The 144,179-nt window shown below is 41.0% G+C and overlaps 2 protein-coding genes and 1 long non-coding RNA gene across 5 annotated transcripts; all 3 read right to left on the bottom strand.

The window, feature by feature from the left end:
- Positions 1-5,033: 5,033 nt before the first annotated feature.
- Positions 5,034-27,240, bottom strand: LOC128853243 (uncharacterized). Its single transcript, XR_008451690.1, has 3 exons — positions 24,212-27,240; positions 7,412-7,588; positions 5,034-6,187 (listed from the first exon to the last, which is right to left on the bottom strand). It is a non-coding gene; the product is annotated as an uncharacterized LOC128853243 (long non-coding RNA).
- A 1,901-nt stretch (positions 27,241-29,141) lies between these two features.
- On the bottom strand, positions 29,142-97,915 carry EFHC2 (EF-hand domain containing 2). Of its 3 annotated transcripts, XR_008448251.1 has the most exons (16): positions 97,813-97,915; positions 87,160-87,348; positions 83,508-83,658; positions 75,730-75,953; positions 72,625-72,876; positions 70,935-71,045; positions 70,484-70,622; positions 61,855-62,020; positions 60,684-60,826; positions 54,852-55,048; positions 50,289-50,422; positions 44,815-45,012; positions 44,128-44,220; positions 35,457-35,562; positions 31,826-32,146; positions 29,142-29,176 (listed from the first exon to the last, which is right to left on the bottom strand). XR_008448251.1 is itself a non-coding variant. In XM_009560897.2 (15 exons), the coding sequence occupies exons 1-15, from the start codon at positions 97,852-97,854 to the stop codon at positions 32,051-32,053; spliced, it is 2,241 nt and encodes a 746-aa protein (XP_009559192.2). In that variant the 5' UTR covers positions 97,855-97,915; the 3' UTR covers positions 31,206-32,050. The 3 variants fall into 3 exon arrangements, 2 of the variants coding, with proteins under 2 accessions (XP_053912783.1, XP_009559192.2); XM_009560897.2 differs by lacking the exon at positions 29,142-29,176 and having other exon boundaries at positions 31,206-32,146; XM_054056808.1 differs by lacking the exons at positions 29,142-29,176; positions 44,128-44,220; positions 44,815-45,012 and having other exon boundaries at positions 31,168-32,146.
- A 29,459-nt stretch (positions 97,916-127,374) lies between these two features.
- On the bottom strand, positions 127,375-143,392 carry FUNDC1 (FUN14 domain containing 1). Its single transcript, XM_054088780.1, has 5 exons — positions 143,287-143,392; positions 140,198-140,354; positions 138,236-138,311; positions 131,418-131,546; positions 127,375-129,782 (listed from the first exon to the last, which is right to left on the bottom strand). Exons 1-5 carry the CDS (start codon positions 143,315-143,317, stop codon positions 129,705-129,707), a joined length of 471 nt encoding a protein of 156 aa, XP_053944755.1. The 5' UTR covers positions 143,318-143,392; the 3' UTR covers positions 127,375-129,704.
- Between the last annotated feature and the right edge of the window lie 787 nt (positions 143,393-144,179).

Consider the following 144,179-nt stretch of genomic DNA (forward strand, 5'->3'; position numbering starts at 1 on the left):
TTTGTTCTGGTTTTGATGAATCCCCAGAATCATTTTTATTTGAGGCTGCCATTTTTTGTTCATTTGGTGATGCTGCAGCCTTGGATTCCACAAAGAGCTTGCGCTTCGGACAGGAATGCCAGCTGGCTTTCCCACTGCTGGTGGCCAGTGGGGTGGCCAGCATCCTTGGGGTTTGCAACATCCACCACTCTTTGACATGCAGCCAGCATTCCTGCATGCCCTCCTGCAAAGGCCTCCCCCTCTTCAGCAGATGTGGGGGAGCATACGGTGGGTGAGAACCCAGCATTTCCCAAGGCTTTACAATAAACTACTCGCACTGTCACTCAAGCCACGTTTTCCAGTAACTGCACAATCAAGCAATCATTTACCCAGACTGAACTCAATAGCTGCATGCTGTTCAGCCTGCAAGCTGCTCAGCTCTGCTGCTTTCTTCCCAATTAGTCTTCTTAATAAACCAAATCAACAACAATATCTCTTTTCTTCACTGAGGAAGAAATAGACCAGATCCAGTCAAGGTACATTTGTCAGTGACTAGGAATTCCTGAAGTTTCGGGTTCTCTCCATAATGCTGAAAGCCTGATCTCTGCTGCCTGTCACCTCATCCCAAGGCCTTTGCATAGGGAGCCTGCACAGCAGCCCAGAGGCTTTTCCTCTCCCTTTGGGCATGTGCAAGGAGTGAGACTGCAAGTACTGCCACAGCCACCCTTGCTCCCACAAAGACCTGCTGTGACCATAGAAGAAATTCCCACTCAAGCAGATGATGTAGGACCTGAACTTAACATTTTTTTTTGCAAAACAAAAGTCTAAATTAACTCCATTGAGATAAAACCAGTTTCTCTCCACAGAGAAAAACCAACCCCATGGGAACACCAACCTCACGGGGCCACTATCGCTCCCAGAACATGAGCAAAACTTGCCAGGCTTCTCTCCCTGAACTCTTTACCTGTTATACAGTTTCTCTCTTTACTAGGCTGGAGGTGTTTTACTTAGGCAAGGTGCAGCACACTTAGCCCATGCCTGGCTCTATTTTGGTAGCCCCAGGGTCCAAGCTGTGGTGCTCGGAAAGATGGTGCACGGCCACAGGAAATGCACGCAGCTCCCTGATCCACACCCTGCAGCAAATCAGCCACTGCAGTCAGCTCCCATAAGCAAATGCAATGAGTGGATTTGTTATTCGAAGCTATCAGCGATCCCATGTCAGCCATGAAATTAATAAACGATTAGGCAGGGGAGCTTTTCCTATTCTTCCTCTGTGAAGGAACTGTCTTCATCCAACTCTGTGCTGCTCCAAGATGAAGTAATTTTGGCCTCCTTTTTGCTCACAGGTTGCTCTATAAAGAGGGCCTGAAGCACCACGTGCACCCATGTTTCCTCCCAGGAGTTAGAAAACAGTCCAACTTGAGGGTGCACCTGAAGGTTAGTAGCACAGCCAGGAGGTAGTCTTCTCATGAGTGCCCCAATAATCCTTCTGCAAGGTATATTAGATGCAGTTTTAAATACTAAGGGAACCATGGATGGCATTTTGTTCATATCTTCTCTTTTCTCCTTTTTTTTTTCTTTTTTAACAAGGCAGAGCAAATCTTGCCTTTAGAAGCAGTAGGCAATCGTAAGGCAATTGGTGAGTATTTCTGACTGGACTAGTTATTGGGGGAAAAAACAGTAGCTGCATGCTACATCTGTGTAAAATTCCTTTTTCACAATTGATAAAGATTATGGTGATATCTTTTTCTGAATCCTACAAGGGGAGCTATTTAAAGGTGACTGTTTCCCTAACTTTATTGATTGATTCATATATTACATAATACATTCAGATGCTATGAATGCTAGTAAACATCCTCATTCAACATCAAATATTGTCACACCATGCACATAGAATACTACATTGAATTACTAAACTTAACCTGTAAGACAAAACTTCTGTCTAAATGGCTGTGCTCAGCATCACCTGGCGCTGGATGCTTGTGACTCCTTACAAGGATACCTTTTTAGCTTTCCAGTTTGGGAGCACAATCAAATCTTAGAGATAAGCAGACAGGTCATTATGGAGGCAAGAGTTATTTCACACACTTCTCTTAATCATATCCATTTATTGTGGCTGGCCGCAGCAAAGAGATTAAGGGAAAGAGCTTCCAAAGATTTAACTGCAACTAGAAACCGGGGGCAACAGCATACGCCAAAACAAAAAGAAGTATGTCTCTTTTACCGTCTATGTGGCACATAAGTTCTTCTTATGCAGGTGAGTATGCCTTCCTCTGTGCTACATCACTGGTATAGCCGGATAATAGATAGAGTTACTAGAAACCTGACTCTTTAAGCTGCTCTTCCTTACGCAGATAGCAGAAACATGCTACATGGCAAAGCATGCAACCAAAGCATTGTAAATATCTATTACCTGCTATGTCCTCTTCGCAGCCAAGAGAGTAAGAATTATTTTTCAAAAGTTATTCAGAAAGAATTGTTGATTAATGAATGTGTTCAAAATAATGAGCTTCCTCTGAAACATACTAAAAAGAAAAAAAAATTAAATTATTCAGACTGATTTTTAGTGACAAATTATTAGCCTGGCTGTGTCAAATAGCAGCCTAAAAGGACTGCATGTTCTCCTTTCTTTTCATTGTGCTGTTATTGCCTTTTGGTTTCCCAGTTGTACAGAGCACTTTATAGAGCTACATATATAAAGCACTTATAGAGCAAAGAATCTTTCTCCATCCAAAAAATGGAGTTTGAGTTGGCTAGTGTGAGGATGTCTAATCTCAATCTATCTCACTTGTCTTAATGACGGTGGTCAGCCAAAATTTCAAATCCAGGAGACTGTCAAATTAAGAGGGTAATAATGCCAATTGATTTATTGATGGCAACTGTTTATCAAATTAGGCAAAACCAACCAACCAACCAAACAAACCGAAGTACAAAGACCTATTCTGCTGAAGATAGGATCAACATCAGGGAGGGAGGCAGAGCTGTACTATCTTTCTATCTTCATAATCTCCTTCCATGGTGTTCTTATGTGATCTGTCTTATTAATTTCAGTTCTCCCCAAAGAGCCCATCTATCCATAAAGTCCAAAGTCTTGAGCTAGCTGTGGCGCCAGAGTGTCATAACAGATATATCTGTTGTCTCCTAAAGAAATGATAGCACTCAAAAAGTGCCTTCTTTTCCATCCACAATTTCTGGGATTAAATTTGTGAAGATCCACAAAGTTCCTTGTTTAAGATATTAACAAAGGCAGTGGTACACTGAATTTACTCAGATTTATTTTACCCATATAAGTATGTTCCAAACTGTGTGTGCATGCATGTATGCAAATGTATACAGGCACCCTCCCCTCCAAATGCACTGAACCAATATACATACAGATTTATATGAACACATAGAACATATTTTACTGCAGTTACACTCATATGCACCAAACAGCTGAGTTAGATAATCACTTTTTGTTTTACTAGTTTACTAACAGAAAGAAGCTGGTAGATGTTAAAAGTCTGCTAAACCCAGAAAAGAAGTAGCTGATGGGCACTGGGCAGATGCTTAAGGCTGATGAGAAAACTGAAGGTTTGTGGGCTTGCTGCTGCCAACTCAGTGTGTCTGGCAGGACAGCGAGGAGAAGATCATATACAGATGTGTCTCATTACAAGAGCATTAACAAAAACTGGAAGAGAAAATTCTTCTTCCAGCACAAGACTACTTCTTATCAATATGCTCTTAACCAAAGCTGTCCACTGGGGAAGGTCCTCTTTCTATTCCCAGTATGAGGTCTCCTGCTATGATATAGCTACAAGATTTTATGACCAGCTCATGTAGACCAGGATGGTAAATGCCCATATCCCTCACTTTCCCACCAATTCTTTTTTCTGTCCTAAGGAATGGAGCATGGACAAATCCCATTGACGTAAATGCTGTGGGGTAGCAAGAATGTTTGCCACCAGGCCATGCTCTGGAATGACAAGTATGCAAGAATTAACATCTATAACTCTCCATAAACATTGGGGTTAATCTCCAGGGTTTACAAGACTCTTAAAATGTGTTTTAATAGGACAATATGCTTTACAGAGGACCCATCCAACACTTCAGATATCAGCAAAGTTTACAAGAAGGTAAACTGAGCTGGGGTAATAGTTCAGATGTACAGCCAGGGCTCTAATGACAATGCCAAAGTCAAAGTAATAAATGGATTTGCAAGTATAATATCCTCCCAAACAGCTGAAAAGCATTTAGAGTCTGGCAGGACAGTTGGAAGGGAAAGGGTGTGCGAATTGCATTGTTCAAACTCTGAAATCTAAAAAAATTGATAAAATCACCTCACTTTCAGTGAAAAATGATGGTCTGGCTTAGACCTGCACTCTGCCAGGCTTACCCAGCTTGGGCAGGACTCTGTTCCTTGGGCGGTCCAGCTGAGGGGACCAGCAATGCCCACAGAGTAAGGCCTTCTGAGAATGAGTAATGATGGTTAATTAAAACTGAGGACTGTGTGGACACCTGCTCTTGGGAAGGAAGATTGAGGCCCCAGACAAACCTGCTCTTCTCCACTGACGAAAAAACCTTCCTTCTAGCTTCTGAAACACACATGAGATGAATCCTGCCCCAGGTTTCTATTTGCTTCAGGTAGAATCCACCTCTGCAATCAGAACAAGCCATCAGCCCCAGTACAGGTTGGTTTTGTTTTGGAGAGTGATTTTGAAGATGACTGGCCGCAGCCTCAACATTATCATCCAACAAACACATAAAAAAAGCAGAATAAGACTTTGTTAATAGATGTCTGGTTTGTTTCAAGTTGACTTAGTCTTTCTGTGGTTTTCACTCAAAAATTAATATAAACAAGGAAATAAACTGGGAATGTTAAAAATGACACTTTTCCGTTATATCAATATGAAAACCAGCCAGACTATTCCAATAAATGTAATGAACGAATTAGGCATTCAAAGAAGAATGACCTCATGTTTCACCTCTTTATCCTCATCGTAATTAACACAGAGCATTGGTCCAGCCTAGACTCTCTTTCCATGCCTCTGTAAAGACCTGAGGGGACTCTTTGGAGGAAGCCAGCCAATATCTTAGCTGTATTTGCTATTGTCTCTGTTTATCACTTGGCAAATCCTCATCAGAGTATGGGCAGATTAGAAGCAAAGTGATGACTGCTTCATTATAATAATTCAATCTGCACTGAGACAGGCTGTCTCCTGTGCTACGTGAGAAAGAACTAGAAAATTCATTTCATAAGCAAAATTACCACTGGCCATTTTAAAATGCCAAAAGCAGCTATTGTGGTTCAGCTGTCTCTGCTCTCTGGTTTAGGGGCTGCAGTATGCTGGGAAGCCTCCTTCTGAGGATGTTAGCTTCCTGGTAACTTCCTGGTTAAGTAATCTTTAAATCTTTAATCTTTAAATCTGGTTAAGTAATCCTCATGGCACACTGGAGCAAAGAAGTGACAAGAGATGATCCAACCATTCCATTAGCATCAAATCAGAAAGTTCAAGAGAAACATCTTTATAGACCAAGAGAAGACATTCTGTACTTGCTTGTATAGTGAATGGGGAACAATTTTTGCTCCTTTAGAAACACAAGCTTGACCTCGTCACTATCGCTGAAATCCAACAGAAAGATTCCCATGGCTGGAATGTTTAAATCATTCTTTATTGGGTATTTCAGGAGGATCAGCTGAGTAAAAGCTAAGGAGGACTTGCACTATTTCAGTAAAGGGGTTTGGCCTGCTTCCAAGCTTTTTATCAACTCAGGAAATAATGTTCCTGTATTGTTATGGATTAGTGTCCTCAGAAATGGTGTCTAAGATGGTTACAACTAGCATCTACTCCAAAGGTAACACGGAAGAGTGTATTTATCTCCAGGGATTGTGAAGCATAGGGACAAAAAACTGCATTGTCATAGGTGCTGCTGCCTGTATAGCGCAAGAGAGAGACCTCTTATTGCATCCATCAACACATTCATGGCACGTCCAGGCATACAGAAGACATAACTTAAATAGCATAAATTAAATACATGCGGTATATGACACATAGCATGGAAAATCTGATGTGCAATTTACAATCTGCTAGATTTTTTTCTTCACAGGTTACCAGCAGATCAGACAGTGAAGAGTAGTGGCTGCATAGAAATAAACCGTCAGGTCTGGATCATGATTTTGGGGATCATCATCAAATAGCTCCAGCCAGTATTGGGTATTTCAAAAAGCCTAGATTCAGAAAAGTAAAAATAGCACAAGGAACAATTTAAAGAGAGAAACATGAATGATTGTCAACAGCTTAATGACAGCAGATCAGGGACAACTAAGATTAATCAATCCTGGTTCATGAGGAATGTCTTTCACCATTAAGTCACTATTGGTGTCTGATAAGGCTTGAGCTTGGTCAAAGCTTTTCTTATTGCTGGCTATTCATAAGGGGTGTCTCTGGGCAGGTCCTCTGATGTCCTGAAGTTGAGAAACTGTACTAAAGACTTAAGTCCAGAGAAGTCACTAATAAAAACTAAAGGAGTAAGTTGAGGGTAATGAATATGAATTACAGGCTGTAAATCACAGAAGAATGGTAAGAAAAGGACACAAGTAGGCATCCATAGTCAACAGGAGTTTTAAAAGTATATTAGTTATAAATGGGATTATCAAACAGGTATCATACTGCTTGTAAATGGACATGATAAGACTGCTAATAATAAACACAAAGAAGTAAAAATGTTGAGCAAGTTTTTTCCCACTCAGATTTGGGGAAAGCTAGCTAATGCATTGAATCTTATGTAAGGAAAACAACCCTTGCTTTTGTAACAATAATTTCTAAACTTAGAAATTTTTAATTGGCAGTTCCTGAATGATTTGCATCCAAGAAGCAAAGATGTTCACTGAACCCCTGCTGCTGATTTGGAATAAGTCTTGGAACACTAGAGAAGTTAGAGATGCAGAGGAAAGATAGTGTCATGCCAGCACTTAAATAGAGTAACTGGATGTGAATAAATACAGGCTTTTCAGCCTGGCATCAATCTGAGCAAAATAATAGTACGGTTATTTGGGGACTCTACTAAGAATTAAAGGGAATAAATAGAATTACATTGAAATTATCATGAACTTCTTAAAAACAGATCCTATCCAAATAATTTTAAAATGTTGGAGCATGTACAAGTTTAATTGGTAAATGTAATGGTGCTGATGTAAATGATACTGTTCAACTATTTTACCTAAGTCCTAAAATAAAACTGCCTCTGCGGAACTGGCCAATCTCATGACCTGGGTTCTTGGCCTTTCACTCTTTAACAACTGTTCCCTGCTGATGGACCTGGCAAATGAGACAAAGACTGGGAGAGACTGGTGAATGGCAAAGATGTAACAGTTGATCTGGGAGACAGATACGGTTTGCTTCACAACTGTGACACAGCACAAGTAAGGGACAGCAAAGGTGGACAGACTTACCAAGTGAGGAGATTTGTGATTCTGAAAAGATTTCCATATCCTGGTAGAAAGTCAGCTGAAGTCAAGTCCAGCATCTAAAGAGGCTAAGACAGCCTTTGGCTGTTCAAAGCAGGGTCCGTTGAGGAGTAAAATACCCTCCGTGTTTCACAATGCTGTGACCCTTTCAGAAAAAGTGTCCTGTAAAAAAAAATTGAGAGGATTCAGGAAACAACACACTAACTTGATTAAAGGATAGAAAAGCATGCCTTATTTTGAGGGACTCAAGAGCTCAATTTATGTGATATGTCCAAAGGAAGGTCTGAGGATGACTTGATACTAATGAGTTACGGCTGCATGGACAGCAGAGCTTTCACAATAGGTGTGCCGCTTCACTTGCTGGAGAAACATTTAACAAATCTCATGGTCTGAAGCTGAAGTTAGGTTTATTCTGACAGAAATAAGACACCTTTTCAGAGGGAAGTATAATTAACTGCCAGAATTACTCAGCAATACGTTCCTTGTCATTGATCAGTTTCTAATAAGTCTTGAAGGTTTCCCTAAAAAAAAAAAAAAAAAGTAGTGTAAAACATCGAAATTAGGAAATTTCAAGAAGGAAGAAACCAAGGTAGGTCCCTTGGGTTGTGTTATAATGAAGATCTGTCTAGAAAACCCTCAGGTCTATTCTGATCTTAAAAAAATCCAAGAAAATAGAGAGTCGATGATGACAAACACACTTTCAGTGAAACTGTAGTCCAGCAGACTGTCTCACCACTGAGACAAATAGGAAGACCTTTCATTACACAATGGAGCACTCATATATCCCCAAAGTTACTGTTTGTTTTTACCAGCTACGTGCTCTTACAGACAGACAAAATAGGTTTTGCCTTGGCTAGTGCAGCCACTGTGGTTTGTCACTGTCAACTTTTCAGCAGTATGAGAGCATGGCAATTTCCCCATGCTCATAGGACCTAGAGATCTTGGCAAATCAGTGAACATTTAATAGCAAAGAAGCGAGATGTTCAAAACCATTTATCCCATTTCTTCATACTCTTCAGCTCCTTTTGGGGCCACATAGAACTTCTTGCCCACTGATTTTATGAAGAAGCTGTATGCATTTCTTGATGCTTATCAGCCGAAGAGCTGATCTGAGAGGAAGCACCTCTGTGAGCAGACCTACTGCACTTGATAAAGTCTCTGTTTGCAGAACTTGTTCTTTCAGTTCACGTGGCCTTGCAGGCCATCAGTTTGATGAAGTATGAAGTATTAAATCACAACCCAAGGAATATTACCATGGTTTTCTTCCTTTTCCCATTTAAAATCTGTGAAACTACTGATTTTCCCATGGCTTTTGTCCAAAACCGTAACCTGCTGCAAATTCATTGAAAATTAATTCCAAATTTAGCCCAGCTTAATAACTCTTCAAGTTAATATAGCCAAGTTTTGCAGTTTAATAGATTAAAAATTGTCAGGTTTCGTGTCGCTTTGTGAGCATTTTGTTCCACTCAAACCACAATCCCACAACAAATTATTACCGCCAAATTAAAGCTACGAAAAAAAAACCACCTTTGCACTTTGAAAACTCTGCACTTTAGTGGAGTTCAGATCTGCAGTTTAATTTTGTCCTGTTGCATAAAGATGGGAGGAACCTCCTTCTAGATCCAGAATGACTGCCAAGTCATAGCCCTACCCAGACTGGGATATTTGGACCCATATGCTTTTGTTTGGATCCTCCACTACTTTTTCCTTAAAATGGAGGGTGTGCTCAGATCATCTGCAAGTGCTTCAAGCCGTTTTCAGCTGTTAACCTCCCTTTAGTTGAAAATCATTACCCCTTGGCTGAAGCGTAATATCTAGTCACAGTTCCCCACCAGTATAAAGTGAAACAGTTTTGGTGGCCCACCCTTACTGAGAGGAACTAAATGAGAAGGGTAAACACCTACAAAGATGTTAATTAAAATGTTTGTGATCAGGCTGGTTACCTTCTAAGTTTTACTGAGGTGGTTTTTTTCCCCTAGCTTCTGCATTCTTCTTCCTAGGTATGATATTTGGAGACAGAAACATGGGCTGATGGTGACTAAAATCACATTACCCTGAACAGGATGACCCTTGCATTTTCAAGACTGAATTACTCTCTGGGATCATGCTTAAAAACAGATTTATAGTTTTTAATCTCCTCATAAGGTATGTCTGTAAAGTACGCTATAATATATAGGACAGGAATTAATCCCAAATTTATTTAGGTTTTTTTCCTTATTTCATCTGTCAAAAGATTGCCATTTCAATTATTTATTAAGAAAATTATGTTTTTCAAGGTAAATGCATTACTTTCATTATCTGCTTTCAATTAGCTGGGAATTCACTATGTTCAGCCAAATGTCCATTCATCAACAAATTCCAGATTCCTGGCAGTCTGAACAAATTCCCAATTTTCATCTTTTATGGGTAAAATAAGTGAAGATATTCATGCCTTATGCTAAATTATGGCTGGGGTTAGACAAGCCTGGAGTGCGGAGAACACAGCTATGACAGGTCTTGAAATATATTAATAGGTGTTTTGATAGAAGTAGAGCTGAAACCTTTTGGAATCTTTTTTTCTTCAGGTGCTTTGTAACGTTAACTAGACGCCCTCCTGCCCTCCTTCATGGGCAGCTTAATGAACTGAGCTGATCGCCCTCCAAACTGCATGCAATAACTTGAGGAGGCCATGTCGAATTGCAGGGCTCTGCCTCCCACAGGGACACGCGGGAATAAAAGCAAAGCGAATCACACCCTGCACCGCTGCAACTTTTTATGTTATATACAGCCCTTCCAATTCTGAATTCGCATTTTCAGTGCAAGGCTATGCAGAGTAGCTCTAGCAGTGTCATGGGCTGCCCTGGGGCCACCTGTATACTCTGGAGCATCAAGGAGGCAGTGAGCAGGGAAAGAAGCACAATGGCCAGCCCTGTTATGGTTGGACTCGATGACCCAGTGGGTCCTTTCCAACCTCGTCATTCTATGATTCTATGTGTCTGGGTGCAACATGGTCCAGGCTTCTGCCTCAGAAGTACTCTGGTGCTGGTCTTTCTTTCTCCTTCTGCAAAACAGGGCTACCTAGCTGACACAGTTACACAGCTTGTGACACCAGTTTCTCAGTCCAGCACCATGTCGTGCCGTGTAGCTGCATCCATTGCAGCCAGTTCCCTCCAGAGCCAGTTGCTTGCTGGAATAAGAAAGCCCCATTTCCCACCGTGGGAACTGGGCTTCTTGCAGAGAGGCTCTTTATCCTGAAAAGGGAACACAAGCACCTTTAAAAATACTTAACATGCTTTTTTAACATGCTTTTTTAAATGCCTCATGCTCAAAGGCACTTTTGCTATCTGCTTGCAATTAACACTTCACTCAGTGCTGAGCCAAAGCCCTTTTCAAGGAATCTCCTGGGCAAAGCTGGGAGAAAGGCTCTGCCCATCTGGATGGAGGGCAACCAGAAATCCCACCCCAGGCTCTATGCATGCTCTTCACAGCTCTGAGCTCAGTTACTCTCCAGTCACTGCCTTGAGTGGTACTTCACTGCATGGTGTGACCAGCCCCAAGCCATGGAGAGAACAGAGAAGCTGGATGGAATAATTCTACTATCCCAAATGGTTGTATCAGCCACCCTCATCTCTGTGGGGCAGCAGACCGCATGCCTGAGGAGGTCCTGGGCACACCACAGCTGGCTGCTCGGCCCCATGGGCATATTTCCTGCCCAGCAGGCGAGGAGACAGTGAGGAGAGCAACCTCACAACAAGGAGGTAGGCTCTAGCCAGAATGCTTGCTTGGACGCTAGAGCTTTGTTTTGAGATAGCCTTCAAACATAAGCAGTATTCAAAGCTCAACTTTTTCCATCCAAACTAGGAAGATTTTCCATCATTTTAGTAATTCATTTTATCCTCTCCTTCTTTTCTTAGTGAAAATGCTGTCTCTCTTGACTTCCTCAGTTTTTGGCAAAAATCCTCTGTCTTGGTCATCTCCTTTGCATTGCACAAAGTCATCTTAGTTTTGTGCTGTCCCTCTTTTTCCCATCTCAGACATTACTGACTTTCTGATTATATTTACTTGGTCACCTCTTCTTTCCTCCTCTCCACTCATGGTGGATATTTTCTGTTCCTCTTGTTCTCTCTTTCCAGTGGTGAGTAATACTTTCCTTACACTGTGGAATCTTCAGCCTCTCATCATATTCAACTCTTTGTAGATCTCCCCCTCTCCATGCATGCCCTGAGATTGTGTCCTCTTGCGCACTGTATTTTTGACATGTGAGTGAAGAAACAGTCACCAGTCTGCCTCTGTTCCCCAGGTTATTAGCAGAAAGCGAACTGTCCTTATATTGGGTTGATGCCTTTCCCACCAGATGCAGGAGAAGCAGGAAGATGACATTTTTTTTCCCTTATGTGATTTGTGTGCAGCTCAGCCACATATTTCTGTCCACACAGCAAGATGATTTAAGCTGATGTTTTGGGGTAAAAGCTCTGCCACTTTCACTTCTTGGGGATGCAGAGTCCTGAGCCACTTTGCCATCCAGAAGCTCTGCCAACGACAAGTGCTGTTGCTGAGGGCTCTCCCAACAGGCAAAACCATCACCATCTCTTTAACATCTGTCTAACGTCCCATAGCCTATGCAATCGTGAACTCGTGTGTTTATTTTACTGGTAGAATACACCTGCAACTTAAATATTGTATGATAAGCAGATGTTCACTTCTATAAATTGAACAATGCACAAAGATTTATAGACCCCAGCGGTTCAGATTTCGCGAGTGAGAGCCAAGGTCACAACTGGACCTTCAGATTCAATAAATCTTGACATTACTGGAGCATTGGGGGAGGGGAGGAAGGCGTCATTATAGGCCTATAACAATTTTAAAAGTATGCCAGTGATGATCTGCAAAGCAGATGTAAGTCAAGCTGATTTTGATATGTTACACTGACCCTTCCAGGCAAGAGATGAAATAACTCAGGCTTTGATTTGGAGTCACATGTGGACTATAGGAGTGGAAAAGGTGATAATAAGCCTCTGCTCATAAGAGAAACAGAGGGGGGAAAAGCTCCATGAAAAAGGAGAAATGTTTCATTTTAATGCTATAAAAAGGACACTGATGATATCACCAGTGCTGAATTTATTCTAATTAAAGTACTTTAAAATATTTATATGTGCTGTGCTATTCTTTCACTCATTGCACTAACACAAACCACCAGTTTAGCCACAGAAAAAGCAAAGTCTTGCATAAGCAGAGTAGGTACCAACTGCAGTAGTGCCTCCCAGTTCAGGAGGCAGAGTCAGCACTGCTGGGTGCATTTGGAGGCAGAGAATAGGTTGCCAGAAGTAATTCAGTCTCTAATGTCCCTTCGTACCCTGGTTTCTTTGCTGGAGCTTTAAACACAGGCTGGCAGCAAAGATGGAGAGGAAGAGACGCAAGGCAGAATGGACAGCCTGCACCAATGTTAGTGAGGAGGAAAGAGAGGCTGGAAACTGAGAGAGTTACAGAGAGTAAGAGGCAATGATGAAGCTTTTAAATGGAGACCAAAATATCCTGACACGGCTGTGTAATAAGCACCTTCATAGGGGCAACTTGGTAGCCATCGCCTTGTGATAGCTGCAATAAGATAGCAGAAAGGGTGTAAATAGAAGCAGCTGAAACCAGCCTAAACTGACTCTTGCCAGCCCAGAGCCCAGCCTGGGCTGTGACGCCCTCCAGAGATGTCCTACAAGTTTATCTACTTGCTTACTCCCAAGTTAGCACAATCAAAGTTAGCTTTTATCAGCCAACACACCATTGCAGCCTGGGCTGGGCAGGAAAAGCCGGAGCTGCCACTGATGTACATGGAGTCTACATGACTGGCTCCCCCCACGCCCCCTCCACCCTGTAGGCACCCGTCCCACTCCACACCTGCAGTTTTGCAACCACCTCGGATGTTTTAAAACAAACAGCTCGACTGGCCCGTTGAGCAATTCACAGTTACAGTAAAAGCCTACGTGGAGATTTCCAGTGAGCAATTATCAACTACACTGGTGTTGCAGTGTTTCTGCCTTTCTGTTTAGAGTAACTCATAGTGGTTTATGAGAGTCATCTAACTAGCAATTTTTAGGGACTTCCAAAACATGTAGTTCAGCCAAAAGCAAAGCAGAAAAAACAGTACCAGTCAGGAATTCCCCGGATACTAAATAATAGCTAATAAATGCAAATACCCACTACAGTAGAAGATGGAGGCAGAGAAGAGAACATAAGAGGCAGACGAGAGAAAACAAATATGAAAATATTGTGCTGTTTTTCTCATTGAGGTTGATGTGCATGTGAACATCTCCCCCATGCTCTTGTATCTGAAAGCAGAGCTGTCCAAAACAGAAGCAGACATGAAAATGTATCCTTTGATGGTTTCTGTTGCAATTGAAATGAAAATTTTGGAACCAAAGCCAAGTTATCACTAGCTGCCAGATACAATCTTTGCAAATGAGAGTGCTCCCAAGTATAACTGCGGAATATACCCTGGCTGCCAGCTTCAATACTGATAAACAGTCACATCATCCAAAAAAGCATGACAGTCTGAAGCACCAGCTCAAGATTTTTCAAAGTGCTTGCACAAGGGTGCTCTGGATGTCCATGCATAGCTCCCTGCATACCCTTCTGAAATCCAGCAGAAAAAGCTGGAGTCGGGTCAGGGTGGTCAGAGTGAAGAGCACTCCTGTCTTTTGCCCTCATCCTGGCTCAAATTTTTCACCTCTGGGCACAGGGCTCGTTTTAACTCTTACTGGCATGTATGCATGATAGGGGCATATTCTGCCTGAGAGGACGTAGAGAATCTCACAACACATATAGGCTTGGAAAAGGCTACTGTAACAACCTGATGTACAACAAACCTTCTGTCAACTGGTCCTTCACGATTGACAGAGCATTTTCTGCATCCAGCTCCCAAGTTATGGGACAGAGACAGGGGGAGAGCTCAGCTGTCCCATGGACATCCAGGAGTCCCAGCCAGCAATGCCCTGCAGTGATCTCAGTCGCCACATCCCCTTGCCTAAAAATTTTTTCCTTATGACCACAAGCTCCAGGATCATTAAGGAATGGTATTTCTCTCTGGTTTTTCCACTGCTACTTGTGAAAATCCTACATAACTAGGGCAAGTGGGAAGTGTTTACATTATCTGGTCTTTGTTTCGGTATCTTTAAACACTGACTCCAAAGTAATTCTGATTTTCCAAACAAGCACATCGTGGCTTCTTTACTGGTGAGGCACAGACTGTGAACTTCCCTGCCCTGGAAGTTGCAAAAGGCTGCTCTGGTATCTGCAACATCTTTTAAGGGAGCCCCTGGTGTCCTTAATAAAAAATTCATTTAGGATAAATCAATATTCTGCTTCATTGTCATCCTATATCAGAATGGGCTGCAGGTGAAAGTGAGTTTAGTGGTTACTATTTATTCCCAGCTGACTACTAATCCCATTTCCCATTGCTGAAATAAGGCATTAAAAATCAAAGTAGCCTCTCATCGAAAGGAAGACATTCCTAACAGCTGTATACTTCAAAGACTTCAGCCTTTTCTTTCCCCTTATCATCTCCCTAGGTAGCCCTCCGGGATATGTGGGATGCCAACTGCTCGCTATTCATCATGGCCCTGTTCTCGAAGGGCCCGTTGACTTTCAATAATTTATCACTCGATGTTTTGTGTGTTGCTGCAGAAATAAATCAGAACTGGGAGCGCCAGATGCTCCCGCATCCCATCGCACTGCATTAATTTATTAAAAAGGGGTTTTCTCAGCCCAGTATGGGGTGCAGGAATCTCCTCCACAAGAAGCAGTGAGGATGAGGGTTAAGGTCCACTGAGCCAAGTGTGAAGAGCGGAGAAATGGAGAGAGAGACAGAGACTTCAACGTGGAAGTACATGAGCTTGGAAACCCTCGCAGGGTGAGCAGGCGGTTGGCTTTCCAAGCAGAGCAAGCAAAGCAATCCAAGAAAAATACATTTAGTCCTTAAGCATTTAACTTTTGTTCTGGGCTCACAGTCTCTTTTTGTTTCTTGGACTAAGTCTCGCACCCGGATACGGCAAGTAAATATCAAGCTATAAATCACAAATTGTATGCTTGCTTTTCTTTCTTCAAGGTTGTATAACACAATGAAAAAGATCAAGCAAACGCAAACCAATTTTATGCTGCACATGCAGAGTGCAAAAGGCCCTGGGTCTCTTCCAATGACCCCACAAGAATGATAGGTCTCCTGCTAACAAGATCTATTTATCTGAGCATCACACAAATCTTCCTGTGGATTGAAGAGTTTCTCCTGTTCTTGTTTTCTTTAATGCTCTTGCAGTACAGTTAATTTAACATACAATGACCCTTCATTCAAACCTTCTGCACATATACATTATGGTAGTTTCATCAAATCGGCCTCTGGCAGATCAGGAAACACAAATTTCCTACATCCTTTCCCAGAGTCCTGAATGCATGTCAACAGCTTTTTGGTACTTATCACCCTTGGTCATTTCTCATCTCCCCTTCAAAAAGGAAGAACTGTGGCTGCTAACACACAGTCTTGCCTCTGATGCTACCACTGGAGCATCTGGTTGACCTTGCCTGGAAGACAGGAGGGTGCTGGGACTTCTTGAAGTTCTGGGACCTTGCCCTTGAAGTCCAGCTTTGCCAAGGTTGCACGCTCAGTTGCAGCAGGGCCTGAAGTTACATCACTGTTATTCTTAAAAAATCATATTCTAGTTACCTGCAAGGGGAAAAGCCAAAGCGAGTGTTCATTATTCTTCCTTCCCCTCAAAACATTGCTTAAGGAAAATCTTCTGCTGACCTCTGAGCATGTAAAAACGGGACTTCAGAGCATCACATAACTAACTGACAGCTGGTTCTTTTGGTGACAGCAAGAAAACACACTTTCACCAGATCCTTTGAAAGTTTTTAAGTCTTTGCTGCAACTAGAGAGAAACTTCGTAACCTTTAAGGGAATGAGTTGGCAGGTGGGTTTTAAGCCCCCATTTCTGTCTGCATTCTCTCCTCCTTTTCAGAACTTTCCATTTGCATTGACATTTTCCCAAATTTGTAAGCTAGGGAAAGATATACAATGTGCATAATTCTAGCCTGAAGAGCTGAAGTTTGCCAATGTTATGAGAAAGCATAAGCAAGAACTTATAAAGGGAAGTGTTGGGCAATCCTGTCTTTACTGAAAGCAAAATCCCCTGCCGTGCCTGCCACCAAGATTAATTCCAGATTTCCTTAGGTTCTGTGACATGCGCAGGGCTTGCCCCAGCAGCTGCTGAGTGCTATCCCATCTAATGATAGCTTTAAAACCCCTCAGCCCTGGCATCAAGAACATCATTCTGAGGAGATTTTTTCCTGAAACCTTTGTAAGATATCAGAAAATCCTGTTCAGTCAGTAAGATTGTTGCTTATCCTCCTGGTACAACGCAGCTTCTGCTAAACCAGAGCCATTCTGTGCTTGAAGATAAGCAAATGTTACCAAAATTACCGCAGATCATGAGATTACTGCTCAAGGTTGCAGCAAAACACAATTTGCAACTTAAATCTGTTTTCTCGCATTTACAGCCTTATTCAAATGTCTTCTTTGGCACTGGAAGCATTTGTCTCAACCTAAAAGTGAACTTTGGATGGGGGGTGGGAGACTGAATAAACCACTACAGCTGGTTTTGAATTATCCAGGAAGAAAAAAATGTACATTTTCCAGTATAAACATTATCTCGGGTTTATTTGGGGTTTTTTTCTGTTGGTTTGTTTTGGGACTTTTTTTTAGTTCAAGGAGAACATTCAGTTTATTTAAAGTTAGATTAATTTATTTTATTTAGATGTCAGCACAGCACATCTGTATTTCTCGGTGAGATAGAGGAACATAAGAACTACTCTGTGAGGTCAGACCAAGGGTTGGTCTCACCCCATATCCTGCCTCCGATGGCGGTCAGTAGCAGATGCTCAGAGCAAAGCACAGAGGAAACGGGACCAGCGCCCAGAGGCCTTTCCTGGCATCCCTGCTGCGCTCGCAGCGCATGGTGGTCACACGGCTTCCTGAGCCCGAGCTGCAGCTGGGCTGCGGTGTTTGACGGTCACCAATGACCCAATCCTCTCTGAATTTGTCTAATCCCTTTTTGAGCCCCTCTACCTTCTTGGCCTTTGCAGCTTCCTGTGGCAAAGACACAGGCACGAGGCAGCTACACTGAGTGTGAAATTAATACTTCCTTGCCCTCTTTTTAAACCTGATAATGTCCTTGGAAGACTCTCGGTTCTTACATTATGAAAAACACTAAGTTGGCTCTTTCCTTGAGTAGACCTTTTTCCATAAGCTGTTTTACTGCCCCTGTCATGCAATCTTGGTCATAGGCCTCCTCGTTGTTATTCTCTCTGTACCTCTGGCTGTCTTCTACCCATTTTTCAGGGGTTGAAACATAGCTTGGACTCACAATTCAAATTACAATTTCCCTTCCTGATATCCAGTACTTAATTTGCCTATGTTTTTACTCCTATGTTGAGTAGCAAACAATGCTAACGGAAAATTTTCCATAATTATTCCAACCTTTTTTCTGAACAGCAGCGGTTTGCCGAGCACCAAGTGTTGGCTAAATGCTAATCATTTTTTAACTTCCCTTCTGTTTCATTACTTTGATCTTACCAGCCCTGACTTTCTCCTGACATTTTATCTTCCAGTCACTCCACAGTGTGAGATGCTCTGCAAATTTTTGGTCCTTCTGAAGGGTTCTGCTTCATCTGCAAATGTGGTTAACTTGCTGTTTATCCCCTCTCCCAGATCTTTGATTAAAACATCAGATTATACCACCTACATCTACACTGTTTTCTGGAGTAGAGCAGTTCTGCAAGAGGACTGGGGCCTTTCTCCCTCTACAGCTTGGCTTTCCAATGTGCCTGGGGCAAAGTACCACTTTTGGAAACTGGATACGCTTTATCACTGATGCCTTGCTTAGTCACGTACTCACTGATTTCTGCAAAGGCTGCCAACAGATTTGCAAAGCCTGACTTTCCCTTACAGAAGCAACATTTGTTCCCTTTCACCATCTATCTCATATACATGGGACCTATCCACGTCTATCAATTCTAATCTATGATATAATTTTCAATACCTTGCTTGGTATAGAAGGTCAACATTCGCAGTTCTTGAGTTCATTCTTGAATTATTTCTAGCTATAGCTAATGCATCTGGAATAAAAACTCAGTTTGGAAGTAATTAGAAGGACAATAAGTATTCCCCGTAGACAAGTTCAGTTATCTTTGCTGGTTTCCCTGTTAAAATTGTAACTTCTTCCACAAACTAGGCCAAAGTATGCCTACAACTAAAATATTTGGAAAGTTGCCTTTTTCCCTTGAACAAAATGTTGATTTAGTTTCTGCCCAGCAAAATGTGTGGGCAATTTGTTCCCCCATGAACTCCATTTTTGTAGTCTCAATTTTGCTCCTATAGTCTCTTGAGGGTCAAACATAATACAAGGCTTCAACTGAACATCCAGAATGTGTCATATAGTTCAGCATCTGCAATTAAGGCTGCAAACCTAGTTTATAATTAATTAGAGCCCTCTTACACTGGGAAAATGCACTAGCATTATTTTTCCCCTATAATTTCATTTATATTGGTACAGCTTTCCCAGTGCCCACTCCTTTCCTGAAAAAAATGTGCATATTTACGGATGTTTTAGCATATTTTCCTTCAGCGGGATTACACTCAGTTTTACAAAGTAGAAATTTTCCTACTTTTAAAATGTAGTTAAATGTATAATGTAGGGTAAAAAATATGCAAGTCTATACACAACTTGTCTGTCTGCCTTATACACCTGAATGGGTGTACATACGTGTGTGTGCATAACACTGCGTGAGCACTCATGCAGACGTTAGAGAAGGCGAATGCATAAACAAAGGCACGCGTACAGGAATTGTATTTTACTTCAGAAAACACTAAATAAAACCCAAAAAGGTAGATGCGACCCACAGCAGTGAAGGCATCGAGCACTTAGTCATGAATGTAATTAGAAATATGAAAGCACTGAAGCACTGTCTGTGAAATTAAAGCAACCCATCAGATGGTTTAAAAATAGGCTCACGCTTGAACATTTCACCTGCCCAGGGCTTCTGTGGATATCATCATGGTACCATCTAGGTAAACAAATACAGATTAATGGAGGGAGTGTAGGTGCATTCCCCTCTCTCCCTCAAAATTAGCAGTGCCACCACACTGTGCATTCCCACATGATAAGGCATCAGGGCTTCCCTCCACTCCTGAGTCAGTTCAGGGCTGTGTTTGCCTCTGGGTAATGTTAAATTTAGGGCTTGTGTTTCAGGACTACTCATCTTCACTTCGCTGCTCTCTCGGCTGCAGTATATCACTCACAGGCCAATACCCTTAACCTATAGGGGGATATCCCATGTGGCATACACTAATTTATAAATGAGAATGATGTCTGAAAGCACCACATTTCAGTGAAGAAAAACAAACCTTATGGACTCTTTTAAGGCTATGATAAATTAGAATGTGCACGGTACAAATATTTATCTTGCACCCTTATTACAAGAATTTCCTTTTCACTGGTTAATTTAATTACAAGGTGTCCCTTTGGATTAAAACTTTGTAAGATGGATATATTTTTCCCCAAAACATAATTCATTTTGAATGAAGAGGGGAAAACTCATAGCTCCTGAACTTATTAATAACGAACTGAATTAGAATACATTCCTGGCTTCCTTGAACACTTACGTATGTTATGGGATAGCTGGGAGGGGAGGCAAGAGGGATTATTTTTGTTTTCAAGAGAGGGACCTGATCCCAGAAAGACTGTTAGGCACATATGATGAGGAGTTAGTCACAATGATTTCTTTGGCAAGGAAGAAAGAAGCAGAAACAAAAACAACACCGACCCAACTTTCTGTCAAAGAGGGGACTGGGATGAAGGAGCTGGTATGGGATCATTCGTCTTCCCTTCAGATGCCCATGATTCCCTCTCACTCAGAAAAATCCTCCTTGTGCTTGGCAGTCTGTGGCTGTGAAGGAGACTGAGGACAGCAGCAGGAGAAGCAGTCAAGCTTGCCAGGAGTAGTTTATGGTCTAGAGAGGGTCACCCTCCTGCACAGCCCTGGGAACCTCCCTGTGCGATGCAAGTCATTTCCCAGCACAGGACACGGCCTCCAGGGAAGACAAAACCCACAGAAGACCAACCACACCCGGGTTCAGCAGGCAAATTCGGAGTGAGAGTAGCCATCTTCTGAAGACGTTACCTGAGCTGTAGACCCCAGAAGAAAAAGAGGAGAGATGATGCCTGCTGGAGAAGATGCTGTTTAGGAGTTCAGAGAGTCATGATTTTGCCTTCGGTCTGCTGTGCTAATCTTAGATATGCCACTCCATCTCACTTCTTGAGACCTCTTCAAAACTTTTGCCTGATCTACTTCAGGGTAATACCTCTGGATCACAAGCTGACTCCTGCTGTGTCTGTGCAATGAGACAACAAGGTTCATGCAGAACTTTGCTGACATACAGGCATTACAGAAAGATGATGACAAAACTGCAGCTGTTTCTCCAAAATATCTGTTTTGCCTCTGCTCACAGAGTAATTCCTAGAATTAACCACCAGAAAATTAGTCCCTGCCTATTTCCTACAGAAGGGTAAGTAATTTTGTGCCTGATTATCTTTTCAAGGGAGAGTTTAGACATACAAACGCTTGGGAGAGGCTTCTTTTTCAACAGAGGCTGGTGTTTACAGCCTCTATCACTGCCTCTGTGGCATGATGATGAGGGACGATTGTAATGATGTTTATGGTTGAATAAAAGAAAAAGGCTTGTCATTTCACTTCCTCTTTAGAGGAGGATTTTCTGATCAGTTTGGAGTCAGTAACTCCTGTTGTATTTTCTTTCATTACAGAGCCTACCAATACACTGCTAGCAGATTCATTAACAAAACAAGGGGTATCACTGCTGGAAGAAAAGGCTACTGAAATGTAAATACAAAGTCTAGCAAAAACATCTCAATCATATAAGCTTGAATTTGAATCATTACTGCAGGTATAATTGAAGAGGCTTCTCAACACATTATTCAAATCCATGTTGATGCTGTTTTGCCTGCCATCCCCCTCCAGCATCTGCAGAAACCTCTCTGCTGACCCTAAGACCTTTGGTGAGATTCAAGCCACAGCATCTGGTCAATGCCAGCTCTTATGTCAGTGACTGGCACCCCTTCATGGCTCACACGCCCCACTTTAAAGGAACTATTATGGCCATGCTGAGAGTTGAATGACAAAACTCAAAGGAAAATGAGCTAGAAGATGTTTCCCTAGCAACTGTGTATAGCAGTTTTCCCACCAGTTGAACATTACAGCATCACACTTTGAACTGAAAAAAATACAGAATGAAATCTTTACCACTTAAATGGTAAGTGCAGTCTGGCAGAGACACAGCCTTCCTTGGTCACACTAACCAGTCCCTGACTCAAAACACTGGTTTTCACTTTATTTGGAAGGCCGCTCAAAATAAGGAACAGCAACAGCCATGAACAGAAGTTCAGGGAGCACAGCAACCATAGGAGCTGGCCCTGAAAATAAAAAAGCTTGATTTCAGTATTGTTAAAAGAGAGTAAATGTTGATTATCTCTTTCTCCTTCCTTTCCTGATCCTTCTCACTACACCAGTGGTGCAACTTAGCATATGCTGTTTAACAAGTCACCTTTGGCCATCTGACACACTTTGGCTTTCTTGAAACAAAAGCCATGAGTTCCTCATTGGCGAAGCGAGGCATAGCCACCGATCTGTAATCATCTTTGCACAGCAAGTCTTTCTCAGTCCTTCTTGCTTATTCTTCCTGAAATGGCCTGACTTTCAGAAACAGCATGCCCAGGTGCAAACCACCCTTTCTTTCCTGGCAGGCTCAGAGGTCCATATTTTCCCTCCACCATACTACCCAGAGTAGATACAGTGAGTGATGCAATTACAGGGAAGGAAGAGGTGACAGTCCCATTATTAATAAAAACATCCATCATTTGTTTACATCGCCACCATTATTTTAACTGCTGTAGTCCAGTCTACTGCATGAGGTTAATTTTTTATGCTAAATCCTGCATTATCTTCCAGAAGGACAGTAACCATTTCCCTCAAGGATGCTATTCTGGTTTGAATATTTATGCATACAGAAGAAAGGCTGCTATGACATCATAATGTAAAATCTACTTGCATTGGTATATTACCTATTAGTTGTACTCCCAAGACAGATACAACATCTTAACATATCACCCCAAGAATAATTTCCACTCACTTGAGCTGGAAATGTCCTGTTCCATAAACTTGGGTTCCTCCCTGGGACCTGAAAACACTCCCTAGAGATGGCCAACTTGTTGTTTTCCTTAGCTGATACATGCTTGGCTTCACTAACATGGATTAAATTAGCGATATTAAATCCAAAACATTGTATCTCACTCTGTGATATACGATTTACCTCCTGCAATACGAGAGGCATTTGGCACACTGAGGCAGAGATGCCTCAAATGCCACCAACAGGACATTTTTATAAAAAGAATGTGAGGGGAGGGAAGCATTCATCAACATCCATGCATTAGAAGCTTTTCCTTCTGCTTGTCAGGTGTTGATACTCATGTAATTCCCTCTTTCTATAGCTCTCTACATGCCATCAGTAGGAAAGCTTGACCAGGGGCTTTGCAGACTGGTCTAAAGAGTCTCCAAGCATCTGAAAGCCTCAGCTGGTGAAACAGAAGGAAGACTATGGAATTGCTCTGACCTACAAGAAAGGGAGCGTTGCTTCGTTCCTAGAGAAAGTGGTAGGTTTGTGCAACTGAGCAGAGCAATCCAGGAGGGAAAACAACAATCAAAGAGTTAAACCTCTTCTTGGTGAGGAGGCAATTCTACAATTGCTGAGTCTACTTTTGCCTCTCAAAGTTACAAGTAGGGACTTGGGCAAACCACAAGACTCACAGTCACCTGTAGACTTCAAATGCTGAGTTTCTAACCCAATCCTGACTCCCAGTTCCCCTACATGACTAGGAGCCTTTCGAGAGGCTTTGGAGAACTTCATAACTGCATACAATAGAGTCAAGGACTGACAAGTTTGGTTTTCTTCTCTATAATTCAAGTAGCAGCCCACCCACATACTTAAATTAAGGTGTACTTTACAGTAACGAAAAGTCATTAAAAGCTCTTCTTACGAGAGTTTTTTGTGAAAATGTCTCTGTTACTCCATCAATCCCCTCCACTGACACAGGATGACACAGACATAGTAGATCAGGCAAGCAATATTACGGACATTTTTCTGTGATGTACAATCGCAGATCCTGTCCTGCTCATCAACATACTTACATGGCGTCAGGAATGTTATCTTGTAGCTGGTAATTCCCCCTCATGAATCCATGTGCAGTCTTGGTAGTGTTACTTGCAAAACTTTCCTTCACACTGGTTGGAGCTGGCACTGGAGTCACTATCTGTCTTTCCTGTCTGCACAAGGCTTTGATCCAGATTCTCATCTTGCTATGAGCCAGGGCATGGCTCCGCCTGTCTCTCCATCCCACCAGGTGCCACGACCCAGAGCTGCTAATGCTGCAGCCACAGAGATGGTGCTGCAACCCTGTCACAAATCAGTGATTTAGATCACTGAAAGAACCACTGTCAGAGGTCTCAGCAAAAGAGGTTTTATTGAAATATGAAGTTGCAAAAGTGATTGTTAACAAAGTTCAGTGGCAAGGTTCACTCTATTACTGTATGGCACAATCGTTTAAACAATGATTCAAAACTACCAAGGCAAAGTTACCAAGGCACAAAAATCAAAGTTACTATCTTATAAGGTTGTGCACGGTATCAGTCACTTACCAATGATCTGTTGTCAGTGAAAGGTTTCTCTGCCTTGGGAACCAACCTTGAGAGGCGTCCCAGCTCAAGGGGAGATCGCCACCATGCAGCCAGGCTGCTCAGCAGGGAGAGCTCAAAGGTGGCTCACTTAGCCTGTCATATTTATGGGATGAAGTGGTTGGCTCATAGTCAAATTGCATGCAACGGGAAAGGTATGCATGGGGCTCCTTATACTCACAACTTTCTTTGTTCTTTGATAAATGAGTCTTGGAAAAGCTACTGGCTATTCATGTATTAATCGCATGATCAATGTTCCAAGCTCATATGCATGGATGCTCATTGTGTCACTCTGCTCCTTTCTGGGTTCTCAGGGAATAGATTGGAACTAGAGAAGTTCTTGGCTCAGTTACGGTTTAGGCCTTTACCTCCTTTGGAGCCTGTACCAAACTACCACTAGTTTGGTTAAGGAGTCAAGTTGATCCGTCACAGACCCCCATACCTACATATCTGCAATACTGCATTTTGCGCTGGGATCTGCCAGGATCTGACTCATTCTTAGGACCTGGCTACTACAGCTGAAGCATGTTGACTACCCTGAGACGAGTTGAGGAGTGCAAGGACGGGAAAGCAGTGAAGCAATTGCCCTTTCCCATAAAGTATTCCCACAGAAATCAATGGTTAAACTGTTGGGACCTCAGCAGCAACAGTTCAGGTTCTTCATAACTGTTTGCCTCCTGAAAGGAATTTTGCTTCATTAAGATGCATTAAGATTCTTTCTAATTTGAACATCCTATTGCTTCGAGCCTTGGGTTATCTTCATTATGTTGTTGCCAACAGGGAATCAAAAGGGGCATCTCTGAACCTGCTGCAAGGCTGTGAAACTTTGCTGAGCATTATGAGTGTTAGTCATTGGGTGAAAGGGAAAGGGGCAGGCACATTCCCAAGGGAGTGCCTCCTTGTTTGATACCATTGTTATGGAAACTTAAAACTTCAGGATAAACTGGGAAGGCCAGTGATATGCAAATGGCTCAAAGCCCAAAAGACACTTATTTGCTCACTGCTTACCAGGCTTCTGCAGAACAGAATGTCTGAGTTTCTCCCTTTTGTGAAAATGAGCTTTACTGGGGTCCTGAAGGCCAAACTCCCTTGTAGGCGTAGTCGTAAAGGTCAGGAATCCAGCAGTGGAGAGGTGATAAGACAAAAATCCCAACAGTCACTTGAGATCCTTACTCTGGAAAAAAACACTCACACAAAAGTGGCAAAAACAGAAGACATGATGCAACAGCAAGACAAATTAAAACCATGTGTTTCTTCCCAGGATGAGTTACCTACTGGGAGAGGGATGGCAAGAGCAGTGGCTCTGTTGTGTACCTCCAGCTTTTCACACACATTCAAACCCAGTCATCTAGCAATGACAAAAACTTAATGCATTTTGTTAAACTCAAACAATATGATTTTAACAATAGAGGAAGTAAAGTCCGTTAGCAGCAAAGTAAGTGACAAGATAGAGGTGGTTCATTGCACAATGAGTTGCTAAGCAGAATGGTGCTCTACCATGCTGCAAAATAAAGCTCTTTCAGACAAAGGAAAGGGTTCATTTTTTTTGTTGCAAATGGCTTAATTAATCACTTCCCTCAACTCCAAATGAAAAAGGCTTGAGCTACAAAAGCTCTGCTTGTATTAAACTCCTAGCAATACATGCTCTTCTCTAAAATTCACTTAGCTGTCAGAATAGGGAAAAAATGCCAGCAGCAGAGGTTAAAAAATTGTGAAGTCCAGGCACTTTGATGAGGCTTTTCCTTTAAAAAAAAAAAAAAAAAGAAAAGAAAAAGTACATTGAAACCCAGCTCTAGAGAAGATATTGTTCCCATTTCTCCAGAAGGGAGAGGCGGGGTGAGGATACCACCAGTGCTTTTACACGCAATTCTTTCATGTAAATGATTTCAAATGGGAGCTCTTGCTCTTGCCTGCAGACAAAAGCAGAATGCATCATTCTTGCCAGACCACCTGGGACATGGGGAGGAGAGGAAATTTCCAGATGGATTTTAAGACAATTCATTTATATTTATATAGCCAGAATAAATGTTTTTTTTCTGAGATAGCATTTCCCCTTGCTCTATCTAGACCACCAAGAAAAGAGGGAGGCACAGAATTTCTGTTGCATTAATAGTTCTGGTGTTTACGGTTCTGGCTTTTATGAACTTGTGGGAGCTGTTTATTGAGTCATAAACTCTACTAATGGGTATATTATCTCTAAATTATGTAAGTACTACAGTATTTCGGTTAGTTAAAAGAAAGGTTTAAAACAGTTACACATTTACAGTTTATCTCAATTACCAACATGATCCTATAATGGGAATTTAATTGCTAATTGCTAGCTTATATTGCAGAAGAACTACAATAACAACACACAATATATAGCCTGTATAAACATGTTCAGACAATACTATATTACCTCCTTTCACTGCTACCTCCTTGCATAGAGGGTTTTTTTATTACGATGATTCAATTCCTAAATGCCTCCAATTAGGAATTCCTCTTTGTCAAGAAAGCATTTCAACCAGTGCTTCGTTTGACAGATTTTAGCAAGCCTTCTACATAAACCTGAGTGGCTTTCTGCAAAAGGGACAGCCTTATGCATACACTTAAATTCCTTGCTAAACTAGATTCTCAGAGAGCTCTAACAAGAGAAATCCTAGTTCGTTTTAAATCAACTCAGGTTTCCCAGCTAGAGTGAAACTTGACCAAGACACAGTAGGGCAGAGTCTGAGTCAAGCTCATTGAGGACACTCAGGTCCACCTGATAAGTACGGCTCCAAGACTCTGCTCAATCTAAGCTCCAAAACACCCCATGAGAGGAATCACATGGGTGGTCAACACGTAGTGTGGACTCACACTCTGCTCTGCCCAGTCTGCCCAAGTTTAACCCAGACTACCCACAGGTGCCTAAGGCTCAGCCCTTCCTACGTGTACCACGCTCACTGTGGTGCTGCTGCAGCCTGCAGCAAGTGTGGTGAGCATCCAAGCAGTCGCCATGCTTGATCTCAATGCTCCTCTAGCAAGGCTAACAAGGGTAGGACTCACCTCACCCAACAGCAGTGCAAACATCTACATTTAGCTGGGTTTTTTTTAAATCCCTTCACAGTCAGTGCAGAGGGAGGGGCAGTGTGTGGATATCCTGCTTCCCGTAGATATTCCTGAAGGCTAGTCACTCCCTAGAGGTGCTCATCACGCTTCCATCAGCAAGTAAGGGATCCAGAGCACTAGTGCAGGTGCAGACATCTGCACTGTAGATATCTGAAGGCAAGGAACCTAAGTCTCACCCATAAACTGTATCTAATTTAGAGAAGGCTGTGTCCCACGTGTGCCACAGCAGCTCTGCAAAAGGTCTTCCGTTTTAAGACAATTCCCTGCTGACAGAATTGTCTTTGAAAGTGGGAGCCTTATCAAGTACTGTTAGGTGATACAACAAACTTTTGCTATTACAGATCATCCCACCATGCTGCTTGCCAGGGATCCGCACCAGATTTCTGAGAAGTTTGTGAATCAGCTCCTTCACTTCTCTTTGTTCATTGTTCTTAATATGAAATTAGCCTGATGAAAGAGGAGAGCAAAGAGGACAGATGGCTAGGGTGAAAGACAGATGAGGATAGCTAGTTTGTTTGTGTGTAATACATAGCAGAAGAAACTTACAGATGATTCAAAAATGCCTAAATGTGTAGAGAAAGGGTTTACATAGTCAATCCTGAACAAGTTTTATCTATATTAACTTCCTCTTCTTGGTTATGTCCTCTTGCTGGTTTTAAACTTTACTTTGGAAACTGGTAGGGACACGGACTTGTCCCTGCATCCCTACCTGGCTTGTTTGACCACTGCCTGAAACATGAATGCTGCTTCCAAATGGGTTGGTCACCACTCTAAAAAAAAAAAAAAAAAAAAAAAAAAAGCAAGAAATTAATTCACAGCAAACAGTAACCTAAAAACTCTCCTTTCTATGTAGTTTTCCATCAAATGTTATCCATATTGTCCTCTAAACCCTAAAAAATAATTTAAAAAATCAGACTGAGCTCATATTGTGGTATCTTTATCTCCACAATATGATTGTAACTTCTTCACAAACATGCTTCTGTTTTGTCTTTCTCGTCATACTGCGGCTTCCTGGCTGAGCCACCTCGAAGAGGAAGAAACGCTGGGAGCAAATATGCAACAGGTAAGTTACTCAAGGTACAGGACATTATTGCTTAAAAGAACCGATGTTTCTCTCCATGTCACTGAATAACATACATATGACTACAAGGTGTTACAAACTGGAACATTCATGTAATGATTAGCAACAGGAACACATAGAAGGGTCCAGCAAGCAAGAGACCAGTGAATGACTGTTACTGATATAAGGATTGCTGGTCTCTGAACGCTATCAAGTGACTGAAAACATCCAATATGTTGGTTATTGTGGAATTAGGATCCATGCAGTTTTGTCACATAAAGCTCACCTTTGGGAGGCTGAAACATCTCCTGGGCTAAAAGGACAAGGCAGAGATGGCAGACAGGAGCCAACTGAGCCCAAACTTGTACTGTGAAGAGCTTTCCTGCGATGAAATAGGATCAACTCACATTAACACGAAGGACAAATGCTGAAGGAGGACTTCAACATCTTTTCATTTATGTAGATGAACATCTGTCTGACATTGGTACAAACGGCTCTGTCTAGAAAAACACAGTAGATGCAGGAAAATATTGCCTGGTGGGGATTTTCATTTTTCTCCACAGATACTGTATGGTTGCTTGGGGCTACCATCCATGCCTGAGAGGGCCCATCTGCTGGTGATCAGAGCAGACACTGAACTGGATGGGAGCAGAAGCTGATGCGAGGCCATGAGCTAACCAGTATACCAACTGCACATGAGGACTGGTCCTCTTTGTCATTTTCAGCCTGACATTTGCTTGCAGCAGCAGCAGCTATTCCAGAAAACTTCAAGCCTCTTGCTTTCAAATGCCAAGTCAAGGAAATACAAATTAACACTGAACATACAGCAGACCCCAGCAGCGAGACGGGGAGCCAGTACTGTAATGTGAATCTCTTCACTCCTGCTGTGGACAGCACAGATACTTGTGGAAAGAAGATATCTTTGGCTCCCCTACAGAGACTGAAAGCTGAGATTAATGGCAACTGTGAGAGCTGCCTTCCCCTTTATGCATTGCATGCTTTAAAGCTGTGGCCTCCTGCCATCTTGAAATATAATCTTGTGGTATTGTCTTCATTCAGGCCCCTCATCAGCAAAGTGAAAAGAGAGAAGAAGCTGGTGGCAGGATTAGAGGAGAGGTAGAAATATTCCGGGCAGCATATGCTACAAGACATATTATATAGAGTCTTATCGGATTGCTCAGTGACTAGGGATTTCTCTTCTGGAAGTACTGCTTGTCAAAGACAAACCCGGTGAAAAGTGTTTATAACACATTGCAAGCACAATGACAAGCACTGAAAATATTTTTCAGGCCCTGCCTGCCCTGATCCTAGGAGATTCTTCTGTGATCATCAGGGTTACGTAAGATGCATGGGAAAAAAGAAGTGAGAATAATAATTCAGAAGAGTACCAATAAACATCCTAAAATCACTGTCCTCAGCTGACCCATCTCAATCTTAAAAATAACTGAGTACTTTAGTCTTCAAGGCTGTTTGACACTCTAGTTTTAGAAGTAAGAAACCACCTTTTATTGTCCAGTTGAATTTACTCATGGAAAATTGTTCTTAGTTGAAACAGATTATTTTCACCTGGCCACAATGTATTTCCAGAAAGCAGTCATATTCTCTCTGAGATTTCATTTTATTTCACTAAACAAGCCAAGCTCTCTTGGTCACCTTTCTAGTTCTTCTCTCTAGTTCTTCTCTTCTGGTTCCAGTTTGCAGTCACCTCTTCTTGATTATGATTGATCAGACCTACACACAGGGTTTCACATGAAATTACAAAAAATTATATTACTTGTACTATATTTTTTTTCTGAAAAGAGGATCCTCTTTGTCATATACACATAAAGGAAAACAAACTGAAGTGAATTTCCGGTCTCTAAAAGCTACTTGGGAGGTTCCAAATGTTCAGAATCAAACCATCTTGGAAACTCTCTGCTGTACAAGATTTCCAGACCTGAAACATATCCTTCTGAATTTTGAGGAACGTTAAAAAATTTACAAGGGCAACTGCATTCATTTTAAGTGTCAAGCTCAGTCTTTGTGGCATATTTTAAAAATCTTCAGTTTCAAACACAAGTTACTATTGTATTGACTTTTCTCGTCATGAAAGATAGCATTTTCCCCTTTTGTGTAAAAAAGCAGTCCTTGGTCTTGTTTACCACTTGAAGCACTTTAGCGAGTTTTCACAGTTCTATTTTTGACTCCCTGGACACAGACCCTCACTAAACTATTTCATTGCAAACATCTTCCTAAGTAGCACATAACTCACATAACTCTGCTTTGCTTCAAGTCCTTTTTTTTCTGACAAAAAAGGTAAAAAGCTGCCAAAAGGTTCCTATTTTGCCATATAGAGGGAAAATAATTTCTTCTCAAGAGCTCAGTGCTAAAGAGAAGACATACAATTAAAAACTTCATTCATACTATCATGTAAAGTGCAGCACAGTATTTCCGAAGGGAAGCATAATTCTAAAAGGGACCTCCAAGTTTCCAAAAACATACAGATTAATTGAATTAAGTTATTCTTCGAACTCTTGTGTTGCCCTCCATTTGGGGATTCAGATACACTGAATTCTTATCCTTCTAAAACACTTCCTCTCCGAATTGTAATTTCAGATTACAGAAAGTGTAGGGTTCTCAGTCTGCTGAATGTGTGAGTTTCCCAGAAACAGCAAAGGTGCACTGGCTTAGACCTCTTCTACTTCCCCTGTGGATCATGGCCATGGAGGAGTCAGCTCCCTGTTTTACCTCAGCTCTTTCATTCTTTAAACTAGCGTAATTATCTCCTTCAGAAAAGCATGCAGTAAATTCAGGTCTAGATATGGCTTTGAGCTGGCATAAGCTTAAAAAGATACAAAAATGCTAACAGGAATTCCACTTAATCAGTGTGATTTCGAGCAAAGAGAGAGGCATCAGTTAATTTTCAAAGGTCAAGTACACCACTACTGCAAGAAAGCTGCACACTAAAAGTGTCCTGAAAAACCTTCTCTTCATACATGTCTCACCCCACTAAACCTGGGTGGCTACTAATCCAAGTCACATTTAAATCAAAAAGCAAGAACTGATAGCTTCTGTGCCATGTCTGCAAAATATTTACTTGTAAATTGGAAGGCTATAATTATCTCTGATACCAGAGCAACTTTATACGGTGCTAAAACCTTGCTAGTATTTCCTTCATAACATAAAAAACTTTGACACAAACAATGCTTATGAATCACCACAGGGATAGAGCAAAAACACAGGCACAAGCTAAAGGGCAAGAAAGGAAATTTGAAAGGAATTACCTTATCACACTAATATAATCTGACCTAATGTTTTAAGAGGTCATCCAACAACCTTTTTTGTTTGCAGAACAAAGTAGGGTCAGTCAGATTTTGCTCTGTTTGACTCAAAGATTTCTCAATGCTTGTAAATTCTCCATATAACCAGACACAAAGATTAGAGGATACAGTTTTAATTATGCTTGTATAAGCATGAAAGAGTACTGTTGATTCACAAGGAGCAACAAAAAGTTGCACACGAAGTATACATCTCTGTTGGAATAAGAAATGAGTTGCGATAAAACACATATCTGATTTTTTGTTGTTGTTTTACAAGGAATGTTTTCAATATCTGTTTAAGTAAGCTTTGGAGCTGAAACACTAATTCAAAACCAGTGCCTTGCACAGGTCAGATTATTCTTCCTTGCCAAACAGAACATCCAGAAGAGATAAGTATTCGACGCCTTTCACAGGAATGGATGGTGGCTGTCTGCTCCAGTCATCTTCATTCTGAAATTAGTAACCCAGAGAATATCTTAGAAAATAATATCGAAAACAAGAATAATTAAAAGCTGGTCAACATAAGATCGAATGACCCACCTCATTTCACAAATCTGTGAAAAACTGAACCTTTACATAGCACATTTTTACCAATCACGCAGAATATTTTATTAAAAATGCTTTCTATCATTAGCCCTTTGGCAGATATTTTCAAATCAAATAATGCTATTTTTTCTGCATTAATATGGTTATACTTGAAAGTCTTGCAAGTTATCTATGTCTCAACACCAAAAACCATACAAAATAATGAGATAGAGAGAAAGAAGAAAAAAGTCAACTAAAAAAGCACAACTCTGCTGCTGAAATCTATCTGTCAAATACAGGTACTGTAGCCCCAAATTACTGCTGTTAATTCACGGTCAGTCACAAACAGAATGACAATTGGATTCTAAAGTTGAACAAGATTTAGGTCCCTTCCTTTCTCTGATTTTTTTTCCATTTCATATTGATTTCTTCATTAAAATATTCTTGTACTGTACCAAAGATAGCCTAGATATTGTAGCTACCTAACGAAATAATAAAGTCAATAAAACTCAGTAAACTCCACTGGCATCAGTTTGGGCACAGTTCATTAAAAATGGTTCAATACGCCAATATGACAGTTACAGCAAGGCTTTGGATCTAATAATGAGCTGATTATCTCAGCAAGCCAATGACTGCTTATAATCACCCTTTTTTTCTTTCAGGTGCAATTTTCCTTCCCTAATTCAATGTACCACTCTCAACATCAGTCCTCCTGGAAAGCCCATCCACTAGCTTTCTTCCAACAAAAGATAACACCTTCTTCAAACTCAAACAAAACTTCATCTCTTTAGGCTGATCAGAACATACATTTCACCACAAATGTCCAATTCAACCTCCCGTCCACCTTTTCCTCCACACCTTCAACTTGTGAAGGCTGCCTGTTGGTGTCACTGCCACTTGCACACCATGTTCACCCTGTAGGAGCTTCCTCCTACCCTCACCTACCAGAAATCAGGTCATGCTCAATGGCTAGACAAGCCATCCTGTCATGGGAGAAAAAAACCCACTCAAACACATTCAACACTGTATCTGTGCCTCTGCTTCTTTCACCCTGGCTTTTTGGTATAGAGTTTAGCACAATATTCCAGGCAAAAACCCTCCAGGCACAGCTCTGACCACCTTTTAGTTTCTGAGGTACTGAGGCTCACGAGGCTCCTCACCCTGGCACAATCTCCTGAAAATAGTCACTGTTTAAATGTTGAGTTATAACTTAAGCACAGTATTCTTGTGTAAGAACAAATACCCACTGAACAAAATCTAATGCATACTTTGAATCACAGGACTGCTGTATAAAACATGCGGAAGGGCTTTGATTTTATCCGTATAAAGTGGAAAAATTCTTCTCAATGAAGAATTAAAAATAAACTACCATGGAAAGTAGAGCAAACCAGCAGCATTGGGATCTCATTAGACATCACTGACAGTTCAAGATGCTACAGAAGAAAGAACTTGTAAGTCAAGTAAGCCAGCCACAGTACTTAAGGAATATTGGTTTAAAATAAGTCACTGTTGAACTGGAATTTAAAGGAATGCTATGTTTCTAAATGGTCTGAACATAACCAAATACATTCCGCACAAGCATAGCAACACACTAACTAGGTCAAAACAGCAAAACTACATGTTGGTGGAAAGGCTTTGAATTTATCTCTTAAAAATTTTTTAAAAATCAGCATAATTGGCTTATGCACCATCTATTTCAAAATCACAGAATCACTATTTTGGAAAAGACCTCCAGGATCATTGAGTCCAACAATTCCTATCAACCACTAAACCATGCCCCCGAGCATCTCACCCACCCATCTTTAAAATACCTCCAGGGATGGTGGCTCTAACACCTTCCTGGCTGGCCTGTTCCAGCGCGCAATGACCCTTTCCATGAAAATTTTTTTCCTGATGTCCAGCCTGAACCTCCCCTGGCGGAGCTTCAGGCCATTCCCCCTGTTCTGTCCCCTGTCACTTGAGAGAAGAGGCCAGCTCCCTCCTCTCTACACCCTCCTTTCAGGCAGTTGTAGAGAGCAATGAGGTGTCCCTTCAGCCTCCTCTTCTCAAGGCTAAACAACCCCAGTTCCCTCAGCTGCTCCTCATAAGACTTTTCTCCAGCCCCTTCACCAGCTTCATTTCTCTTCTCTGGACACACTCCAGAGCCTCAACATCCTTCTTGTAGTGAAGGGCCCAGAACTGAACACAGTATTCAAGGTGCGGTCTCACCAATGCCAAGTACAGGGGCAGAATAACTCCCCTGGACCTGCTAGGCATGCCATTTCTGATCCAAGCCAAGATGCCATTGCACTTGCTGGCTCATGTTGAGATGGCTGTCAACCGAGACCCCTGGGTGCTTCTCGTCCGTGCAGCTTTCAAATGTTCCATTCCGCACAAGATGGCAAGATCGGACTAATCTCTGCAGTTTGTTGATACTGCATTTTTATTTGCCCTAAATAGCAGTCTGGTAGAGATACACAAATTTGATCAATTTGATCCATCAATACTTCTCTTGCTATACGCCTACCAGTGAGGTGGTGTATTATATACAAGTTTTTATGGAGTTATAAAAACCACACAGCTATTTTCTGCAGTGTCAGTGGAGTTTAAAGTATTTCCTGACTATCTCAGCAAGCAAACAGATCCTTTGACACATGGCAATGATACTTGTGGATGAAGCGGTATTCACACCCATTGTTCATGGGCATTTAATTACACCTGTTCCCTCCTCTCTTTTCTTTTTTTTTCTTCCAGAAAAATGTCACAGAGATCATAGAATCATAAAATGCCAGGTTGGAAGGGACCTCAAGGATCATCTTATCCAACCCTTTCAGGTGATATACAGTTTAAATTAGATGGCCCAGCACCCTGTCAAGCTGAGCCTTAAAGGTGTCCAGTGTAGGGGGAATCTACCACTTCCCCGGGGAGATTCTTCCAATGTTTAACTGTTCTCATAGTGAAAAATTTTCTTGTGGAATCCAATCAGAATCTCCCCAGCAGCTTATACCCATTACCCCTTGTCTTTTCTGTGTGACACCTATTCGGCATGGGAGTACTCCAGGGCTCCTTGTCCCTGTTTGACTTTTCTGCTTCATTCTAAACCTCCCAGAAAAAAATAATTACTTAAAGAAAACAGGCACAAATACGAAAATATGAAAACTGTTGCGGTCTCCATCAGATATAGCATTCACATTAAAGCTGGACCAATAATATCAATATACTGTACTGATCCTTTGTTCAGATACTCCGGTTTTACCTTGAAAGGAACCTTTATTGCCTGGAAAGCAGGGATTTGATTCTTTCTCCAGTTCAGCCCATCCACAAACTTCTTATATTCCACTTGCTTTCTGTCATCTTCAAACCTAAGCAGAATACCCGCAAGATGACTCAAGGTTAAAAGAAATTTTTAACAAAGTTGTATTGTGTTATTTACAACATACTAATGCAACATTTTTTGATAATAATTTTTCATTCCTGTATTACCAAACACTGGCAGGAGTACCACAAAACACCACAAAACCATCAGGACTTTTATATCATACATTCTGTTTCATATTCTTATACCTAATTATTGTTTCTCATAGTAGAATTCAGCTTTTTTAATGTTTGTTACATTTCAACAAATTTTATTTTACTTTTGAAGCATTGCACAACCTTCTCCAACACTGGGATCTCACAACTAGTGACAAACACAGAGAAACCAGTAGAATTATACAAAAGAGATGTCCTATAACACAATTTCCCTGCTTTATATGGCTTCCACAATCATAAGCAATCCTTCAAAAATGCTCCTTGCACACACTTTGGGATCAATTTGCATTTGACAAATAAACAGCTCTCTAACCTATCAAATAATAGCCATATTTGAAAATCACTACCTTTGTCATTGGGTAGTTGTTTTATGGCAGTGTTCTTTATTTCTATGGAATAAATATGGATTTGGGTTAATTATGAGGGTCCCCTAACTGCATGAAGATCTATATGCTGCCAGCTAAGGTCTACAGGTACATATGGGACACACTATCTTCCTCCTTCAAATTCCTGAAGTCATTACCCTGCACTAATAAACCCCATGGGTGCATATTTGTAAGCCACGCCACCCTTCTGCCATTGATTTGGATGAAGCAGCTTCAGAGAAAGAAGTCCTCAATTCAGCAAAGCACTTAGGTGATCAAGGCACTTGGGAACCACTGTTATCTCAGTGGGACTAGTCCAATGCATGAAAGGTATCTGCAAGCCGAAGCTACCATCCAAATTGTTCCTGAAGTGAACAGCTTAATTGCTCTGCTATAAATACAGTACTAGCAGTGTCTGTGAATGATATCTGTCTCACTAACACGATCTACATATAAAAGGGACTTGGGTTAAGCACATAAGCACAACCTGGAAAGTGTTTGTGAATCACTGGGGTCTATGGAGAGACGTACAACTAGCAAGACTCAATACCTATCCTTTGGTGGGAAACATCAGGTTAAACAATTCTGCCCTGTAATCTGGTGAGACAAATATTGCTGCACAGGAGCAAGATCATTTCCAGGAAACAAGACTTTCAGAAAATAATTTTATCTTGTTCTTAAAGAAATAGCACTCCACAAAACATTGGCCTCAAGATACTTCAATTACTGCAGAGGGTTCTGGTAAAAATTAAGCATGAAGGTACCTGAAGGGAGAATGTACAGCACAGACTGGGAAAATAATGTCAGAGAAGAGGAGACATAAATCAATGGACAAAAATAAAATGCAATAAACTGTAACTCATCCTTACCTTCTCCTCCCCCCAACCTTTCATTTAATAGTCAGCAGGAGAGATAATAAAAATAGATACTGAGAGCCATAAACAGAGATGCTAGCGATAAACTGGAATGTTAAGTACAGTGAGTTATGCTGAAGATGAAAGTAGAGTCAGGAAAGAATGCTACCGTAACTAGTGCTAAAGATGAGCCTGAAGCCCTCTTAGGATAGCTTGCTTCTTTATAATAGCTTACATGCATGTTAACATTTTCATAAAGCCTTATTTGGGGGGAATATATTTAATATATAAGAAAACTATTATTCCCACTCCTAGGGGATTCTTGTTTGTTTCAGGTTTTTGCAGGTGGCAATTGGGAAAAAGAAAGGAGTTTTGCGTAAGAGGTAACAAGACAACAAAAACATTTATACCTCTTGGACATAAAATTTATGACACACGGATTTTTAATTCCAGAACTATCACGACAACTACTTTTTCCTTTTACTACATATCTTTTGCACACTGTGAAAAGTCACAAGATTAAGTCTACTGCCAAGATGTAGTGCTGTAGAAGCAGGATTTTAAAATAAAGAACAAGTGAAGGCATGCAACTACTTAATGTTGAAGCAATGAAGTCAAGGAAAACATTGCTTCTGCTTTCAAAAAAGAAACATTAACAAGGAGAAAAACCCTTTGATGTGGCAGCACTGGCAAACTGAGATGACAACATGGCAACATGGGCACAAAGTTAACAATAACCAAAGATTTTAACATAAGCAAAGGAAATGAGATTCTCAAATCCCATATTTAAATAGGTGTAGAAAGCAGCTTAAAATATTACTCCAGAATAATCCAGAAAGGAAAAAAAAAAAAAAAAAACACACAAAACCAATTTGACTCTTTAGATCTCTTTCCTGCTGTGACTTAACTGTATTAACCTACTAAAGGACATAATTGCAATTTGGCAGAGTATCCAGATGCACTGAGGAGATTTTATCAATTTGTGCATTAGTAGGACAGGGATGTCATACATCTCAGTGGCTGGACTTAAGATGACTGAAACTGACAATGCTCTTCAGGAAAGGAAATTAAATTTGTCTTATCAAGAAGATGTAACAAAGATCTCTTGAAGCCACGCTTCTCTTCAGTTTTGCCCTTTGACTTCACCAATGCATGTGATTTTAGACTACGAAAGTCACTTCCCCATCACTATCATAGTTTGCAGAGCTTTGTTTTCCTTTGATGTTACATAATTACTTGCATATTTCTGCCTCTAAAAATATATTCAGAATTTAATACTCCAGATATGTGAACAATCTGGTTAAATCAAAGTATGAACATTTCTGAGGAAGCTTTGGTGAGTAAAGGCTACTTAAAAATATTTTTCCTTACCCATCAAGAAATCTGTAACTCAAACATTTCTGTGAAAAGCTGATGTACATGCAGATATTTTTACATTTCCGTGAAAAGCTGATGTACATGCAGATATTTTTAACTCCTTAGTTTTGAATAACATTTATTAATAAGTTAATCTGATTATAATAGAGGAGAAGCATCACGCTGCTTTAACCTTAGAGAAAATCTTGGGATTCTTCAGCCTGTTTGATAGTCTCTGTGTAACACAGGTATACACCCAAATTGTCATAAACTGCTCACATGAAAAGACTGAAAACAGCAAGCATGGATGAGTCTATGCAGCTGATCAGTATGAATTAAGAAATGGCTACTGTCTTGTGTATATATTTATTCATGTCTTGAACAACTATAAATTGAACAATAAGTTCCTCAGCATGATGAATAACAGAAATAATTTCTTTTAAGAGATACAAATGGTAATGCCAGAGAGACTTTTTATCACAAGCAGCATAGGGACTCTCAAGCATCAAAGGCAATGCAAAGAAGACAGAGTGCAGGAGAATGATCATGTGACCATTTCCAATTTTGCTCCTGCTACCAGGACGCATACTGTAGCCCGAAAAGAGGGTTTGCCTCCTGAAAGAACTATTTCAGCCCTAACGAAACATCACAGGCAGGCAATCAGGTAAAAAAATATTATCCAGCCACAAATCAGGCAAAAGCTGAGCAGGCAGAAGTGGCCTGGTCTGGCCTATTAGTGACTTGAGAACGAGGACAACCACTTAGGAAGCCCATTGTTATCAGGCACTGCTACCTGAGACACTGGGGATTAACTTTTTCAGAACAACAAGCCTCTCTTCAGATTCCAACAGACTCACTGAGGTACTGTGGAGAGGTGAAGAACTACACAGCTGCTTCTAACAGAAATGAAAAGACATTTTAAAAATAGGGACATATGCTTAACAACTAAACTAATATGGAACAATCAACATGTAACACTTTCAAACTTATTATTCCTTCTTTCTTCCCTCCATTTTTTATTTCCTTACCTGCTGGCTGTTTATATACACTCTGGGAAGGAGTGCATCTTTTAAAGTCCTTATATTTAGCATTGCAGTAAATAAAAATAACAGAAAGCTCTCCCTCAATTCATTCCTTAGGCACTTTAGGTGTATTTGTTTATTAAACAAACTATAATTGTTCATTATCTCTCCATAAATGTAAAGGAATGCTTATAACGGCTACTGCAGCTTTCTGGCAGAAACATTTGTGTACCATCTGCATTGCTTAATACATTGTGATTCAAAGACTGTATTGCCCTGGGATTAAACAAACTAAGTGAGGAAATGCTGATGGAGATAGGAAATACTTTTTAATAAGCCAGCTCAGGTAACCGGAATAATGGACACATTGTTGGATACTTAAATCCTAGTAAGCATTCTACCACCACACAATTAAACATACAAATTTGCTCTAGACAGAACATTTGAAAGAGTCTAATGAAACCTCACAGACTGTGCTAATTCTCCCTGCACTCTGAGGAAACTGCATGGTCTTAGGGTACACTTAACAAAGTCCTGAGTCATCTGGAGGTGACCACAATATCAGACAGTAACTTCTGGCCCCATCTCACGCTTTTAGTAAGTGACAGATCATTGCAGTACAATTTACAAAGGTAGGTTGTAAATACTTTAAGAGTATTACCTTCCAAAATGGAAAAAGCGAATCATTAAGTCTTACAGAAAGTCTTCGCCACCTGATCTCAGATAGCAAAGCTGAATAAACAGACAGCTTCAGTCTTCAACTATTATCTGATCACATTGTCTAGCATTATTTTATAGTTGAATAGGGTCCAGCTAGTGCATTAGCTATATATACTGATTTTGTGGGAATCAATCCAATAACTTTTATTGTACTTCTTTCTTCCTTCATACATACAGTTACACACAGCAGGAACAGCAGCATCCTTGCTTCAGAAACACCAATGGACACAAAATTACATTCTCCCTCATCCAAAAAATAATCAAGGAAAGAAGATCATTGACAAACTTTGCCTACACTGAATCACATACTCCCCAAAGTGAGACTGTTCTTCATTAATAATAAACCTGCCCGTTTCATGATCCTTCAGTCTCAAAGAAAACTACGGAAAACAAGGGGAAAACAGGGGGAAGGGAAGGGAAGGGAAGGGAAGGGAAGGGAAGGGAAGGGAAGGGAAGGGAAGGGAAGGGAAGGGAAGGGAAGGGAAGGGAAGGGAAGGGAAGGGAAGGGAAGGGAAGGGAAGGGAAGGGAAGGGAAGGGAAGGGAAGGGAAGGGAAGGGAAGGGAAGGGAAGGGAAGGGAAGGGAAGGGAAGGGAAGGGAAGGGAAGGGAAGGGAAGGGAAGGGAAGGGAAGGGAAGGGAAGGGAAGGGAAGGGAAGGGAAGGGAAGGGAAGGGAAGGGAAGGGAAGGGAAGGGAAGGGAAGGGAAGGGAAGGGAAGGGAAGGGAAGGGAAGGGAAGGGAAGGGAAGGGAAGGGAAGGGAAGGGAAGGGAAGGGAAGGGAAGGGAAGGGAAGGGAAGGGAAGGGAAGGGAAGGGAAGGGAAGGGAAGGGAAGGGAAGGGAAGGGAAGGGAAGGGAAGGGAAGGGAAGGGAAGGGAAGGGAAGGGAAGGGAAGGGAAGGGAAGGGAAGGGAAGGGAAGGGAAGGGAAGGGAAGGGAAGGGAAGGGAAGGGAAGGGAAGGGAAGGGAAGGGAAGGGAAGGGAAGGGAAGGGAAGGGAAGGGAAGGGAAGGGAAGGGAAGGGAAGGGAAGGGAAGGGAAGGGAAGGGAAGGGAAGGGAAGGTCTAAACCTTATGAGCCAACCCTACTTTTTGATTTCCAGACTAGTGAAAATCAAGTCCTATTAAATAGACTTCCAAAAATCTTCCCCTAACTCCGCACCCTCATGAAACAATAAACTCACCAATCAATGCCAAATGCTCTTATTATGAAGAATGTGCCAATCTTCCTGCTTATCTGCAGTGCAGTGACTTGTCACATAAAGTGCCATCTTCCAAAGCAGCTGATATTGTAGAACTGGCATATTACACATAGCACTCTATCATATGAAGGACTTTTCTCATACCGATTTCTGAGGTCTGGCTTCACAACATTTACCTTTCTCATCTGGAAATCTGCAATACAGGCTGACCACTGCCATTTCAGAAACAAAGGAAACTGGAAGGTAATTTAGAAAACCAGCTCTCATCGAGGCTAAGGAGATAATTCTTTCCTTCTCTACTGCCTCCAGGAAGAACCTACAGCAGCTGAATCCCAATTCAGCTGTCATGGGTACCTGCTTAAAGCTGGATGAAATCCAACCCTTAGTCTCCTCCTTGTCTTCTGAGCTTATCTCTGATTTTTATGATAGTGTACTGGGCTTTTTCTTTTTAACTGCCTACATTGAGATGCTTCAGGAAAGAAGTTGTTCATCTCACATAAGCTTTCCCTGGTATAAATTCACAAACAATAAACACGTCTCTGGAGTCTCTGACGTGTCAGGCTTGTCTGGTTTTCATCAGCATTGAGTTAGTACATAAAGCAAAGCTTCCAGTCCCTTGTCTGTGCATCTATTCAATTTCAGCCTTTATGAAGTGGAAACTATGAGAACCACTTGTCTAGTACAGGATGTCAATTGTCCTCCAATGCTTTTTGTGTTGGGTCAGCATAATGGGATTTCTCAAAAATGAGGTTTAGATTAACACTAAAATTCAGACATGGTTCTGATGACTAATGCTTGCAACCTAACTGACAAAAGCGGTGAAAAGCAAACAAGTGGCCAAAATTGTATTTCTGGCTACTTCAAGAAACTACTCTGAAAGGTTTGGGTCTTGAAACAGGGGGTTTGTGGAAAACAGCCCCTTAAGTTTCTTAAAGCAGTCTTGCTGATACTGATTTAAGTAGGAAGTCTTGCCCACAGTACAAGATGCCAGCCTGTCAGCCTCACCTCTGTGCCTGAGAAGATCACAGAACAGATCCTCCTAGAAGCTAAGCTAAAGCACATGGAGGACAGGGAGGCAATTAGAGGCAGCTAGTATGGCTTCACCAGGGGCAAGTCCTGTATAACCAATCTTGTGGCTTTCTGTGATGGGGTAACCACAGCAGTGGACAAGGGAATACCAACGGATGTGATCTATCTGGACTTCTGTAAAGCCTTTGACGTGGTCCTCTACAACATTCTTCTCTCTAAAATCGAGAGATATGGATTTGACTGGGTGGACGGTTCGGTAGAAAAGAAATTGGGTTGGATGATCACATTCAGAGAGTAGTGGTCAATGGCTAGATGTCCAGATGGAGATCCATGACAAGTGGTGTCCCTCAGGGGTTTGTACTGGGACCAGTGCTGTTTAATATCTTCATCAATGATACAGACAGTGAGATAGAGTACACCCTCAGCAAGTTTGCAGATGACACCAAGCTGAGTGGTGCAGTTGCCACACCAGAAGGACAGGATGTCATCCAGAGGGACCTGGATAAGCTGGAGAAGTGGGCCTGTGAGAACCCCATGAGGTTCAACAAGGCCAAATACAAGGTCCTACACTTGGGTCAAGGCAATCCGCGGTTTCAATACAGGATGGGGGATGATGTGATTGAGAGCATCCCTGAGGAGAAGGGCTTTGGGGGGCTGATTGTTGAGAAGCTCGATATGAGCCAGCAATGTGCACTCAGAGTACAGAAGGCCAACTGCATCCTGGGCTGCATCAAAAGAAGTGTGGCCAGCAGGTCGAGGGAGAGTATTCTGCCCCTCTAGTCTCTTGCGAAACCTCATCTGGAGTACTGTGTCTAGTTCCGGAATCCTCAATATAAGAAGGATATGGAGCTGTTGGAACAAATCCAGAGGAGGGCTACAAGGATGATCAGAGGGCTGGAGCACCTCCCATACGAAGACAGACTGAGAGGGTTGGCATTGTTCAGCCTGGAGAAGAGAAGGCTCCAAGAAGACCTTATAGCAGCTTTCCAGTACCTGAAGGGGGCCTGCAGGAAAGCTGGGGATGGACTTTTTACAAAGGCTTGTGGTGACAGGACCAGGGGCAGTGGCGATAAACTGGAGAGGGGCAGATTTAGATTAGACAAAAGGAGGAATTTCTTCACAATGAGAGTGGTGAGGCACGGCAACAGGTTGCCAAGGGAAGTTGTGGATGTCCCATCACTGGAAGTGTTCAAGGCCAGAATAGCTGGGGCCCTGGGCAGCCTGATCTAGTGGGAGGTGTCCCTGCCCATGGCTGGGGAGTTGGAACTGAATGATCTTTAAGGTCCATTCCAACCCAAGCTATTCTATGATTCTATGATTCTATGATTCCATGATTCTATGATTCTATGGTTCTACTTCTATGATTCTACGATTAAAATGGATGCCACATTTCTGCCTCACTAGAGTCTTTTCATTACTTGACAAATACAGATGCTTAGTTTGCAATTCCTTCTGAAATCAAGAAGCATATCTACCAGAAATCCTCTAAACATGACATAAGACAAGGTCTGCTCCTGCCTTTTACACAGTATGAAGTCTCCTCCAGTGGAAAGTGTCCCTGCCCATGGCAGTGGGGTTAGGACTACATGGTCTTCAAGGTCCCTTCCAACCCAAAGCATTCTATGATTCCATGATCTATTATGTCAGGCAAAAAGAACAGAAATTTCAAAGATGAATGCATCTCAGCTGATTATAAATATTCTATAAATAAGAAAACTCACATATGGACAAAATCAGCATCATGAAATTATTAGTATTATATAAATTACAAATTCTTGAGAACTGTGTCTACAGTAGATATTTGGCATTGATTTGCACCCATGCACACAGGTCATACTATCTACCCTTAACTTACATGGTCAGTAAAGCTTGCAGATCATCATCGGCCAGTGGCAACCTAAAGGACTTGCAAATAGTCCTGCACTTCTCACGGGGCAGCACTCCACATCTACACAAACAGAAAGAGATGGGGTGTACATTTGGTATTTTCCAGGTTTATTTCAAGTGAATGTCACTGTGAACAGGAAAACTCATGAGGAATACCAGGGTACAGGTAAAGAAAACAAGATTTTATGAAATTTCACTATTACAAAGCTGAGAAACTTTAAGTGCATGTGGTGATCTCTCTCCCCTACACTGAGGTCTTTAGTGATTCTCTGTGACTCTTTATCTGTAATCTCAGAGAACAAAAAGGGCAAATGAGCCATGTAAAGAGTCAGCTACAAATCCTTTCTTTTTGCCCTTAAATCACTATTTTTAGTCTTTGATTTAAAATACTGTGTTTTGCCTGTAACAGGCATCCACTGTAACAGAATGTTCAGCCCCTACACAGCACCTATAATAAAAAGTCCACAAACAGAATGAAAAAGAGACAAAAAGGCTATTCTTTTCTTGTCTACTGTCAAGCACCAAGAGAGGCTTAACATTACAAATAATATTCTTTGGCCACAATATATCATTTGCTCAGCAACCAACAGGAAGTACGTAGATTCACAAGCAAAGTTTCCCAAATTACAACTTAGGATAAATAGAGGAAACGTACTTTTCACGGTCATTGTATATAAAGACTGAAGATAATTGTTCAAAATTCTCAAATCTATTTTTCTTTAGTTTTTCTTGAGCCACTGCGAGGAGGAAGTGGATGTCTACCTCACATTCATCTCTCACACTGTAATAGCGCCCGAGAGTCACAATTTCATGTTCCAAAAATGTCTCATCAGTGATACTGACTATCAAATCTCTGTTAACAAAAACAACAGTCAACATTAGTTTTAAGTAAAAACAGTTAAAAACAGTTAATAATCACTGAATTTCAAGGGGGTGGGGGAGAAGGATTAAAGCACACTCATTATGAAATTCAGTAATTAGATCTTTAAAAAATTTATATACTTAAATTTGAAATCCAGATCTGTTCAACGAGATACAATGGAAATTACCTGAATTCTTAAACTTTTGCAGGATGTCCACATTTCCTCAGTAGTTGGCTATACATACAAAAATACATACTAAATATGACTAGAGCCTTTTACTGAAGACGCTATACTGGCATAGGGTATTAGCAGAGATTAATTTTGTTATTGCATTTATCTAACAAGACAGTGAATTAACACGGTATTACCCTGGTTTGTTCCTAATTATATTTTGCATTCTACAAAACATGATTAATTATCTGTAAGCAAAAAGCATGCACAATAACAGTTGCATAAAATAGAGAGAATTAACAATGGCAGAGAAGTGGGGCAGAAGAACCCAACATAGAACAAAATATTAATCAAGTGTCAAGCCACACTTCACAAAGCACTGTGAAAGCTGGCCCTGATGAGTAGCTTTCAGGGGAAAGCTGGGGGAAGGGAAACAGAAATTGGGCACAAAAAGAGAAGGCAGAAAATTACACCCGCACTGTAACCACAAGCCTTCCTGGCAAGAATGGAAGACAGTAGCAAGACCAGTTTATCTCGGACACCGTCAGCATAGAATCAAATCCCATGCAGGGAGAAGCCTCAGATGTGCTCCTCCAAGATTGCTTGTGCTGCCAAGACAATAAGCCTGATCTAAGGAAGAAGCAATGTTCCTGAGACCCATCTGACGGTCCAGTGCTGGCACTGAATGACTAGTCATTCCTGTTAATATCAAGAATTTGACGCTGATAATAGAGCTGGAATGGTTTCTGAGTAAGGTTCTGAAGGCACTTGTATTATAATCACCAAACAGACACAAGCTTAGGAGCTTAAGAACCAGGACTGGTAATTGCAGTTCAGAACAATCTGCCTCTGCTTTATATTGTTGGTGGAGGGGAGGAGAAGGACTAATTTTAAAGACTACATTGTCTTTGCAGTAGGGGTTCTGCTGCTTTCAATGATTACAGAGTTCTTCGTATGTCCTGGACGTTGACATAACATACAGGAAGAAAAACAACAGTAGCGTGGTATGTAAGGAGACCCAGGAGGCTTCCTGCTCTCCTGGAAAAAAAAACTGGCCTGAACCATAGGTTACCTCAGCTGTTTAAAGGCCACTTGACAAATCTGTCTTAGTGTAACTACATTGGCATTAAGATCCCAAATGTCTGCCTCTGGGGAACTCACATTCAACAGGATTTTTTTTAATAGAGAGCATCAACATAGGCCTATGTGCCTCAGTCAAAATTAGATTAATTATATCTATTACTTCTAGATAAACTGCACTAAGAATAAACTTCACCATAATTGCCGATGCAATTAGAGCTGTACCTTGTGGTACCCTTGAGGTTACTACATCACTGTGATTACATACTGATCTTTGAAAATAAATGGAAGAAATTATAAGTGATGCATGAAGTTCTGACAAAAGACTCAAACTGCTGGCTGGAGAATAGTTAAATTCTTGAATGAATCTAATAATGACTCTCTTAAGATCCACATGTGAACTGAAAACACACAAACTTAGTACCCTTCCAAATTGATAAAAAATATCAACAAACATAATTTTTCACTTGCTTCCTCCTAAAGGTTTGTGCGCCTCTGTTGAAATAAAGATATCTCTTCATCAAGCATGATTGCACTTATACAGCTATTCAAAAAAGGATGCTAAAGTGTCTACTTTGATACAATTTCTGCTTTTTTTCACATTAAGTAAATCTGAAAGATCTTTTATTTGCAGTGGCAGGACATATATAAGGAGAAGGAAGCTGTTGACTATAGCAAACCTTATTTGAGATTATGCAAACTCAATGACCAAAATTTGGTCTATCTATTAATATCATCAATGTCTCACTATAATTATTCATTTATTGAATATCTTTATTGATATTGTAGCAGCATTAAGAGATCCAGTCAAAACTCAAGCCTCTTTCCTGGAGCCTGCAGCAATATTGCTGCAAATACGAAGAAGACAATACTGCCTAATAAGCTTTGCGCTCTAAATGCTCAGGATGGCAAAGCAGAAAGCACACAGATAACATCACCCATCTGAATATTTCCACAGACTGGATATCCACACATGGCACAGATTTGTCCAGTGTCAGCATTTTAAAGGTCTTTCATTTTCTCAAGCCAGTCAGTGACAAATGAGTGACCAAAACCCTGAGATAAAATTATTATATCATTTGGGAATTAAAGAATATTTCAACGATCGCTAGGGATTAATGAGCAAGACTCAAGATTCACAAAGAGAATTACATGTAAACTCCTTCTGACTAAAAGGAACACACTGTAAAATTGTTCCCACAGCTTAGTTATCGCTTGGTTAATTTATTTTTTTTTTTGTTCTAGAAGAATAAGACAGATTGCAATCTGAATTTGGTATAGAAAGAAGAAATAATAATTAATTGCTTAAGAGAGCTGTTTCTCAAGCTGAATTGAAGATAGTCATCTTTGCTAAACCCACATGTTTCTTTGTCTCTAACAGCGAGTAGTCTCACCAGTAGCTTATGAGAAAAAGCAGTCTGGATAGGACCATGTGATGCACAGGCATTGTAGTTCTTTTTTCTTTTTTTAACAAAGATTTCCATATTTTTAACAGCAGCTTAGGGAATAGCTTCAGTGTACGCCATGTATTTATTTTGTGGACGATGTGCTTTAGATTTGGGTTCTGAAAGTAGTTAACGTAAATTGTATAATTATAATTCTGCTTCACTATTTCATACTTATAGATGTATTTTTAAATACAGCTCATACAAAATTACATAGGTAGAAAGAAACGTGAGCAGCTAAATTCAGTGGAAAGTAAAGCTTTAGCTGTATTTAAGATAAGAAAAGATTATCCCGCTAGTTGGAGCTGTCACGCAGATAATTGCCTGTACTAAAATTAATCATTCATAGTTAGTTTTAACGATGAAATGTCATAGAAAAACATATGTCAAAGAAAAATATAGATTCTATTCACAGAAAAATATCTTTGACTTTTCATAGATGCAAAGAAGTGCTCTCGTCTTCGTTGTTAAAAATGGGGTTTTTTCCTAAAACATGATACAGAGACAATAAAATTAAGAGAGCCTTTAGATTAATGGATATAATATGAATGAACAGAAACAAAGCCTACTATTACTATAAAACACAAAACCTAAATGTTCCTTAGAGGCAAATTCTTTCTCTGGCTTTGTAAATGCTTTCTGCTAGTCACCCTACAGTCTCAGCACAGGAAGAATGTAGACCATGAGTAGGTGCTCAGCCAGGCACAGGTGAGCACTGAGGTGAAAAAAACAGTATTACATAAATTCCCTTGCTTTCTCTCTTATTCACAGAGAAGGCTACTGCATTTTTGTTGCTGAAACCCTGTGCCTCACTACCATATAACTAGATGTATCTTACTCCGTCCCATAGAACAGCACTAGCCTAAATTAAACAGCTGGGCGGTTCACAGCTGCATAGAGGATGACTGTGTTTAAACTTACACTCAACTGAGCCTCTTCTTGATAAAATAAAAGTCTTTCCCTGCTGTTTAACAGCACAACCATCCCTTCTAAAAGTGTGTTCCTCCAATTTTGTCATGCAAATGTCCTGAAACATTGACCTGCTCTTAGTGCATGTAAGAAAGCATTGCAGATGATTGTTTCATAATTTAAACCAAAACCATAATTATTTTATTTTAAACAGCTATTGTGTATATAAATTAAAACACTTTTCCAAGTGCTATAAAGTTTCTCCAGATATACATTAACTTTCTATTTTCTCCACTTCTTCCTCTAGCAGTCACATTGTCCCTCTTAATGCAACTAACAATTCAGCATCCTGTTTCTGTTGAGTAAAACATCTGAGTGTAGAAATATTCTCACAAAAATGTGCCAGTAGCAGTGGCCTCTTCTAGTTTGAAGTCTACCTTTTAATCACTTATTTTTCATTTCTGAACACCAGTTTGTTTTCATTTCTTGCTACTTTCACTCTGAATTGCCGGAAGAACCTGCTACTGATCTACATACCTTCTGAGATAATTCAGAAGCAATTTCTGCCTCAGTTAACATTCTTATAGGGATGACATTCCACACAATGTCACCATGAGAGTGGTGAGGCACTGGCATAGGTTGCCCAGGGAGACTGTGGATGCCCCATCCCTGGAGGTGTTCAAGGCCAGGTTGGATGAGGCCTTGGACAGCCTGACCTAGTGCAATGTCCCTGACCATGGCAGGGGGGTTGGAACGAGATGATCTTTGAGGTATCTTCCAACCCTAACTATACTATGATACTATGATACAATATACATCTACTTATATGTTTTAGTTGTTATGACAGTTCCTAATTCCATAGTATATTATCACTGTAGAAAACAACATGCTTCTAGGTAAAATCTCCTCCGCTTCGCTTCATTAATTTCACCAGTACCCAACACAGTTCACATGTCCAGGTATTGTGGCTGTAGGACAAACTACAACCAGCCCGCATTTGAACATAATTTCCTCTTACAAGTATCTATGCATTTGTCCATGGCTGCATCTGGACCATTGCAGGGTTCTGGGTATCTACTCACCCTATATCTGCTAAATTACTATCCAAGTATTAATAATTGTTCTCACTACTGCCTTCCAATCTTTTGTAAAGATGCTTGTCACTGCACCCTATAATTTCAATACACCACAGTTACGCAAATTATGTTATTTGGAAAGACTCCTCTTTATCCTTTAAAGAGGAAAGACTCCTCTTTATCAATTATTCAAAACCCAAATAACATAATTTTCAGGAGGCCAAGTCAAATATTTGTTCTTGAATTTCAATTTATTTGTTAGACTGTCTCAAGATAGGCTTTTCTTTATTCTTCAGTGCATATATTACTGCTGACTTAAGCCTCTTCACAACACCCTGTGCCAGCTCTATAAAAAGTAGACATATTTTAGTTGTGCTTTTCAGTTTACTTGAAACTATCACATTTCTCTTTTTTCTGGGGCAAGGATTCACTTTTTTTCACATACAGTTTCCAAGTAAATGAAAAACAAATGTATCTCATTTGTTAGCAAACACATGTAGAAAGCATCAAGAAACAGTCATGCTCTATACATTCTGGAGGAATGTGCCTTCATTAAATATTAAAAACCAAAAGCCACTGTCTTACCTGAAAGAATCATACTTAATCGTCTCGGTATGCCCAGGGTCAGCGGCTGCAAATGCCTGTCTGATTTCTTGGGAACGAGGTTTGGTCACATCTTTCAGTTTCTTGATGATGACACCAATATCAGCCACAGGGAACTTAACAGAAGAAAGCAAGATATAGAAAGGCAGTATGCAACCAACTGTGCATGTACCAGCAACAGCTGCCAAGATGCAGGGCAATGTTAAACTGCTAACTATTATTAGTTTCTTCATTGTCTCACTTCAAATGCATAAACTAGTGCTGTGCTAAGTTTGGAGGGAAGCTTGCTACTGAAAAAAATTGCTTCCTACCGAGAATATAAAAAATAAACAAAAATCATCAGATGATGCTCATAAACCTTATTCCAGCTACATAAAAGGGCATCTACTTTTGCTTCAAACATTGAATTGGTAAAGCAGAAACATTTAAAGTGCATTCTAATAACTTGGTCCTTGGTTTATGTTGGCCCATTTTACTTAATTCTCAATAAAATTCACAATGTTAAAACTAATCTTCTCACTGTTGGCCCAAGGAACTGTTGAACAGATAATTCTCATTCATATTAGACTGAGTATGCTGTTTTACTCAGCTACAGAATTAGCAGATTGGAAATTCGTCAGGAAACATTTTTTCCTGTCATGTAAGAAGAATGCTTATTTCTTCTAAATCCAGGCCATTAAAAAAAAATCAAATTTAGATAAACAGAACTGGAGTACTAAAGCTTCCACCCTATATACAGATTGTTGTGTTAAAGCTCTACCAAAGATTTATCTGCTATACTCATTTTTAACATAAAACATCTACATATTCAGTCATCGAATAGCAGTTAAGTCCAAGCACGACTATCTGACAAGCCCTCACGTGTACATGGTCTACTTAACTTACAAAGCACAATTAACTGTCTGAAAATAGTTTTCTTCCTTTTATTCTAGCAAGTAATGTTGTTTGAACTAGCTATTATTTGAAATTTGGTATAACTGGTACTAAGGATATAATCACAACAGAGGCTGGGCCTTACTCTCAGTTATGCTGAAGTCTTTTTACAGCTTGGTATCTGTTCAAGGGGATCTAGAAAAGGACATTTGAAGTCTCTATGACACTGACAAAGCAGTATAAAGTGAAGTTTAATAAAAGCATCAGTGCTTGCAGGTAAAATGCTCAGATTTAGAGAAAACAGTTGCTGCATATGCCAAAACTACTCCAGGCACAACTCTGCCATGCAGTGCCTCTCAAGGCAGTGGTGTGGAGCAGCTGGACCCACAATGAAAGTTTCAGAGACAGCAACTTTTTCAATCTCATCCCCAAGCTGATATTGTTTGGGCTGTAAGCACACAGCGTTTTGTTGGAGAAGAAAGGAAGAGAGATAAAGACTGGGCAGAAGGCATGGATCAGCAAAATATTTAAAGGTGGACAAAGCATTCTATTTAAAAACCTGCCTTCTCTACATCATCAAAGCAGTTATTTTTACATCTTTTTTCTAAACTACATATTCCAAGCACCTACACAGACATCGAGTAGCCACACAGCATGGCAGTAACTCTTTACTCACTATCCTCACTTCTCATGTACCTTCTGACATGATAGCACTCATAATCTAGTTTTGTCTGATTGTCTTGCTTAAGTGAGAGGTTATCATGTTGAATCCAATGGAAGTAAAACCAATCTCCATGTTTGTGGTGCAGAATACTACAAGCTTTGAACAATTAAGACTGTTACAGAGATGATAAACTCATCTCTAAGGAGAGATGCCTTGTTTGAAAAAGCCTTCCTCAAACCTGGATAATATTAGTAGGACTGTGTATGACAGATGCGCTGTTTTGCAAGTATATTTATGCTTTCTAAATTCATCTTTTTTTTTTTTCCCCTCAAATTGTAAAAGAAACTAAAAGTGTTGAAAAGTTTTGAGAATTAGACCCTTAGAGTAATTTTCAGTACAGGTGGCAATCAAAATTACAAGAATTAATGATTCTTCTCTACCCATAACTTAAAACAATACAATCAATAAAATCTTGAAACAAAAAATTAAAAATTTCCTAATATTTCATATGGTGTCAAAGAAAAGTTTTGATGATAGCAAACTCAATTCCCACCTGTATTATGTTTATCCAATCAAAATTTCATCTAAATCAACATATCCCTATAGAAATGTGGTCAAAATGGCATTTTCCAGAAGAAAAACATATCTTCTGCATTTCTTTCAGCATTTTTTGAAAACATATTGACATGCTCTGCTGAAAGAAAACCTCTGTCTAGTCAGAATGAAAATTATTTATATTCTAATTTTAAAATAACTGACAAATAGTCATCTTAAAATGCTTCCCCTTCTTCAAACCCAACACTACCCTTCTCTAATAATTGCTGAGGCTCGTGTGATTTGAACATGTAATCCCCTAATGCACTGAGGCAAACAAGATGTGTCCTTACTTCTGGAGCTCTAATCAAAGGACGTGAATAAAGCATCTACCAGCAGGAGAATAAACACTTTTTTCCTACCAGCTGTCTTAAACCCTTAACTGTGCAAAGAAGAATTTCAAAATCTACTTTAAAGAAGTATTTTTATTGTTGCTTCCTTCTATTTTGCAGATTTTATTTTAATAATATACAATCATTCAGTTGGGAAAACTAAGATCTCATCTGTTTGATCCAAGACAACCAATGCAAGCAGCAGTTCCAAAGAACACTCACAATCTAATGATGCACTCTGCATTTTGGAAAACAGTTGTGGTTTTGATTGTACTAGGAGGAGAAACAGTCCGCAGCAAGAAAACATAACATATATAGCTCTGTATTTTACTGCTTAAAGTATTTAGCAATCATAGCAGTTCACATCAACACCATTTTGCAGACTTTCCTCATTATTCCAAGGAACGCAGGTGGTGCTAACTCCACATTTACAAAGAAATCACACTATTCTGCTATTTTCATTTGAGCGAGAACAGCACATGTGGCCCAAAGGCAGCACAGGGTCATGTTGCACCTTCCTCTACCACAGCAGCACAAGAGTATCAAGATTCACAGTTCCCAGGACTGCACTAGGCCTGCTGGTACCTTAGGAGTCCCGCAGGTTCACTCACTTTGGTGAGCCAGCCGACAGGGAACAATCAAAACTTGCACTAAGACCCTTCTCCCTTCTTCATTCACAAAAGGTCTGGACAAACAGGCAGAGGATCATAGCTTGATAAACCCTCCTGGATATTTTCCCTAGAGGTACTCTCAGTAGGCTTAAGCAAAAGGGTAGCTCTGGAAAAGATCTATAGAAGGCACAATTCATGCTGCCGCCTCACCGTGAGCTATGAAATATATACATTACCCCAAAGTCTGCACAGCAGAGTTCAGTCCAACAGATGGAGCAACAATCCAGAAGAGGAATTGGAATGTAGAAATGCCTTGGCTCCTGAGCTGATGCATTCTTAAGATGCATCTCCAAGCGACTAGGTCAGAGCTGCACATAATGGGGATTCCCAAGTATATCATGGTACATTTATTCAAATACTGCAGCACAAACTTCATTGTAAACATAAAATAAAATTTAAAAATCTATATTTCTTACCAAACCACCATAAAAGCCCATACAAACACTGACTTTTCCGTCGTTCTCCACCCCTATATCCTTTTTTTTTGACCTCTGTGACCATTTAGTTATAACAATCAGTTTCCTTCTTTTAGATATACTTCTGGATCTGGTGAATGAGGCCTATTTTACCAGACATTTGTGTAATTACTAGTAGCATAAATTATACATCACCAGAGGCACCCCAGCTCTCTATTAATTGTTGCTCACTCCTCTGAAGGCAACACCAAAAGACAGTGAACCTCAATACAAACTATAAGCTTGAAATCCTGACACTGATACGAATTTCTAGTATCTGCCACTTTTTGGCAGATAAATATGTACAAACCCAGAAAACCAAAGCAGGGAATAAAGCAGCCTCATCAGTAACAGTCTAAATTAGCTGTGCCCGCATCTTGAGTACCGTGCACTGTTCCAGTCTTCACATCTCACAGTTGCCTTTCAAGGACAGAATGAAAAGGGTGAGAGTCTTAACTGGATAGGATTAGGGGGAGGGGGAAGAATGTGTGAGATTTACAAAATGAGGAAGGCGGTGCATAAGTTGAACAGGGATCTTCACCAAGTCCCAGAACACAAGAAGTGGCATTGAAACTAGTGGGAGGTTGGTTTAAAACAGATAAAGATATTTACTTCTTTCATCATATTTTTTTTACATAGCAGGCAGTGAACTTTTCAACCCGCTGCCACAGAAAGCTGTGTCCATAAACAGTCTCAAGCATCAATAGGCAGGAATATACCTTCTAACAACCCCTAATACGATAAGAGTGGATGCTGAGAAAGTAGAAGGGCAAAACACAGTGCAGACTAACAAAGCTTGCATGTGCTCCCTAGCTAGCGCCTGCTAAATCCATTGGTAGACAGAAAGCACTAAGCTGTGAAATTTGGATTAAGAAACTAGGTATAAATAATTCTGAAAAATATATAGATAAGACACAGTCTTAAAGATAATAGAAAATAACAAGAGCCCGCTTCACCTCATTTGCATGCCTCTCCATGTAGTTGAACGTGTACTCATCAGCATCCACCAAAAGAAAGTTGTGACCATGGAAACAAACTTTGGCTCCAACAAACAGATCCTGAGCCTTGAAGTATTCCGATGGCTCACTCTTAAAGAGCTCCTGCCCAGGCTTCTTAATGCGACCTCTTCGCAAGAACTTCCCACCAAGTATCCCTACAGGAATAGAATTGTAAATAATTAATTGTGACTTCACTTGGGAAAAGAAACCACAAAAGAAAATCCAAAAGACACCCCAAACCAGCTGATTTATATTTAAATACCAGTTTTAATCCTTGAGTTTCTTGTCTCATATTATACTTTCCCTCCTTCCACTGCTAAAAGAACTGTCTCTGTCAGTGTCCACAGCAACAGTTAAGTTGTGCATACTCCATGACATGTCTCATTTGAATGCCTGCCAAACACCTTCCCTTTTCTTCTTTTCTTTAAAATGGGACAGAAATGTGCCTCTTCAAATCATTCCCATAACCCTGTCACCAGCCTCGGTACTGACCCTTAAGAAACATAAGATGTAAAATGTAAGATACAGGCAATTATTCTTGAACTGTTAAAGCAAAAAAAGAAAAACAAATCACAACTTAGGACAGCACAGTTGCACAAAGACCATGAATTCTGGCACATTGCAATTCTAACTTGTTTTTAAGGTCTTTTGAATGTGAACAAAAAAAAAAAAAAGGCAGGACAGACACAATGCTACGACGCTACCTTCCATGTACTGTTCTCCCAATGCAATTCAATTGCAGTCTGTTATTTCCTTTGTAAGCCAGGTATAGAATCATAGAATCCTAGAATGGTTTGGGTTGGAAGAGACCTCAAAGATCACCTAGTTCCAACCACCTTGTGATAAGCAGGGACACCCCCCACTAGATCAGGCTGCTCAAGGCCCCATCCAACCTTGAACACCTCCAGGGATGGGGCAGCCACAACTTCCCTGGGCAACCTGTTCCACTGTCTCACCACCCTCACAGTTGAAAAATTTCTTCCTAATATCTAATCTAAATCTCTCCTCTTTCTGCTTTAAACCACTACCCCTCACCCTATCATTGCACTCCCCAATAAGGAGCCCCTTCCCAGCTTTCCTGTAGCCCCCTATAAGTACTGGAAGGACGCTATAAGTTCTCCCCAGAGTCTTCTCTTCTCCAGGTTGAACAACCCCAACTCTCTCAGCCTGTTCTCATAGCAGAGGTGCTCTAGCCTCCTGATCACCTTTGCAGCCTCTTTGGGACACATTCCAACAGCGCCATATCCTTTCTATACTAGGGATTCCAGAACTGGACATAGGTCTCACAAGAGAGGATGTCACATTATTTCTTTGTACATTATAATGATTTTATTCATGCCACTGAAACTGCATGCAGTGCTCAAGGGTATGTAAGATACAAAAAGGAACATTTAGCTTTCCAGTAATATCTTCTGGTGTACTACAAGACTGAACTGCATATACCAAGCTTTCTAGAAAACATGCTGTCACAGGTTTTGTTTTATCAGGACATGTGCCCTACAACAACTCTGGAGTGCCTGGGATTTGTTTCCTGTTTATATTTGAGCTTTCAAGCCAAACACTAAAAAGTGTACTTTAGTAACGTTTTACAATGTCTAACATATTAGGGAGTGATGCAAGTCCAATAAAAGGCTGATGAACAATGTAATAAAATGCCTTTTACAGCCAAAAATTTAAATGAAGGTGAAACCAAACTGCTTATTAAAACAGTGTTTGGATCAGATGTCTGTCTTAATTGCTTTACTAGCACCGCAAAAGCAAAAGACAAAAAATACATTATGGTAATGGTCAGATCTAGTTTGAATAAAGAAAAAACAATTCAAATCACTAATGTAACTCTAATCTTAACACATTCCTTTTCACCTAGCTATTAAAACAAATATGAAATTTTAGGTTATATAATGCTGGCAATTCTTTGTAATATTTAAACAGAACTGGTCTCTGAAAGATTGTAACTTCACTTTTGTCTCCCTATCTCCCTGCAGTTGTGTGCTTAGATTGGAAATTTACTGTGATATCTCTGGCCTATAATTGTTTTTTAAATGTTACGGGTTAGCATATTTCAAGAGGTATAAAGGAAAACAATCAAAAATATCTCAATAGGTTAGAGATTTTACGCTGAAACCCGATGAGAAATTTTGATGAAAATCTATAAGAGCCAGGTTCAAAGCACAAAATAAACACTACAACCAAAGGCCCTCTTCCATTAAGATCAAATCAGACTTTGCAGGTGTTTGTACAGCTGTTGGCTTGGTCTTACACTGAATAAAAAAGGGGTTGTGATCTTCTGCACAGGGAGCTACAGTTCTCATGCTTCAACCCCCATCTCAACAAGTGCTTCAAGATGTCCAGCTCTGTGCATTTCAAATACAGTTTCACAGTGCTGCTAATAGTGTGAATTAGTTCTCTGCAACTTTCATGTTCATGGACTGAGAAAAGTAAAAGCAACTTATTACTTCCCTCTCAGGACTGAGTTCTGAAACATTTTTACTTCCCAATTTGTATCAATTAATGGAAATAAAAGGCAAAAATAGCCCTTTGAACATGCGAAAAAAAGCAGTGGTGAAGTTGTTATTTTGGGAGGCATTTACTGTTTTAACTCACCGTCTCTCTAAGATCTGTCCTGTCTTACTCTTCTCCCACCCACCCACTTCAACACTTTTCCTTCTCAAACACGAATGCTCTTCTCACTCCTATTTTGCATGCCTTACCCCTTTTCCTAGCTGCTCTTACCTGATCTGTGCAAAGCCTCATCATTCTTAACCTTGCAGAAATCTGTTCACTTTTCCTTCATACATGACTAAAATGGGAAGGGTAGAGAGAAAGAAGAGAAATGACGAAGAAAGAAAAGAAGGAATGTGGGAACAAAGAAACTTCTGCAGTCCCAGGCCTCTTCCCAACTGCTGTTCTACCTCTCCCCCTGTCTCTAATCCTGCCTCTTCAAGGCTGTTCTCACTAAACTTTCCCATGGCCAGTTCTTAGCCATAACCTTTCACTTCATCTTTCTGCCATCTCTGAAAGTCAGCTACTCCATCCACTGTAACATCCCAGGGACGTTCAATACCCATTTACAGATAACTTGCCTTTCATATGTGTCTTAAGTTATTTGTTACTGTTAGTATGCAAACTTGCCCGTTTATTGCTTCACATTTTATTTGACTAGTAATGCTAAACTGGCCCCCAGCTACAATTCCAGCATGTATTCTCATTACAAAACAGAAGGAAGCCAGGGAACAATCTCAGGCCTGGCACCCATGCTGCTAGAGTCTGAAGGACTGACCACATCTGCGCTGCATAGTGTGTGTGGCCTTGGCATTGCTCTGCGTGCTATGTGACAAACCTGGAGCCTTCAAACACAGCTATTATTTTTCTGTGTTCAAACTGTTTGAAGGCATACAAGGGCTCTGTTGCAGCCCAATAAAGTGATGGTTTACAGCATAAAACTGACAGTATGTATTGCAGGCCCTGTGTGTGGCAGAAGGATCTGGATTTTTGAGAGAGCAAAACCTCCTGGGACAGTGATAGATGACTGATAAAAGTGGAGCAAGGCAAACATGATGCTGCCTTGCCCTTACTGTCTTGCAGGAGGTTTTTCTGGAGGTAAGTGTTGTCCAGAAGAAGCCCCAGGTTCTCTGGGGCCTTGTCCAGTTGAAATGGGTCAAAGAAGAACCAGGAGAGACCAAACAGGCAATGAAGATGATGGGGGTCCAAGATTCACACTGTTCCATGGACCTCTTTAATTTAACAATGTGGATGTACCCTTAGCATCCTTTATGTCTCCAGACATAAAGAACAGTAATCAAACATGTTACTCACTAGTGCACAACTGAGCTGCTCTTGAACCTCACAGCAGCACTGCTATAAGAAATACATACATACATGTATGCATCTTTAGCTGTAATAAAAGAAGTTGATAAATTACAAGCCACTCAACAGCAGGAAACCAGTAAAATAATGACAGGACATTGCTGCCACAAACTGTTAGATCTTGATGTTGCAGTGCAGCAGGGCTAACTGGGAATGTTCACTGAAACTTAGGTGGGTACTATACACATTTTCAAAATATTTCTCAGATAATTGCTTGTATTTGATTTGAGGGTGAGGGCCCTATTTATACATTCATAATACAGTTGGATATAAACACATACGCAAGTCCTTTACATTGAAAAGACCGAGGCCTTCCCAAAAACCTACTCATGTGCAGGGCACTCAACATGGTTAGGTAGAACCACTGGCACAGAAAGAGATCTCTGGGAATACAGAAGAGTCTAGATACTCACATATTCATTTTTTATGGATAAGACATTCATCACAGGTCTGAAATGGATTAATACCACAAATAATTTTCAGTGAAGGCCTAAAAGTAGGGCTACAAGAAAACTTACTCCTAAATTGTAAGGTAATAATTGGACCTCAGAAAGTCAACTGCTCCCACCAGAGCCTGAAGCAAAGAGGAGTGATCAGTACTCCCTAGGACAGTCTTTGCTCTAGACAGTGAGCTGCAAGTACCAAATAGGTCAGTACTGAGCACAGTGAGCTGGTCACACTGTGGGCTTTACCTGAAACAACACACTAAGGTGCTCTGTGCCAAGAAGCTGACAAAGGGCAGTTCAAGCAGTATCAGAAGAATTAGTCATGAGGTTCCACAAGAGCCCAACATGGTCACTAAGGAAACCTTCTATTACTCTATTTCTCCTGTCTTTGAGAGAATGTGAGTTCCTGATTTTTTTTTTTATTTCTATGTTTTTTATCAGAGGCTTACAGCAGCTTTTAAGAGTCAGTCCTTCAACTACACATGTTCAGAGGTGCCAGAACACTTCTGCATGTTAACTGCTCTGAAACTGATGTTACAGGTGATTTGTGGGCTTCACAGAAATACACTAATCTCTAATCTCTCCAACAGTATCATGCTCAGCTAAGGCCTCCCTATCTCTCTGCTTTCCTGACATCTTTTCCAGTATCGTGTCCTTCCATCTGTGTGGCAAGACACTCCAAGAAAATAAAAAGATGCTTGGAAATCACAAAACCTTTCATATCCTCAGTTTGAGGCAGCCTAAAACAGACAACAATGGCTAAAAGAACTTAACTGTGACAATATTGGGCAACAGTACTCCAGTAACTGGATAAATGTGATCAAGCAACTAAGAAGCAACAAATCATTTGTCATTTAAACAATGGTAGTCTGGCTCTTGAAATTCAGCTTAGTATTATACACACACACACGCACACGTACAGAAACTAACACAGGGCAATCTTCACTCTTCATATGCTCAACACTACATGACTAATGCTGAAGTATGTTAAAAAATACCACAGCTGTTTTGCTTTCATGAGCTACTTCTACAATGGATATGGGTATCATAACACAATCTTGCAAAACGAAGAATTTTACTCTTTCATTCTTGATGTCTTACATTTCCTGTCCCTATTTATCATCAGTACAATACAATTCCTGTATGTTATCCCCAGCAAAAGCAAACATTTAAAGGTCAAATTTACAAATTAAAATGTAATAAAAGTTCTAATAGGTTCAACTTCCATTTCCCAAAGGATATTGTGAAGTATTGTCATGCAATGAACAGTGTTATTCTGAGTGATGAAGATTATAAATTACTATGACATACAGCTATGTAAGATAATGCAGTAGACCTGCTGATGTAATTCCCATTGCATTTAAAAATCCACATTCCTGCTTCTGCTAGTGCTGAGTCTGGCCACAATGTTTACTGTAAATTCTAATCAAATAAGCAGGGCGACAGTGACTGACTGCAAGACTTTACTACACCTTACCTGTGTTTCGCTGTTTATATTCAAAAATTGAAATGGTGTCATCACTCAGGAAGTAGGAAATAAGGAATTTACGATCCTTATCAATAGGACTATCTGTGATGAGTTTTGCAATAAAGTGCAATATGTTACGTTCCGTGACACTTCTAAAAAGTAAAAGCAGAGGTAAGAAATCAAAATCAGAGCATGAGAAAAGTTTTCATCATCAAGAGATGCATTCTCCTGAGTTTCTTAACATACATTAATTGTTATTCCTGGACCAAAAAGGAAAACGGCATAAAGTTCCCCAATTTGTAAAAAAACCAAAAAAAAACAAAAACCAAAAACCATTTTCAGCTTAAATTAGTAGAACCAACTAGAGACAGCCAGATAGAAAGAAATCATTTTCAGGGGAAATTATTTCTCTGCCATAGGTCTGGAATGAATTTGCAACCAAATCCAGTGCAAATCAAGCTCCAACTTTCTTTCCAGAAAATTTATGAAGGAAGAACACATTTAGATATGTGTATTTTCAAATCAAATTTTGAATAGCAATATATACTCAGATTATCTCTATAAAATCAGGCCTATCAGATGATCTTACTAGTTGAATATTTGTTAAATGATTGTGTTGTAAACGATTTACAGTGCCACTATATGCACTATCAACACATTCCCAAGCTTTTTTCTAATAGCTTTCTTCTTTTACAGGGGTTCTACAGGTGAATCTCTAACATGTGACTTTGCTTGCCTGACAAATCATTTCTTAATGGAAAGTAAAGGGTTAATGCTTTAATACACTTCAGTAAGCTGCACGAAATTCAGCAGACAAAAAAACCCTAAATGCTAGAAAGTCAAACAGAAAAATAAATCGGTGTTGGACTGCTGAAACTTCAAAATTCCTGACTAATTCCTGGACCAAGTCTTCCATCAAACTCCCACTAAAGATAGCAGAAGAGAAAGAGGTGGGAGATGGGAAGATGAGAATATTTGCCTTTTTAAAGGAGAAATTCTGCTGAGTTCAGAGAAAATTGGCATACCATGTCACTAAACTAGTTCTCATGCACCTGTCCCTTAAAAGTCTGATGAGCTGCATATTATGCTGAAAAAAAATGATATCTCTACTTAACGCTTATCTCCTTTACAAGAAAAAAGACATAATTTAAAAAGTTGGAATTCTTTTTCACTGAAATACCTGTCTTTCTCCATGAACTTCTTGAAATCTTTTTTAGGAGGTTTGAGAAGCAGACCCATACAGGAGCACAGAGAATCCTCTTCAGAACCAAATCCATTATAAGGAGGAAACACTTTTTCCAGTTTTGGAGATGGTGGAGCCTTATGTGAAACTGGAGTGAAATCCACTACAACAAAGACAGCAAGACTTATTTATCACTGTTCTGACGAAGCCATTCTACCACGGATTTAAACTTCCAACATGAAGACTTACTAGCCTATTTCTCTAGCAGACTACTTAGTCAAAGTCAAATCAGGATCCCTCCTGCTGTTACAGAGCAGAAGAAGTTGCACAGAAGACAACAATGAAATTATTATTTCTTCCAGGGCTTCTAGATTTCACCTATAATCTTAAAATGTTTGGCAAATACCATGAAGATATACAAGGCAACAGACAAGACAGATATAGTCTCAAAATGGGACAAAATAATAAATTAACAATTCTAAATTAATTTTTCAGTTTTACCCTTTGAGACAACATGATTAAGTAAGTACTTGGCTTATGAATATCTTGCCCTCTGCTTTTTGCCAAAAGAAAATAAATACATAAATAAATAAAATTTTATATATTATTTAAGTCATACACATGTAGGAAGAATTTAGTATATTGAAGCCAATAGCTTCAGTCCATATCTCACTTAATCCAGAATTTTTGAAGCCTTGTTTCATGCATTTTCCCCAGTTTCAAGTCTTTCCTCATAGTGACCAATGGTCCTCACTATGCCAGATACACAGCAGGAGCTTTCCTGACTCAGCAGAGACATGTCTGGCCAGTTCCCAAAGGGCTTGCTTCTGAAAGACCTGCTACCCTATGGTTCCCCTCCTTATTTCTCTCTTCCTGAAAATCTTGCTGCATCATTTGGCCACTTGTTGCTTCCTGTGCTGCTCTTCCACTGCAACACAGCTTCCAGCTGCCAGTGGGGTTCACATAAAACTTTGCACCATAGCAATACAGTCTGCTGGTTAAATAAGGTTAATGGGAAATGGAAAAGGTGAGAGGAAAAAACTGAACTTGTATACAAGAGAAAATAGATGAGCAGACCTGAGGCAAATGAAGACATAAATCATAGGAACACAGGATAATTCAGGTTGGACTGGACCTTGGGGAGGTCTTTAGTGTGGTCTCCTGTTCAGGACAGGGTCAGCCTCGGCCTGTTGCAGGATGGATGCTCAGGGCTGTGTAACAGCTGGGCCATGATACCTCCCAGGACGGAGCCTGTGCAGCCCTGCCCTAGCAGCCTGCCCTAGGGAGGAAAGCTCTTCCTGATATCCAACTCTGAGCCTCTTGTTTACACTTATTTATGTTGTCGCATGCCCTCCTGCCGTGTACCCCTGTGAAGAGCCAAGCTACCTTGTCTCAGCAACCTCACTGCATGTGGGTGCAGGCAACCGCTCGGGGCCCGTCCCAGGTGCAGCAAGTCCATCTTCCTAGGGTGCTCCTCAGCTCTAACTGTCCTGGGGCCTCCCCTGAACTTATCCTAGCTGGTCCACATCTTTCCTGTCCTTGCAGACTCAAAAGGGGGCACAGTACCTTGACGAGGTTTAAGAAGCACTGAACAGAGGGGGATTGTCACTTCACTCATTCTCAGGGCAGCCCAAGCCATGGTTGGCCCTCTTTGCTGTGGCCCCAAGCCCAGCTTGCTGCCCTTCACAACCTGCAGGGCTCTTCCCGCACCAACACGGGTGCCACAAGGTCAGAACTAACCGTGGTCTAACTGGTGTAGCACTGCCCATGTGAAGCCACATCACGCCTCCACAGCTGGGTGGGCTGGAGATGGTGCCCTGAAGAACAGAGAACAGGCTGGGCTAGTAAGTGAAAGACAAACAAATGAGCCAATCTGAAAGAAGCTGGATCACAAACCACAGCCCAGGGGAGGAAGACTGATATAAGTGACCAGTGTCCAAAAGTGGATCCATTAAATAAAGTTTTTTTTTCTTTAAGGCCTAACTTTTCTACCCAGAACTGAAGAGAGATGAATAACCTACATTAGCAGCATGGGGTTTGGTGCAGATCAGCAGAATGACAAAACTGCTGTCACTTGGAACATTGTCTGAATCGGTTTGTGATTAAAATGTTTTAAACGCGGCTATATACAAAGACCAAAGCAACATACTCTCTCAAAATCTGACTTGCCTAACAGCAGCATGAAGACTTGAAAAATACAAAAAGAATTCAGATGTAAAACTTTTTCTTTAACTTTAAAACACAGTGAGGTCCCCCTTGGCCTTTAACTCTTAGAAGAATATGGTCTGACTTGAAAAGCTAATAGCTTCACCTGAATCAGATAAGAGGGGCTTTTGCAAAACAATGTCAATCTTTTCCCCTATGAAAACTACATGTGTCCTTTCTGTGATTCAGAAGAGGTCAAGCCCATATGCAGAATTAAGTCCATTCTGACCATTCATAAAATCCTAGAATGGTTTGGGTTGGAAGGGACCTCAAAGATCTACAAGAAACCTAGGGAGGGACTTTTTACAAGGGCATGTAGTGATGGGACGAGGGGGAAGGGCTTCACATTGAAAAGGGTAGGTTAGACATTAGGAAGAAATTCTTCATGCTGAGGGTGGTGAGGCACTGGCACAGGCTGCCCAGGGAAGCTGTGGATGCCCCATCCCTGGAGGTGTTCAAGGCCAGGTTGGATGTGGCCTTGGGCAGCCTGGTCTGGTGGGAGGTGTCCCTGCCATGGCAGGGGGGTTGAACTGGATGATCTTTAAGGTCCCTTCCAACCTAAACTATTCTATGATTCTGGGCTGTGGGCACACATTGCCGGCTCACATCGAGCTTCTCATCAACCACCAAGCATTTTGAAAGCAATCTTCACGGTGAAAGAGCAAGCGTCTATGTAAAAAATGCACCAAAATATGATTTTCTAATTACTGCTTGTGACCAAACTGCTTCTGGAGACGTTTTCAGCGTGCCAGTCGCATAAATTGTGACAAGAAACACTGCCTGCGCAAACCACCCTGCACAGAGGCGCCCAGACACCCCCGAAGCCTGCGGGGAAGCAGCTCCGGGAAGGGCAGGGCAGGGTCGGCGGCTGCCGCGCTCCCGCAGCGCCACCTGCTGCCCGCCGCGGGGAAGGCAGGCTCAGCGCTCCCCTCTCCCATCCCTCTTCTTTTTCCCCTCCCATCCCTTTCCCCTCTCCCATCCCTCTTCTCTTTCCCCTCTCCCATCCCTCTCCCCTCTCCCATCTCTCTCCCTTCTCCTCCCTCCCATCTCTTTCACCCTTTCCCATTCCCCTCCCCTCTCCCATCCCGCCCCCCCGGCCCAGGCTCAAGATCTTCCAATAGTGTTCTCGACGCTGCTTGTAAACCTCGATTGTGCACTGTGTTAATCTACACTAATAACTTCTCCCTCACAGACTGGAGGCTTGTGACAATGTGTTTTGGCAGAAATAAGCCCCTTCTTTTCACACGGTTGCCAATAAGACACTTCTTGCCAAAAGTCTGGGAAGCCAGGACGCTCGGTGGAACCGATAAACCCAAAAGACAAGCTGCTGTGGCTAGGTGAGGGTCACAGTGTACACGCATTGACCCTCACACAGAAAGCATTGATTAAGAAATCATAGAATGGCTTGGTTTGGAAAGGACCTTAAAGATCCTGTAGTTCCAAACCCCCTTCCACAGGCAGGAACACCTCCCACTGGATCAGGTTGTTCAAACCCTCCTCCAGCCTCGCCTTAACACCTCCAGGCTTAGGGCTTCCTTGACTTCTCTGGGCAACCTGTGCCAGTGCCTCACCACTCTCACAGTAAAAAATTTCTTCATAATATCTAATCTAAATCTCCCCTCTTTCAGCTTAAAACTGCTACCCTTCATCCTATCCCTGCACTCCCCCATAAAAAGCCACTCCTCAGCTTTCCTGCAGGCCCCCTCCAAGTACTGCAGAAGCACTTCCCTTTGTATGTGTAACACTTCAGCACACATGGATGAAAATTAGCTTTATAAACTGGAAGGAAACCACAAATTAAGTGGAATATCATGTTGGCCTCAGAGGGTATGTAAAATCCCTCACAATCCAAGCTTGGAGTAAACAAAGTAAGTCCAAAGAGAAGTTGAGTGCTTTCATTCCTATCCTTTCCTCAATGACCTTGCTTCATTCAGATTCACTGAAGACAGCAACATAAACATCCCACCTTGTGCCACCTACAGTTTACAGGATTTTAAAGGATTACATTTTCAGATTCTCTCCTGGAAATTGCCATGGGGAAACAAAGTTTACAGAAATAGTTAAAACGTCAATTCTGCAACTTCTGAACAGCCAGCCAGGTGCTGTACACTAATAGCTATACCTGAGCTCAAAACCTGTTTCATCTTTGCTCTGCCACATACCACCACGGCAGAACCAGACAGATAACTTACACATAAAATGCACTCTTCTCCAGTTTATCACTGTTTCCTAAGAAAATTACCCGTGTTCGGTCTGGAAAAGGAATCAGTGCTCTCTTCTCTCAGACTGTAACATTTTCAGTGTGAATTTACAGTGGGTAGAGAGTAAATTGAATGTCTGGGATTACAAGTGTTTACTTCTGGAAAGAATGGCACAGATATTTTCCCCACGGACAGTTTCACCCCTTGTTACTGCATTATTTGATGCTCAGCAGGAGACAGGCCGGCACTAGGGGGTTTATTTCACCTAGTATATCAAAGGTGTATCACAAACAAGTAACTTTTTCTGATGACATCAAAACCTGAGTGAGATTTGTACAAGCAGTGGGAAGAGCAAGAAATGAAACAGCTCCAACCACATCTTTAGCACACAAACAATTTGGACATAGCATAGCCTTCCTAGTAAGAAAAATTAAATTCCTCAAGAATTTGTTGCCATAGAGGAAGCATTAAACCAGTTTGAACAAGCTTGTCTGCTTTCAGTTTCAATATACACTAAGATTTTGGTATACATTGTAAGATTACCTTCTGCCCTCAGAAGAAGAACTATAGGAAACCCATCATGTGTTAGCTAAAACTGTATTTCAAGAGAAAGTCAAGTGCTACATATTCTGGATTGGAGTGATAACCATACAGACATATCAGTGTATACCCACCAGGCATGAAATTCTACCTTCAGAGGAAGAGGACAGACACCTCTGAGCATTACAGCTAAGAACAGGAGAGAGAAATCCCACTAGCCTACAGCAATATAAGAGATGGCAATAACCCAGAGGGATGGAATTGTTAACATGATGTTCTATATAGTCAAGAGGAGATGAGTAACAAACAGCTGGGACCTGGTTTTTGTAACAGTCTGTTTCACAATTCAGGTAAGAAGTAAAATTAGATGGTAATGCCACCGTCTTCACAAATTTTACATGCAGGATTAAAGACAACCTACTACTCAAAGAACCGCCCATGCAGCTAAAACTTTAGTGTTTATTCTGATTCAAAGAAAAGCTCCTTTCACAGAGTCTTACTTTATGATTATTCCAGTTACCTGAGGAAACTGTAAATGCACAAGTATATTTAGAAGCTGTTGCTCAGTCTCCAGCCCCTGTAGCAGAGAGGTTAGATGCCAGAGAGACTCTGATCTGACAAGTCTAGTGAAAATTGGCAGCAGGCTTTAATGCTCCCACTGAGGGAAAAGCAAGAAGTCAGCTGTTATCCAGCAGCAGCTGCCTGGCCAAAAGCACACATGTACTGGCCAGCCGATCACCCCGCACACTGCTCTGCCCAGGCAGCAGGTCAGAGAGGGAGCCTGAGAAATGAGGGGGTGGGAGGACGAGGAGAACTGGGACAGGAGAGGGATTGCAGGGTGCTGCAAAAAGGCCTAACAGACAGGCTTGGGAGGTGCCGGGACATTGAATAAAAATCAGTAGGAAACCAGATTTTACTGGTTTTGTTCGTTCAGGAACAATCTGTTATTTAATAAAGAACACTTTCTCTTCAACTCTACACTTTATACTCAACTCTGTGCTAAGATACTGTATTTAGTGAGAGAATAAGTATCAGCTTCCCCCTGCTGCACTTCAGTATATTTCAAGGTTCAGCTGGGTGACCGCAACACCTACATGGCTACAGAATATTATTCTCCTTCTCTGACACCGCTATAGCAAATCTGGGCAGATAGTATCACACATTAAGGCATTCTCTCTTGTATTTATACCATTGCTATACAATAGTAATGTCATTAGCTTCCTACTAAAGGGCATTAGCTATTGTTTACCCATGGAAAAGCTTTCCTTTGCTTTTCACGAACAGTATAAAGAGTAAAATAGGCAAAACCAACACTGGAAATATATCAGATATCATAATCGTGCACTTCAAGGGAAATCCAAACTGCCCTTAATTCTCCTAAAGGGCAAATTCCATGGGCAAGCAACTTATGCTGAAACTGCAGAGTCAAAAATAAAGTCAGCCTCTTTAATGGCTTTGGCATAAGAATATAAATTGAAGGGGAGTAATGTGAAAACACAATAAGAAATAGCTGGACTTTTGCCATGAGGTGCTGAGCAGCGTGCCTTGATGTAAGAACTAATTTATCTACTTGCTTACTCTTACTCAAGTAAATGGCCTCCCTGGACGCAAACTGCAATTAAGCACGTTTCAGTGTTTAATTGGATGGGAGCAGAATGCCGTGCACTTTGTGGGACTAAGCCCACTGAGAGTACTTTGTGCATCCACAAGACACAAACAAAATTTGTAACTCACTTAGACTAAAAGGTGAACCCTCACCCCTTCTCTCTCAAAACCTGCTTCTAAGCCAAAATCTATCCAGATTCTGCTCCTAGTGCCTTTTAGGTAAAAAGTCATACCTACATTTTTTTCAATCCTGATGGGGAAAACAAGAAAGAATTTCACAGCAAACTGTGACAACCTCTTAGCTCTAAGAAAGTGTGTATTTTCTGTGAACAAGACTGGCTGCATCAAGATGGATGGGGTTTTTTTGGTGTTAGCCAGAGTCTCTGTCATCAGGTATCTTTAAAAGTGTGTGCAAAACACTTCCCATCTTCCTGAAGGTCTCAGCTAGAGCACGTCTTTATGTGTTTCATGTTAAAGAGGCAGTAAAACTGGAGAGAGCAGTGACAAAACCAGAAAAATTACCACCAATATAAAAGAATGAACTATGGAGAAAGCTTTACAAACACCAGTCAGTGGCAATCTATGTATATAAACTATACTGCCTCAGAACAATGGGAATGGACTAGATCACCTATGGTCCCAGTTTTCTAGAATTTTGCACATCAGCAACTTCTGACTTCTCCTAACATGCAAACCACCTAACCTGAACATCCAGAGACATAACCAGTAATTACTGAACCAGCATTATAGCAGGGGAAGAGCCTTTGCATTCATGTAACACTTCGTTACCTTGCTTCGTCGATACACAATGGTCAGCTGAATTTCATTTACTGCCTGCCATGAGTAAGACATTCCCATTCACTCTTCCAGGATATTTTGCTCAGACAGAGGACATTGCTGCCAAACAGCAGCAGCAGTCTTGGCTGAAAAAGTTATCAAGGAAGAACCCCCTAGTTTGCAACCCTGGAGCTGGACTTACTATTATTATAAATAATATTATAGTTATTGAATATGGCTTCCTAACACACTGACTAGTAAAAGAGATTTATTTTGGTACAGACATATCAAGCTATAATTTAAAAAGTCATAAAGAGGCACGTTTTGCCAATTAAGAAATTCACTATTGTAATGGCAGCACTACGTCATTTAATTCCCCCAATGCAGCAAACAAGCTTGATCCAAACATTACATGCTATCTGATCACAAACCAAGCTGAAAAAAATAGTCTGCACAGGTATTTTGTTTCACAGTGTCAGGGAAAGGCCATAGTAGGTTTCTTCCAACCATCTGTGAACAGCAAGACATTTAGCTATATTTATTGAATGAATAAACTGCCAGAAATTAACAAAGTTGTTTTTGCAGGAAGGTGTTGATAATAGAACCATTAGCAAATCTGACTGAGGGAACACAAAAACAGACAAATGAAAGCCCCTAGTGTTATATATTTCCAAAATTATTTTCTATTATGGACATAGTTGCTAAATATTTCCAGAATTCAGAGCTGAAACTTCAAGAGATACATGCTCTAATGGTCCAGAACAAAAAATTGTGTTGTAAAACCAATAATGTGATAGACTACTACTGCTGTGTCAGAAAATCTTATTATAGAATCATTTAGGTTGGAAAGACCTTTAAGATCATTATGCGAGGATTGTGACATCCATATAAAATGAAACAGTATAATGGGGAATAATTGAGCTCATTCTACTTACCCACTCACTACATGCTCTTTATTATTTTCTGACTGCAAACACAGCTATTGGAATAGGAAGTGGAAGGAGAGAAGAAGATTTGGCAGTCTATCCATGTGACTATTTTGTCATTCTAATTTTAAAACAGAGGCAGTTGGGAACAGAACATGTACATTATGTGTTAGTTTTCAATGGAGGAACACATAAGAAAGCTCTTCTGTATCACCTGCAAAATTACTGCTTTGCTGTTAACAGCCTACAACAGATTGTTATTGCTAAAGCTTTTGATGAACACATTCTGTCAGTAATAAAATTCGAAGTCAGCTCTGCCAAACTCAGATTTATAAAAATGCTTATTAGGAAAGGATAATTATCGCTACTTACTGATTCCATACTTTGTCCTGTAATATTGTTTAGTGAATTCGTCACAGTCACAGAGTATCACCTTCCTTCCCCAAACATTAATTACTGCCCCTATTTTCAGGTCACTGTCTCTGTAAAATTCCTGATGCACTGCTCCTGTCTAATAAAAGAGAGAACATTTATATAGAAGCTCTATAAATCTCAGAATCCCACAACCTTTCTTAATATCTAGGTCATTTAATGCATGTGATTTAAAATATAACCTTCATATTCCATTTGCAAGCATTTCTCACCCCATGCCGACCTACCTCACTTTCCCAAACATGGAATTTACATACAGTAAACCTCAGTAGTTTCCATTTGAGCTATTCTCCAGTGGCGACACAATTTTAAAAATAACTCTGTTGTAGAGGATAACAGCCACAGAAATTACAAGAAATTCAACAGCTGGGGGCATTCTATAATATCTGACCTTACGATTGTCCAGAATGTATCTCCCTTTGTTTCCTACTAACTTTCCAAACACATTGAGAATAGTGCGACTGGTGATGGTGCCTGGCTGATACAGTCCGGTGGGAGCATACTGCAAGAAAAGAGACCAACTCTTAAGAAATATAGTTAACAGTGAAGAAAGAATATTCGGTTCCCTTAAAACTAGCAGGTTTTTTTACAGACTGACTGATATTGTACTATTTTCTTGGGAGAATTTTCAGTAAATTCTAAAGTAAGATTACACTACTGAACATATGTTAAAAGCTAGTATGTATGCCAGAAGAATCATTTAGAATCTTACTGTGTATCCACGAGTAAAATCTCCTTTTTCTTGGAAGCAATCAGAAAGCAAAGGTTAGGACATCCAAAGTAGCACATCCTTGTCAACATCTGCTCTAAAGGCTATTCTATTAATTGGTAATAATGATAAAAACATTGAAAAGAAAAACTCAGGGTTGGTCCTACTGTGCTAACCACTCCGCAGATACAGGGGATTCAAGTCAGCCTGATTCTATTGGCAAAATTGTTGGTATTTTTGTTTCTATTTGAAGTTTCAAAATTACAATAGTAATTTATCCCAGTAACATCAAACTTAATATGCAAACACATTACATTTTTTCAATTATGAACAAACTGTCAATGCAGGGTAACCAAATGGGTTATTTTGTCATACCACCTACCATGACACCTCAACTTTTCACGGATATCTTCTGCTGTCCTCAAAATTTCCATTGAATTCAAAGGAAGAAGCCAGCCCTTAGAGCTGGCTTAGAGCATGCAGAAGGGGTCAGTCAACATAGACACACTGCTAACTCAGCATCTCAGAACACAGGATGCACAAGGTGAGAAAAGTGTAATATTTTGCTGTTAGGTTTTTACTATAAAATCTCATGTTCATCTATAGCATCACAAACAGATTAGTAATATTAGAAGAAAGGAAGGGAAAAGATTCTCCAGTGTGGTACTCCATCTGAGAGCTGATGGTTATTCTATCACCAGGATCTCTCTGGAGCGATACAGAAGTGTATGCAGCTCATTAATTTTATAATCATTATAGCTTACAGAGGACTCAAACCCCTTGAAGATTTCTCTGAGAGAAGCCTTTTCAAATAAGCACCTGATTAATATCTCACAAATCTTATTCATCAATTCCTGTTGACTTTAACTAGCTTTGAATAAGGTCTCAAATCTAGGAATTCAATTTTAAGAAATCACTCTAGATTTGCTACAAAGAAGTATTGTTACAGAATACAAAAACTGGACTTTTCCAAAGGTCATATGGACCAAACCTGAATTCACATCATTCTTACATTAGTTTAGCTATCAATATTAATTAATTTTCTAAACTTCCATTACTGCACAGTTTTATTAATACATTTACCTCAACATACTAATATGGGAGAAAGGAAAACACAGGAAATCTTTCTGCATAAATTCTTTCTACTATTAATTTAAGCATAAGAAGCCTAAATCTTTTTTTTTGCCCATCTTCTAACTTATTAGGTCATATGAATATGTGTACAAAACCTAAATCATGTGATTATGATTAATACTCTGATAACACTTGCTAAATATCATTACAATCCTTATACAGGATTTTCAAAAGGAGGCATTTAATATTTCTTAATTAGTGGAAGAATTTGAAATAAGTTGAAATTTTCAGTATTCACCTTTGGAAGCTTATCTCTTCTGAGAAAACGTAGAGCTGCATCCCGGCCTGAGTTTACTGGTATAATTTCTTTTATATCAATAGTATCATCAGCCAAATAATAGCGCAGAACAAGTTTCCGTGGGTCATGAAACTTGGATTCTGGGTCATCCCACACACAGAAAAAACGTAAAACATGTCCATCATACTCCAGAAATTGTTTCAAAGTGTCGATGCGCTCATAAGGACGCAATGGATTCTTGCTATCCAGATTCTGCAGATAAAGGAGAAATTTAGAGAAATACCTTTTTGATTATTTGCTCTTAAGAACAGGATCTCAAACTTCATCTAATCTTAGAACATCTTTTTAGGATTTTCAAATAACAGCACACAATTACAATACATGAAACACTGTTTATGCCATTACAAAAGAGCTATTTACAGGGTTGCTATGCCCTCAGAAAAAAATATGAAAACAATGTTGGATTGGTTTTGATCCTTGTTTTTCTTGTAACAAGGTCCTTCAGATCAGAGAATTGTTAAATTATTTATAGTGCAGCATACATTTTCAACAAATTGCCCATGGTAATCAGATGACTACATCTCCTAATAGCATCACCCCTCCCGATTTAGTTCCTCGAAAATTATTTTTTATACATGATGTGGTATAAAGAATTAATTCTTTCCTTTACCTTCGATGTTTTCTTTCTTCTAGCTTTAAAACATAGTTAATTAAATTTTGATTCATGTCATACAGTTGGCAGGTACTAGGTATGTATGTTCTTTCATTATACACCCATAGGTCTGAGAAGGAATAGCAAATTTCCAGCTACAGATACAGTCCAGCTGATGGGATCTATGACATGATGCTATCTACAGTCATGGTTGCTGCAGAACCAGTAGCACTCCATTAAAGCAGATCCCCAGATGATGATCCAGTCTGAGGCTTTCATTTACATACTGTCAGTTATAGTCACATATACAAATGGCAATCTGAACAGGATGTCAGAAATCCTAAACAAAATCCACCATATCTGAAGCATTTTAAAGGGGCAAGACAGTCCTAAACTGTGAAATTCTATAGGATTGCTTCCAAAGGAGAAAGATGACAAACATCAATGAAAGAATGTAAGCTGAGTTGTCTGAACAAAAAGAAATGTTCACTATGAGCAGTTTATATCATTGTCTAAATTTCTATTTATCCACTGATACATCTTCTGGCCTTAAAAATCTGAGAGCAGAAGGCTCATTCCTTCAGAGCATCAGAACTTAAAATATGGAGCGCAGAATCAAGTTTTGCCTTGCCAATGCCTTTGCTAATCTGCAGTGCTCTTTCAGTTTCAGGCACCATCATGCTCATATGCATGGTATTTACCATCCCAGTATTACCTTCCCTCCTTCCTGACCCTTGAAGATGCAATGAGCAAACAAATACAGCCACAGAGCCAGATAACATTACCATCCATGGGATATCTCTTCCAGCAATACAGAAATACGAATCTAATGGGCTTGCTACATTTTTCATTGGTCTCATTTTCTATCTCATTACATTCTTTCCTACCTTTATTGTCTGGCCAAATGCACTATTAGTATTCTGGTGCAAAACCAACTTAATTTTGCTCAAAGCAGTCCAAGGCAACCCATCCTTAATAAATAAATAACATTTCCTTCCACATATTGGTCACAGAAAAGTGAGAGCATAAAGCAGTCAGAATTTGCTAGATAACTTTTCTGTAATTTCTCAACAACCAAGAATATTAAGACAAAGAATTCAGAATGTTTTTATCTCCTGATGCTCATCTTTCTTAAAAGTCTTTTTCCCCTCTCCATTCTCTTTAGGAACACATATGCATAACACTTGAATGCATTGCCTGTTGTTTTTACAAAAAAAATTAAAAATCTAAGCAGGTTATGTAGTACCATGAGTAATGCTGACAGTCTGACAATATCAAGACAACTCAGCACATGTTCCCTACAAGACCTGAGTAAAGGAAAAGCAACCCACAGCCAGCCTGAATCACCACTACACAGAACCAGGAGACATATTACAAATACTGCTTTTCACTGAGGGATTACAAAAAGCCTGAATTAAGTGAAACCTACATGTTGGCCTGAATGTTCCTCAAAGACACGCATATTGTCCTATACATGTCAGTCATCACGATCTCTCATTTTTTTCTGCTGAGAGCTGCAGCAGTTTTCTTTATAGGAAGATTAAGTTGAAAGCAACAAACACACGTAGCATTTGTTGCTTTCAGAGCACTAGGCTGGATCTACCACAGCGGGCTGCATATTGTGGGCCAACAGTCCTAACAGAGTCAGGGCAAGATAAAAAATACAGTGCCACCTGCACTTTTATTAATAATAATAAAAAAAAACACCAGAAGTGAAAGAAAATGTCATTATTCTCTACAAAAAAAAACATCATTCCCATTATTGTTTCCAAAGAAAAGATTCCATATCCTGCAAAGAGGAGTCCACGTAGCATCTAGGTGCTGCGAGTGAGATTTTTGGAGGAGGTGTGTTTGTGTTCCCATACACTCAGAAAAGAGGGAATTGTATTCAAATAACAACTTACAAGTCTTAAAACTGCAGAGTGCTGGGTTTGGCACGGCAGAAGAATTTGCTTTATACATATAAAGAACTATTAATAACATGTGGGATGGAGATGAAAGATAACAATATGAAGAGACCAAGTAAGTGAGTCTGCAGGAAGCTACAGATGTGCTTGAAGCACAACTCCAATTAGTTCTTCCTTTAAACACTTTTGAAGTGTTTATTATCATCAAATTAGCTGAAGCAAAAGCATAAGTAGAACATAGATCAATTTTGTTCTTTTCAGTTTAATTTAGAAAGGATTATTTTATTTTTACCAATTATTTTGTTCTGTTTCAAAAGGTGTGTGAACATATCAGGAGAAAACCAGTTATATTTGGGACTTCATCGTGTTGGTACAAAGAGCCATATAATGAAATTTTTAAAGCAAGTTTTCTCTTGCAGTTCATTATGTTGAAATAGCTGCATCTACATACTTTGTATTTGTTATTAGAAAAATATTTTATACCATGCATAGTACTAATAGTACTTTTGATAAAATGAAGTTTTCACAATCAGTGTCTCATCTGACCTTTTTCCGTTCTGTGGTGTACGGATCATCTGGACGAGCTGCGGGAGGATTTAATCTAACTCCCATCTTCAGCAGGAAATTTTTTGTAAACTGGTCACAATCTATAATCTTATATCTTCGGGCATAAAAGATTACTTCTATGTTGATATTGAAATGATCTATAGTATAGAATTGATCTTCATGAGGAGGTGGAAGTGGAATCCGACACCGTCGAATAATAGTTCCTGTAAAAGAATTAGAACAATTTCATAAAGTGAATGTCCTTTGCTCTAACAATCACTTCACAGACTTCTTAATTTTCTATGTTGATAGGACCGATACAGATGAAGACATATGGTACAAAAAAAAATTATTTTCATGACCATTGTCATTCAGCAAAAAAAAAATATTAGGTAAGAAGATCCTTTTTATTAACAACAATACTTTACACTGGTCATCTTCTAGAATGTCAGGCTCTCATATTTGACTTCATACAGCAAATTACCGCCAACAGAAAACCACTAGAATAAATCCCAGTTTGTTGCTGCAAATGTAACAGGTTAGTATTTTTCTAACAAAAATGGCAAAGACACTGCCTTGACATTAGGAAGAAAGATTCTTTTTCACTTTTTCTTTGAAGCAAAGTAGTCTCCAGCACTCATTAGTATCATCAATTTTTCTCAAACTAAAAGCCCACAAAACAAGTTGTGCAAAAAATCCACCATGTGGCAGGGGTGTATGGGGGGGTCTACACTCTGCAGGGTGAGAAGAGATATATATATAGCTAAGGTTAGAGAACAAAACCTGCTCTACTAAGGAAAAAAATGTGATCTATCAAGCATGGAAGCAGGTGCATTCAGCTCAACTTTCTAAAGAAGCAAACTAAAAGTGGAGACAACTGAGATGGGTTGGGCTGATTGCTGGGCTGCTGTTGAGAAATTTAAACATTGATCTATCTCAGAAATACAGGGCTAAGAATTCATAACTCATAGTCTAATGGGTACACTACTCAAAAGGTAAAGAAAGTGAAAATAAAAGGAACTAACTAAAAAGAGAGATATTTTAACTTCATTCAAGTAAGTACACATTAAAGTTTCTTCTTTATAGTCTTTACATGATCAGGACTGTTATTTTGGGAGCATTCTATTTGTTTATGTTTGCCAAATTAAAAGAGAAGGAACCTGCTATTAGTCTCTTAGCTGAAAACTCACAAATACATTGATGAACTGGGTAATGCTTCAGAAGTGCACGCTGATGATGATTAAGAAACTATTTCTCACATGGAAATGTTGAGAGAGCTGTTCAGCCTGAAGCAGAGATGGCTTGGGTGAGGATCTTATTGATGTTTATAAATACTTGATGGAAAGGAATGAAGGAAGACTAAGCCAGGCTCTTCTCGATGGTGTCCACTGACAGAATAAGAGACAATGGGCACAAATTAAAAGATACAAAATTCCATCTGAACACAAGAAAACACTTTTTTACTGTACGGTTGATGAAATACTGGAACAGGCTGTCTGAAATGGTTGTAAAGTCTCTGCCTTTAGAGAAACTTAAAACCCGACTGGACACGGCCCTGGGCATCTGGCTCTAGCTGATCCTGCTTTGAGCAGGAGACTTAAACTAGACAATCTTAAGATATCCCTTCTAGACTTAATGATTCTCTGATACTACAAGTATTTTAGAAACAACTTATAAACTACAGCCTCAGTAGGTTAAAACAATACACAACACATACATTAAAGAACACAGCTGCATGTACTATAAGCTATGATTTATTCTGAGTGAAGTTACAGTTCACAAAGAACAGCAGATTTGCAAAGTTGGGACTAACCCAGATACCTGTGTAACACCACCTTTAGAATGTGAGTAACCACTGGTTAAGATGAGACAGAAACCATCAACCCACAGTATTAAAATAACTCCTTGCCACCACAGGTTCCCAGCAACTTTGAAATTACCTTAATTACAAAAGTTGCAACTTTAAGACAACTACAGTAAACACACAAAAATTCCAAAACTAAAAATAGTTCTACTAACCTACTACTACAATAGTAGTTTACTAGATACAATTATCTAAAAGGTCTGTCTCATTATCTCCCACTAAAGAACTGGATCTCTTTCCAGTGCCCTTCAGCTCTGCATCTGGTAGTGTTTCCCCCTGAGTCCCTTTTCATGATTTTCCAGCACTGCTTCTTTGTTTTGGGGGTAGGTTGGGGTGTAGGTGGGCCTGGGGAGAGAGGAGATGAAGAGAGGCAGAGGGAGAAAGATACCACTGTGTGGTTTTGTATGGTGTTTGAACAGCCCTATTTCTGAGTTAGTCCATGGAAATTCTTTATTGTTCGCTCTATTTCCCTAAGGACTAATCTGTATGGAATATCTTCCACTCCTACATTATCAGAGCTGTTTGCTACATTCTAACTCCTACAATGAAAAGAAACCTTTGATTTTTCAGGGGAATAAAGAAACAAGGCAGATTTACTTTACGTTCCCATCAAAGTAATTATTTAAGACCCATTCAGCACCCTGATATTTCATACATACCAAATCCAACATTACTGATCTTTGACTAAAATAAATTTTAACCTATCTGCTTATAATGTACTTACACATGCATTTAAGAAGCATCCTCAGGGAAACATTAGTTACAAAACATAGTAATTAACATATATTAACAAAACCACATACTTCAAAATATGTTACCTGATTTTGGCTAATCCTGTGGTCACTCCTACAAAAATCAACAAATAGTGTGCTGAGTCAGAACAGCCCTCCATATAAATGCAAATCCTGTGGAATCACCATTTTTGTTGACAATTTTCTAATACAAGATGTTTTCTGAGGGTATATTCACCTCAGAACTGGTGCATAAGCCATCAGCTAGTTTTCTGTAACACTTTCCAAAGTGCTCATTTTGTTTTGAGGGATAAGAATTTCTTTCCTAAAGGAAACTGTCTTGTAAAGATAATATCTGTAGCAATCCTTTCCTTGTATGAGGTATCACTGTGTGTGATCTACACATGTAGATGATACATTATATATTGTTGAATTTGATATTTAATAAAATCTGATCAGTTGAGGTTAGGTCTCAGCATGTTTGAAACTCTCCTTCATTCTGGAAAATATTAATTATATTTCTACTTCTAGAAATTTGCCACAAGTTGTTAAAGGAGGATCTGGACATGTGCAACAGTCAGATGGATGGCTACTCTTGATATTTCTTGTGTCTTTTGTCAGTTTATTGAGCAGGCTGTACTACTGCACCACCAAGCCTTATTTCAAATATGCGTCTGGTCAGGCTAAATCTCTCCTCTATTGTGCACTTGTAAAGGCAGATGGGGCACTGCTTTTTGCTGACAGCAGCAGCAGCACCGAGTTGCCCCAATAATCTGTAACATATCTTCTTAGCTCTCAGGGCTTCTGATCATTTGGCAACTACAGCAGCAGCTTAATAATAACAAAGGCCTTTTTACTATGGGTCAGCTCATGAAGCTGGGCAGCAAACGATTTGCTCTCTGCTGCTACACTGCTCTGCAGAAGAAATGAAGTGGTATCAAGAATTTCCTCAGCACAGCTTTCTGAGTCCTTCTGTACTCCTCAAGAGTGCATTAAAGAGGAGAGGAATGGGTAATACCTGCAGTTAGTACATTCTTTGACTGCTCACACAGAAAAGAGAAGAAGCAACCACTATTACTCCTGCAGCTCAAAGAGTTCACTCCGGTAAACAAGCTGGCTTCATGAATTCACTTATTTACTCATCTCAGAACACAGCAAGGTCATGATTTGGCCACCATTATGTATGGCAAAATTACAATTATTTCAAGGCCCCAGGCGACATCTTAAACTCTTAGATAATCTGTTATATTGGAGGAGCTGACTGCAACTTCACTTTCCCGCTTGTGCTTTCCTCTTCAGTCGGGCGGCCTTGGGAACCCAGCCAGCAGGCAGCTCCACTCTCTTTTTCAGCTGGCTGACCTTGGGGAAACTAGCCAGCTGCTCGGCTCTGCTCTGGCTTGCAGGGCCTGGATTGCACTAGAAGCTACAGTCAACCCCATGGGACATAAATGACCTTTTGGTAAGACAGTATCAGCCAGCCACAGTCCTCTTAACTGGGAATTAGATCTACAAAACATTTGTACTGCCATATCTAGCCTGACTCTCTATAGGAGAATTCCTTTTCATATGGGAAGAATAATTAGTGTTCCGGCTCTGGAAGAACACAGTGGAGTTTGTTACGCAGCTGAGTTTACTGTCCTTCTCTTCGCTCCCTACTCCCTTATCTTTAGCTAGGTTTTGTGCACTGCAATTGTCCTGATATTTTTAGCTTTGATTCTGGCTTCTCGGGTTCAGGCTGGCCTCCGCATTCCTTTGTGTTTTGCATTGAATTTCTCTGTTTGTATAAATTTCTTCTAATGCTTCTAATATTTCCCAAAGTTCAAAATACAGGAAGGCAGTTTCTAAAACTAAGTGAAATTAAATTTCAGTTATTTGGTAGCAACCTGATCTGTCCAAATTCATGCCCAAGTACAGCAGCCAACGCCATAATGCACTTTTTTAAAGCCATTTAAATACATTTCCCACAGATCATTCACTGTGCCCCTCTGAGATTTTGATCAATGATAAAATCACATTTTATGACTTATTTTTCTGAAGCCAACTTATTTTAGTTTTGTAAAATCATAATTGAAGTTAAAAATTCTTCTAAGTTGACAGCTACTCTCTCACCAAATCTTCCTGCAGTCCACAAGCCTCTCCGAGGTGTTTTTTTTTCTGCAGTCACAAATGCACACAGTAAAGAGCAGAGTGGAAAACTACCACATCTCTCTGATGCCACCATGCCTCAAACACCCATTTAGACAATCAAGCTCTCATTTGTGAGCTATGGCACAAGCACTGGTAATCTCATGGCCTCAAGCCATTAACCAGCCAAACTAAGATCTACCTTTGATCTACCCTACCACCCGCCTTTGATCTAACCCACCACCTGCCTTTGATCTACCCTACCACTGCTATATCTGTTCTGCAAGAAGACTCCCAAGAACAGCCATTTGAGCTGTCTATTTCACATCGTTTTCACCAGGGTAAACATCCAAATTAAGGTCACCACCACCTTCTGTCTTCAACAGTTCAATTCCACTTTCTCCATCATGTTTTTTTTGCTGTTCCTCCTTTACAGAGCTAACTGTCCACACAGACTAAGTCTATTTGCTCCTGATGTTCCCACGCTTCTTTCTTCACTCACATTCCCACACCTGTGCTCTTCTATTCAGTGCAGTTTGCCTTTCAACAGCCCAAGGTCTCCTGCAGTCGAACTCTCTTCTACAAATCCTTGGCCTTCTAATCAACTGAAATGTATTTCAGCAGAGGTGAGGAGGACAGCATTAAGCTTAAGATCCTGAACTTCAATTCAGTTCAGTTCCTCATCCTGCCAATGAACTTTTCTGCATGATCATGGGGAAGATCTGCATTCCTTTGTGCTTCAGTTTACCAGCTTCACAATGTAGACAATTACAATTCTGCTTTTATCAGGTTTATGAATTCCCAGTCAGTACAGGGAATTTGAATAATATAAGACATGTATGTAATTACAATAAAAGAGGCAAGGGACCATTTTTTACTTGAAAATGGAATAAGACTAGCAGTTAATGGTTTGGGATTTCTTTTTAAGAAACATTGGGTTTACATATATTCAACAACAAATATTGAGTGCCTTTAACATAAACAATTTGCGGTTGTTGTTCAGTTATGAGGCATGAAGCCACTGCCCAAGCGCACGGGGGTAAAGAATCCTCTGATAGGCACCTCCGCCACCATTTTCCCTGCAACATTGTATTAATCTCTAGGATACCAAGAATACTTCTGTAGATGTTCATGATAAAGTATAGGCCCAGATCTTCTTATCAACTGTGAAGCCTAAACACAACCCAAATTGTCCTTGGCCCCTTCATTCCACAGTATTTCTTCCTTCCTAAACACAATCAATGTACAGAGAGCTTCCTTACCAGCCCAGCAACAAACAAATTAAGTGCATTTGTGAGACCCTAAAACATTTCATTTTAATCCACAAGTCTGATACTTGTGTATACTCGTTTATCCCATATAAAGTACTCATGCAAAGCTTAAAGGACTTCAAAATATCTTTGCATGGAAGACTGAGAGAATTCTTGTTTCTCTCTAGCACTATTCAGTTAATTTTAGATCCAGTACCAAAGGTAACTCCAAACCCACTAACATAAGATACTACCAAGGAATCAGGAGGAAATTGGAGCTTTCCTGTCACCACAGAATCATGACGAGACTGCAGGAACATCAGGACTAAAGGGACAGCCTGCACAACCCATATTACAAAGATGATGAAAATGATGCATTTCTATATCTAGATTCAAAGGAATCAGCTTTAAATTTGCTTTATCCTGCCCTAATCAACGTGGCTTCCACCTTCTCTCTCAAAGACATCACCTCTGACACTCAGGTTAATTGTACTTCCTTTGTAAACGGTCATTTGTTGTAAGCCACAAAATCCAGAAACAGCCACTCCCAGTCCTGGAACTCGCAAGTCAAGGAAAACCTAAACCCTATGATGTCTCCAGCCTCATGCAGATGAGTGCAGGGAGAGGGTAAGTAATTTCTAAGTTCCCAGGAGAAGAGATCCAACATGGACATATTCAGGCCTTGAAAAAGCACTTTCCCAGATAGGAGTAGGATGAGGTTTGTCTGAATTTAAAACCAGTTCCTGCTAAGAGCCAACAAGATTTCTGGCAAGAAGAACTACTCAACACAGTGAGAGCAGGGCCTGCTGTACTGGTTTAAGAAAAGGTTCTCAAGTAATTTGATCCCAGGTATAACAGCAATGATACACGTAGCACTTTTAAGTATTATCCTACTCTGTAGACAATTCAATTGCAGAATTCAACAGCATCTGCTCATCTCAGAAAATAATATGGTAGTTAAGTGGTTAACTTATTTTTGAAAATTGCTGTACTAAGATCCACCAGAATGTTCAAAACATCTTTGGGGATTGGGAGTATCTCAAGATACTCATCCCAAGACATCCTGCTTATCTGGACTATATCCTTTGAAAACTTTTTTTAATTCTGGCAGTGACCCACAAACATCAAGCAGGAGCAGCTGCATTCCCCTTCAGGAACAGGATGTTGACTGCTAGATCACATTTTCTTAATGTAAACCAAGTCCATTAATACTCCAGTAAATCACCTCAGTAAACCCTCCTCCCAAAGTCCTCAGGCTGGACCAAATGCAGTGACGTGACACTTAGGCAAGAAAGCTTAACTTAGAGGTGTCAAGGAAAAATTACTGTGCCAAGGGCACTTTAATCATAACCAACAGCCAGAGGCACAAAAGGTGGTCTCCTTCAGTAACAGCAGATACTGCAGAAGCTAATGAAGAGTTACAGAGCCGTCACTAGAGAACTTACTGTCAGTGCCAAGATAGGAGGAGCCAGGCTCAGGAATGGAGATCTAGAACATAAATTGCTTTTGCAGAAGCGACAACGCTGACAAAAGACATACTATCATATGATTTCAACCAACTATATCGGAGAAAAAAATTCTATGTTTGAGTATGGGAGGAGATTCTGCCTTACAAAGCCTACGTCTTCAGAAAGTAAGACAATAAAAAAATTCACATTGTGATCCATAACAAGAAAACATGATTAAGCTGCTCATTTGCATTGCATTTTAACTATAAGGAGTGACGTTATGCATCATTTGGAATGGATCAAGACTGTACTAAAGAAAGACAAAAAAGGCAAAAAAAAGTGTGTTATTAAAAACAGATACCTTGAGTTATGCCACTATTTTTCACTTGGGGTTCAACCACTCGAATTGTATCATCTTCAAGGTAGAAGTATATTTTACAATGTCTGATTCTATATGGCTCTTGATTTTTGTCAGGTACTTCTTCCTCAAAATAGGCATCAAAAGACAATACCTATTAAAATCAATAAATAAGTATAAAACAGAAAAATCTCCAATGCTTTTGCAAATTGTGTCAATAAAGTAAATTTGTATACATTAAAAGTAACTAAGTGTATGGATTTCAGGAGGCAGATTTATTTCTCAGAAATGTAAGAACAGAAATCCACATTAAATCACATAAATTTAAAATTCTTTGCTTGGCATTTTTATTATCACAACATCTAAGCAGAGATGAAACTTTAAAGTAAAGAAATAAATCAAATCTAAAACTATCAGCAGGCTGCTTGGAAAATCTTCTGAACAAAGCACTTTTGATAACACAATTGGCTACCTAGGTCCTGAAGCAAATTTTAGTCTGCTATTCAATGAGTTGCTGAAAATAAAGTGCATCATGACAGTAATGCCTTTACCGTTGAGGTAAGTGGACAGGTGAGCTCTTTTTAAGCACATCCTGCAAGCTGTCTAAAGAATGGTACTGAAGGCTATGAGAGAGAAATCATGTTTTCCAGGAGTCATTTATAGCTGTGCAGTCTTGGCATTTCAGAACTTCCCTGTTTCTGCAATTCAGCAAGTGGGGAAATCTCAGAGACTATTCCAACTGGTCTTCATGGTCCCATGCAATAGCAATAATGCAAGTAAAAAAAACTTCAGCGCTGAGGTGCTCAGTGGTTTACTACAGTGGTCTTTTCGTTTGGAGATCCCAGCTCAAACTCGGCAAACCATTACACAAGTTTTGCACTTCTTGGTATTATTTATGGTCTTTAATCTCCAAGAACAATTTTAAGGGAACATGCAAGAAGTATCTACTTAGTAGTGGAAACTTCTTCAGATGCTGTATCCTCTTCTCCCTGTTCTACTGGTCCTGCTAGAGTACTGGCGCTTGACAAACCTATTGTTTGAGTGTCCTATTTGATTGCTAATTGTTCTTCATTTCGTCAATGATCTTTCCTAAAAATGGTTGTCTTATGACACACCAGCCAGGCAAAAGAGTCTGTTGCATAGATCTCCAAGCGCAATCAGGACCTAAATACACTGTATTTATTTCTTGCACTGAGCATACACATATGTCCTGGTTTACTCCATTCGAGGAGTTTGTGCTAGTTCTTTTGTACTTAAACCTGATCCTCTTTATACCCTCATCAAGGTGCTACTGTATGACTGAAATACATGCAGCAGCCAACTGCAATTTTGAAGATCAAAACTGATTATTTAAAAAATTAAATGATGCCTATGAAAACCAAAAGTAACAAATATTGTATAAACCTGTTGCACTTTATAAAGTTGGCACAAAGTCTCCCTGGCATCCCTAGCAGTCAAATTATAAACATTGTTTCAATACCCGAGGTCTTCTCAGTGTACTTATTCACAGAAGAAATTAAACTTGCACCTGCTTCCTTTTAGGCATATGACATTGCAAAAACTTTTTCTCAACACACTATGAATGAAATTTTATGCCTGTCCTTCCTCCAAATAGTATGGTACTGCTGAAAGTTAGAAACCAAAGATAAATGGAAAGAAAGCAGACTGCATTTAAAGAAATAAATACCTATTAAAATAATTTTTCATGTAGTCCATTCTGCTGACTCACAAACTGCGGTACTGGAGAACAGTTGTATTCTAGGCTCTGAACTAGGGAAGCTAGATTAGTTGGTTAGTACTCTCTAACAGCATGCAATTAATACAAACACATGAGCCCCCCAGAGGCCAATCCTGAACCTGCATACTCCTGTCCTCTATTGCCCTGTGAAGGAATATATTGATTAGAAAAGGAACATCAAAAAAAGAGCTAGCTCATCTCACCAGCCAAGTTCAGTGCCAGACACTCAGTGGCAGGTCCCTACTGCCTCCTGTCTAACTCCTTTATTTAAAAAATTGGGTCAAAGTCCCACTGACTCACATATGGCCCTGAGAAGCCAAGGCACACCCGTTGAAAGAAGGGTGCAGATAAAGCAAGTGCAGGTCTAGTAGAAGCCTTAACTATTTGTCACATTAGACCAGTTCATACTTGAGGGTGTTGCTGAAAATTGAGAGAGCAACACTAAGGACTTCTGAGTGTAAGTCTGAGGTAATGCTAACTGAAGGTCAGATGTATCTGCTCAAGTCTTGAATCTTCTTGTAGAAGTTCTGATCAGCCAAAGAGATGAATGCATAATTGTACTGCAATTACCTGCATGGATTTTCTTTTAAAACAAAAATGAGATTAGCCAGTCTTTCCAATATTTAAAAACCGTAATCATTTAGTCATGCAACATTTCTGCAATTTGCTGAATGATTACTTTTTGTAGATCATTTTTCTTCTCTGATTGAAGGCTTTTTGCTTTAGAAATATTAATAAAACTTTGCTAAGTAGAATTTGATGTAAATTTAAACATTGCAAGTAATGACAGTGTGCTGCAAAATTCATAGAACCATAGAATCGCTTGTTTGGAAAAGACTTTTGAGATCATTGAGTCTGACCATACCTGTCCACTACTAAACCATATCCCTAAACAACTCATTTACCTGTCTTTTAAATACCTCCAGGGATGGCGAGTCAAACACCTCCGTGGGCAGTCTAATAACCCTTTTGGTGAAGAAATTTTTCCTGATGTCTAATCTGAACCGCCCCTGGTGCAACTTGAGCCCACTTCCTCTCATCCTATCACCTTCTACTTGGGAGAAGAGACCAATACCCATCTCACTACAACCTCTTTTCAGATACTTGTAGGCAGTGATAAGGTTTTCCCTCAGCCTTCTTTTCTCCAAGCTGAAGAAGTCCACTTCCCTCAGCTGTGTCTCATAAGATTTGTTCTCCAGCCCCTTTTACAAGCTTTCATTGCCCTTCTCTGGATGTGCTCCAGCAGTTCAATGTCTTAAAACTGAACACAGTATTTGACATACACCCACACCAAAGCCAAGTAAAGGGGCACAATCACTTCCCTGGTCCTGCTACAGTCTTACAATGCAAATAAATGTTAATTTTAACTTTCTGTGTCTATAACAGACACCATCTACCTATATTACACATGAACAGATCACACAAAAGTCAACAGGATTTTGGGCAACCAAGTATGATAGTGGATTAGTGGATTCCAAGCCTATAGCACTCCACTGTAGCTAATGGTTCTCAAGTGCCCACGTACATTTTCTCCTGGACTGGGGCCTACTTTACATTCATTCCTACCAGGCTGCCATATAATCCCTTTGCTGTCACCATTTGCACCAAAAAGAAATAAATCAACTACTCCTTTATTTTTATTATATCTTGTAGGAGATGCACCCCAATACAGAAATATTTTTGTACGTTGCTGTATGGCATGATATTTTTTATATTAATTGTCCAATATATCAATATGATGGAAAAATAGATATTACCATTCTTTTCATCTATCTAGGAGATTTTTAACATGCACAAAACAATCTTCTGAGGTATTTGACTGAATTTCACCTTTATACTGTCTTTATACATAAAGCTATATATAGCTTTATATTGTAGCTATTAATAAAAAACATACAGATACAGATTTCTACATACCTGCTTGTCAAATGCCACCCAAGCAGGAGCATCACTTCCTATCCCTTCAGGAAATGCACTGTATTTAAGTTTTGGCTTCTGACCAGGTAATGGTTCACCTCCTATTCCAGGTTTATCTTCTCCAACCAGCATAGCAACATTGTTGCAGTAACCCCAGTGCTGGGACTTGTGGAACTTTTCTTTCCCTATCTGTCAAAAGTTTGGAAGAAAAACAGAAAAAAACCATCAGTGTGTTTGTTTTTAAAACAGTAAATCAACTACCTAGGCAAGCGAGATTGATCCCATAGAAGTTCCTCTATAATTACTTTTAATACAGAGTTTAAAAGCCTATAACAGCTGGAATGCTGCAAGTGAAGTAACACATTTCAGTGGCCAATTTGCCCTCCCTGTAGATGAAAATGGAAAAATATCCCAATAATTTACCCGGACTGAAAGACAAGATGACAGCAGCCGTATCCAACCCCCTTCCTTGCAACAAGGATTGAGGAATATGGTAGGAAGAAGAAAGTCACCCACAAGAACTGCTGCAAAATGTAAATGGGAAGAACCTTTTCTATTGATCTCCAGAGGACAAATGAAAATGGTTCAGGAGTACCCAGAGAACAGCCTGCTCTCGTTACTTATGCCAAAGATCTTATTTACACTTGCATTCCTGTGTGTGAAATAAATACCTCTGTAGTAGTGAATACACTTGAATTTTGGGAGGTTGGATGTGAATACAGACAGAATATTCATTCTATCAGAGCTTATTCTAAAAGAAGGTCTCTGTAGTGATTTCTTTATATTGTTATTATTTCTTCAGGCAATTAAGGATGGAGTGCTTAAAAAAATATGCACAAGGAACCTCAATGAAACCCATCTTGCCTACTCACATTTCTTGGCTGGGGCTGGAGCCAGTCTTGAAGCAACAGAGAAAAGCTTTTGGCCTCTCATGGACATCAGTCCTGCCTGTGAGAATGTCCCTATTAATGAGCTGCCTGCTTTGCTGGCCTGTTCTTTCCAATGGAGGCAGCTGGTGTGAACTGCGGTCAGGCAGCAAACCTCTAACGACCTCACACATCAGTCTCACATGAGGGGAGAAGGAAATAGCAAAACTCAACAGAAAGCTCCACTAAACCTTCACGAGTGGCAGTCCTGACTCATTAGCTCCTCTCACTCTGCTATTCCTGCCTTCCTTGTTGTCTCAGATCCTCAAAACACTTTGTCTGGGAAGGCAGAAAGGGGCCACTGGGTAACTGTACCTGAGCACACCTGGTAAGGGAAGATGGAGACTACTGGAGCTGTGCCCTCCTTTGGTCTGGGAGAACATGAGGGAAGATAAGGCTGAAGGAAGAGTAACTGATGTTATAGGTAAGCACAGAGAAGACTGAGTAGATGAAAAGGCTGCACAGGGAAATTTTTCATAGCAGCACTAGAGCAGGTGTGTCAGTAAAGTAGCAGAGGGCCAGAATTACCTCTGTCACTACATTTGGAAGACAGGGCACTACTAATTATCAAATGCATACATTTAAAATGCCATTCTCCAAAAAGGTGTAGACAGCTCTAAGTTATTTCTAAGCTAGTATCCTGAATCAAATAATAGTACAAATAATCTTTTCTTCATCACAGCAACATTCAAGAGCTCTTAGATAATATAACACACACTCAGCCCAGCAGTTCTAGGGACACGCACAAGCAGTGAAGCTGCAAAACCTGAAAGTAACCAAGTAGTTCATTCTGCCAATACGAGAGGAATTTGAAAGGCAGCTACCCAGCCTCATGGCTCGTAACAATCAACACTCATATACACAAACTACTGCACACTGAAGGCTACAGTCTGAACAGTTCACTTGCCTCGTGATGCTCTAAATCCAGTGACGCAGGACAGAGAGCTGCCCTTGACACGAACAGCTCAAGCACTACTTTAGCTTAACCTTTGCTTAAAATCCTTTTGCATACTGCTTTTGCAAGCACGGTGGTATGAGAAAGAATAAGTTACTTACTATTTTTACAAATTACTACTTTTAATACCCTAATAATCAATGTCTATACCTTGCTTAGGTTAACAAAAGCTGGGCTAGCCAGCACCCTTCAAAACAGTCATTGCAAAATGAGATAAGGTTTGCATACTGGGAGTATGGAAGCACTTAACCAAAGATGGCATTTAAAAGGTAAGCAATGTTTAGAAAAGAGGTGAACAAAAGGGCACATGGCAAGTGTCATAGTTTAAAGAATAATATATACCAAAAAAAGAAGTACATATGTTTAAAGCTCAAGAGCAAGGTTTAATGAATAAAAGAGAAAATCAATAAAAGGAAATACTTGTTTGTGTGATGATTAGTTAGCCCACAGCATTGCTCACACCAGGAATTTAACTTGACTTTAAAAAGAGCTGCATATTTGCAGGAATAACACCCAAAATAGAATATTTCATATCAGGACATATTTTTTGAGATGTGATATGAAATGCCATGCTTCAGTGCACAGTATAAGTATTGACATTTAGGCACTAGGAGCAGCTCTTCATGTGGTCATCCCACCCTTCCCTGAAGAATCATAGAATCACTAGGTTGGAAAAGACCTTTGAGATCCCTGAGTCCACCCTTTCAGTGAAGAAGTTTTTCCTTATGTCAAATCTGAACCTCCCCTAGCACAACCTCAGGTCGTTTCCTGTCATCCTATTGCCTGTCACTTGGGAGAAGAGACCAACACCCATCTCACTATAACCTCCTTTCAGGAAGTGGTAGACAGTGATTAAGGTCTCCCCGCAACCTCCTTTTCTCCAAGTTAAATAACGCCAGTTCCCTCAGCCACTCCTTATAACACTAAGTCCTCCAGTCCCTTCACCAACGTCATTGCCCTGCTCTGGGCACGGTCCAGCAGCTCACCATCCTTCTTGTAGTGAGGGGCCCAAAACTGAGCATGTTATTCAAGGTGCAGCCTTACTAATGCTGAGTACAGGGGGAGAATCACTTCCCTGGGCCTGCTGGACACGCTGTTTCTGATACAGGCCAAAATTCTATTGGCCTTCTCGGCCACCTGGGCATATTGCTCACTCGTATTCAGCCGGCATTCAGAAGTGAACATAGGCGCTCTCCTGCTATGTGATTCTGGAAAAGATGGGCATAGATGGGGTCTGGCACTTGCTTCATAATAGCATTTAGGATGGTTTTCTCCCTCTCCTTCAAGTACTGATGAGCTGCCCTTTCTTTCTTCTGTTTCTTTTTTTAATAATTTTGTTCCTCGGTAAGCTGATAAAGGGTTGGGGAGAAGTCAGAATGGAAAGGAGCTTTCTGCATTTATCAGTTCAAATGTGGAATAACTGTAGTTATAAGCTGAGTTTTTAAAGGAAAATATCTAGGCAGAAACATCTGATTTATACCAAAGGTGCTATAGGACAGATCCACTTTTTGGCACTGCAAGTATTTAATTATTTCCTCCCTATTACCAAAGCACGAATGCAGGGAAAAGCACAGTTATCAAGGCATAGTGAGGGTGGCAGCTTTCCTAAGCAAAGGAAAGATTTTCATGTCCTCAAAGATTCTTCTAGAAGCACTTGCTGTTCATCTGTTTCTGGGTTTTGGTGAGCTACAGTGTGGTAATGTGTTAATCAAAGTAATCCAGGTTTGCTCCTGCTGGAACTTTTGCAGAATTTGAAGATGAAATCACAAAATTCTTCACAATTTGATATGAAAATACATGGCCCAACAGCCGCAATTCTGTTAAGAATCTTTTGTGGTGTTCTTGTAACTTCTTAGGTTTGATGGAAAGACTATTTTAGACTCCTAATGACAGAATTACTTATGAGCCCCTTCTCCACAAAAAGCTCCTAAACCCATACGCAAAATAGTCTCTTGTAAAAGTCTGTATAGTTATTCCTTAAAAAAAAAAAAATCCAAACCAAAACAAAAACTAAAGAAACACAAAAGAAAGTTTAAGAAAAGAGTGCTTTTAATTGAAGTTCACAAAGGAGAAAAATGACATTTGGGCAACTTCAGCTAATGAACTCAGACCACATCCAGCCTAAAATAGAGACAGAACATCATGTTACCTCCACAGTAATATTAAATGACTTCTCAAAGAAATCTGGAGAGCGCAGGGAAAGAGCTTTACTGTGTCTGCTGTGCTAATGCAGCTAAGCTGAACAGGCTGTAGATGTGCTGAACAAAGCTGGCCATTTTCTGTGCGGTGAGCCTGAAATAAATACTGAGGATACACTCAGTATTGACTAATGCAAAGGTCAGGATTCTCTGACTGCAGCTATTGGCTTTGCAAACTCAGCCACCGCAGTCCTTGGGGAACACTGCCTCATGCTCGCTCCATTTTGCTCTTTAATACTCTGATACAGAGTCACAACAAACTCACAAGGGAGTCGCACATTTCAGCTGAAGCAAACACAACTGGATCTCTCTCACCACAGTAGCTGGAGTGATGAGGGAGCCCTGTGACTCACTCTTTCTCAGGAGCTACATGTTTTTAAGCAAGTGCCACAGGGAGATAAGGCAGAAGTCACTGGCAGCAGCCTGGTTCTCTTCCCCATATCCATGTTTAAGTTCCACCTCAAGAAAAGAAGCTGCACTGTGAAGGTCCTGCTCAAATCCTGAACCAGGATGAACTGTGGCATTTCCGACCTACTTTAGGCTGCTGATACAGTCTGTTGGTTGCTTCAGCTAAGCAATGGGCTTCGACAGGGGAGGTTTAGATTGGATTATTAGGATATATGTCTTTACTGAAAGAGCGGTCAAGCATTGGAACAGGCTGCCCAGGGAAGTGGTAGAGTCTCCATCCCTGGAGGTGTTCAAAATGCACTTCAGGACATGGTTTAGTAGGCATGGTGATGTTAGGCTGACAGTTGGACTGGATGATCTTAGAGGTCTTTTCCAACTTTAATGATTCTGTGATTCTATGATTCTAACAGAAATAAGTGCAAGTGCCAGTCAAATTCATGTGACCAATTTTCAACTTTTATCAAGCCCAGCTTGCTGCAGAGGTTTCAGTATGTTCAGAAATTAAGTGGTACTGTAAAAGGAAGAATACCTTAAGACACTCTGCCCAGCAACACTTGTGCCCCTCTAACATATCCCAGAACAAAGTGCATCAATATTAAGAACTTGGATCACTGTAAGAAAGCTATGGAGCTGTCAGAGAGGGTCCAGAGGAGGGTCACAAAAATGATCAGAGGGCTGGAACTCCTCACTTATGAGGACAGGCTGAGAGTTTGGATTGTTCAGCCTGGAGAAGAGAAGGCTCGAGGGAGACCTTACAGTGACCTTCCCGTACTTAAGGAGGGCCTGTAAGAATGATGAGTACAGTCTTTTTAGCTAGGCCTGTTATGATACTACAAGGGGTAAATATTTTAAACTACAAGAAGGTAAATTCAGACTAGATTTAAGGCAGAGATTTTTTTACAGTGAGGGTGGTGAAACATCAGAACAGGTTGCCCAGAGAGGTGGTAGAAGCCCCATCCCTGGAAACATTCAGGGTCAGGCTGGATGGGGCTCAGAGCATCTTGATGTAGTTGAAGATGTCCCTGCTCAGCGTAGAGCTAAATGGCCTTTAACGGTCCCTTGAAATTCAAACCATTCTGTGGGTCTATGATTCTACGAGCTTGTTTTTATTACCTGAGCTGGTACAGACTGAGAAGACAACAGATGGATATAAAGTAAAGGGTCCAAAATGCAACTCTGACAGGCAGCTACAGAACGATTTGGGTTTAGGGGCTGCCAACAAGCAGAAATCTGGGGGAGTGGGGCTGAGGGTCACAAGGTAGTGGAAGAGGCTCAGGAAAGAAGGCCAGCGAAAGAAGAAGGGAAGGCAAAACAGCCAGGTTAACTTATAAAGAGCTTGGCAAGCCCTCTGTCAAGAAAAGCTAATGTCCTGGTTTGGCGTCAATGATTACAGAGCAGCAGAATATACTCAAACCAGGAAACAGAGACAGCAACAATATCATAGTTGAAGGCAATTCCAAGCTCCTGCAATAAACAAGGCAGATGGGGAATTTCTGCTGTGCCACAAAAGTGTGCAACAGAAACTGATATTCTCAAAGATGTATTGCCCCCCCGAGATCTATAAACTTATTGGCCAGTTCTCCAAGAAATGCCATGCAGAATTGTTGCAGAGAATTCTCTCTTTGAGAGACATTTCAAACCTCAGGCAAGAAAATACACTGGTCAGCCAGGACTTGGTGGATCTGACCCATGCAAGTTATGTGATCCTCTTCACTAGCTGCTGATACCAGGCAAGAACATCAATCTAGTATCAGAAAGGGTAGCTGCCTTTGAGAACAGAAGGTAGACCAGTAACACTAACAATGGAAGTCATGATGCTGTCACATTGCAACCAGTGTCATCCCTAGCACAGTCCAGGCTCCAAATCCACACACCTTTTCTTGCAGTAACAGAGCAAACCTACTGTATGCTACGTTTCCACCATATGCAGGATTAAACATGGTTATCAAGATCTGTGATCTTCTGTCCTGACAAACTGGTGACACGCATATAACTTGTATGGACAATGCTGAAAATCTCTTTATTGCACAATTTCAATATCAGCTGGGGACCACAAGCAGAAGCCACAGTAGCTAGGTCTCTCCATGGCTCTCAAACATCAGCTTCAGTGGCAGGAACAAAATAAAAGTACTGAGGAACTCCCCTTTTCAAGGGTATGCAACAGGTAGTAACATTTTCAAACAGGTAACCCGCAAGTTAATATCAGTTTTTGAAAATAAAGAAATTAATAAACTCTCTAATGCAACAGGACAGTAAAAGATGTGTGTGTACCACATCCTGCCACTGCTGGGCAGAAAAGGGCACTTCTCTAAGGCTGTCAAGACAGAGGAGCATCAGCCTCGCTCAGGGGCATCAGCATTCCCAGCATAAACCCCGTCCTCCTCAGTCTCAGTAAAGGGAAAAGGCCTGACTTCTGCCTATTAGTAAGCCCCCTGAAGAGTGAGGCCTCATAAGCAAGCAGAAGATGGGCTAATCTGTGTGCAAAATACCAGCCTGCTCTATTGTTACATCTCCTGATCACCCACATGTGAACATGACAGGCACTGCTGCTAAGCAGCTTACCTATGGACTTCCGCTCAAGGACAGGAGTTTTAAAGGATGTGAAGGAGTTTCATTTCATGAGTGGACTTATGTGTACACAAACTACAATAATTCCAATTTTAAAAAGATTCGAAAAAATGAAGCGGTTCCTTTTACTCTCTTTGTACACTTCTGACACCTTCTGCTAGCTGTCATTCTTCTCCATCCCATCAAACAAAACATCAAAGATGGCACTGCTTGTGCTACACCTGTCCCTTTCATCCCTGCTCTTCATTTAGTACAAAGGAAACATTACCTTACATTACCACAGGACCCATTCTATCTGTTTCAAATGTGCTTATCACATCCTTAAGTCTCCCTCCAGTCTCATTAGCTGTAATGCTAGGGCAGCAAGATTTTGTCCCAGCTACACGAGACCACAGCGGCAGCATCGCTCTCAGGGATGTAGCTGAACTAGGCACCAGTCAGTTCCAGCTCAAGGAAGGAAAAATAGCAAAAAACAGCCAGCAGCTGCCACGTTTCACAGTGCTGGCTCCAGGGTGGCTGCGAGCTGCCTAGCCTCACTGGCCTTGCTCCTGGCCGGAGATGAAGCAATTTTGCTCCTGGCTGCAAAGGAAGTAAGCGTTCCTGGTAGAGTGAGCTAGAAGTAATAATAATCATAATGGAAGGGTAATACAAGGTCCAGTGGTTTTAGATCTGGAGACCTAAGTGCTGTGAAAAGATTTCTTACTTCCCACTTGTCAACGCAGTTCCTGCCTCTCTGAAGTTAGACTCCGTCTCCGTAACTGAAGACAGCCCATCTGCCTTGTTAAACACATCCAAGGTAGACAAAATGCATGTGTATTGCTCTTCCTTTTGTGGGCCTGTATATGAGGCAGGTAGAAGCATTAGGGGCAGAGAAAAGAGGATTGCCGTACTAGCTTGAACAACAATAAGAGTGGTATTAATATCCATAACTATAAACCAAGGGCTGATAGCAACAGCAACCCCCATCCTCTGCTCATCCTTCTTCAGGGGATGCTTTTCTAGCACTTTTTCTGTGCAATAAGAGGTGTTTACAGCAATGATTGGAGTACTGACAGGTGAAAAGAATTTCCTCTTTTTCAATTTATCTATAGCAATGGCACTTTTTTCCCCCCTTTAAATACACTTTCCTAAGCCTCTCATTTGTGGAACTATATGAAAATAAAATTAAATAGAATAGCCAACAACTACATGGAAATCAGAAATTCTTTTCAAGAAAGGTGAGTTATCTGTATTAACTCCACTATCTCACAGATTGCCAAAAAGAGCAATTTGGAGCCCTAACAAGAGTATAACAACGGTATTTCAATGCTGCCTTGTAGCAATTGTGACTTGGTTTTCACACCTTTAGTTCTCGTTACGTACATACACACTATATGTACTTCAGCATTGGGTGTTTGATGCTCTCTATGCATAATTCTTACCAAGCATGTGAAGCCAAATACTGTGCCTTATTTCTGAAAAAGGAGCCACTATGTCCATCACAAAGACTCTTTGCTGCTCCTGTGGAGGTCTGGAGACAATTTGCTCCATCTCACTCCCAAAACCAATAAACTCTATCAATTAAGTTAAATTGAAAATTGGAGAACAATAAATTAATGTTACAGATAACACTGAACTAAGCTATTCTGCTTCCACCCAGCAGACACCAATGGCGCAAACCTATTTCAATGTTGCTGATATGCCTGCCCAGCAGCTACCTGAAGTGTTATATACACAAACAACTCTCTACTATACAAACTGGAATTCAGCAACAGAGACTGAGTATTGGCCACTTGACCCCCTTTTTTTATTCCTTCTAACACAATGGCACCCAGCCTGCTCTTCACAGGGAAGAAGTTGCCTTAAAGATGCTTGCTGCTTGTAAGCTGGGTCTTCCTGCAAGAGATGCTGTGTTTGCCTGCAACTATGTAGTACTGACAGACCAAGTGAGGTTGGGGAGTCCACCTATTTCTGTGCAGTTTCACACTGGGGTAGCTACAATTGCATCCAACCGTCTTTTTTTTTAGAGAGCTATCAGAGGTTTTACACTGGACGGCACTTAATGCGAACTGATTCATAGCTCATAAAGTAGGCTCCAGATATGTTAAAAGCATGAAGAAGGCTCATGCTGAAGGGATACTGAAGCTCGTGGTATCATTGGTGTTGACACGTGTCTTGGCAAATCACTTGCAAATCATCCCTGAACTACATTATCCCCTTCTACACACTCCCTCGATAGGGTGGATCAGACTCACGTGCTATCAAAGCAACCCAGCAGTCAGGACAGAAAAATGAGGGCTCCAACAGCCACAACATGTTCAGAGCATGAAAACAACAGATTCCCTTCCAGATATTTTAACATTAAGAAAGTCTATACTATTTCATCTGCCTCCAAAAGGCACCAGGTACGCTGCCATGCCAAGATCCTTCCTTACCTCCTGCACCATTTCACAGTACAGATTGTATTGAGCATTTTTTTTTTCCTATCCTTGCTGAACAAGCCTGAAGTAGTGATGGCAGCCTTCTCTTTTGTTTGCTCTTGTGGCTCATGATAAAAATACCACCTTATACACTCACAGACTGCCATCACTATTTAATAGTACCAGAAGCTCTGAAAAACTATGTTAGCATCCCTAGCATTCCCATCTCCCACCCCCCTCTGGAAAGGCTTTTGGGTTTATTTAGAGGGTGTGTGCCTCTCCCTTCCCACAGTAATGATACTCCCTGCCCACAGAAACGATACCGAAAATGCCGGCATATAAACACTCCAGGAATTGTTTTGGAGTTTTAGAAAGCGAGCATCCTCTGTCAGGCATGGGCAACATGAGGGAGCGACCTTCATCAATGCTGTGCGGTGAGACAAGAGCTGGAACAGGATGGATTTGGACTTCCATGCATATGGATAAATTTTCCCAGAAATCTTATACATATTCTATTACTTTCCAAGGACTAATTTTAATGTTATCCTGAACATCGCCACAGTCAAAACTCTTGCTAATTTGGAGCTGGCTCCAGCCCTGTCTGACCTTGCATTTGACATAGAGAAAGACTAAAGGTGCCAAACAGAGGTGATTACGGAAGAGACGTGTTCAGCATGGATCACAAGGAACATAAGGCATTATCACCTCTAAAGAACAGCGTCTGGAAAAGAACCCAGGCCACCAGAGGGACATTGTGCCTAACTTCCAACAAAAATACAATTACTTAGATGAAACTTAACTCTGCTTTAGCTTCGACTTTTTGTAATAGTAACTGCTCCTTGCATCAAATCCCTCCCTTTCTCTTTGGACCTTGGATTCCCACCTGAAGGTCCACAACACCCTTCTTCCCACCTGAAGGTCCACAACACCCTTCTTCCCACCAGGAAAGCTGCCAGATGCCCCAGCCCCGGCCTCTCAGCAAAGTATTCCCGCTCCCAAGAGCAGGACATTGATATTTCTGGACGCAGAGCGGGGGGGCTGCACACCGACAGCACCTCGTTTTCCCCCTGCGGGATAAGGAGAGCAGGGAAGACTTCGCCACCCCCGGGACCGGCTCCGCAGGGAGAGCCCCCCGCCCGAGACCACCGTGCGCTGCAGGGGACGGGAGGGCTATAGGGGCTTCCCCCGCCGCCACTCACGTTTCGGTTGCGAGAGAACCCGGGCAGGAGCGGCAGCTCCATGGCCGCCCCGTCCCGCCGGGAGCCCCGCGCCGTCGCGGGTGCCGTTGCCTGGAGACCGCGCGGTGGCGTTACCGCGGGGCGGGGCGAGAGCAGCCGAGTGGAGCCGAGAGGCCCCGAGAGGAGCCCAGCGACCCCGAGTGGAGCCGAGCGGCCCCGAGCGGAGACGAACGGTCCCGAGTGGAGCCGAGCGACCACGAGTGGAGCCGAGCGGTCCCGAGCGGAGCCGAGCGGCCCCGGGCAGCTTCGGCCGCGCCACTTGGGTCGGGCCTGATCTAGTGGGAGGTGTCCCTGCCCATGGCGGGAGCAGCAACTGGGTGGCTTTAAGGTCCCTTCCAACCCAACCCGTTCTTTGATCCCCCCAACACACCCCCCCCCAAAAAAAAAAATGATCATGGATCATGGCAAATCCCACTACATCCGCTGTTTTATGCACAAATTAATGTTTATTGTTGGGGTTTTTTGTTGTTACTCTCATGCAGCACAGTCACTTTGGGGCCCTGGTGGGCTTGGGGGTGGGGGGATGAGATGCTTTGACATGATTTTCTTAGGGTTTTTTTAATTATTTTTTTCATTTCAGTCCACCAGGATGTTGAAACTGGGTCAGCGGGATTCCACTCTGGTGGTTTCCCACTGCTGTATTATGCACCTGCATTTGCATTTGGTGTGGAAAGATAAACATTTAAAATGTATTTTAATTGAAAATAAAAGGAGCCATCATTTTAATCACATTCGTTTCGTGCAGTGGGTGGTATTATGCTCGAATTTAAATTTCAAACAGAAAATACACTGAGAATTTCTCACGGATGGCTTGGGAGGAACGGATTGTTTCTTTCTTTAATGGAAGTGTCATTTTCCTTTTTAATAAGGGAGAATGCATTCCAGGTCGCCTCCGAAGTCTATTCCAGAGAACAGTAACCATACTACGCTACGTTCCTCCATTTTATGTAAAGCTGTTCATGAATGTATACTTTTTTTAATTAGAACTGCTTTTTACAGAAAACTGAGTTTATGGATAAAACAGTTGAAACCCAAATATTTCAATTCTGATGCTGTCTCGGAGGAGCTGTACTTCTGTTGCTTAGTGTCCTTATCCTCATAGATGGAGCGGATCTCCCCTGCCATATTTCATACTCTACGATGCATCAGACCATGAAATTCCCATAACGTATCATCTCTCCTCCCTGAAACAGAAGCTCATGAAACAGCATGGGCCGTGTGTTCAGTTTGAATTAGTCTAGGAGGCACTCCCTATACAACTCCCATGGAGCACTGGTGCAGCGTTCACTATCCAAATTGGGATTTGCCCAAAATGTCGTGAGTTCAAAAACTGTAGTTTTGGTGAAAATTCTTTCATTTTTCATTTAGGGGAAGGGGAAAGGGAAGGAAGGGAGGGAGGAGGAGAGGAAGGAAGGAAGGAAGGAAGGAAGGAAGGAAGGAAGGAAGGAAGGAAGGAAGGAAGGAAGGAAGGAAGGAAGGAAGGAAGGAAGGAAGGAAGGAAGGAAGGGCACACAACACTCCTGTATTTCAGAAGTGAAGCTCTTCAGCATCAACTGTTTTTCTTTACATGTTCAGGTAACCCCCTGATATCCTTTCAGTATGTCTTTATGTACCTGAAAAACATTACAGGAGAGTGAACTGGCATACTCATAAATCATACCTTCCAGTTTTGGCAGCTGTCATTAGAGAAGGAAGATCTTCGGGAAGCAGATGCAATGCATTTTATAACGTGTATATGCCCATGGGTCTCTCTGAGATTCATGAACCAGCCTCGCTGCGGCTTCGTGCAGAAGCCCTGCGGGGCCCTTGCAACTGATGGCACAGCTCCTCATCTGGGAGAGAGTCCTCACTTCATCACCAAATCACAGTAGTGAAGAGTTAGTGTTTCTTTTCACTTTTCCTCTGGGATGCGTATCTCCCATTTAGTTTTGTGGTTTGTTACATAGCGGGGTTGTTGAAATGTGTTAATACTTTCTGGTATCAATAATAAACTGTTGCTCCAATGTTTCAGGCAGAGGCTGTATGTGAAAAACATGCAAGGGAAACAGCTTCCTTAGGAAGGCTAGTGAAGTGCATGGCATCAGCAAAGGGTCAGATGCATTTCCAGCAGAAAATCCTGTGAATTGTCCCCAACTTTCAGGTCAAATCTTTCTGCCTTACCCAGTAAAGAAGCCATAGGACGCCGTGGAGAAGGAGAATGTCTTCTTTTTACACAAAAAAACATGGTTGCAATGTGATGTTTTCTGCCAGTCTTCATTAATTGTTATGAAAAAAATAAAAGAAAGTATACTCTACTTTCATATAGAATTGTTTCTTTCTACATTACTTTCTCGTTGGGGTTTTTCTTGTATGTTTATTTTTGTTCCTTGCTATATTCACTCGAGAATACAGATCAAGTGAAAACAAATTAATTCTAATGTCTTTTCTGGGAAAAATATAAGTACTACAGGAAAACCATTTTTGATAAAAGCTTTTTATTAAATGATGATTGTTAATGACAACAAAGGCAAGCAGTTGGCAGTAGCAAATTAACTGTATATTCTGACAGTACTCAACGGATGATGGTCATGAATGTACATAAGGCTGCATTATTTGTACAGTTCAAAGGAGGAGGGAAACAGGAGAGAAGCTACAGCTGGGGAAAACATGGAATATACTGGTTTTGTGATCAAAAGAGATTCTAGTCGGTTTGTACTGGTATTGAGTTTTACTAGTAAACTTGAAATCAATAAGAGTATTCAAACTGTAATCTTTTGAGAAACCCAAAACTTTCCAGAAAAGTCTTAATTAAGAAAAAAAAAAAAAACAAACACAGCTTTTTTTTAACTCTGAACAAGTGTTGTTGGCTCCAGGCTCTTGTTAGTCTATTTGTCTGTGTGTGGAAGACTAAGTCTGTCTTAGTTTGTTTGTTTGTTTAAAATAGGAAAATTTGGAAAGAAGAGGACACCACGAAAGTTTGACTAAAATCAGTATAATTTACTGCCACTTCACTGTGAAGACATGTCTCTGTTTCTGTCACATGTATTACTCCATCCTCATTCTGGGACTAGTTTTACAGGCCACGTTAAGGCTGGGCTGTTCAAAAATTGATTATTCCCAGGCTGCCTAGTTTAAAGTGAATTATGGATCTATATGTATTATCAAGCAAGCACACTTACTTGAATGTAAGTTGAACTCTGACATATACTTAACTAGGTACCAGAAATTAAGAATGGGAAATTATTACCAATTAATAACTTCTTCCTTAGCCCTGTCTTAGAAAAATATCAAACACTGTAACAGTTGTAGCAGAAATCAAGTAGACCATAGGATTAAAAGAATCAAACACATGTATACACATAGTGAGAGCTACAGCCCTACCTGTAGCTAGCTGGTGTAGGGGGGAAAAGGGCAAATTCTGACATGACTGTTCCTTGTGGTGCAGCTTGGGACAACTAATACCTTCAATAAACTCTTCTTAGAAATATTGCTTCCCTGTATTTTCCCATGTCTTTTATTATCTCATTCATTTTGTTTTCAGCAGTCAATGAACATGTAGCATTTGAAAATACTTCTTTGGCAGCCAGAAAACAACACTCAGACCATGATTTTAGGCTTCATCTGTGGAGTGCTCCAGACAACCCACAGAGGGAAAAATCAGCCTTTTTTGTGGCCACAGGTCTGTGCTGGCCATGGGCCACATGGGCACTTGGCACATTATTGCTGCAGCTTTCCACTGGCCCGAGAAGGCAAAATATTAAGTAGGAATTTCCATGGCTTATGGCCCATAACCCTTTTCTCCTGGTGGTGCTATGGGGCACAAGAGAACAGAAAAGCAGTTACATCCAGCCTGGTCTCACTGGAAGGTTTTCTTGGTCAGAATAACCAAGAATGGCTAATTGCTCTAATCATCATGTCCTGATAAGGCATATGAGTCACCTCGCTCAGATCTTCCATGCCCTCTGGGAAATTGAGGCGCTGGGTAGGGAGAAGGATGGGAGCTGTAGTACCCCCATTGTTGCTACCTCCCTGATGCAGCCTGTGAGGCCATGTAGTAGTCTGGTTTTCCTCCCCTAATGTCCCCACCCCATCACACCATCTCACAAATTCATCAGCCTCTGGAAACCTGATGGAAGAAGTTTGATGAAGAACTTTGTTCTCACAAAACAAGCTCTGTGGGTGTGTTTCACTTTGTCGTGCCTGTTTTAAAGCATTTTGCAGTTCCGACTCATCTGATACCCAGCTGTTTTGCATAAGGTGTGAGCTCTTCAGGGATGTTTGCTGTTGGCCTGACTTTCCTGTCACTGAATTCAGGGAGAATATGAATGGCCGCTTTCCTAAGCCTCCCACACTTCTGAAAGTACACAAAAGAAGGAATATTCTGAGCTTGATAGATACACTTGAGTTGTCTCCGCTGCATATATTCAGTGAGATCAGCAGTACTGAGTAGCTGTTCAGTTCCTCTTCACCTTCCTTATATGGGTTGATTTAAGATGCAGCCACGCTAGTAAAATGAACCCAACAGAAAAGCCTCTAATGTAATTCAGAAGTGGAATGCTGATTTTTTTGCAATTAAGCCATAGACACACATTTAATAAAGAGTGCAGTAGTTGCCGGGACGGGTAGGAAGACTCTTAATAAGTAACATACCTAAGAAACCATCAGGAGGAAAGTGCAAATATAGCACTCGGCAGCAACATAACTGCTCGTCAAACTGCACTTGAGGCCCCCAAGTTATGTCCTCACCTGTGCAAAGAGCAAAACACACATTCCTCTCTCCAAATAACATCTGTTTCAGACGGAAAACAAATCATCTGGGAACAAGAGGTCTCCGTGGCAGTGGGGCACCGTGACTCTGTAACAGGAGCTGCCTAAAAGGGCAAACACCCTTAGACAGCCCTGCAAGAGTCAGGGAAATGCCACTGTCACCTCAACTGCAGCATCCAGAAACCCAATGATAGTAGACACTGTAGGATGGTGCATAGGTCACACTCATGACCATGATAAAGAAGGATGACAGCTATTTCCCTCCTAACTGTATTTGGTTTTTCTTCCTTTATTCTTGACCTGTTTAGCATGTCAACGGGACAGAACCCATCCACGTCACAAACATTTCCTCACTTTCCTCTTTTGGTTTTTACACTGCCTTGCTGACAAAAATGAGAAGTTTGGCTCAGCAGAAGCGTAAATATATGTCTTTCCTCCTTTTAACAAGTGGTGTAACTTGCCTGTAGCCTGAGTCTCCATGCCCACTGACAAAGTTCTCCCATTCAGTCAACGAGGCACTGCAAGACACTCAAAAACCTCAGCCCCAGCTCTGTTCAGCCAGATTTGCCAGTCTGCTTCCTTCTGCCTAGGAAAATTCTGTCGGCATTTCTCCAAGTCTTGCAAGTTGCCTTGAGGATACGCCATCAACTGAGGCTGCATGACTGATCAATTCCTCCCTCTCCTCCCATCTTCCATTTTCCAGCTTAATCTTTTCAGCTGATGAATAAAACAACAACAACCAAACAAAAAACTTAACAATTTTTTAAATTCCTATGGCAATAGATAGATTACATAGATTACATAGATATCTGTTACTTAGATAGATAGATTACAGTCAATTAGGAGAAACTGCTATTGATCAAGGCTGTTTCAGAAGTATGCTTGCTTTCTGCAATCAAGCTTACAATACAATTTGCCATGCGTTCAGCATCTATTTCAATTAAAATGAGAGGGAAGGAAATGCCACTTACTTTAAATAAAAAGCTTTCAAGCTATCCTTGCCGGCTGCTTTGAGGATCTAGGACAGATCAAAGCTGCTTTGAGCATTCATCCATTCTGCTTCAAACATGATAGTGCATTGTCCATAGAAAAAATTAAAGCAGTGTAAGATATCAAAGCAGCAAGTACATTTTGGGTTTCCAAGCAGTGATCTCAAAACTGGTGAAGTCTGCCAGAAGTCTGCCAGAATAGTAACAGAAAAGGAGTAACAGTAATGCCCTCCAATGCAGAGACCAAGACATTGGCAACCACAGGCACCACACCAGAATTTGCTCTTAAATTAATCAAGAGCTGACTTAATAACAGTGAGGTCATCAGTATGGATCAAAAGTCTTAGTCAATACCAGCTTCTCAAAACTGACTGAAATCAGTCAGTTATAAAGAAGTTAGAAATTGAGGCTTACTCTAAACCTAATCCCTTTGCTAATTAGGACTTTTTTTCTAACTTCCAGCCCAAAGGCATTCACAAGAAACGTATCCATTTCATCCTTGTTTTGACATTGTCCTTTGAATAATGTGTCTCTCTTTTGCTGTTCGCTGCTTGTTCCTTACATAATGGCAGATAGTCATCACATCTCCTTTCAGCTTTTTGCCAAGTTTAGCAAACCAGACTTTTTGGCACTCCACTTGCGTGATAGTTCATCTTTCTCCTGAATGTCCAGATCTGCTTTTCTCTCTGCCTGTTCCAGTCTGAATGTGTCTCTCAAGTAAAAGTAACTCTTCACAATAATCTCATAGTAGTCCCACCAAGTTGCTGCACTGTTCCTTTCACTTTCATCTCTGCTGTTCCTCTGCTGTGTCTTCTCAATACTTCTTCCTCCTGTCTTTCTGCTTTCTTGTGTTTGCACTTCCTCCTATCACTTCTCATTCCCACTTGAACCGCTTTTGGTTCTGTTTCTTTTCTTTACTGCTGCTTTTCTCATTGAAGGCCAAAATAAGTGAGAAGAGTGTCAGGTCCCCCTTTCCAAACCCATTGATTGAATGTGCTGAAGACTAAGCAGCCTGCAGGGAATAGGATTTCTTGGGCTGTTGGTTAGCTTGAATGGAGCTGTCTGATTCAGCCTGTTGAGCCTCTGAGCACAATTTCTTACTGCACAGCTCCACTGTTGCTCTTCCTCTCTCAAAATGTACTTGAAGGACTTTTGTATCAACATGTCTAGAGTATGGGCAAGACCTAATTTAGGAGGTGGGAGAAGCAGACTTCACTGTCAGAGGTGGTTTCATTCCCCTAAAATACATTTTACAGGACAACAGGTTGTGATGCTTCATAACTGGTTTTCCTTCCATCTGTTGAAATTGGAACTGCCATCATGGTGGAGTTTTGTTTGTTTGTTTGGACGTAACCTGTGTCAGCACAGAAAGAAATGTCTTAACTTGAAGTTCAAACTGAACTTCTGATTAAACTCCATTCTTTTTATGAAGGAGGTGCCTATTCTTATTTGCTATGGCTGTACCTTAGAGATGGGGCAAACTCCAGATCTCGTCAATGAAGAGGATAAAGAAGGTTTTAATGAGAGATGAAACCCTTTTGTCATGCTGAGGCATGAGATTAACTGGTTGCTAGCATGTTCCACACCACAGGGATGCTGTATTTATTTTTGTGTGCTAGATGCTGTAGCAAGGATAGTTAACAAATAAATAAATGAGTTGAGGTTGAATCCTTAAAGGAATTTCAACTGGAACAAAAACTAATGTGAAAGTTGAGACTCTAACAACCTTGACAGTGTCACTTTAAATTACACTTAATAAATACCATGAAGCTGAAGTGTTCTGTGATTATGCATATATTTGTAACAAACGGTTGCACAAATATTTGGCTCCTACCGATGAACTAAATGGTATGACATTTGCCTGGGAAAATTAATTACTTTAACATGTGTTGTATAAAATATGAGATAATCATGTAATCTATGTGTATACTGTAGGGTGTTGCTGAGTGACTAAGTTATTACCAAAGGAAATTTATGAGAAATAAACAAGAAATACTCAGAAAGAGGCTGTAAATGTCATGTTATGCTCAAGGGCCTTTTGCGGCTGAATAATTTTTATGTGGATGAGGAGAACAGGATCATGCAGTGAAAAGTCAAGTTGGAACGAGTTAATCTTTGTATTTGCACGTAATTTCATCGGTATTTAATGTAGCTATGATGTTTCTGTTTCAGATTGCAGGGTCAGTTCGTAATGAAGATGACAAAATCAAATCAGACTAAACTTAGTGATCCAGCATGGCCTGAGCACCAAATTTTAAACTGTCTATGTAAAAAAAGAGAAGCTGCCTGTTAAGAAAATGGGGAATAAAGCAGTCCTGATAGTCAAATCATGGCTGCTGGCTTGGGCAAAATCTTACTGCCTAATTTATGTGACTTTTTGGAAGGGTGAAGTAATCTCCCTTGGAGGTCTTGCCTGTGAAGAGGCACTTCTCTGTGCAACTGTCAAGTCTCACAAGCAGAGAAGGTTCAACGACCGCCAGAGCTCTGCCCTCCCCGCCCATTAGGATCCTCCACAGACTCTACATGAAACTGCGCACATGAGGAAGAAATGGAAAGCAGTGAACTGAAGAAATATGAACCGGCGAGGGAAAAGCAGCTACGTACATTTTTTCTCAGAGAAAATGTGTAGAGCGCAATGGACCTGATGTCTAAACAGTAGTAATATGGTAAATAAATCACACCCATTACATTTGTATTCTTTCCCCTAACTAAAGAAACTCAGATAGATGAGACTCTTTTGTGAGCAGCTAGTAGAATAATTTAAAAAACGCAGAGCTGATTGGCTGGGGGGGGGCAGGCTGTGTGTCCCCAACTATTCCAGCAGTTATGAAGAATGTGTTGAACTAGGGCACAGCCTGCTCGGTGAATGTGTCTCTGGCATTTTGTCATGAAGAAATACAGAAATCAGGTTCCCAAGTGGTGATCCTGGACTAAGTTCCTACAACAGGAGAGGAACAGCTGGGGAGTGTGAAGGTGGAGGACAATGTCGATGAGAGAGTTACAGGATTTGTAAGCCTCAGGGGATGAAGGAAGGATAACATAAACCTGAAGGTAAAGGACTTGACGGCAGCAGACTTTAATGAACACAGAAGATATTCGCAGTGAAATTCCTCTGGGAATCAAACCTATGGAACAAAAGAAGTCCAGAAAGAGTTGATGGTTCATTAAAAAGCGACAATAACAAAAACAAAAAATCATCTAAAGGACAGTAGGAGTAGAATCACAAAATATCCCAGTGTGTAGAAAGAATAGAAAATGGAGTTAAGAGGTATCTGTGAAATCACAAGCTCTTCAGTGATCTCAAGTGCAAGAAGGGAGTGTATAGAACATAGAAACTAGGTCAAATATCTAAAAATGAATGTTAAAAAAACCCTCAGCATGAGCATATATAGACAGAATCAGAAAGTCTAAGGCAAAAAATAAAATACTTCTATTCTTTCCCTATACTAATAAGGCGTTTTAAGGGCATTTTTGATAGTAACAAAAAGGGAAAACAAGGGAAGAATTACCCTATGGGGTGATAGGCAGATGATGCTGAGAAGCTCAGAGAGCTTAATGCCTTTTTGGAAGAAGAGTAGAAGAGGATGAACATAGTGCTTCTGTTGAAAGTAGGTGCAGGGAATTGTGGATCCAAGGAGTTAGAAATAATCACCATCCTGTAACTCCTGAGAAAAGAATAAACCAAGTGATTTGTACTTTCATGAATTTTTAAAATGAGAAGTGGCTCGATATACAGAATCATAGAATCATTTGGTTGGAAAAGACCTTTGAGTCCAACCATACCTGTCCACTACTAAACCATATGCCTGAATAGCACATCTACCTGTCTTCTGAATACTTCCAGGGATGGTGGCACAACCACCTCCCTGGGCAGCCTGTGCCAGTGCCTGATAACCCTTTCAGTAAAGACATTTTTCGTGATGTCTAATCTAAACCTCGCCCGGTGCAACTTGAGCCTATTTCCTCTCATCCTATCACCTGTCACCTGGGAGAAGAGACCAACATCCACCTTGCTACACCCTCCTTTCAAGTAGTTGTAGAGAGCAGTAAGGTCTCCCCTCAGCCTCCTTTTCTCCAAGCTAAACAACTCCAGTTCCCTCAGCTGCTTCTCGTAAGACTTGTTCTCCACCCCCTTCACCAGTTTTGTTGCTCTTCTCTGGATGTGCTCCAGGAGCTCACTGTCCTTCTTGAGTGAGGGGCCCAAAACCATTCTCCAAATGCACCAAGTTTTAGGCACTGTAGATACAACAGAAACAAAATGAGCCACAAACAAGGGGGAGGGGGGATGTACGTGTGTGCGCATATCGCTGGGGGTTTTGGGGGGACTGGGCAGGCCTACCACTAATACGTTCAGTGGGGGTTTTCAAACAGAGGCAGACTGTGAGATCCCCTCTGGTTCCCACTGCCAGTGGTTATGCAGCTGCCTAAACTGAGGACTGTGCAGTCTGTAATAGCTGTAAAGTGCAGGGAGCACCAGAGCTGAAGGGGGCTGGGGGAGAGAGGGAAGCAAGTGGTGGGTGCAGCCTTTCAGTGCTCTCGCAGCTGAGAGCAGTTATGGGCCTTTTAAAGAAGAGGATGCACAGCAAGGAGAGGAGGATGCAGGGAGTGCTTGGAGGCCAGTGGGGCCATTTGCTGCATGGTTTTGTGTATCCCATGCTTTTGAGCTGAATGGCAGGAAAAAGTGTGGCCAAGGAGAAGATTGGCAGACAAAAGGGAGCCATCCTTCCCAGTGCTGACAGCATCTCACTGTGCTTCTGCATCCCGGATGCTTGGTTCAATGCCTTAAGAGCACAAAATGTGAGGAAAGATGCTGTGTGTAAGAAAGCCGAAGGTTTAAAATATCTCTCTGGAGGTGTGATGTTTTGACTGTATTTAATGGCCATAGTGGATAAGATAACACAAAAAGCAATCCAGTTACAACAGAAAAATACTCTAGTGGTAAGGATGATGAAAAAAAAAAGTGTCACACCCCTACTGAGCAGAGCATCCTCACCCCTTTGAGTTCTTGTAACAAAAGATTAGAAAGATTTTTGCTAGATATGGCTTAGGTACAGCTGGTCCACACCAGGGTCAATGAGGTGTTTGTGTAGGCTCTTTCAGCACCGTTTTTCGCACAGGATATTATGATGTGTATCTGCAGTAATGTCCTGTCAAGGAACCCTACTGGAAAGGTGAGGAAATTGGGGCCTTTCACTCACAGCAATCCGGCTCATCATTTGCTCCGAGATACAGATTCTGGCTTGTCCCTGTGGTCTGTTTTCCTCCTGCATGGCCAGCAACTGTATACTTGCTTGGAAATGGCTAAGGAGATCACAAGGACCAATCCAGCAGGTGGGACATTTTGTCTGTGGAGGTAGCCATGCCAGATGCTTGGGGGAGAAATGCAGAAACTGTGTGAGTGGGTAACCAGTGGATAAACTGCTCGCTGGTGGAAGCAGAGCAAATATGACTATTCAGCATTAAGAAGTTAGATAATCTGAAGCACTGCTCCCCAAGCCCTGAGACTGCTTGTGTTTGAATCTTTGCTAGCGTAACTGTTGGTGATCTCATCAGCTGTGGAGTGGATGACATTTTTTTAATACTGTGAGTCTGTCAAGGCAATGAAGCTTCAACCCCTCTTTGAGCGGAACACCCCTCCTCTCTCATTCTCTGCCTCTCAGAGTCACTGATGGGTTTTGATATCTTACTAGAAAAAAGTCAGCAGAAGTGTGAGGTCTACCTGCTCTTGACTTTCTACTCTATACTTTGTATTGTTCCCTGTGTAAATCAAACAGCTTCCTCAGTCTTAATTTGTGGTGGTTTTTTCCCCCTAGTTTCCCTAACAATTGTCTTTGGCCATGCCTTACATTTCTGTAGAGAAAGGTCTAATGTTCACCTCTATTTTAATGGAAGAAAGAACCCAGCTTGTTCTGAAGGATGGTGGAGAACAGTAACTTACCATGAGATGCTTGAAGTGCCTCCTAGGAAAGGGCCCAAAGCTTGCTCTTGTCTGCACAGGAATCTCAGCAAGAATAAGTTCTTCAAGCTAAATAGGATATTTTTAGTAGATCGCTGTAGAGTGTTAGGCTGACCAAAAACAAATGCAGTATTCCAGGTAAACCACTAAACCTTAATGACGCTGTAATGTCATAACATTGAGTATATTTTTCATCTCATTCCTTATGTACCTCAACATCTTGTTTGTGATTTGACAGCTGGTTTACACTGAGCTTCCAGGTGAATATCCCAGTCTTTCCCTAACCTTGTTGTCTGTGATTTAGGACCAAGTCCTGTGCAGAGTGCTTCAGGCTAGTTCTTCTGCTGGACATGATTTTGCTTTATGGAGTACCAATGTGGTTTTCTCATCCCATTGCCCACATGCTCAGGCTGGAGAAAACTTTTGGGAATTCTTTTCTCTCCATTGGCTCAGCTTAACCTAAATAACATTGTGCCACCTTCAAATGTTGCTTCCCCACCTCTTTTCTAGATCACAAAGAGATACTGCAAATGCCACTTGTCATGTTGTACAATCCATTGGCATTATAATATTAGTACAGGATGTAAAAAAAAAAAAAAAGACTGAAAAACATTCCAGTACAGAGACAGGAGATGCCAGGATTAAAGCTTCTTATGTACTTGTGATCTAAATCCCTCTGTACAGCAGTATAAGTTTTAGTCACCAGTATGCAGATGATTTTTTAGAGAACTCCTTCTCTTTTAAGAAGCAGTATAGATTATAAACTAGATGGATTATTTTTCTGTCCAAGGATGCAGTCTTAGGCTAAATGTACTTTCACTATGTGGGCACAGAGAAAATGCAGCACGTAGTACATTTTCACCATTTATGAGCCATGCTGGCTGGACAGACAACATAGAAGGGACTTCAAGGTGCCGTAAATGTTTTTTTCCTGGACTTCAGTTTTTTCTGTTTTAAGAAGAGGGGAGAGAGGCCATTTTTCTAAGACCTAGACTTTTAGAACATGTTTAGATGAGTGAAACTGCCTTGCTCTTTAATAAAGTAGGAGCATATTAATTGTGTTCTGTGCCTGCTTCATCACAGCCATAGATTTGTGATTCATGGTGTTTGGTAGCCACCACAGCTAAACTACAATGATCAGCCCAGATACTGGACAGTTTTCAGTAAAATACAAGAACACAACCCAGATTTAATTTTTAATTTACAGATTAGTAAATTAAAATGTACGTTCTTTGTGAAGTAAAATACTTTATAAATGTTTCTTTGGAACAGACTCTTTTTGATTGTCTGGTGCTCAAGGAAAACAAGGTGTGAAAAGGTAGTCAGTTTGAGATTAATATTATGTATTCCTAAATGACATCAAGACTGTCACTACTACCATGAAGTAAATGAGTAATATCCCTAATCAAAAGCCTTTTTTTGCCAATAATCAAATTCTGCAAAGTTTGATTATTTTTTGATTGTTTGCAATGGTGAATTTTGCTAATATTTTTTTGCCAATAATTTTTGCAAAAGCAGTTCCACTATATACTCAGCAGTGCAACTGCACTGACATGAGGGAATTGCCTCAACTGATGACCTGAAAAATGTGCCCCACGATGTGGCAAATAACACAGAAGGAGAAGCACATTTGTGTTTTTTTACCGAATGGTGAAATTACAGTGTTGAAGTTACAAGGCTTAAATTTAGCCTGCCGTATGTTTTCCCCCTTTCACATCCTGTCCAGTCACTTGTTCTAGGTGAGTTATTTCTCACCTAGAATCTACAAGCTATCTTGCAACAGGTGACACAGTACCTAGTACGTTTGGCCAGAGGATAACTTGTTTTCTGCAGGGGGAAGGGATCAGCACAGAGGTGAGGTTGGGGAACAGAGATCCCATCAGGCTGACCCCAGCTGGCAACAAGCATTGCCAACAGCAAATATTGAAGTAATCATAGGATCACAGGGTAACTCAGTTTGGAAGGGCCCTTGGGGCCTTCAGAGAAGTATGAACTCTGAAATCAACCCATGTTGCTTATGGCTTGAGAAAGACAGGACCTGGAAAACTCCAATGATGGAGCCTGCACAACATTTTTTGGCAACCTGATCCGCTTTGAGCTTGTCCTCATGAGGAACAAGTTCCTTCTTATGACCAGTCTGAACCTCTCTTGTTTCAGTGTATGCTTCGTGGTTTCCATCCTGCCGTGCACCCCTGTGAGGAGCCCTTCTCCCTCATGTCAGTGATCTCCCTGTAGGTGTGGGAAGGCAGATGCTACATTGCTCTAAAGCCTTCTCTCTTCATCAGCTGTCTCAAGCAGGACAGGCAAATGCCAAGAAGCAGCAATCTGCATACTGCGATCATTGCCACTTTCTGTTTTATTAGAATAGCTGGACTCTGTTGATAGGAGTCAATGAAATTCCTATCCCAAGGATATAAGTAAATTCATGATTAACCAAGCAGTCTTTTTCCTAGAAGTTATATTGAAATAAAGTAACAGACCGTTGGGTGCACGTACAGCTCCTTGCTAGCAAGGGGTTTGTTTGTATGGAGCCCCAGGTATTCTATGTGCAGATATGTCCATCACCATCCATTGGTCTTCTCCAGGGTAGATGTAGCAGGAGACTTTCTCAGCGCACAGACCTCCAGAGATGGATACTCCAACAGAGAAGCCCGTTCCTCTGCCTTTGTTCCTGAAGTACCTACCAGGCTTCTGACAAAGTTCTGTTTTCAGGTGATTGCTGTCTCATGCTTTTCTCCAGTGCTGTGAGTCTCCTAACAAGAAGCATGTATACAACTGAGGCAAAAATGGCCCAGGCTGGTTTGTGGTCCTAGAGAGATGGGTTAACATCTACACATAAAAGATCCCACGCACAATCCCCTTTTACCTCCTGCCTTCCCTCACCAGGATTTATTCACCCTAGCACAATCTCAGAACTGAGAGAGTAGAGAGACTGATTGCTCTGTTATTTCTATAGTCAGAAAAGTAAGCACTCCAACTTTGTTGTTTCCAGCAGAGAGATCAACAGGCCTAAATTCTCTTCTGCACCTGTAAACAGCTGGGGAAGGCTGACCTTTCAACTGTAGCCCTACTACTTTTCTTCTGGATTCCTCACCCAGCAGTTTGGCAGATTTAATGAATTTTGCTTTGGGAAAAAATCAGATTTACTGAAATGGTTAACAACTTTATTAAATGTTAAACATGCAGCTGTATAAAATAAGTAAAGTTAATGTAGCTGTAAATAAGTGCCAAAATTCGGCATAACCGGATTAATACCATGAATTATGATAACATCCATTGAAACAGAATGATGCAATATCAACTGCATTTGCAGTTTGTGCTGATCTGGAAAAAAAAAAAATGTACCTGGCAAGACTGTCACCAGAGTATTACTGAGAGTTCTTTCTGTTGTGTAATTTTTTTAAGAACCAGAACTATTTTCTTGTCAATTGGAAATTAAACCAGTGAGACTCAATTAATATGTGACACCATTCCCTTTGAGTAAAAACATGACTCAGAAGCAGTTCATAAAGAAGACAAGCTCTTGCTTAGTTTAGCTACATGACCTGCTTAGTTCTCAAAGGGATCCATCAAACTGAAATTAGGCAGTAAAAAAAAATCATTATAAATAAATTCAGGAACTAACAGATCCTGGGATCCCTCTGTTAATTTATATAGCTTTGCAATCACATTTCACTTTTTTTTTGTCAAGTTTCTCTCTTGGGTGAGTTGTCTAATCACAACTTTCCAGTCTACACACTGGGTGACAATTCGTGCATAGCGTGATGCCAGGCCATTATCAAGAAAAACAGGTTGCATTTTGTCCTGTGCTACCACTGACCACAGTTTTCTATGTTTTGAGTGTTTGGTAAGCCATGGTGAGGATTATTATAGTGGCACCAGCCATTGAAAGCATGAAGATTTTTGCAGGGCCAAGCTGCCAGCAAGACCTGAGCAAACAAAGTATCCACCTTTCAGGTCACAACATATCAGCTCAAGGTCCTGGGAAGAGCATCATTTCACGTGCTCTGTGGTTGTTCTTCCCATGACTCCTTTCCCAGCTACGAGACTCCTCAGGGTGCAATGTTTGCTTTTGTTTGCTCTGTTTCACTGCAAATTATTTACAGGATGTGTGAGTAACTATTACGATATCTGTAAAAACAATGGAACCTCCTTTTAAAAAGAACATTTCAGCCTCAGAAGCTTTGCATTTTGTTAGAAGATAGGTTGGAAGTCAGTTGCATGTTTTGAAACAGGAGCTCTGTAGAGGTGAGGGTGAGACTCCCAGCGGCGGAGACAATCTGGATCTCTCAGGCTGTGATTCAGTTGCCTAAACAGAGGCACCCCACCCCATGTGAAACACCTTACAGTATCCAAGTCATCCATATAGAGTTGGTAGAGATGATGCAAAACTCCATATGGATGGCTTGGGTATCCTGAAGCATCCCAAGTGCGCTGGACCCCCTGTTCCCACACCTGAGTCCTGCCCCCTTCATTGTCCCACCAGAGATGAAGTGGCACCCAGAGCTACAACATCCTGGACAAATAATAGCACACATGCAGGGATGGCACTTTTTACTAAAGTAGTCCATTGCATGAAATTTTGAGTGCTTAAGAGGGCAAAACGCCTGAAGAACTTCATTATGCCTCTACAAATCCGTTAGCAACACTAGGCTACCTGAAAAGCATCTCACTGCATTAGATTAGCACATCCCAAAGTCACAGGAATTCACAGCTGGAAGGGACACCCTCCCAACCCTTGCTGTCTCATGCACTGAGACAGGGCTGAGCACTTCTGAACCATCAGTGCTGGATGTTTCCATAATCTTCTCCTCGAGAAGTTGAAGAAAACACCCCTGGGTTATGTCGTCCAGTGCTGCATGACTGTCGTCATTAGGAGGTTTTCTCTATTGCCTAGCCTAAATCTTCTTTACTTCAGTTTAAGCTGATTTCTTCTTGTCCTTCTTCTGATGGACGTGATGAGCAGTTGATCATAATCCTCTTTATAACAACCTTGTACATACTGGAAGACGGCAAGACAGATTTTCTGAGAACTTAGTTTTGGCCTTAAAATAACCCTTCCAAATTATTTTGCTATTGTACCACTTGCCCACATAATAGGCAGTTTTCATAAAAGAAAGAGACAGGAAAGATCATTTGATAACCATCTCTATCCCTCTGCAAAGACAGGTTTTAGTCCTTGGAGAGGCGACCTGTCAGACATTACACTGATACTCTTATTTATCAGTGTCATGTGTAATCTGTAAATCCTTCTAGTGAGATAACGGTTTTCAATTTTGTTCCAACAAAAATGTTTGGATAATTTAACTGACTGGTGCCTCTGATCCCTTATTGAACTTGCAGTGGTCTAAGTGACTAGTTGCTGAGCCAAGGAAAGCTATATTGGGTTATTCGGATCGTAACACAATAGACTTCACACTTCTTACAAAGCTGGGTATTAAGAAAAGCAGTGCAGATAATCAACAAAATCAAAATACACTGATTTTAGAAATCACTCAGGAGCTTTTTCTCAGCCTTGTAGGACCAGTGCTATCACTTTAGCTGCTCGTGTTTGTCTCCTGGTGCAAGCCTTGGGCTGCGCGTGTCCACATCTCCTAGTCTTTTCAGAAAGAAATCTCTTGCACAAAACTTGATTTGCCTTGTCTGAATAATGAACCTTCTCTGAAACCCAGAATCAATTGTCACTGCTGTTCACCTGTGAGAAGTGCTGACAGCCTTTGAAAAGCAATGCAAAACTTGTGGGTGCCTCACACTACTGCTTCAGTTTAGATTATGGAGCTGGGAAGATCAGGTCCATAACTGCTTGTTATCGTGAAGGGGATTGGTTTCAGGAAGAAGCAAGGAGAAAAAAGACTGTGTCTCTACTAACACTGAGCAGGTTGGAAGAAACTCAAACCCAAAATTGAGAATAATACATATTGTACAAGAATGACATCACTTTTAGTCATTTGTAGAAACACTTATGGTCAAATTTCACTCAGAAAACACCAATTTTAACATGTAATATAGCTCCTTGATGGTGTGACACGATAGCAAGGAAGAACAAAAGTGATTGCTGACAGTGGTGGGCACTGCCTTGTCACCCCCAAGTCAATAGGAACTGTCACCCCCAAGTCAATAGGAATAGCAATGCCTATCCATCATGTGACCTGAGGAGCAAAGCATGTTTTTGTAGGTTTGGTCGTCATTCCCGAAGTGCCCATATGATAACAGGGCAGTGCAGTGCTGTACCCCGCTATCTCTGTAACCTCCCCTAGAGAGCTCAGCTGCCTGTGTATCGACCCAAGGACCCAAGGCCCAGCTCTGATACAGCACAGCTGTGTAACCTTGAGTCAAGCTGCTGAGAAGAAGCCGTGAGAAAGTCAGCACACAGATAAGAAAAGTAAAATCACGGTTTTGCTGACATAGGATTGTTTTAGAGCTCAAGGATTCAGGAGGGAAAACACCTGCAAGAAAAGATATTGCATGCTTTAAAAAAAAAAAAAAAAAGGACAGTGAGGCTGCTGGGGGATGATCAGAAGTTAGGGGATGGTTGGGTCAGTGTAGTTGGTGTTACCTCCCAATGCATGGGAATGACCGGCTTTTCAGAATGCCCTCCCAATGCATGGGAATGACCGGCTTTTCAGAATGCCCATTGTTCCTTGTGGAAAAGGTGTGTAAGCCTGCTTTGAGCCAGGACTTGGATTGAAGAAGGTCCAGAAGCCTCTCCCAGACTGAGGGATTCTGCTTCATGGCCATGACGGGCTTTTCAATATGCCCATTTTTCCTGACATGTGGCCATGTCCCGTCTCAGCAGCACATCATGGAAAAGCTGAGGAAAAGCTTTTGACACCTTGAGGTGAAGCAAGGATGCAAGTGGGTCACACTTGCTGGATCAGTCACAAACCCTATGAACACAGTGCCTGCCTAGACATACACACACAGAGCCACTTGCTGGGTCACTACCAGGTTTTCTGGCCTTCAATGGGCTAATTCCAGAAATATTTTTCCCAAGTCCTGCAATTCGGTCAAAGATGAGTTTGGACATCCAAACCCACGCTGCAGCTGCCAAGCAGAGCAGAGGCTGTGTTGGAGGATGAGCTTGTGTCCATCAGGAGCTGAGGAGGAGGGAAGATTCTTCACAGATGGAAGTAGGACATGGGGACTGCCCAAGATCCCAGGCTTGGGTGGCCATGCCCTCATGCATCCCAGCAGGGTTGGCCTTGGCAGCTCTTTTGCCTCTGCAGCGCAGCTGCACAGTGATCCCATGAGGCTCCCCAGCCTTGTGCACGTGTCCGAACCACACAAGATTTGCAAGTACCTAATGAGGGCCTGTCAGCCACCCTGAAGTGGTGACACTCATTCAGGATGTGAGCAAGCACAAGTTCTGCAGCAGGAACTTCTCGTGGCAGGCGCTATGTAAGTGAACCACTGGTCAAGGTGGTTGCTGTAAATGGGGAAGATGTGAAGGATGCCTTTGTGTCCTTGGATGCTCCCTTTGTTTTCCCAGTGGCGTTGGTTATTCTGACACAGTCTGTTGCTCCCACAACTCTTACCTCATTTATTTCCTTCTGCCAACCCAGTCAGAGCAGTGCTGCTGGTGCTGGGCACAAAGGAAACACTCCGCAGAGTATCATTGCCCCGCTTCGGCTGACACATTCTGGCACGTGATTCATCCTGCCAGCCAGAGATAGACTGGTTTATTCAACCGCTTTCTGCAGAGGCTGCTTCCCTCAAGAGCCTTAGGTTTTTCCAGCCCCTTTCCTGAAAGGATATCTCCTTCTTTTCACTCAAGCAGAAGTCCTCCTGGTGTTTCCTTAGAAAGACACTACATTCGGCTCAAGGAGAAGGCAAATTAAATACTCTCCAGAGCTCATGACTTTCTTCATACAAGGTCTCACTTCTTCAATCCCTCTTCATCTCTGGAGGTGCTGGGTGATGTTTGGAGCCCTGCAGGCAGCACTGACCCAACCTTGGAGCCAGTACTCGGAAGAGGACTATGGGAGAAGGAGCTTTGGGCAGCTTCTTCAGGGAGCTACTGCCCAGTGCAGACCCTTGTCTTGGTCCCCATTTGAGCTGCGGTGCAGCCCTGCCTGGCCACAGGCCCCACTCATCCTGTCCCACCCGCATCCCTGACCCAGAGGGTTGTCTGATATCTGGGACTGGGTCTGCCCTGGTGCCCTCAACTGTTCCTGGCTGGGAGTGGGATGGGGCCAGGGGCCCTACCCTGCTGACCCCTCCAAAGGGAGCCTCCACTGCCCTCGTCCCTGGGGATAAATGTGATAACAGGATCTTGCTCCCCTGAACAACTGAGGTTTTTACCAGCTCACAGTACCAAATGGAGAAGTTTGCCTGATATTGTCATTTACTGCTTCATCTGTGAGATCAAGTCTTAATAGATACCAGGCAGCCCACCAAGGGCTGCGGTGAGCACGTCAGTGTCGGGAAAAGCTTTGGCTAGAGCTCACAGAATTAAAACAAAACAACCCAGAAAGCTTCCCAGGTTGGTAGTTTCAGCTGTGGCATTTCTCAGATGCCTGAGCAGAGTGACCGGGCAGTTGGGTAGCCTCTACAAGGCACAGGCCACTACAGTGTTAAAAAAGTGGTGTTAATGTATCCATAACCACCTGGGCTTGGACAGCAGTTAAACTCTTTCCTTAAGGAATCACATCCCTACCTAAAATAATATTGTGGAGACCAGATGAGGGGAGGTGTGTGGAGGTAAAACACACAGAAAATTGGTATTCCTCTCCTTTCTTATTCAAACTGCAGATGATTAACTGTGTAGTTCATGTATTAACAGATCTTTGCAAAAGGTTAGCAGTTTCCTCCTCTGTATTGCATACTAATGTAGAGAAAAGCAACATTTGAAAGTGTAGAAACATTATAAACGTTTTGGACAGCTAAATCATGGGTGTGACATTGCCAAGACCTCTTCTCATGTTGACAAGAAAGGATTTGTACTGAGGAATTCTATTAATAGAGATTATTTGCATAAATCTTCTGTGCACCAGACTCCAAATCATTTGTATTATATGTACTTCTCCTGCGGTATGTATGTTAAAATGATGTATTTTTAATAATATATTCATGTTGCCACTTACAAATATACATAGCCATGACTCACCAGTATTTAGTTTCTTCTGCAGAAGTGAAATCAAGATTACAGGTCTGTAAATCCCAGGATTTCAGTACTCCCTCTAGTTTTTTAGTGTAAACTTCATTAAACTCTCACCAGTGCCCAATAATTCCATTTCCAGTAAGTTATCGCAACGGCTCCACAAAGGCTTTCCAGCATCTCCCTCTCCTTTTGCAATCCTAGGATGTGATTTTTCACCCCAGTCTGGGTGCGCTGACGACTTTTAATAGTACTAATTGCCTTATTATCCACTCCAGTGCAAAAGTAAAACCTTTCAACATTTTCCTTCCTTCCCTGAGGAAAACAAATCCCAGTTCCTGGGATATTGCCTTCTGCTGCCTCTGTGATTACTGAGGCAAGGAATTCCTTTAGGCCCTTTGCCTTGTCAACCTCATCTGTCATCAACTTTCCATTCCTGTTTCTCTCTCAGTGCTTCCTAATCACTTTGCATCTTCCATTATTTTGTGTTATTTTTTTCCTCTTCCTTTTTTTATTTGCAATGTCAATCTTCATCACATATTCTATTCCTTATTTTCTATCAATGTACTTTTTCACGTCAGGCTCTGTGATACTCACCTTGCTCCAGTTTACTATTTTTGAATTACTGTAGGAGTGCCTATTAACAAAAAAAAAAAAGCATTTTTTTCTGGCTGTCCCATATTTGAGAATCTGCTGCAACAAGTTTGAGCAAATGACACACACACACACAAATTCATATATATCACAGAATTGTAGAGTGGTTTGGGCTGGAAAGGACCTTGAAGATCATCCAGTTCCAACACCCTGCCACGGTCAGGGACACCTTCCACTCGGTCAGGTTGCTCAAAATTTCATCCAACCTGGCCTTGAACATCTCCAGAGATGGGGCATCCATGACTTCTCTGGGCAATCTGTGCCAGTGCCTCACCACCTTCACAGGAAAAAAAAAATTCTTCCTAATATCTAACCTAAATCTCCCCTCTTTCAGCTTAAAACTGTCACCCATCGTCCTATCACTACTCATCTACCAGAGATTCTTAGTTTTCTAAGATTAAGTCTAATATCACAAAACCATTTGGCAGGTCTCTAACCTTTCCAATGCTGATATAATAAATTAATTGGCCTTTCTTTTTTTTTTTTTTTATAAAAAAAGGAAAGAAGCTGGAATTAATTCCAGTACCATATACCCTCAGCATCTATTTTTCCTGCCCTGTGAATAAACAAAGGAGAAGAACATTTATGATGTATGTTGATATGTGCAAGAGTACAAAGCTAAATCCAGAAGAAAGACTGAGTGTCTGAGTGGGATAGCACCTTCCTTCCACAGTCCCATAGATGTGCTACTTGGATGGTATCACTGGAGCCTTCTGCTCACAGCAGGGTGGCTGGTCGTCAGCACTGGGTCAGGTCAGCTGTGGCTTTGTTCAGCCAGATCTTGTAACCCCGGAGGACAGAGAGCCCTCTGACCTGTCCCAGTGCTGCACTACCCTCCTGGTGAAAGAGCTTTCCCTGATGTCCAGTGTGACCCTCCCAAGCTGCAACTTACGGCTGCTGCTCCTTGTTGGGGAAGGTTTGGCTCCATGATCTTTGTAACTCCAAGCAGTTTTAGGCAGCCTTGTATTGCCCCTCAGCCTCTTCTTTCCCAGGCTGAACAACCTCAGCCTTCTCCTCGTAGGTCCTATGCTTTAGGCTTCTAATCAGCTTAGGTATGTTTTTCTGGACCCTTTCCTATTTCTCTACATCTCTCTTGAACTGCTGTGCCCCAAAATGCTGACAGTATTCCTGGTGCGGTCTCACCACTCTGAGTGCAGACAGATTAGATCACAACTTTCCATAACTGATGACCATGGTCCTCCTAGTGTACTACAGTATGCAATTCTCTCCATCTGCAGTGAGTACAGTATTAGTTCAAATTCAGTTTGGGGTCCACCATAGTGTCCATGCCTTTTCCAAGAGTCTTCTGCAAGAATCCTCTGAGAGATTGCTCTGTGCAATGCTCAACTTCTCCAGCTTTGCCTTTGATACAAAGCTCTACAGTTTAATGTGCCAAATGCTTCTCCTAATTTGGTGTCATCCACATATTTGTTAAGGGGATGTATACTGGCCTGTCACACAGATCTTTGATGAAGACATTGAACCATCTCTGTCCCAAAGAATTCATGGCTGCCCTATCCCTGGAGGTGCTCAAGGCCAGGTTGGATGAAGCTTTGAGCAACCTGCTCAAAGTGGAAGCGTCCCTGCCCATGGCAGAGGGCGTGGAACTGGACAATCTTTAAGTATCGCTTCCAGCCCAAACCATTCCATGATTCTATGAATATTCATAAAGCAGCAGTCCCTGATGTACTCCTGTTGGTACCACTGCCAGCTGGACTCCAAGAAGAGTTTCTTCACTATGAGAGTTGTGAGGCACCGGAACGGGTTGCCCAGGGAAGCTGTGGATGTCCCATTCCTGGAGGTGTTCAAGGCCAGGTAGGATGGGGCCTTCGGCAGCCTGGTCTAGTGGGATGTGCCCCTGCCCATCACAGGGGGGCTGGAACTGGATCATCTTTAAGGTCCCTTCCAACCTATACTATTCTATGAGTCTACGTTGATTGCTGCCATTGGGGCCTGGCAGTGCAGGCAGTTTTCAGCCCATGTAAAAGCACCAGCTTACATGTCCTCTGCTTACTGGTGGGAATTCACTAGGGCAATGACGTCAACAGCTTTACAACAAACATGACATCAACATTTCTGGCCTTCTTCATGTAGCCAGTCATTGCATTAGATAAGACTGATCGAGCATGATTTGCCCTTGGTAAATCTCACTCTCATCCTTCATGCCCTTGGCAGTTCAAATGTGTTTCATGGAGTTGGTCTCACCCAACCTTCAGTGTCTACAGGTGAATGAGTCATGGCCTGATGTGCCTCTAAAAACAGTGGAGAAAAGTGGGTCCTTCTAGGTCAGATACACCTGAGCAGCTGTAGGTGTCAATTTTAGAATAAGGTAAACTTGCCATAGAAATTCCTGTTTCCTTTCATTTACATAAGCAGGCTGGAGGGTACCAAGCTCCACATCCATATTCAGACAGATTTCACTTCTTGTGCCTTCAACTCCTATACACAGTGCAGTTCAGGGTTTTCTGATTCCCTGCAGGCTACCTCAGGCTCTCAAAGCCTACCTAGAGATTCCTGTAACAACATGAAAAGACAAAAATATGTGTGTATCACTTCCAATGTTTGTTCTACCTTTGCTTTCATATACAAACCAGTCAGTCATAGAAGCATATGCTTAGCTTTGCTTCCATAAGCAGCCTCAAAACAAAGCGCCTTTAGGAGCCAGCGAGCAGTTTAGCTGGCACAAAGAGCTTTTAAATTTGGAAATTAAGTATCATATTTCATGCCATATAAATAGAAAAAAACTTATCTGTGTTTCAAAAGGCAATTTCTCAATTTTTTTTAACTTTAACAATCATATGTTATTAGAGGAGCATTAAAATACATTATTGCAGTTAATTTTCATTCCTCCTCTTTATTATCCCAAGTGGATTCTGAAACAATATTTGGCAACACCTGATTTTCATACATTCTTCTCATACATCTTTTTTTTCTTACATTTACGGATTTGCTCAGATGTATTTTGGCTTAGAACTCTGTCTGAGCAACATCTACCTATCAAGGCGTTTTGATTGTCTTTGAATTTGAAAGGAGAGGATTTGATATCCAAAAATAAAAATCTGTTTATTTGGCGGCAGTATGAGTTTGTTGTCTGTTGAACAGATGAGAAAATAGTGTAACCTTTACTTCACAATTAATACTTCAAGAAAGTAAGATTTTTAATTAAAATCATACTAGATATGTTGGCTCTTAGTTCTCTAGGTCCCATGAGCACGTATTGGCAAGTGAATGTAGAAAGCCTCTTGTTGCAACAGAAGTTCAAAGCATCTCTGTTAAATGGGAATCGTATGGTTCAATACTCATTATTTTCCTTTGTGGATGTTAAAATTTGTGTTTTTAAAATATAAAGTGCACATATGCAGAAATGGGTTTTTTATGGCTTAAGGCTGTGAGCAGTTGATATTGTGGGCGTTTGACAGTGAAGCCAAAAGCTCTTGTATCAAGGATATGATGTGTAACAATACATCCCAGTACTCAGGTAAGCATCCTACCAACAGGCAGCAAAATATTCTGGCTGTAATCAACCCTCCTTCCTTCTTTCTTCCCTGCCTGTCGTCCTATTGGAGCAGTTCCACTTCAAGCAGCATATTTAACTATTTGGTGATGACTTAAGATAAACTTTGAGGAGATAAGATTCAAAAGTGTCTGTGCTCACTCTCATGAACGCTGAAACACAACCAGACAACAGAATGCATCAGCAGGAGAGACCAAGGATATCTTGTTTCAAAATACCTTATGGATGGATAGGTAGGGCATTGGTCCAGGAAGCAAGAGAGGTTTCCCAGAAAGAGGTAACTGAATGTGTTCTCCAGCTTCCTCGAGCTCTCTAACCCAGAGGCATTAGCTGGTGGATAGTCCAACAATTGGATTGGCTTGTGGAATTTATTCCCCAACTTCCCTCCATTTTCAAGCACCGCATTCCCTCTTTTTCACAGATCAGCAGTGGTATATGCTGTGGCGCTCTGTTCTAGGTAGCCGGGAAAGAAAGAAGGGAGGCAAAAAAAAAGCAGAGAGGTAGGAACATGCAGCGCACTGAGAAACGACAGAGGTCGGGGGACAAGAGAAGCAGGTGCAGAGGACCACTGCTGAACCAATGAACTAGTCAAATTTGTCATCACTGTATTGGTTTACCCGAGCTATAAATTGGAGCCAGATTAGGTCCAGTGAGATTCCTTAGTGAAAGGGTGACACCACTTGTGCTAAGGTTAGCCACGCCTTTTCCAGTCCGGTGTAAGCGCAAAAGCCTGTGTTACAGCTCTGCTCCGCGGTCCTCCACACTCCAGCATTTAGATGGCCTTTTAGCTTGAATGTGGGGCCAAACATGACCAATATTTCAGACTGGGCTGGATCAGCACTAGATGCTTTGTGCAGACTTACCCCACAATTGCCTTAATTAATCTTGGCTCTTAGTGTTACAGGTTCTGATGAATGTCAGCTGTCTCAGTAGCACCCACCAGTCGCTTCCCCAATTGCCCAAAAAGAACAAACGTTAACTTTTCCATATGTCCCAGCGGTGGGACATCACCACACTGCACCAGACCTGCTTCCCAATCAGATGCAGGAAGAACAGCTCCTTAAGCTCATCATTCCTGTCTAATTTTTTAACTAAAATACAAACGAGAAGGGAGGATGACACCTCCTACTCTTGGCAGGCTTGATTCTAGTCCTTCTCCACAACCCCACCCCCGTCCCATGAACCGTCTTAGGGTAACCAAACCCCACATTTTTTTATGATCAATCTCCCTTCCAAAACATCACCTCGTTCTACTTGTGCTGAATTTGGGTGAACATTTTCTTTTTCCATTATCACCTACAGAGCCCACAGAGGCAGCTGCATGCTATAGAAATTTGAATTTAAAAGTAACAACTTGAGATTTCCAACAATTTTCAAAAGGTTAGGAGGAGGCATTACTGATGCTTCTTCACATTACTGTGTGCTATATATGTTATTAAATCACACAGGTATCAGTTTTTAATTACAGCTTTGACTCCTGCATTTTACTTTGTATGCATGCCTCCCTTCTTAAGACCTCATGACAAATGCACTTGAAACTAGAAGGCAGCTGTATCTTTAACTACGACATTTTAATTTTCAGTTTGGCTGTGAAAACAGAAACGGTATTTAATTTTGGTCTCTTAAAATTCAGTAATAAGATCACACTGGTTTTGACCAACCAGTCATCTCACTTTTAATTAAAACTTATTGCCCAGTGCTGCTTTAACTAAAAAGAAATAATTTCAGAAAATGGATTATCTCATTAAGATAACACAAAACAAATAGATGATTTATTAGCAGTGTCTCCCAAAACTCATTATTTGATGAACTTCCCATAGCCATTTACTACAGATGGATATTTAGCATGCCTGAGTCAATCATTAAGCTTAGCATTGAGTTTTGAAAAGTGACTGCTAGCAGCTGTTCAAGGGGAAGAAAAACACGCAAGCCTGTAGAAGGCAAAGGTAGGATAATCTCACTGCTAGAATCACTTTATCATGAGCTTGACCATGCAATATGAGCTAACTATGGACAGAGAAAACTAAAGTTGCTTTTCTTGAATCCTTAGATATAACTCGGCACTCCTGCAATTCACCTCAGTGCTGCCCCGTCTTTTCCTCAATGGACCCTGTGCCTTGGTTTCATTAGCATATAATGGAAATTAGTTCCATGGACCAATGGAACTATCTATTACGTAAAAGGCTGTTTCCCTCTGCTGGTTTCACATTTTCCACCTTTCTGTTTAAGCTCTTTAGCTATACAACAAAGAGCATAGGAATGCTGGCTCAGTCTTCCATTAAATTACCTACTTCCAACACTTTCCTTCTTAAACACCTGCTTCCTAAAATTGATGTTCTTTTTTTACTCTCCAAAAAGTGCTCTTCCAAAATTTTCTTCAATCTTTATTTTGCCCTTCTCTGAATCTTCTTACCCTGCATTAGTTTTTGTCATAGAGGATACCAGTAACTTTGAAATCATTCCAGAGAAGAATTTACCATCAGAAACAGCATTTCTGATACGCTTCATTCCATTCTCAAAAATCCCAATCAATATTCATTTTTCTGACTGTGACTTTATAGAGTATTCCCTTAGCTACAGTGATATACGAGACTCTGTTCTGAGCTGGCACATGTAAAATCTCAGGTATTTGCAAGAAAAATGCTTTTATTTGTCTTGGTACTTTTATGTTTATGAAATTCTGCCACTCCATCATCTCTTCACCCTGTCAGTTCCAGCTGCAGCTCCTAGTAGCACCCTCTCTGCCTCACCAACCTACAGAACTGCATTGGAGAACTTAAGAAGTGTTGCCTGGCCAGCAACACTTCATTCATGTTCAAGTCACAGAATCACAGAATCACAAGGTTGGAAAGGACCCATTGGATCATCGAGTCCAACCATTCCTAACACTCCCTTAAACCATGTCCCTAAGCACTTCATCCACCCGTTCCTTAAACACCTCCAGGGAAGGTGACTCGACCACCTCCCTGGGCAGCCTGTTCCAGTGCCCAATGACTCTTTCTGTGAAGAAATTTTTTCTGACATCCAGCCTGAACCTCCCCTGGCGGAGCTTCAGGCCATTCCCCCTTGTCCTGTCCTCAGTCACTTGGGAGAAGAGGCCAGCACCCTCCTCTCCACAACCTCCTTTCAGGTAGTTGTAGAGAGCAATAAGATCTCCCCTCAGCCTCCTCTTCTCCAGGCTAAACATCCCCAGCTCTCTCAGCCGCTCCTCATAAGACTTGTTCTCCAGCCCCCTCACCAGTTTCATTGCTCTTCTCTGGACACGCTCCAGAGCCTCAACATCCTTCTTGTGGTGAGGGGCCCAGAACTGAACACAGTACTCAAGGTGCGGTCTCACCAGTGCTGAGTACAGACGCAGAATCACCTCCCTGGACCTGCTGGTCACACCGTTTCTGATACAAGCCAAGATGCCATTGGCTTTCTTGGCCACCTGGGCACACTGCTGGCTCATGTTCAGTCGGCTGTCAACCATTACCCCCAAGTCCTTCTCCTCTGTGCAGCTCTCCAGCCACTCTTCCCCCAGTCTGTAGCACTGCATAGGGTTGTTGTGCCCCAAGTGCAGGACCCGGCATTTGGCCTTGTTGAACCTCATGCCATTAGCCTCAGCCCAGCAGTCCAGCCTGTTCAGATCCCTTTGCAGAGCCTCCCTACCCTCCAGCAGATCCACACTTCCTCCCAGCTTAGTGTCATCCACAAACTTGCTGAGGATGCACTCAATGCCTTCATCCAGGTCATTGATAAAGACATTGAACAGGGCTGGACCCAGTACCGAGCCCTGAGGATCCCCACTTGTGACTGGCCTCCAGCTGGAGTTAACTCCATTTACCACCACTCTCTGGGCCCGGCCATCCAACCAGTTTTCAACCCAGGAGAGTGTGAAGCAGAATGCTGTGAGAAACTGTGTCAAAGGCTTTACCAAAGTCCAAGAAGACTACATCCACAGCCTGTCCCTCATCCAGTAGTCGAGTCATTTTGTCATAGAAGGTGATCAGGTTAGTTTGGCAAGATCTGCCTTTCATGAACCCATGTTGACTGGGCCTGATCACCAGTTCTCTTGCATGTGCTTCATGATAGCACTCAAGATCTACTGTTCCATGATTTTCCCCGGCACTGAGGTCAAACTGACAGGCCTGTAGTTCCCCGGATCCTCCCTGCAACCCTTCTTGTAGATGGGCACAACATCAGCCAGCCTCCATTCTAGTGGAACTTCCCGAGTCAGCCAGGACTGCTGGAAGATGATGGAAAGGGGTTTGGAAATGACATCTGCCAGCTCCTTCAATACTCTTGGTCATGAATGCATTACATAAAGCCAATCCCAATACAAAGCAGCAGTATTCACTTTTCCAATTACACCATTTCTACTTACTTTTTGTGTCCTTCAGAGAATTTTACATGTATGTTACGCTTCCAGTTCCAAAGGCTTCAAAACAAAAATAAACTAAACCCCTCAAATATATTTAATTCAATCAGTCTTTACTCATTGCCTCAGAGAACCTCAGACAAAGGCAACAGAATAACAGAACACCTTTCTCCTGCAGAAATTAGTCTCGTGCACTACTCTATGATGGGGTTTTGTTTTTTTTTAATTCTAACTATGAAGTATATCCCTTGATCACATGGGCAGCCTTTTTAGCAAGCACGCTAAAGGATATTCCCTTGAAATCCTTTCACAGAGGAGACTCTAAAAATGCATGTTTACCGGTTCATGCTACTGAGGTGGCCACTTCATTCCTAAAGCCCTTCAGAATGCCTGAGTTCATTCCAGTCAGGGTGGGTGACTCACGTCAGTTGGCTTCAGCAACTCTTTTGACAAGCCAAAAATCCATTAGCTTCATCAGCAGAAAAGAGCTGACTGGTTACATTCCCATTATCCTTTGGACCGAACACTAAGGCAAAGCAACTTTCACATTTTAACATTCTCATCTTTCTTAATTTTTCTTCAAATCCCAGATGACCCAGTATGCACATTCCTCCTTGGGCCTCCCATTTCCAATAAACTGCAACAATTGTGTTTAGACATTCACCTTAAAACAAAATATTTAGGATACTAACATGCTATTCATGGCCATTTGTTTCGCTGAGTGTGGGGGTTTGGTTTAGGGGATTAAGTTTTATTTTCAAATGTCTTAAACAGGTTTTAGCCTAATTAAACCCTTAAACCTGACAGATATGCATGATATGCTTTGTAACTTACCTAGGCCAGAAGCATGCATATGTGAAGTAAATAATAATACAGACCTCTGAAGTCCACAGATGCACTAATTTAAATATGGATTAGGGTACTGTGTCAAATGACTTTCACATATAGCCCAGCTGCGGGATGTTCATCCCGTGTGCCATACATCCGAAGTTCACATCCATCCACCTGACACTAATGAATTACTACTGTTCAGATGTGAACAAGAACCCAAAAGAACCCGTGTGAGTGATTCCATTTCACATTAATTTGTTGGTACAGTGAAAAACAGAGAAACTTGAGCAGAGTAAGAGTCATTCTTGGGTAGAAATTTCTAAAAGGTTCACAAGTTTGAAATGCAGAAAAATGCATTAAGCATTTGTTGGGATTCTCAGCTTCTTTAAAATAACTGAGTAACAAATAACCAAAACCACCTTAAAAACCTACTTGAGAGTAAATTTTCCAGCCCACCCAGTTATGCCTCCAATCTCATTTAGAATCCGCTTCCTGCTTTGATCCATCAAAGGTGGGGGCAGTAAACACATCAAGCAGATTAAGTCCCATTTCTTTCTCAGACTTCAGAAGAAACAGGCACTCTTCCAATAAGCTGAAACCAGCCTGCACCCTTGTTCTTCCATAGCCAGCACCCTAGACAGCGAAAGCCAAATTAGGTGACAGCTGTAAAAAAATAGATGTCTAAGCTGGGGAGAACATAGTCACAACAGGGGTGAATATGAAAGTGAGTATGATTTCCAGCTAGAATGGACTGTAAGGGCAGCCTTCAGTTCATCCAGGGTACGTGGCGCTTACACCCTATCAAGCCCTACCAAGTACTGGCCCTTGCAAAGTGCTCAGGCAGAAGCCTCATCTCTTCATCTCCCCAACTCCTGAAGTCTGAAACAGCCTCTGTGTTCATTGACTGCAAAGCAACTGAGCATCAGATCACTGTGGAGTCTGCTCTTGCAATGATTATCTGTGTACTACAGTGTTATCAGTAAGTTTCACCTGTCTACACATGTAGGAAAAATAACATTGATACATTCATTCACTTAGCACACAAATATCACAGGCATCTCTACTAATATTTGTACCAGATGCCTGCAGGCTTTAAATATAAGACTTCCTTACTTTCTATGTACACAAAGGCCAGAGTCAAAGCTAATTTTCACCTTTAATAAGCTCATGATTCTTTGTTATTTAATACTCTGTAGAAAGGTATTACAGATTGATAAATTATTGCAGTGACTTCTAAAGAACATGGACAGCCGTGAGGCTGAAACTACAGTACCATATACATTATGTAGTCATGTATCTACTACAGCATGGAAAAAAATCCACTTTTAAATTAAACAATATTTAACTGAAAACATAGAAACGGAGCTTTCTTTCCTACAGTATGGTTACATATCTATATTCCAAGAATAACATTTTAAAAAAATGCTAGGTCTTGAAAGGTCATAGATAAAAAGAGTCATGATGAAGATGAACCAGTTTTGCCCAGAAATAATATAATGAGCACACTGCACAGTTTTTCAGCAAATCCTAGTTTTGCCAAGCTTCAAGAGGCAAAAGCCTGAAATGTAAAAGCTTCCAAATTGTCTAGCTAGTCCACTCCTCTGGCTCTGGAAGGCTGAGTGATCACACTTGCTTTGAGACAGCGTGTCACCCCCCAGCTGTTCTTTGCCGACATGAATGCCATCAGGAAGAGATGATCCAGGTCCTTATGATGCCAGGCCTAACAAAAAGCCTCCAACAAATCCACTGGACACCACAATGTTCTGTTTGATAAATTCTGTTGACTGAGAAGAAAAACAACATTCATAAAAAACCGAGTTAATTGTATCTGATTGTAGCATTTAATACTTCTCACAACTAGAATACTAAAGTTATGGAGAGGTGTGCAAAAGGAAGCAACGTGTTTAAAAACATGTAAGACCAGGTGGCAACTGCTGGCATCAATGGAGTGAAAACTGATTCTCGGCGCTCTTTAACAATATATTTAAAATACAGTTAGCATTTTAAAAGTCAAAATACAGAGGAATTGTCATAGCTATTTCACACCAATACAACTCTTGTTTTGATTAAGACAGGACAGATGTTTTACAAACTCACTTGGCACAAAAGCACCACCATGATTTCAATTTTAATCACATGAAAAAAAGATTAAAAAAAAATTACTGCCTTTTGGAAGACTGGATCACTGGAAAAGAGATACACTTCACTCCATTATGAGCCATTTTCCCAAAAACTTAATTCTAAAAAAACCACTTATGTATGACAACATTTGTGTACTATATTTCATGAAGTAATAGCACAGAGTATAAGATGTTATATCAAATGTGTCATTTCATAAATCTTCCACTTCAAATATTTCAGACAGGCTGCACATACACCTTTAGGAGAAAGTAATATAATCTGAGGGGAAAAAAACTCAAAAAAACTAAAAAATGAAACCCCTATCTTGTCCTACCCACTTCTGCAAGGCGATGGAGGACAGGTTAAGCTATCTGGGGTTCGAGAAGCTAGAAAACCCATCTAGCTAGAGCTAGAAGCTCATCTCTCTTGAGCTTCCACTTCACACTCACATAAAAATTGAAGGTAATTTTTATCAACCTACGTGCAACTCCATACAGGTTCAATCTGAGATGTCAAAACTCTTAATTATAGAGTGCTAGTAGGGCTGCTGATACATTGTCTGCAGCACATTCCGAGTTAGGATTCGCAGTTATTGAGAAAGAAACTTAGATTGCCTGTATGTGAAAATATGTAAGAACAGGCTAAACATCCTTTTTTTTTTAATTAAAAAAAGAAGACAAAACAATTAAATAGAAGTCTTCAAATGACAGAATGAAATAGCCCCAGTGACACTGATCAGCATCACGGGCTACCTCTTTTCAACGCAGTATGTAACTGACAGATTCTGAAGACAGATATTCTTTGAACTCTATACAAATGAGATAAAATCCACAACTCTAATTACAGAGCAGTTATAGCCTTTCTCCAAAAAGAAAGGTCAGCCTTGTCCAACAAAGTAATTTTGTTATCAGCAGTTTAAGAAGATTTGGGTTTTGTCTTTGTAGCTACCATGTTTTAACCACAACACCCTCAATTTTTTTATCGTGTCATGACCTTACTGGCTTTCTCACTAGCCAAGAATCTGCACAGACTGAATGGGAAAGCCAGTAGCAGTCCCTAAGCCATATCAGCTGTAGAAATGCATTAACTGTAAAGTTTGTGTGTCATCTTTAAGACTGAAAAAAACAGAAAGCTAAATGAATGGAAGACAGTACAGTCTGATAACTTTTAATAAAATATACAGCCAGACCATTTCTGATGCCTTCCACTTTTGCACCTGCATTTTCAACTAATCATCACCTGCAGCGTAAGGTAAGGAAAACTGGCTGGGAGGAAACAGTTTATCACCTTAGACTTACCTCTTCAATTAAGGTATTGATTTCAGGTGCTGCCTTATTTGCACGCTTTTTTAACTGTTTTTTTGCTTTGTTTACATCTTTTTCAACTCTCTTCCAGTCAACTTGTACATATCCACTATGACTAGCGATCTAGGAAAATAGAGGGTATTTAAAATTAGTACAGTGGTAGTTAATATCTCATGAGTCAGAATACAGTATCTTAGTGCCTACGAGGAGCTTTTTCTTTTTTTTTCTTATTACAGATGCAGGAAAAGACATTGCTCCAATTACAGCAGGTCTACTGCTTGAACTACTAACATTTTCCACAGTAACAGCAGATCAAATTAGAACAAGAAATGGCAGAGTTCAGTAGCCTCTTGTTAATTTTACCAATTCTCTATTCTTTAATTATAAAAGCTTGCAATAACAATGTTTTTCCTTCAGCATTTACTGTAACTTTTCTTGTAAGAAAAGGAAAGCAAAAAGCATATTCATAGGACAACAATGAAAAAACTGCCTTGTTTCAGCTTCTTCCAGAAATGTGGAATTCTGCTTTGTGACAGGGTATCTGAAGCTAATCAGAATCATCCTTTGAAATACTCAAAACTTATTTTATCCTACATCATTTAAACTGTCCAAGAGAGTATTCAATTCAAGAGAATCCTCATACTTTCTACAAAACAAAGCCTGTAAGTTCAAAAATAACTTGTACTGCGCAGGTTCTCTAACATCAACAAAATGGGTAATTTTGGGTGGAGGGATTGTTCGTATCAATTTACATTCAAACTCCCAAAATGGTTTAAACAACAGCCATGAGATTTTAGCATGTTTAACTGTCATTCCAACCCTTTGCCTTATTTCTCTTACTAAGACTTGATCCTAGAAAAAAATAAGATGTTCTGTTACTTGACCAACACCAAGAGTCCCACCAATTTCCTTAAAACAATTTACAAAAGAAATACATATTTAAATGTTTACAAGATCATAGCTTAAAGAAAAATAAAAATCAGGCAATTACTGCATGCTCTGGAGAACAGTTAAAACAAACAACTCATTAGTTGGGAAAAAAAAGGAGAGGAAAAAATCAGACTAAGGATTACTGCTTATTTTAACTGCTAAGGCAAACACACCACTAACTTCATGAAGTGTAGCATTTCTCAGGTCCTTCTTAAGGTCATGTTTGGCAAATTCAAGTAACTTATGTAATAGCACTCTGTGCAAACAGTACAACTGGTAAATAAAAGCCACAGATAATGAATTTTCGTGGAACAGATACTTAAATATACAAATTATTAGGTTGGGCATAAAAAGAGATATTTCACATAGCTCACAGGCACTGGATTTTCACATAGTTCTTTCTACCAAATAACTAAAACTAGACCATCTAGCTTGTTTTACACCAGCCACAATAATTAACAAACATATTTCACCACAAATTAGAATGTCATGATCCTGAAAAAAACCAAAAATGAAACAAGCGTCAGACAGATTTTGTCTGAATTCAAAACTAAGCTCCTAAAAAACTACCCTTGTAAGAAAGTAAACTTCAATTTCCATCTTTGCCCAAGATTTAAAAAAAATTCACTGGACAAATGCAAAATTAACTTATTAAATATTATCATAGAATGGTTTGGTTTGGAAGGGATCTTTAAAGGCCATGAAGTCCAACCTCCCCTGCAGTAAGTAGGGACATCTTCAACTCAATCAGGTTACTCAGAGCCCCATCCAACCTGACTATGAGTGTTTCCAGAGATGGGGCATCTACCACCTCCCTGGGCAACCTGTTTCAGCATTTCATCACCCTCACTGTAAAATATTTCTTCTTTATGTCTAGTCTGAATTTGCCCTCCCTTGGCTTAAAACCATTACTGCTTGTCCTGTTGCAACAGGCTCTGCTAAAAGACCTGTCCCCATCATTCTTACAGGCCTCCTTTAAGTACTGAAAGGTGACAATAAGGTCTCCCTGGAGCCTTCTCTTCCCCAAGCTGAAGACACAGCACCAGTGTTCAGCAGGGATAGCTGATAAAGGACTGTATATGATACGAAAACATAAATGCAGTCTTAGAGATGCACTGGTTACAAATCCAGTCAATGGGTGACATATCCATGAAAAAAAAAATATTGCACAATGGGGTAGTTTTTGTTTTATGAATTTAACATTACTGCAAGAATTTTAAAAAGACCCAAGCGTTGAATTAGTGTCTTCTAACATATAAAACTCATATATATGGACTGATCTACCCAGTCCAACACAATTGTAAGAAATGCTAATCTATTTGCTTGCTTGTAAAAAAATATAAGCAGATAGACTTGAAAACAAACATTTCATTAAGACTAGTTTAATTAGCTTAGTTATCCACATAGTACAAAGACAAGGCAGAAGTTTTTAAATAAAGTTTTGTCTAGTTCTCCAGTAGTTGCAACTTACACTTGTGCCAAAACTCCAGCTTACACAATAAAAATCATAGGATTTTTCTCCCTGAATTTAGTAGCAGTGATCTTAAGGTATGCTTTTGAGGAAAAATACATTTTGGGAGCGATACTGGAGAACCATGCGAGTACTTTGTTATTGTGAAACATTATTAGCAGTAATGAGGAAAAAACGTTTAAGAAGAAGAAATATATAAGACAAGATGGGACAAAAAAGTTTTAATTTCCTCAACAACAAAATCTCTCATAGTAAAAAAGCCCAGGCAAGCCCAGATGGTACACATGAGCTCCCTGTGCTCAGCTGCTTGTGCAGCATCCAGAAGCCATGTATACTCTTAGGTATTTTCTGGTATTTATATAGGCAGCAACATCCGTCACACTCAAGCAGTTTCCAGAACGCATCTGACAAGTCTCTAACTTCCACATACAAAGAGAAGGAGGGACTGAGAAATGATAAAACATTTTCTTTAAGAGTTTAACTGCAGAGGCTGTATCTTCAGTCATCATCTGCTGGCACAGCTCCACTGTAACCAGTGAAACTACTACAATTTACAAAAGCAAAGAAATGATGCTCCTCTATTTCATGTCAAAACCTGCCAGAAATATGGTATTTCTTTAAAAGTTTAACTTCCACCTACCATTTCCCTAGGTCATTCCACTGAACGTTCCCTCAAAGTCCAGTGACCTCAACTGTCAAGCGGGATATTCAACACAGAAGTGAACAGAACTCTTTCTTATTAAGTTCTGAGCCCAGAAACATATTGTTCTCCCTCTACTTCACTGAGATGCCGCAACCTCATCATGGCATGGTATCAACAACTCCCTGCGTAATATATAGCCAAGGATATATGAAAATTTATTTTGCTTCTTGCATTGTTTTCAAAGATTTACTTTAAGTTAGAAAATAATTTAATGAAGAACTGAACTGAACTCATCAATAGCATATTAATGGGATAAAGCAAAATACATCAGTGAAAGCACAAATAACTGCACAAAATTACAATTTTATGATTAAATAATAGTCAACGCACAATGGAAAAAGCTGCAATTTGCATGTTGACTGCAGAGCAGAAAGCAATGAAACCATTATTAATGATACAGGGATCTAAAAAAAAAGGTGCTCACTAAGAACAATGGCTTTTAACTAATTCATTATAGCGGAACCACATGATTTCACTAAACTGTGCCGATAAACTAGAAGCTATACAAAGAACTCCACCTGGAGTCTGTGTCCATTTCTGGAATCCCCAACACAGGAAGGATATGGCACTGTTGGAATGGGTCCAGAGGAGGGCTACAAAGATGATCAGAGGGCTGGAACACTTCTGCTATGAGAACAGGCTGAGAGAGTTGGGGTTGTTAAGCCTGGAGAAGAGAAGGCTCCAAGGAGACCTTGTAGCGACCTTCCAGTACCTGAAGGGGCTACAGGAAAGCTGGAGAGGGACTTTTTACAAGGGCACAGAGTGACAGGATAAGGGGGAATGGCTTTAAGTTGGAAGGGGGAAGATTTAGACTAGACATTAGGAAGAAATCCTTCTGAGAATCCTTCAAGAGGTTGCCCAGGGAAGCTGTGGATGCCCCATCCCTGGAGGTGTTCAAGGCCAGGTTGGTTGGGCCCTTGAGCAACCACATCCAGTGGGAGGTGTCCCTGCCCATGGCAGGGGGGTTGGAACTGGGTGATCTTTAAGGTCCCTTCCAACCCAAAAAAATTTTTATGATTTTATGAAAATCCTTCACTTGTTATGAGAAATGAATGATAGTTCCTTAAAACAGTGGACAGGTAATGGTCTTATACCAGCATATTTGAAGAACTGTATTTATTTCAGTTGGTGAAATTAAGCTGTTGAAATGTCCAGCAAAGATGTGATAACAGATCTTAATTTTGAAAAACTATTCAAATTCCTTAATGTCATTTTTATTCTACTCCTCAGACTACTTTTCATTTAATCTGTATTAAGACTGAAAAACTTCTAGATAACTTACTAAAATCTAAAAAAATCATTTTTATTTCTTGTACAAACTGACACTCAAAAAATGTATTGCTTTCAGTTTCCTACTAGATTTCTTGAGATGAAGTCATCACACGCTGAAGAAAAAAAAGCATTTTTTTTAATTTCAAGACTGAAATGTTTCACTGGATGGGCTTTATCTGAGAATCTTGCCTTCTGTAGTCCTTCTTCTTGTTTTAACAGGTAATTACTATGTCAATATTGCAGTCAGCAGTTGAAATGCCACCTGCAAGTTCAGATAAATTTACAGATAAAAAGGAAGCTTCTAGTCATGTGCTGAAACGCTCCTCTGGCCACTCAGGGGAAGCGCTGAACATGTATTCATAGGGAAAATAAAATAACGATGTGTGATCTTTAAATAAAAAAATTAAAGACTACAGAAATGTAATTACACTACAGAATTTATGACTCAGCTTTAAAATGTAAAATGTTTTGAACTGAAATGAAAGACCAAGGCATTTACTTCATTCCCTTCCAAGTAAGTCTGATCTTACTTAATTAAAGATATAGGAAGCTCAATCAAAATATGCAACTCATTCTTCCCCTTGGATAATATTCCTTTTCAGATACACTGTAAATGAGATCAAATATGAAATCAGACACTTAAATACATGGCAAATATATTTTATGCACAGGAAAGCTCCCCAGACCTCACAGCTCAACAAGAAAAAATACTGCACAAGTACTGCGTTTCAAGGAATTTCTATTTTCCTTTGTCTATAGGTTTCAGTTTTAAATTTCAGCTTCCTGTAGTCAGAAGTACTAATGAAGGCACCTGCAGGCAACAAGCTGCCTGCCACCCCTGGATGCCAGGCCTCTGTTCTGCAGGCTCTCCAATCGTATTTAGATAAGAATTCTCATTAAAACGATTAAGACCAATGGCACACAACACGGGAAGAGACATTCAGATCTTTAAGTCAACTAGACAAAAAAGATGATGAGTGCTTCAAGATCCTTAATTCTTCCCTCATGATCCAGAAATACACATCATGGGCTAAAGAAGTCCAGAGTGTTACACCAAATTGATTAATTTGCTGGCATAGCACATTTTGGCAAAAATTTACACCTAGGTGATTCTAAACTAACTCAGATTCAACATCCTGTAAAATTCATCCCTATGTTTAGGTACAAGCCAAATAACCAGTGATTTCCAGTTTTAAAAAGGTCATTAATGCACAATGATGAAGTGAAATGAATGCTAATACTATCAAATTTCATATCAAAACCATCACTCTTTCACTTTTTACATTGTTGTTGATGCTTGCTTTTGAGTTATTCAAAATAAAACACGCGATATTTGCTGAAAACAACTTAAACTAAATAGTCCCAAGAGCATACATTCTCACATAGAGTGCTGCAGTTCAGATACATTTAGCATGTAAAAAAACCAAAACCAAACACCAAAACAGTAGAGAACATGACCACGAAGGAAGTAAGAGTATTTCACAGAGCTGTGATATTTTGATGCATTACAGAGCAATCAGAGGTACTACCCGCAACAGCCATTACAATCAAAGAATTATTAAAAGTGGGCTATGTCTTTCAGAAACCCTCCAGAGTGATGTTGGAAAGAACAAATAAAAAATCTTTAACATCTGGTTTCAAAAATAGTATATTATTGAACTAAGTAGGCACCAGTCTATTTCCTGTAGAATGATTTAAGGAAAAGTGACAAGCTCGTAGGTATTAAGACACGAAAAATGCCTGTAGAAAAATTAAGAATTACTTGGCATCTTACTGAAGAATATGTAAAATTCTCCTTCATTTAAATTTTTAGCATTTCCGAAAAACCTTTAAATTTTCCTGAGGAAAAATGCAAATGATCATGCCAGATAACTTCACTAAAAAATTCTGGACTTGAAACCCAATTGAACAGAGAAATGCAATGAAACTATCGAAAATCAGCAAAGCTTCAGAGAATCAACAGACATAACTAGTAAAGACAGCATGGGGAAGAAAAACATCACTTCATAATGGGATCATAACCTCCAAGCTATTGCCAAGGAAGCCTACTTTTTCTAAAAGCGTAGATAAAATTCTCAAACCTATTTAAAACAAGCACAGATTAAATTCCTTGATGTCCCTAACCACAGGTTTACAGGCAGTTCCTCTAACCTGGCAATACCGAATCACATACATCTCAGTTTTTGCACAGAGGTTTCTTTTGGCTTACCACAAACTATTTTACAGGATAGAGCAGATTCTGATTTACCACTGGTTTTTAGAAATGTCTGTTTTGTACACAATATTGCAGCTGAAATGTAACTTTTTAAAGTTATGAGACTACAAACATCAAGTAGATAAGAAGCCTTCCTAATTAAATTTTACCCAACAGCTGTGTTTTTCCTATTGTTTAGTAAATAACATTTGCCAACTTACAAAGCATGAAATTCTACATACTTGAAGCAGAAGAAAGCCACCACCTACTGCAGTTGCTGCAAGCTTTCCGACTTTCTGGAACAAAAATCCCGCACACCTTAGGAGAACAAAACAGAAAAACCCAGTCCAATTAAGTTGTCTGCTGAACAATGCCACACTCCAAAATTCCTAACTATAACTATTTTTTCATTTAACAAATCAAATGTATCATTTCACATTTTTTTATTTTAAAATCAGAATATATAAGATAAACAATATTTAATTCATAACGTCTGACACAAGACAATATGAGTAATGGTTGCTTGTTCATGGCTGCCTGATGGCTCCTTTAAAGTAAGCTTGATCTCCAGGCTTTGTCTATACCCAAGAGCTGTATGCTGCTATCAAATATAACATGTTAATAAAGCACAATGTAGTAATACAAAAGTGCCACTACAATTGTTACCAAATGGAAAATAAATATATTATACGATCATTTATATTGACTAGACAACCCGTAACTTTCAATATCTAAAGTAAAAAGAAGATACTTCCCTACCACAAGAGCTAAAATCAGCTAGACCTCTCAACTGGGACACGGCCTTAGTCTATTTTTAATGGATCAAGGCAACCAGAAAATTAATTCTCTTGTTCGCAGTCTCCAAACATTGCCACATCAGACAGAGAACAGCACAGATATCAATATCACAGAATAGTTTGGTCAGGAAGGGACCTCTGGAGGTCATCTGATCCATCTACCTTCCCAGAACTGGGACAGCTACAAAGTCTGAACCAACCTCCAAGCAAAATCAGGTTGCTCAGACTCCAGCAAATGTTGAATATTTCCAAGGCTGACAGTTCCATAACTTCTCTGGGCAACTTTGATGGTGTCTGACCTGCCACTCCTCCCCCACCCCCCGCCCCGTAGCCACTGACCCACCCAGTGGAATGCTTTATTCCCCCTGGATATGAGTAATGAATTCATATTTATATATATGAATACACACACAGAGGTATATCTATATCTTCAGATAACGAAATATACAGTTTTCAGATCTTTCAATCGGCCAGCTTCTATGCATGCCAGATGAATTATTCCCTAGAAGCTTCAGAGTTCATGTAGATACATCTAACTTTTAAAAATAACTGTGAGGCTACAGAGGCAAATAAAAGAACTGGACTGGAAGCTAAGCCTACAGTCAAAGCTGTACTGAGTCTCGACATGACAATTTCATTTTCCATATATTTCATCTTCCAAATCTTGCATAATTCCATTTTAGAAGTTACTCTGCAACCATAATGACATTTTCCACCAGAGTTAATTTTTTTGATTACTGGAATAGACAAACACCATACAAATCCCTTTGACAAATAAAAAATACTTTGACATAGCGCTAAGACTGTGGCCACAGTTTCCAGTTTAAGTTCTCACCTTTCCTGTCTAGCTTTCACCATCAATTATTTTAGCATAACTATGCTGTCGTGTCTCTCTTCAGTTAACATGAGAGGAGACTATTCATTTGTTCCAAATGGCTCCAGATGAATTTAGAGAGAAAAAGTCTCTATAAAGTGGGGCTCTTAATTGAAAGTACAGTCTGACACACATTTTTTTTCTTCACTTCTTCTACCCACAAAATATGTCTTAACCATAGTACCATAACTAGGTTTCTAAATCTATACTGGTAAGGGAATACGCTTTTCCACACAGAAGTCATATGCAGTAATTTTCCATTTATTCCTTGTAGAGCTCTGACATTTCCCCAAACCCTTTTCAGAATAACTGCTATGAGTTCCCTTAGCCAACTGGTGTTTTACTATTACTACAAAACAATTTAGAATTACGAGTCAGACTAACGAGTTAAGGAATTGTTCACACATGAATAATCCTGATCAGGATAAAGGAGATCCCGTTAGATAAATGTATCTGTTTCAAATAGCCTTGGAAAGGGATCTTCTAAGAAAGTAAAAGGTCTAGCAGAGTTATAAAAAGGGATGCTCCCTCACCAGCCAGTCACGCCGCCCATCACAATCTGGGTAGCTACAGAATATTTTTCTACAATTGGTCCTGAATTCCGGCCAAACACACGATTCCACCAATGGTGACGCCGTGCATATTCAGTTAAATCCAGCACTTCATAGGAATCATCGTCACTGTCATGTTCTTTAAAAGAAAACAGAAAAACACCAGAAAAAGTTAGTTTCTCAGTTATACAGTAAATTAACATTCTATGTAAAACCCCCAAACATTAACAGAACAGTTTTTGGTATTAACTGGCTAATTCAACAGTTTAAACTGCAATACACGAATTTACTATGACCCAGCAGCTCACAGAACGAAGGATTTTGAGATTTTATGCCATAATCTTTAAGGTAAGGAAGAGAGGGCTATAGGGAAGGTATCGTCTATAAAATCCATGACTGGCACAGAAAAGGTGAACAGGAATCTCCTACCTGTTCAAACAGAGGAACCAAGTGGCATCAGCAGGTAGCTGGCACAACACAGAAAAAGGCAGCCTTCCTCTCCCCTCCTTTAACCCAACCCCCCTGGAGTCCTCGGTTATCCAGTGGAACAGCTCACTGCAGGACGCTGTAGATACCAAAAGCTGACATGGACTCCAAATAACAACAGAACAAATTAAAGGGATGGAGGCGGGAAGGTGGATACGGCACCAAGGGCTGTCAGACACAAAGCCAACAACCATGGCTGATGAAGTCCTGGGCTAAAAATCATTAAAAACACACTGAGAGATTATCACTACATGCTTACCCTGCTATATCTTTCTTAGCACATCCTGCAGCTGACGGCTTTCAGACACAGGATGCTGGGCTTTCATCTGACCTACTATGATTGCTTTTATGATCCCAAGCAATGTGAAATATGCTTAACCTAAGAGAAAGCAACACACGTCTTCTGGACCAAAACTTTGAAAGACAGAACTTCTGGCCTGGTGTTTTCCTCAGGGTAGATGTTAGCATATGCGAATAAGCCAAGAACAGAAACTCCTGCTCCTTTCCCACAACAGCTTAAACGGATGAAGCTGGGAGGTCATTGAAGTTCCACACACGCAGCACAATGCCATTAACATTTTCAAGACAGGCCACCTACAACTTGAAGTTAGAGATCCTAAATACCGCATACACCCAAATATCACAGGGAAGAGATGGATAAATACTTCAAAAAAAAAAAAATTAAAAGCACATCATAGTTCTATGAACATGCATACAGGAATCAAAGTCCACTTCAGTGAAATACATTTACGGTGAAATATAATTTCAGCAATGATGCTGGGATGTTCCAGAGAGGAAGAGAAGTTAAACAACTACCTAGAATTACAAAGAAAGACTGTAGGCTTAAACATTCTGTTAAAAGTGTCACCAATGTTTTTTTACTCTTACTGTAAGTATGGGTAAAAGGTTTGCGAATGCAAGAAACACACACACAAGTATGAATTCTTTCCTTTTATTATCACCTAAGCATTCTTCAGTACCAAGACATAAATAGCAAGATCCACAAGGCTAAGAAGTTGTTGTTGAATCTTCTTTCTTTCCAACTTTGAGGAAGAGTGCAAACTATTAAACTTCTTTAAATGGAGAACATAGAAACAACATCACAGATGGCTAATTCGGAAAATTCTGCCCCCAAATTAATATTATTCAAATCAAAAGCCACAAAAGTATATCGCATTGCATGGAAAATGATGCTGAAGCATTTCCTATTGGTAAAAAAAAAATCACAGAATCATAGAATGGTTTGGGTTTGAAGGGATCATCCAGAAAAAAAAATATCAGCACAAGAACATTTAAAAACTGGAATAACCTCCCTAAGGAAGTGGGAGATTACTCTGCACTGGACACTTTTAAGGCTCAGCTTGACAGGCTGCTGAGCATCTCATTTAAACCATAGATCACCTAAAAGGTTAGACCAGATGATCTGAGGTCTCGTCCAACCTGGCATTCTCTGATTCTGTGACCTTAGATATCACCCAGTTCCAAGCCACTTGCCATGGGCAGTGACACCTTCCACTGGATCAAGCTGGTCAAAGCCACACCCAGCCCGGCCCTGTACACCTCCAGGAATGGGGCATCCATGACTTCTCTGGGAAACCAGTTCCAGTGCCTCACCACCTAATATCAAATCTACTCTTTGCACACACAGAACTGTGCCTGGCACGGCTATGTTGATGCACTTGCATGTTAAAAAGTCACGGAGATGGCTGAGGGAGTTGCTCCCTCAGCCCCGAGCTCCACAGGGAATGCCAGCGCTGCCACCGAGTCTCAGCTCCCATGTTCACCTGTCCCCGCGCTGTTGCTGCGAGGCGTTTGCTGGCACACTGGATTCACGGCAGCTTTCCAGGGAGCATCTGCCGTTCTCTTCCTCCCTCCCAGCCTGTGTCATACTGCTCCCAATGAGGAAAGGGAAGGGGATGGGGAAGGGGTGAAGGAGATGGGGTGGGAAAGGGAAGGGGAAAGGAAGTGGATGAGGAAGTGGACAGGGAAAGGGATGGGGAAACAGATAGGGAAGGAGATAGGGAAGGGGAAGGAGACGGGGAAGGGGATGAGGAAGGAGACGGGGAAGGGATGAGGAAGGGGATGGGGAAGGGATGAGGAAGGGGATGGGGAAGGGATGAGGAAGGGGATGGGGAAGGAGATGGGGAAGGGATGAGGAAGGGGATGGGGAAGGGATGAGGAAGGGGATGGGGAAGGGGAACGAGATGGGGAAGGGGAACGGGATGTGGAAGGGAAGGGGAGGAGATGCGAAAGCAGGGGAAGTGGAAGGGGACAGGGATGGGGAAGGAGAGAGGAAAGAGGGAGGAGGGAGGGGAGAGCGGAGAGGGGAAAGAGGAAAGAGAGAAGGGGAAGGAGATGGGGAAGGGAAAGGAGGAGAAAAGGAAACGCGCTGGGAAGGGGCCGGGCCAGACCCGCAGCCGCACGAGCCCCGCCCCCTCCACCCCCCCCGTCCCGCGCACCGGCACCAGCCAGGACCCCAGGCTGCGCCCCCCACCGCCCCGCTTCTTCCGGGCGGCTGCCGGGCCTCTGTCTCCCTTCTCCCCGAGAAGCGAGGCCGGGCCAGGGGGGGCGCGGGGGTCACTGACCTGCGGCGGAGCGCGGCCTCCGCGCCGCCATCTTGGGCCGCCGCTGACAACCGAGCGCGCCCCGCCCCCCCCCGCCGGCGCCGCGCGTGCGCCCTGACCCGTCCCTCCCCGCGCGAGGGGCGCGCGCGGGGCCCTCGGGGCGGTGACGAAATGGCCGCCGGCGCCCTCAGGGGAGCACGGGCGGAGGGGGGTGGGGGGCCCTGAGTCGGGAGGAACTTGGGAGTGTGGAGTGCGGCTCCTGTCGCTGCACAGGCCAGTCCCAGCATTCGCACTGTGTCTGAGGGTGTTGTAGAAATGCTTCTTGAATATTTCCTGGCATGGTTCCATGGGGAGCTGCTCCATTGCTCCACCACCCTCCGGGTGAAGAACCCTTTCCTAGTACCCAGCCTAAACCTCCCCTGGCACATCTTCCTGCTGTTTCCTCAGGTGCTATCATTAGTGCCTGCTCCTCCTCCTTCCTTTGTGAGGAAGCAGTAAGGTGCGATGATGTGCCCTCCAGGTTGAACAGACGAAGTGACTTCAGACGCTCCTCACACGGCTTCCACTCTGAACCCTTCACCAACTCCGTGGCCTCCTCTGAACGCTCTCCAGTAGCTTCACACCCCTTCCCACTGCGGCGCCCAGAGCTGCCCCCGCAGCCCCCGGCCCCGTGTGGGGTTTCTCTGTGGCGGGGGTGGGGGGGAGCGAGACCGTACCCTTCTTCCCTTTTCCCCATTTTCATTTTTTCCCCTCTCCTCCTTGTCCCTTTTCCCTTTTATGCCTTTCCCCCTTCTCCCCCTTTTTCTCCCGTTTACCCTTTTCCCCTTTCCTCATTGTCCCTTTTCCCCTTTCCTCCTTTCCCCTTTTTTTCTTTTTCTCCCATTTTCCCTTTTACCCTTGTCTCCTTTCCCTGG

The sequence above is a fragment of the Cuculus canorus genome, chromosome 1 (genome assembly GCF_017976375.1).
Source record: "Cuculus canorus isolate bCucCan1 chromosome 1, bCucCan1.pri, whole genome shotgun sequence".
Lineage (NCBI taxonomy): Eukaryota > Metazoa > Chordata > Aves > Cuculiformes > Cuculidae > Cuculus > Cuculus canorus.

Coding starts and splice junctions, on each gene's coding strand:
- EFHC2 (XM_009560897.2), bottom strand. CDS start 97,854: ATGGAGCTGCCGCTCCTGCCCGGGTTCTCTCGCAACCGAAAC. Junction 87,349..97,812: donor GGTTCTCTCGCAACCGAAAC/GTGAGTGGCGGC, acceptor AACTTTTGACAG/ATAGGGAAAGAAAAGTTCCA. Junction 60,827..61,854: donor AAGTTCATGGAGAAAGACAG/GTATTTCAGTGA, acceptor TTTACTTTTTAG/AAGTGTCACGGAACGTAACA.
- FUNDC1 (XM_054088780.1), bottom strand. CDS start 143,317: ATGGCGGCGCGGAGGCCGCGCTCCGCCGCAG. Junction 138,312..140,197: donor ATGGGCGGCGTGACTGGCTG/GTGAGGGAGCAT, acceptor TGTTCTCCTAAG/GTGTGCGGGATTTTTGTTCC. Junction 131,547..138,235: donor GTGGCTTTCTTCTGCTTCAA/GTATGTAGAATT, acceptor CTATTTTCCTAG/ATCGCTAGTCATAGTGGATA.